At 33.8% G+C, this 144,179-nt stretch overlaps 3 protein-coding genes and 1 long non-coding RNA gene across 10 annotated transcripts; 2 read left to right on the forward strand and 2 right to left on the reverse strand.

Annotated features, from left to right (window-relative positions):
* Window positions 1-1,492: 1,492 nt before the first annotated feature.
* On the reverse strand, window positions 1,493-10,102 carry Tis11 (Tis11 zinc finger protein). The gene is made up of 2 exons (XM_023163411.2): window positions 9,844-10,102; window positions 1,493-3,100 (listed from the first exon to the last, which is right to left on the reverse strand). Exons 1-2 carry the CDS (start codon window positions 9,901-9,903, stop codon window positions 2,405-2,407), a joined length of 756 nt encoding a protein of 251 aa, XP_023019179.1. The 5' UTR covers window positions 9,904-10,102; the 3' UTR covers window positions 1,493-2,404.
* LOC111508002 (uncharacterized) lies at window positions 6,760-75,809 on the forward strand. Of its 5 annotated transcripts, none has more exons than XR_012468036.1 (4): window positions 6,760-7,019; window positions 8,191-8,399; window positions 41,708-41,920; window positions 41,970-43,057. XR_012468036.1 is itself a non-coding variant. In XM_074185315.1 (3 exons), the coding sequence occupies exons 1-3, from the start codon at window positions 34,175-34,177 to the stop codon at window positions 41,997-41,999; spliced, it is 267 nt and encodes an 88-aa protein (XP_074041416.1). In that variant the 5' UTR covers window positions 33,708-34,174; the 3' UTR covers window positions 42,000-43,057. The 5 variants fall into 5 exon arrangements, 1 of the variants encoding a protein (XP_074041416.1); XR_012468034.1 differs by lacking the exons at window positions 6,760-7,019; window positions 8,191-8,399 and adding exons at window positions 33,702-34,198; window positions 75,100-75,807 and having other exon boundaries at window positions 41,970-42,049; XR_012468035.1 differs by having other exon boundaries at window positions 6,760-8,399.
* Window positions 49,600-119,414, forward strand: LOC141486776 (uncharacterized). Of its 3 annotated transcripts, XR_012468032.1 has the most exons (4): window positions 49,600-49,730; window positions 117,666-117,752; window positions 117,913-118,528; window positions 118,816-119,411. XR_012468032.1 is itself a non-coding variant. In XM_074185312.1 (3 exons), the coding sequence occupies exons 1-3, from the start codon at window positions 49,628-49,630 to the stop codon at window positions 118,293-118,295; spliced, it is 573 nt and encodes a 190-aa protein (XP_074041413.1). In that variant the 5' UTR covers window positions 49,600-49,627; the 3' UTR covers window positions 118,296-119,414. The 3 variants fall into 3 exon arrangements, 2 of the variants coding, with proteins under 2 accessions (XP_074041413.1, XP_074041415.1); XM_074185312.1 differs by having other exon boundaries at window positions 117,913-119,414; XM_074185314.1 differs by lacking the exon at window positions 49,600-49,730 and adding an exon at window positions 66,018-66,626 and having other exon boundaries at window positions 117,913-119,412.
* LOC141486780 (uncharacterized) lies at window positions 51,355-52,206 on the reverse strand. The gene is made up of 2 exons (XR_012468040.1): window positions 51,990-52,206; window positions 51,355-51,554 (listed from the first exon to the last, which is right to left on the reverse strand). It is a non-coding gene; the product is annotated as an uncharacterized lncRNA (long non-coding RNA).
* Window positions 119,415-144,179: the final 24,765 nt, after the last annotated feature.

Below are 144,179 nucleotides of genomic sequence, written 5' to 3' on the forward strand. Positions count from 1 at the left end.
AAACTAACCATTGTTGGTGAATTTTGATTCATCGGTCCATATTATTTTTTTACGAATATTTCCTTCTTTCCTATTTCTGCGTCTGTAGCATTTGTATTTCTGCGTATCCAGTAGCATTTGTATTTGATCTTTTTTAAATATTTCTGGAAGATTTTACAGAAATCCCTAGTTGAAGGGAAATTTCTCGTCAAAAACTATTTCGAATAGAAATATTTTTGTAACTGACCAATGATGAAGTGAAAAAAAGTATTTTTTTTTCACTTTGGTAATCTTGAGGTAACATTTGCTTACCCAAAATATTTATTTGGTTCCTCACACTTCAAGTAACAACACATTTTTCCATGAACTCATTTATTTTTCCTGACACAGAAACCAAGGGAAGCCCACGCGTTTAAAAAGTATTGAAACGTTATTCAATTGTAAATCGTATTTTATGAAAATATTCCGCATTATTATTGAGTCAGGAGAAATCAGCTTTGAAATAAGGATTGTAATACAAAAATTTTCAAGAAGGAAATTGATGAATGTTCGTTTTATTGGTGTATTTTCTCATCGAAATTATTGGGTCATGTCTAAGTTATGCCAATAGTTGAATACGTTTTGAGGAACTAAGAACAATTTACAAAAGAACTAACGACAGGACCGTGATTGAAAATTTCAGGTGTGATATATTATTGAATTGTTATATTATTGCTTTATCATTATTTGTTACTGAAGAGACAGGTTGATGATGGCCGTGTTAATAATGAACATGCAATATTTTCTAAAACCCATTTTACTATTATCCAGGATAGTTACCTTTCATTTCCATTTAATCCTCTTCATATTTGTTACGGTTTAGAGTACAACAAGGTCTGCAAGTCAGACAAGTCATATGCGGTACGTGGGACCACGTATTGGTGTGACACCCAAGTTAGCTTGTCAAGTATGTCTGCTTTGGTGGAGTGACCAATCAACTGACAACTGCATTAAAGCAGAAATTTGGGAAGCTTTCTTGGAACTTCATCAGAAAACGAATCCTAATGTTTCTAGAAATGGTATAAAATCAAGAAAGATGAAGACAGTCAAGCTGCTGGGAAACAATTTCATGGAATTCAAAAGATGAATTATTTTCCAGCAGCTTGACTGCATTAAGTAACATTTCTTTCTAGAAACATGTGGATTCATTTTCTGATAAGTTTCAGGAAAGCTTCCCAAAATTCTGTCAGTTGATTGGTCAAACCACCAACGCCGACATAAGGTGTCACACGAATAGGCTGTTCCACTCATGTCTCACTTGCTTTTTCGCATCCAGACACTATTATTTCAAAAAATAGTATTTTTTTATTCAAGTTATGCCCCTTTCTATTAATTGCAATTTAGGAAATCCAGCACCGAGTTCTATCTGGCAACATTGTGCAATCTCATAACTGATCACAGTGGGCGATTTTGGGTGCGCCAAGCCTCTGCTCAGCATTCAGCGAATTGGAACAGATAAAAACATTCAGCGGAGTAAAGAACAAAATATAATTTATTGATAATCAATCATACAAAGATGCATTATTTGCTAGATACATAAATAATATACAGGTATTGCGCGAACTCCCGACCAGCCAGCTGAAGCCGACTGACAATGAGCACGATCGTCTCTAAATATTGCGGTATAAATAATAAGTTACATATAAATTATAATAAAATATAACATAAACGTGTTGATTGAGAAAACACACAAATTAAATAATGATTTAAATAACAAAAAATCCTATTCTCTCATCGGTCGCATGAATATAGGCACACAAAAGGGAAAACAAATGAGAAAAAGCGGCAATAAAAATAATAAATAAACTTCGATCACGGAATGTAACGAATCGAGACCGATGACTTTGACTTATTCTAACTTTCACATTCACGTATCAACATTCGTATAAAACACACCTCTTATAAATTTAATAATATTTAAAAATCACACAATATCAAAATCACGCCGCCATTCTGGCGGAGATAATTATCTGTAACATAAATAAGACACTGTTATTAAATAAAGTCTGAGTTGGATTTTAAAGGAAAACTCTTGATACTTTTTCTCTACCAAACCAGGGAACAATAGCAACTTGTCCAGCAAAATCGTTAAACAGTATAGCTACAAGTAAGGATTTGGAATGAAATGAAACAACTGGAGGAACCACTAGGAAAAACTGAATTTGTAAATAATTTACATTAGTCAGCGCCATGGAACTGGCGAATATATAAAATAAAATCAAATAGCACTCAATGAAATAAAAATGGGACTCTTCTAGAAATAATAGATATAATTCATTTTCATTTTTGAAAGTATAAGAGTCCTTTGAATGGGTTTCGTTTTATCATATGGTTTGGTAGAAAAATAAGTGAGAACAGTTTAGATTAATCAGCCATTGAGAATGCACTACAGCATTAATTCTTTCATGAGCAATTGCGTCCTATCTAGGAATCTATTGAAAACTGGTAGACGCTGGTCATCCAAAATAGGCGAGTGTAGCTCAGGCTCGCTACTGAAAAACGATCCCATCGAAGAGGTAGGAGACTGGCTCAAACTGCAAGGAGGGCTCGGGCTATCCAGGGAAAGAGACGGACTGAGAGCAGCCGGTCGGGGACGCGATGCATTTGTTGTTCTGGTAGCCAACATTCCTGGCGGTGCCGGTTTTTGCATGACCACTTCATCTTGGTTGTGGACAAAATGGCATCGAGGTCCGTAGGGGCAAAAACCGACAGTATGATAAGTGCGACATAGTTCAGTTTTGTATTTCGGATGTCTAGCCAAACTGCGCAATTCGTTCATACCATGCGCGAACTGACACTTATCGCCATATTTGCACACCCCGAATTCTTCGAATGGCCGACACAACTCCGTTTTGTAGCGCGACGTGTTTACTGTAGTGGCAGTTATTGCCGCCGCCGGGGCAGTTACAGGCGGGGCGGGCGCTGACTGCGTGCGTTCCAGCCTTCGATGTTGAGTGGTGATATTTCCTAATAGCATGGCTGCAAGCTGGTTAGGACTAGCTTGTCCTACAGGGTTAGATGCCATTCTGGATAAGGTAAGTCGCACTGCTCCTGCCGTTGAATCTGCGTTGGCCAAACCGTTCTGAAACAAAAAATAACCGATTAATATCCATTTAAAACAAACTGGGTTGAAACAACGAAGACTGAATTGAGTATTCCGGAGAAAAGCATAAAAGATAAATATATACTAAACCCCTTTGGTACTTGAATTGTATTTACAAAATTTCAGCTCAAACCTGTACTTTTCAAATGGGGTGTTTTTCATAGCAGTGAGCTATGCTAGTTTAACTACCAGCTAATCTGATAAAACCGATTTTTTTAAATTTCACTCATAATGTCGGTATTTTACTACGATTTCATCAACTTGCTATTCAATTTTTCCATTCTTAAATATAAATTAATATTAGTATTTGATAATTTGGGAGATGAAATTTCATATGACTCTTTCAAACTTTACAGTGTACAGTAATCTTGGGGATGATGTCTGTTTCAATTCCATGATAATATTTGTTGTACGAACCGATTTTGTCTTTTCTTTAATTTTTAGACACTTTCATTCATTTTTCTCAAGAGCAAATTCCGTGTTATATCCATATGCATTGAATGACCGTGTTACAAACTTTAAAAATAGGAAGACACAAAAAAGACAAGCTCAGACTTTTCATTGTTGACCAACTTCATAGTTGAAGTAGCAAAAGCCCCAACTAAAAAAAATAAAAACAACGCTTACAATAACGTCGATAGAGGATTTTTTTTTTTTATCAGTATCAGTGGTGACAATCCAAGTATCCAACTTACACGACAAGAAAAAAATTCAATGGAAATTGAGGAAACTATAATGTCTTAGAACAACTGCAAATTCAAATTTTGTAAAGGGTGAAAAAAATTCATTTGGTTTTGTCACAGCTGTCATTCTACCGATTTAAAAAAAAGTATGTGAAACTCATAGCCTACCATGATAAACATTTTGAATAACAAAGTGATTCAACTACATTAACAGGATTAGACAAAAAAAACCATCTACCTGTCTTAAACAACAAGCCCAAAACCGAGAGTAGACCCTTCCTTATTAATCAAAATAAAAACATTATACACTTCATTTCAAACATTTGATTTCGGAAACAGGCGTGGGGCTGAAGAAAGCATATTTCACATCAAGTTGTACATCACATAACCCTGAGGGTTGTACTCAGGGTTAAATAAAAAACCTACAGGTAATTATTAAGAGCAGGAAAATGAATGAAATATATAACTAGGGACCGAATGAGATGATAAAAGGCTGAAAAAAAAATTAATTATAAAGTTGAAACAAGTGATTTAAAATAAAAGTGTTATTACTTATAGAAACAACCTTATTGAAATCTTTTGCAGCGTCTTTATATTTCATTTATTTATTTGTCAAAATTTGTTTCAGCTCCATATTTATCTTTCTTTTTTCAGCCTCTGTTATTTCGCGTTTTCACTAGTTTATATTTTATTCATTTTCATTTCAGAGCCACATTGTTTGTTTTTTTTTCTACATAATTTTTCAGGTTTTCATCGTATATAATTTCATCTATTTTTTTTCTCAAATGCTTGTTATTCAAGTATTCATTCAGAAAAGTATATAAAATTCGTTTCAAACTTGATTGAAACTCAAGTAAGAACCAGAATTTATCATCGATTCTACTACTGAAAAAATGAGAACATTTACGAAAACAATTTTTTATCATATAATAGTAGTCACGAGGTAAATGTACTCAAAAATCCATTGCGAACAAAAATAATTCTCTTCTGATAAGATAAGTTATCATTCGGTCACAAATATGGTGCTGTAAATATATTTTTCTGACAACTTTTGTTGAAAACTCTATACGTCTCAAAGTTATTCCAGAGAAAATAATTCGTTTTTAAAAATCGTTCAAAACAATAAAAGTACATAATAAAATGTTTGAGTCCAAATGTTTTAGAATTGTTCATAGAGGAATTGATTAGATTGACGTTAGGGTTAGTGATAATCAAAATATATTGGGCCACTTTTCATCAATATACAAATATTTTCTAACTTTTTATAGGTATTTTTATTTAAAACTCTCGTTGAAACTTTTTAGCACAAAAATATTCAGAGGCTGATAGAAATGAAACGAAACTCAACAAGTCCGGATAAAACCTGCATAAAACGGTCGGCTATAAAAACCTTGATAAAAACAACTTGTATGTATTCATCAAGTCGAAACAGAAATGAGTATAGTATTCGACATTTCATAAAAAAGACAGTGGTTACAGAGCAATGAGAAAAAGCGTCACAAAAAATGTAAAATCTGATGGATACATTTAAAAGACAAGGAAATCCAGCTAAATATAATGATATAAAGAGTAATTCTCAATTTAGCTAAGAACTAGACAAAGTAACAGGTTTGAAGAAAAAAATTGCGTAATTAGGTATATATTTCAAAGAATGTACAACCAATCTCCAGCCCCATTCTACTTTTTCGCATATTGTTGTAACCAATAAGAAATAAAGAAAATATACATCAATTGTTGAAACTTTACATGCCATATTCTGAAAATGTTGCAGGTAGAAAAGCTAAATTGGTCCCTTTTTATAAAACTGATTTCTAATGAATTTATGAAAAATAATTTAAGTTATGTGTTTTAATAAATTGTACAATTCATATGAACTTAAGAATTCGAAAACAAAGAACGATCAGTAAGAGTTTTTGATCTGCAGGCCTACTTTCTCATCAAGCAGCGAGAATACACTAAGTTACTATGCGAGAAAGCTATGCAACATGTTTAGTAGGAGTAGATATAATTTTTACTTTTCTCTTTTCACAAACCGCGATCAAAAATAACACTCGATTTTTAAATCACTTTTCCTTTAGAACGCTTGGTTTGAAAAGATTAACCTGTTTCAACTTTCTATAGTTACTTGTTGGTCATCGACAATATCAATAACATTGTGACATTCAAATAGATTAATGGGATAACGACAGTAACTGAAAAGGTATGGTTATATTTGAAGAAATTGTTTCAAATGTATACATTTTTAGCTCTTAACGGGTGGATATATTGAAGGCACTGTTGTCATTAATAATTTGTTTATTTGAAACGATATCCATATTCGAATAATAAAAAACAGTAGAAAACAATTATAACATGTAACTTTCCACAAATCACAGCAATGAATATGGATTCAATTTCAATGGTGAGTCGAGGGAGAAGCTAACCCCTAATTTAATCACATGACTTAGCTCTTACTCAAGACCCCAAAATGTTGTGATGACTTGATTGAACTTCAAAACCATTCAACATTTTCAACGAAGGTGTAGCTTTCATTGTCTAATATAATCAAAAGGTTTGAAATCCAAGAGTGGACAGAAATATTTGATAAGAAGTAAGCAAAAAGAATATATATGTGAATATCGGATAAATGTTTTGGAGGCATACCGGTGTTTTCAGATATAAAGAGAATTGACATTTTAAACGTGAACGATAAAACCACCACGTATGTATGAATTGAAGTATTATTGTTAATAATTAAGAGGCTTTGCATGGACTCTGTTGTGCTCACATACTCTAGTCAATATTCCTATTCTGTATATCTCTGAAAATACTTACTATACTCGTTTCAGGTTGAATTTTTCTACGAGTTCGAATGCCCGAAATTTTAAAGTGTCTTAATCTGGGGTGGAAATATATGATAAAACAGAAGTTTTTTTTTCCGAATAAGTGTACTTATGGTTTAATGACTGGCTTGCGCTCCACCCATAAAACATTTTACTTTTTTTCGTACAAACGCTTCGGAGCATTATATGGAATCCACATTATAATATGCTGGGGCTAGAAATACTTCAAAACAAATTTTTGAGATATATTCATCTTAAATTAACAAAATTTTTTTTAAGGAGTGAGTGAAATCCGTTGTACATGAAAAAAAATTTTAGGTGGAGAGGTTCAGATTAGTGTCAAAAAAAAAAAAATGAAAATAGAAACGTTTGCATCAGCTGGAAAAAAACTAGGTAAGTAATTAAAAATGAGAGATTTATTGAAATTATTTGAAGAGTTAAAGTGGTAGATTAACTTCAATTCAGCTTCATGAATAACTTTATATCTTGTATATTTCCTTTTGAATTTTTCTCGTCTTTGGTTCTTTACTTATATTTTTAGTAAATGTTTACGTGTTTTGTACCCAACAAGAAACCTATCATCAACTACATTCAAAAAAGTTTTTCAACCACTCAGTCATACACATCTGAAAAAAAATTCAGCTTACTTAAGTAGCTTGTTCATACCTCAAGAACAGATAAAATTGACAAAATAGAAACTGTTCGTAAACATTTTGAAAGTTTCATTTTCTGTTCTAAAAAATCTACTAAGACGAAGAATGGAGCAGAATAGCTATGAAAGGATACAGAACATTCTTTAAACGACATTTTTTTGAGGAAAACTCCATATTTTATATTGTTTTTTTGAGTTTATAACCTTCCACAATCTGAAAAAATGAAAGCTTAATCCATGGAGAATTTGCTGAAGTGTAGTCGAAGGGCAAACTGAAAACTTCACCCCGATAAGTTACTGCGTAATATAAACTACTGAAAAGTCCAATTAGTGAGTAATTTGTCGTATTCATAAATTTTGCCTACAAATTGAAAAATATCAATTGAAAAAATCAAAGCATAATCGAAAAAATAAATGTTCAATATTATGTCCATGAGTTTCGTTCAATATAAAAAAATCAGGATATAACATTTCTAAAATCGATGTAAGAGGAACTGTTTTTGTTGAAAGTTTTATTTTTTATTCTAATTCAAAATACTGGGTATTCAAAAACATTTTAATTTTTTTTTTCAATCTGACACCTGAATAAACTTTTACTTCATTTAGGAACCATTCATAGAAAATAAGTTCCCAAAAACTATTGAACAATGAATCGTCATACCCAAATTTTCTTGGGATATGATGAGCCTATCTATGAAGACAGAAAATTGATGAAAAGTCAATTTACACATCGATGGTTTGAATGAACTTATATTAAGTACCTATTTGTGGGAGCGAACTAATTACTCTTCTCTACCTGTACCAATATTTTTATTACCAATTTTTAGTTTTTTCCTCATGTGGAAGCTTGATATATTTTCTTGTACGGATTTACTTAGTTGGCGCTTACTATATAATTTTATATTATTCAAGGAGGAATTAATTTCACCGTGAAATTCAGTGAAAGATACATACCCCACGTTTCTCGAAAGTAGAAAGAGAAAATGAGCACACTGGTAGACATAAACACTGCACACTGCTTTCCATACTTTCTTGTCTAGGTACTGAACTTCGAATCAGAAGGTACAAGAGTGACTAGGCACTTTATCATCAAACTAAGGAAGGATACTGATAAACAACAGGTAAGATGCCTAAACTGGCGCCAACCTTATTTCAATAAATTATCCAGGGACGGGAGACGATTACTCAGGCTTTGAAAGAATTCAATAACAATTTCATATTTAAAGGGAAATGGCTTACTTTCAAAATACTACAAACCTACAATTTGAAAGGTCTAGTGTATAGACCTTTCAAATTGAAAATTAATTTATTCAAAACCTTTGTACTTTGTCTCCTAATAATTTTCATGAACCTACCTATAGGCAATTGTATTGAGAAATTGAAATGCCAAATGCGATTTGAAAGGTTTATCAATAGTTTAAGAATTTAATTTCAGTACTAGGAGTACTAAACCACAAGGTATATGGAAATTGTTCCTGAAGTTCTCATATGCCTATGTACCTAGGTGCGATATTTGTTTTCAAATATACAAAACCTATATGAAAAATTCCCTTAATTTTTGTGAATTCTGCCCTATAGATCCATATAATTTTTCCTTAAGCAGTTTCAAAATCTTATGAAGGTAGTTATTTTACATATATTAATTATTATTTACAGGAAAATAACACTATTCTTTCTCTATAAATGAGAAATTGAAATAAAAAAAAAATTAAATACTTATATAAACTTTGTTTTCGAATTCCAATTTTCTTTTGTCGGTAATGTCGAATGATTATATAGTGAAGATCTTTGAGAATTTTGCAAAATATTCCAGATACATTGGAATATAAAAATAATCATTCAAAGTATTCAAAAAAACACAATTTAATGAGAGATTTCCAGTTAGTTTCCAAATTTGCGACAAATATTTTGCTATATGGTAGCATCCTCGGGCGTAACAATACTCAATACGATTTGAATATCACTCAAAGAGGTGTATGAATTGGTGCATGATTTACACATGGAAAAATTAGCTAATTTTATTTCTCATTGATGAGGTAATTGCTGGGTAGGTAAGATTATTCTTGAAAATACATATAATTATCCTGTCTTGATTTTATTCAATTTCAACGAGTTCCCAAGTAAATAGTTGATTGTATAAAGAGAGTTTGAGTAGATAATTTCACTTTCATTACCAATTTGAAATCCAACTTATATTGTGTCCACATTTCAATTTTTGATAGACGCAAATATATTCCAGGATCCCATACATATAATTAATGCTAATTACACACGAATTGGAAAAACAAATTTGAAGCAATCAGCAGGTAGAATTTTCTAGTGAATCGTATTCCCAGATTTCAAATCGAGAAGCCGGTTTAAGTGCAGGAAAGAATACGTATCTACAAACACTACCTGCTACTACCTGTTACCTGGTCCGTTTGGGCACAATTTATTAACAACACGAAGGTAGGGTTTGAGACGCGTTTTTGATACCTGTTGCACTGCTTGGCTCGCCTCAGGCGTAGCGTATACCTACAGCGTGATACCAGAAAACAGGAGAACTGGCGTTTTTTGGTTGTTTACCTTTATTAAGCTCTCTCCAAACTCGTACATGGCATTCTGTGACATTATTGCTGTAGACATATTCCTCTTTTGGCACCCACACTGATGTTGAAATATTTATTTACAGTACACACAACACACCGATTCTGCTTTTGAGGAAGACTCGCTATTTGTTTTTTTTACGAAAATGGGCGCTATTCCACGACGCAGCAATCGCGTGCTGTTTTTTCGACGCAATCTCTGTGACTGAATACTCGATTTTACGAAGTTAGCGTACGTCGTTTTAGTGGTCGCTGTGTTCATAACCTCCTACTCCGCTGCCTGGGTGGGGAGGCTTTGAATTGGTATATTATGGCTACGTTGCCAAATGGATAATTTACATTCACATTTCGGATTTTTTTTAGGATAAAAGCTATTGATACTGTTCGATTTTTATTTCGAGAGAATTGGCCAGTTTATAAATTATACATGTTACTGTTGTTTTCAATAGATACAGGTTATTGGTACTGGTACAGAGTATTAAATGAATTTATTGGGGTTCAAAGTAGAGCAAAAGTTTTCTAGGTTTCTCTATCAAATTATTTCAATAATTCATTTTGTATATTTAGTTTTTATCAGCATTGGGTAATTTATTTTTTATTATCCAGTCTTGAAGATATGAATTTGGGTTTTGTTTTGGATATAACTATATATGGGTTTGAAATTGATATCAAAATCAGGAGACCCTGGTGTTCTTGTGAAAGGAGGTATTACGAAATGTCATCATATTTAGTTGACATATTGGGGGCATAGTTGAATATGATGTCTCGAATTTTATATACCTACATTTACTACAATTATGGAAAAACTGGAATTCAATCAATTATCTAGATTTGCGTTGGAACGGGTATATTTTTAGGAAAGCTTACTTTTAAAGACATAAAGGATTTTGGCTTTCTACTTCTCCACACTTCTAAAAAGATATTTATGTAGCATTCGTAAGGAAGAACATGTTTCGCAGAATCTGCATAAGAACCATTTCTCTCCTTCCAAGTGATCCCATAGAGGGATCGATTCGGCTCTTGCTTCATGAAGCTCTTCCACTGAAAGGAAACCAGAACCACGAGAAAGTAGTTATTTTTGGAAGGGTAACTTTATGCAATATTTACATATCTTTGCGAAAAATTTATTTTCAACTTAATTGCTCTTTTCCTTCCTTCAGAAGTTTCCCACATTTTTCGTATAAGATGTAGAAGTAGGGTGCCGAAAACCCCTTTTTTCATTATCAAAGTATTGTCACAAAATCGAAATCATTAACATTCATTTCAATCAGGCAATGGATTTCTCAATCTTCATCAAAAAGAAGTACATTAATTTAACAAAAATATATACGAGATGTTGGCGTCCAGTTAAGGTGTTGATGAACCACAAGTTATTGTTATTGAAAAATATGTCTTTCTGCAAAACGCTGATGATAGAAATATTGGTGTTTCGATACTTTCAGACATTTTGTGGGAAATGAAAAAATACATAAGTTCCCTGTTCGGTTTCAACAACAATACGATGATGGTTTTTCTTAGCGGCCCCGATACACACTCAACAACAGATTAGTTAATACTGTGAGTGCCAATTTTATTTTTTTTATTGTTGTTGTTTTCTTAACCCCAATGTTTGTCATTGTATTGTTTTGGTTTTGAATACGTGTTTTCTACAGTGTTTTTTATTTCTCATATATCTAGCCTTAAAAACACAAACGCTGTGGGAATCGATTGCATTTCTTCAAAAATTATAAATCATATTATGAACTTCAATTGCGAACCTCTGGCATATATAATGCCAGGAATTTCTCCCGACAAACCAAAAATTGGGTCGGTTAAGCCGGTTCTCTAAGTCAAACTGAAATAAATTTTGATTAATTGTTGCTTTTGAAGTACAGCAGAATATTTGAGTCAACGTAAGGACTGATAATATAAGAGTTACTAATGAAATTCGATTTATGAAATGTTCTATTCATATGATTGTATATCATATATGTATGTATGTATGTATGTATGTATGTATATATAAGTGTGTACGTATTTCATTTCCCATGTGACGTATCCTATATCATTTTGTGATCTTGAAGGATTTGATAAACATTATTATTATTATTTTTTTTTTCACCGTAGTGTGCGCTGGTCAGGCCCTATCCCCCGAAGCCCCGATACATTCGGGAGGGCGCGCCAGCATAATCAACCAATGACCACTCCCCACACCGTGGGGTAAGTGATCATTGGGTCCGAGAATCATGTGCCCTGAGCAAACGCAGTGAGCCAAGAATGACAGCCTTCTGCATCTGTGCGGCTACGATTTCTGCCTTAGTGCGGCAAGCCGGTATGATTTTGAGATTCGAGAGTAGAGAAGACATCATTCCACCAAGGACTCCAATAATCAGAACGACCATCTTGACAGAGTGATCTGGATAGAGTCTGCGGAGTTCGAAGAGAAAATCTCGATATTTTATCCGTTTTTCCTTCTCTTTTATGACGATATTCGTCTCGCCAGGAGCTGAAAACTCCACGACAAATATCGTTTTGGTCTGGTGGTCGAGAAGGACTACATCAGGCTTATTAGCTTGTATGAGCCTGAGGGTGGGGAACGAATAGTTCCAATAAATTCGGCACTTCTCGTTCCCCACAACGGATTCAATATCCCCCGGAGCGTAGGGCAACACCGGTGTCTCGTCAATACCGTAAGAGTGCCGTAGATGGTAATATAGCACTCTCAGGGCCGCGTTATGTCGATGGATATAGGCCGAGACCGCATATGCTGGACATGCTGATAGCAAGTGCATTAGGGTCTCGAGCGCCTCGCGGCAGGCGCTGCACCTTGTGTCAGGAACCTCTATACCCATCACGCGACTGCGGTAGACTAAGGTGTTGAAGACACCATCCTGGCAAGCCATGATGATCCCCTCAGTTTCCGACTTCAGCCCACTCGACCTGAGAAAAGCGAACGTCAGGCGCTTTGGCAAGCCAAGGTCTTCAATATTATTGAAGAAGACCCCATGCATTGGCTTATCCCTGTGTCTCCGCAGAAGTAAGGTGATCTCTGCGGCTTTTATCTGAGCTTTTCGCTGAACGGGTTCCAACTCGGTGACAGAGTTGTAGTCACCTCGTTCAGAGTCGAAAACTATACCGAGTTCATCAGCTGCTCGAGCAGCTGCCCTAAGGAGAAATGCTCCAATTCCTGCTCTCTCATGGTCACGGACCATGCAGAGAAGGGGATCCGAACTCCTGACGACTTTACAGGCTGTATCCAGTACCATTCTGTCATGTAGACACTCCAAACTCAAAAGTCCACGACCTCCCTGTTGTCGGGGGAAGTACAACCTTGGAACGGACGATTTGGGATGCAAACTCCTATAGAGATGTATCATTTTTCGGGTCCTTACGTCGAGTTGATACAGCTCCTCCCGAGTCCACTTCACTACTCCAAACGAGTAGAGTAAGATTGGAACGGCAAGCATATTTGTTGCAGCAACTTTGTTCTTCCTCGACAGCTCCGATGACCAGATCTGTCGAAGTTTGTGCTGATACTTGCCGCGGAGAGAGTTTTTCACTGCGGTTACCTCTTGTGAGTGGCGTTGTTCCACCCCGAGGTAAGTATACGTCTCTCCGGCATCCAGATGGTGTAGGATGCTTCCATCTACGAGCTGCACATCCTCTCCGTAGTCCCCGCATCGTCCTCTTTTGAGATGAACCATTGCACATTTGTCTATCCCGAATTTCATACCGATAGCATGCGTGTACTCTTCCACCACCCTCAAGGACTGATGGAGATCCTTCTCTCCAGAGGCATAAAGTTTAAGATCATCCATATAAAACAGATGGGTGACCTTGTGCCTCCGGTTTCCGGGGGTGCCACAGTTATACCCTCGAGTGTTTCTGAGCGCAGCGGATAATGGCAATAGTGAGATACAGAATAGAAGGGGACTGAGGGAATCACCCTGAAATGCACCCCTTCTGAAAGTGACCCACCCTGTTTGGACTCTTGCTTGACCAGATGTTATGGTGAAGCGAGTTCGCCAAAGTGGTATCAGTTGTTCAATGCATCTCACTATGTTGTCGGGTACCGCAAGGCATCTGAGCAAATGCAAGATGAGCTCATGCGAAATTGTATCAAATGCCTTACGGTAATCGATCCAGGCCATAGAGGGTTACGCTTATATTGTATCGAGTCCTGCGTTACACATCTATCGATGAGCAGATTCTCTTTACATCCAGCGACTCCTCTCTTCGACCCTCTCTGCTCATATATCCGTTCGAACACTCGGTCAACTGCGGTGAGTATTCGTGTGTATAAGATGCTTGTAAACAACTTATAACACGAATTCAAGCATGTTATCGGTCTGTAATTCTTAGGAATCGACAAATCTCCGCTTTTGGGGATGAGAACGGTCCGCCCCTCGACAAACCAATCCGGAATCGGCTGCTCTCCGTCCAGCCATAAGTTGAAAACTCTGGCCAGATGGCGGTGGGTACTTGGTAGTTTTTTCCACCAATAAGTGTTCAGTCCATCTGGGCCTGGAGTAGCAAAGTTCTTGGAACCAACAAGGGCTCTTCGAACGTCATCCGGGATTATCGGGTTGCGCAGTTCATTGAGCTCAGGCTGTCGAAGCTCTCTGTTGAAAGCTTCGAACTGCGCTAGGGCTGGAGTGTCTAAGTTAAGTGGCTGCGGGTGTTCATAGATATCCTTCCAGAAGGATTCCACCTGATCAGCAGTCGGCGGATTATTCACAACACGTGGAGGCTCTTGGAATAAGCGAGAAGGTTTCTCGCGGAACCTCAGATTTTCCGCGATACTTCTCGCTCGCCTCACTAGTGACTTCTTAGCAGCCACTAGCATTCGTAACCTATCAAGGCAATGCTGTTTGGTGGTCAACAGCACGCCTTGGCTTAGAGTGTGATGGATACGTCGTAAATTGGCGGCTATTCGCCGCACTGCGGGCGTGAAAGGCCTATTGGCCGCCCTGTAGTCCATCACACATTGGATACGAGACGCGTGTTGTCTCGCCGACGTGATCTTAGCCTCCATCTTGTGTACACGCCGTTCAATCTTCCGAACCGCAAGGCCGGGATTTCGTCCTTCCGATTCGGAAAGCGATTGGACGACGTTATACACGGCGGTGTTGATTTGCCAGATGTCAGCCTCTTCTGTTAGAACACTATGAACCTCCACATCCAAACAAGCCAGTTCTTGTGGCTTCAGGGGCCTGATTCTGTGGAGCACCCTGCGTGTTCTGATTGTCGTCTCCATTGGTGGTATGGTGCGAGTCTCCTCTCCAGCCGTGCCAACGGGTGGTAGAACTGCCACTTCTACCACTTCGTTAGCAGACTGGGGAGGAGCTTATTATTATTATTATTATTATTATTTTTTTTTTTTTTTTCACCGTAGTGTGCGCTGGTCAGGCCCTATCCCCCGAAGCCCCGATACATTCGGGAGGGCGCGCCAGCATTATCAACCAATGACCACTCCCCACACCGTGGGGTAAGTGATCATTGGGTCCGAGAATCATGTGCCCTGAGCAAACGCAGTGAGCCAAGAATGACAGCCTTCTGCATCTGTGCGGCTAAGATTTCTGCCTTAGTGCGGCAAGCCGGTATGATTTTGAGATTCGAGAGTAGAGAAGACATCATTCCACCAAGGACTCCAATATTATTATTATTATTATTATTATTATTATTATTATTTTTTTTTTTTTTTTTTTTTTTTTTTTTTTTTTTTTTTTTTTTTTTTTTTTTTTTTTTTTTTTTTTTTTTTTTTTTTTTCACCGTAGTGTGCGCTGGTCAGGCCCTATCCCCCGAAGCCCCGATACATTCGGGAGGGCGCGCCAGCATAATCAACCAATGACCACTCCCCACACCGTGAGGTAAGTGATCATTGGGTCCGAGAATCATGTGCCCTGAGCAAACGCAGTGAGCCAAGAATGACAGCCTTCTGCATCTGTGCGGCTAAGATTTCTGCCTTAGTGCGGCAAGCCGGTATGATTTTGAGATTCGAGAGTAGAGAAGACATCATTCCACCAAGGACTCCAATAATCAGAACGACCATCTTGACAGAGTGATCTGGATAGAGTCTGCGGAGTTCGAAGAGAAAATCTCGATATTTTATCCGTTTTTCCTCCTCTTTTCTGACGATATTCGTCTCGCCAGGAGCTGAAAACTCCATGACAAATATCGTTTTGGTCTGGTGGTCGAGAAGGACTACATCAGGCTTATTAGCTTGTATGAGCCTGAGGGTGGGGAACGAATAGTTCCAATAAATTCGACACTTCTCGTTCCCCACAACGGATTCAATATCCCCCGGAGCGTAGGGCAACACCGGTGTCTCGTCAATACCGTAAGAGTGCCGTAGATGGTAATATAGCACTCTTAGGGCCGCGTTATGTCGATGGATATAGGCCGAGACCGCATATGCTGGACATGCTGATAGCAAGTGCATTAGGGTCTCGGGCGCCTCGCGGCAGGCCCTGCATCTTGTGTCAGGAACCTCTATACCCATCACGCGACTGCGGTAGACTAAGGTGTTGAAGACACCATCCTGGCAAGCCATGATGAACCCCTCAGTTTCCGACTTCAGCCCACTCGACCTGAGAAAAGCGAACGTCAGGCGCTTTGATAAGCCAAGGTCTTCAATGTTATTGAAGAAGACCCCATGCATCGGCTTATCCCTGTGTCTCTGCAGAAGTAAGGTGATCTCTGCGGCTTTTATCTGAGCTTTTTGCTGAACGGGTTCCAACTCGGTGACAGAGTTGTAGTCACCTCGTTCAGAGTCGAAAACTATACCGAGTTCATCAGCTGCTCGAGCAGCTGCCCTAAGGAGAAATGCTCCAATTCCTGCTCTCTCATGGTCTCGGACCATGCAGAGAAGGGGATCCGAACTCCTGACGACTTTACAGGCTGTATCCAGTACATTATTATTATTATTATTATTATTATTATTATTATTATTATTATTATTATTATTATTATTATATTTAACCTATCTGATGATTTTTAAATTTACTTAGTCACTCTTAACATGGAAAAACTCATTTTCGAGCCCTGAAGAAGAATTTATTTAAATTTGAAAGGTTTGCAAGAGCAAGAAAACAATCACTTTTCTGAGATAATTTGATCCTTTTACCTGACAAATCTTTCCAAATTAGAAACAATAGAGATGAATCTTATCCGGGTAACTCAACACCTACTAAAAAAACCTACACTTTTCAGGGATAATGCCCAGGCAGCAAATATCAGTTCAGGACCCTACGTTGATAAAAACAGGCATTCAGAAACAACAATTCTGCCGAATTTATTGCCGGTACTCCTGGCAACATCGCTAAGATTCAACGTAGGACTAAAGTTGTTTCTCCTTAAAGATCAAAAGTTACATTGTTTAAATTGACAACATCCGCCTAGTCTCGAGAGATTTTCAACCTTATAGGACATATCATTTGGTTGTTTCTTTTAATTGACGGTTTAGTGTTTTGTTATTCGTTTTATCCTGAAATGATCGAGTATTTCTGCTTCTGCGCCAAAGAAAGTGAATCTTGTATGCAGCATTGGGCTGTGGAGAATCCAGTTATTCTCAAACCGCTTTTTCAATTTAGGAACTGTTTACACTGACTTCGAAGAGAACAGAATAAAGTGATCTTGAACGTTCACGTACGAAAATAATACGGCGACAAAGAATGAGTCGTGAACGTAAACTGATGAGATTATGAAAATACTAAGATTTCCATTTTTTGTAAAATACGGTGTGTTTGTTTCCGAAATGGAACAGGCGAGTGAGATGTGAAGGGCACTATATTAGCCCTCAACATGATCTTCTCTGACTTCTTCCATGTTTGTAGCAATTACCATTCGCGAAAGACACTCCTTCCTCCACTCTATCTGTATTTCTCATGATTAAATTTGGTAGAATGCTACGTATTTTCACTAATAATAAATTCAATTGATACTAAGGAAAGAAGTAACGGAAGTTTATTTCAATTCACTTTATTCACAAGTACATTAGAACTGTTGAGATTTGGTCGAATACAAGTATATTGCGAAGTATAGCGAAGTAAATTCTTATTCATTATTCAACACTCCTCTGAATTCTACATTTTTATCACACAGTATACTCATTTAACATTCCTCTGAAAAGTATTACCAATTAATAATTTGTTGAAGTTTTTTCATTTTATCGCGCTTGGGATATTCTCAACTTTAAATATTCCTTCAGCATATATGTAGGTATTTCATGGATTTTCGGGTATTTTTGTTCGGGTACTTTTGTTCTATATCCATAGTTTCAGAAATAACTTACCTATAAGCCATTTGCTAAAAAAATAATCATTCATTCACGGTTTTCCGTTCAGATACAACCGACCTGAGTGTTTTTTATCATCCCTAATAAGAATTATTAACGTTTTTAATGCTACCAAAACTTTTTTGCTAAATGATATATTAATTTTGAAATTCAGTTGTCAGACATTATTAGTTAACTTCATATTTTTGAGACAATATAATAACTAATCTATTTAAAAAATCCGCTACACCTTCTGAATGCTGGACATAGTATTCAGCTGACCTGCTATTAGTATTTGAAAAATAACATAAAAATTCGCAGGGTGCAATTTCTTTTTCAACTTTTTCCGGCAGATGCACACCTTCACCATGGCTTTCCTTTCAATATGAAGAATCGCCATCATGGAAAATAAACGGTTAGAATTTAATCTGCTAATTTATATCGATATCCATCCACATGGATAGTTCTTAACGACTGAATAAAATAAAGTTCATGAAAATTAATTTAACTGTATTCTATTTCCTTAAGCAATCGAGTTATAAATCATTTTCAAGTGGCTGTTCAATTGGCGAACATAACTGAGCCGGTTAAAAAGTGAAAAAAGTAGTACCTATTTATTGTAAATATTCAATATCGTTGTATGATATATATATAATGATAATTTTCAAAACACTTTTTATAGTTGTATGTATGCAGTGGGTTACAAAAATATGGAAAACTCGCATTAATAATCAATAGATATTTTTTAATTGAACAATCAAAATTATTTTTACTTCTGAATTTCTATTGAAATTTTCAATACTTTCTATGGAAAGCACTTTCTAATGTATCACGTACTTGCACAGCTTATCTGTGTAAATCCTGAGATATTGTCAATTTTTCCTGGAAAAGAGTATGGCGTCATAAAACCATCCGCGATCTAATAGTGTTTCAATTAGCTACTATATTACCTGTAGAATATGAATTATTAATAAAACCCTTGCATCTCAATTAGTGTCGTTATTAGTAGATTTATACTTAGTGTGTGAATCAAAATAGCTACTTCAGTTTCCTGTCCAGTAAGACGAATGGCATATGTGCTTTTTCTGTTAACAAAAAGATGAATGACGCTCTCTTGCATCAAAATCCTTTGTATACCGTTGATACTCTGGTGGAAATGTATTCGCCAATGACTAGAGTTCGATATATCGATATGAAAACTACAAACTTGCAATTAGAATAAGAGTACAATCGTCTTATTTTAAGAATGAAAAATCGACCCTCGACAAAATGATGAAATTCTTGAAAGAAGAGTGAAGAATGTCTCCAATGATAGGCAGAAAAAAATTGTGGAAAACTTGATTGAATTTCAGCTGGAAAAAACAGAACAGAAAATCACTCTCAATCGAAAATAATGAAAATATTTGCTGGATTTAAGGAGGGTATATTCAAGAGTGTCCCCAATGCTACTGTTGCTGTGGTTTTCATTGCTCTCATTATTTCAAAACAAGCAAGTACATACGAGTCCTTGAACTGATCCCTGGGAAACACCATAGTTGATGTAGACTTATTGGGAAAAAGTTGTGGGTACTCAAAATTCTATATTTATCGTTATTGGGGATATTGTGCACAGTATTTGGAATTGATTAAATTCAAAGTTGAATTCCAAGACGGTGATGAAGGTGATACTTTCAACAAATATTTTTGGAACTATAAAATAATTATAAAACTGATCGTATCAATCATCATTATTGATAGATATTTCATCACTTAAAAGTTGTCATTAATATTTCATCACTTTTTGAAATACGCAAAAAGTTGATATTTTGCAGCTATTATTATTCGAATCTCATGAAAGCAATAGCTCAAGAAAATAGGCAGAACATGTTAAGGGTTTTCTATACCTGAAACAATTTGAAATCCTATATTTTCTCCAAAATCTGTTGAAACAACTGAACTGAGAACCACGGTTGGCTCATACTTTTTCAAAAATATATAATGAAGCAAATACTTTGAAATTTTTTTAAATAAGCATTTTTGATGGTTATTATAAAGTTGTTCTATCATTGAAATCATAAATGATATTTATTTAGCTCTGTTGACAGAAAGCCCTTCGAAGAAACTCGACTTTTTTCATCCTCATGGTATTGCTTCGCACTTCCAAAAATTTTCCGTCTGTTTAAAACCCACCCGACAAAAAATCATGTTGTCTATTTTATTAGTAAAATATTGCTAACTGATTTGATCAGTTATGGTATCTGGGACAAAACAAAGAAAGCTTAGTTCCCGCTGTTTTTGTTAGTCAACGGGCATTCAGATGTTGCAGAAGATCCCTCGGGACTCTTGATGGGTTGTAAAATGAGTGATGTAATTAAAACTCGAACCAGTGTAAATATCGAATACATTAACCATATGTTTCCACATGAGATGATAAACATGCATATATGAACAGCTTCGTAATATTTCAAATGTGTACTCGACAGTGGTGTGCATCTAGAACAATATTTAATAGCCTATTTCAATGAGAATTTCATAATTTCAATACTCCGATTATGATGGCATTTCATATATAGTATTGAATAAATTAGGTGAATTTTTGTGATTTGTCTTTTATCGTAAATGCAAACATGATTCTGATAACTACCATTCAACTTCTTTTTTTAAACTTTCCCTAATCACAACACAACAAAAAAATATTTTTTGAATGTTTCCTACACTAAATTAGTCAATTTCTACTAATTTTGGGGTGATAAAAACGAAAATAACAATGAAAAATTTTTATTAGCTCTGGTTTTTGAGATACACAGTACTTAATCTTAAAGAGTAGTTATACTATACGTGAAAAGTGAAAGTACATAAAACAATATTGTTATGTTTCTTTTAGAATATTTTAAGTACAAAATTAATAAAAAAAACATTATTCTTAGTGTTTTGACAAATAAAAGAAGTTTGTACCACCAAATTTCAATTAAGTCCATCCGATTCATTGTAAGATCGCTATCGTTTAGCTTGTCTTTTATAAAACACTTCTGGAGCATCCCTACACACAGACCAGCAGTAGTCTGCAAGCATTGCTTCATTCCAACGGCTCTGATATCTCTGTTCCATTAAGGCAATGTCTTGATGGAATCTTTCTCCATGTTCGTCACTCACAGCTCCACAGTTTTGTGGGAAGAAATTAAGATGAGAGTGAAGAAAATGAATTTTTAAGGACATGTTGCATCCAAGTTGGTGGTAAGCTTGAAGAAGCTCTTTAACCAATGCTGTGAAGTTATCATCTCTTTTGTTACCTAAAAACCCATGTACAACCCCCTTAAAGGCTTCCCAGGCTCTTTTTTCATTTCCTGTTAAAATCATGTCAAAAGCAGGATCATTTACGATTTCACGGATTTGAGGCCCAATAAAGATGCCTTCCTTGACTTTAGCATCACTCAACCTGGGAAACTTTGCTCTCAAGTACTTAAAAGCTTGCCTTTTTGGTCCATGGCCTTCACAAAGTTTTTCATTAGTCCCAACTTAATATGTGATGGGGGAAGGAGAACATCCTTAGGATCTACAACTACAACTACATTTTTCTCATTAGGGTTTAGGTCTCGTGTAGGCCAGTTCATTTTTTTATAGTGAGATTTTCTATCCCGACTGTCCCACAGACACAAAAAACAACAGTACTTGGTGAACCCTAATTGCATTCCTAGGAGTATAGCAATGACTTTCAGATCACCACAGATGTGCCACTTGTGTTGTTCATATTTGATTGAATGGAGAAGTGTTTTCATATTTATATACGTTTCCTTCATGTGAACTGCATGACCTATAGGAATAGAGGGTAGCTGATTTCCATTATGCAGAAGTACAGCTTTTAAGCTTAGTTTTGAAGAGTCTATAAACAGTCTCCATTCAGATGGAGTGTGATCCAAATTCAAGCAGTCCATCAAACCATTAACATCAGAACAAACTACGAGGTTTTCTTTTTTCTCAAAAAAAGGAAGCAAATCTTTTTGACGCTGTCTGTACTGATATATTTTCACATCATGTTTTAGAAGATTCCACTGTTGTAGTCTTGACCCTAACAGCTCAGCCTTTTCCTTAGACAAGCGAAGATCTCTTATAAGGTCACTCAACTCTGCTTGACTAATTCTGTGCGGATCACTAGACCTATCGCTTACCTCAAAATCAGGGTCATAGGATGTAGAAGGATCGGTTGCTCCTTCTAAACAGTCTTCATCACCTTGCTCTAAAATTTCATAGTTTTGGGGTGGAGAAAGGACTGGCAAATTGTCTGAGTGTGGTACAGGCCGAAGAGCAGATGGGAGATTAGGGTATTTAACCGTTCCTCTTTTCTTCATAGATAAACCTTGCTTAATGGGAGGAGTTAAGCAGAAATAACAGTCGTCTGTATGATTGGTAGGCTCACGCCCGGTTTTTATTTTTCAGCCACTCTCGCAATATGACGGAACAAGAATTACAACATATATGAGGAGCCCATGATTTATCTTGGTCCCCAACTTTCACACCAAAATAATGTTCATAGGCTGTCTTAACGATAGGTGTCATTTTACGTTTCTGAGCCTTAAATGTTATTTCACCACATATATAGCAAAAGCTATCGACAGAATTCACACACTTTCGAGGCATTTCAGATCAGCACTTAAATTAATTTAAAAATCAACTTCACACGATAATTTCAATAGCAACCACGTGCGTACAATTGACAAACTCACATAGGTTATGTTTACTACTTAAGAACAGCTGATGAGAGGGGTGTTATGGAAACAAACATGTGTACCAACTGTTGGTGATGAAATATTTCATTTGTTGAAAACTCAATATACATATATATAATATAATGATACTATATCTTGAAAACAAGAGCTAATATATAATTTTTATGGTCACTTTCGGTTTTAACACGTGGAAATACATTAAAATCATCTAATTACAACCCCGAAACAAAAACTTTGTTGTGTTGTGATAATTTCCTAAAATAAAATAATTTTCATTTAAGCAAAAAGTTGACAACTAAGTAACCTCAAGATGAAATAATATTTAAAAATAGTGTCAACGGAAATCAAAATGAGTCTGATGACTATATCCTCTCGACATTCTTACAGCATAGGATCTGGTGAAAGCTATCACGCAAGACCATGCTGTTAGCGTCGCCCTGCAGCTAAATGAACAAGAGGCATGTGCTACAGTATCTATCCTTTGTGAGGTAGCTCTCATAAATGTGAGATATAATTCAATATCAATCATGGTATTAGCCCCGGAAGTAGTTGAATTTACCAGAGGAACCTTGGGAGAGGGGCCTGCTTCGAAATACTTATTTTCTTAACATGAATATTTCTGAATTTCAAGCAACTTGCATTTGTATTGAGTCAATATATCATTAATGTGTTTTTCTCAAAACAAATTCTTTCTGTTGATTTTTATCCATTTATATATAAACTTATCTAGTCACCACCTCGTGAATTATCTACAATGCAAAACTTCAGACCCCACAGAAAAAAGTCTAAGAGGGCCAAATCGCCCGATCTCGATGGCCAGTTCTCATCACCTCCACGTGAGATGACCATGCCCTCAAGTCACTAGTGCAGAATATCCAATGTGGCATATGCGCTCTGTGGCACGTAGCGTCGTCATGTTGAAACTACGTGTTGTTGGTGTCCAGCTCATCCAATTCGGGAAACAAGAAGTTGGTATTCATCGACCTATAGTGCTCGCCGTTGACAGTGATGGCCTAACCAACGTCTTTCTCAAATAAATATGGACCGATGCCGCCGCCAGCCCAAAATCCACACCAAACAGTAACATTTCCGGAGTGCATTGGACGCTCTTAAATTTCATGTAGATTGGTATCGTCCCATTTGAGTTTTGTACAGGTACAGGCTCAAGTCACGAAGCAAAATTCGCCAAGTTGTGGTCTGCGAAAGGCCAAGTTCTTGTGAGCGACGCGAAATCGACTGCTTCGGATTATCCTGCACACTCTCACAGATAGCGGAGATGTTTTGGCAGATTTTTGCGTTTTTCAATATTTCTACTGCTCTTTCGTATTTTGACGGAAAAATTAAATACTTTTAATTGTTGAAATAATAAACATATACTTATAAACGAATATATTTGTACATTTCATTCTTTATCAGTGATACAAGATATTGTTGAAAGGACGGACCTCAGGTCTCAATGATTTACCAAAAAATAATTACCGATAAGTATATAAAAACTGGAAGAGAGTCTATACAGTAATTTCTCCGCGTCAGAAATTATAAATCTACCAAACAGCAGAATCTCTGATAAATTCAGAACAAGAGGCCGCTTAAAGAGCGCCCAGGGTGAATGGGCTGATAACAATGAAAGTGGTAAATTTGGGGAAGATTAAATGGGACGCAAATTCATTTCAACCATATAAATCGTCGGGACTGGATGGTTATAAGAGAGCTTCTCCGCATGCACTTCCCCGGGTCGAAAATTTCAAATCCAACATTGAAAAGATCCAGACTAGAGGCTCCTAAAAAAACTTCTAAAAAGAAGTGTGTGGTGGCAAAGAAAGTGGTATATGTGGAGAAGATGAAACTATATGAGTGGCCGAAACTAGAATGTACTCTACAAGTAATGCAGGAAACACCAGAACCTCTACATCAAAAACCGTGTGAAATCCTCAAGGCAAGTGAAGCTCTGAAATACACACTGATTAGGGCCACCTTCATTTCAAAACCTGAAGAATCAGATAGAACTCGGTAAATGCTTTGAGGCCAACCAGTCTCATGTCATTTGCATTAGGAATGCATCACTGGTTAATGTAACAATATGCATACAGGTCAGGAATGTCAACGGAAAGATCGGGTTATAGAAAAAGCAGAACATAGTCATAAGAACAAGAAAGTATTTTCAGCTGCTCTCTTGGATATTCTAAAATACAGAATCATTCATCCAAGTGTAGAAGAGAAGAATGATCGATGATACAAGCTGCAGGTAGATAGATTGTATGCTCAGAGAAAGCTCATTATGGAAAAAACAGCACTATGGAAGTGATATTAGATCTCAGACTGGCCTAGAATCAACAATTATCTACATAAGATAAAATAAATGCGGAGATAGCATCGATATTAGCTATAAGGGTTGGAACCAGAGCTGACGTGTTGTAATTTATAACATATTCTTCATTGATTTTGTAGCTGAAGATAAAACAAACTTTTGCTTTTTTCAAACTAGGAGGGTGTGAAAACTTGCATCAATGTCCTCATGAGTATGAATATTTTATGTTTTCACAGTTTACGCTGACAACACAAATATCTTGTGACAAGAAAAAAATGATTGTTTTCTTAAAGATGAAATGAACACTGGATTCAAAGCATTAAAATATTTCACAGTTACACTAGTTTCTAATTAAATTGGAATGTCTGCGGCAAAACCATTTTAATAAAATGTATCAATTTGTTCATGATCTCAGCTTGGGACCAATCGATGTTATGTTGATGGGTCCAAATATGCTTTGCCATTCCTGATTGGGTGGTTTCCCATCTAATCAGATTTCCCAGACAAGCTAGCGTAGAGATTCGCAACATATGGACACCCATAATAGCAAACAATTGTCAACTCCCGCCAAACGGTCATCTCCTGCTAAACCGGTGAAACGGAAAGAAGAAAGAGGAGATAGTGAAAGTACTCGGATAGTCATCTCTCGGAGAAATTAGTCCAGTCACCCGAAGACGATTGTGAATACTAACAATCGAAACGTCGTGTAGTAACTTGGCTTGGAATCTCTTAATTTTTTTATAGTTTGTGTTTAATTGTTCAATTTTTTACTTGTATTTTATTTCACTGCAATTTCCCTTCAGTTTTTCTGCTTAATATAATTGTTAATTTCAGCTATTGTTTTTCATTTGTATTGGTACTTATAGGGATTTCAAATCATTTTATATAATATTAGACAATGGAAGTCCGAACTAATGAAATTTATCATGAGTGATTGATAATTACTTCTACATATTTTTGACTTACCCGAAGTGTACATTCATAAACATCAACTATACTGTTTTTCGTGGTGAAGTTACATATTTCGTTTCTTCTGTAGTTATTATTTTTGTCCCTTGCTGGCTCGCACAAGTTTGGACTTCCTAAAGTTGTCGTTGGTATGGGGACGACAGCCGATTGACGGAAAAACAGATTTCAACAGATTTCTATAGCTTCAAACTATTATTATGAATATTTGATTGTTAGTAGGTGTTCTAGTCATATTGTTAAAGTTTCATCCGGTTAAGAAATATTTATTAATCGATTTAACCACTTAATCTTACTTCTTTGTACTTTTGAGTTTGTCCATATAGAAGTTGTGGATATCAAAAAAATTTAACTTTTTTTAATTATTTTCCAATATATAGGGTACCGAGTAGAAGCGTGACGTATCAAAGAGGTTTTCAAATAAAATGACACATTTTTTTTCTACATTCGAATTTCAACAGAAAAATCTTTCGAAAAATATAAGTTTGTTTGAGAAATTATCCAGTGTTTCAGAAGTTATTTCAAAAACTTCGTAGGGGAAGTTTTGTTAAAATGTAATAGACCTAACTGTGACCAGAGATACCTCCTGCCAATTCAGGAGAACTCAATGAAATATGACACCACATAATTTTTTTGAACTTCATGAAATACTAAGTATCTTTCGAATATTTCAAAAGTTGAAAGTTTTCTTCAGACCTCACCAGTCTTCGAAAAACTTATTAGCATTTTCTGGAAAGGGACCATTAACTTTGATCAAATTTTTGACACTTTCTTCAAGTTGTTTTGTTGAAAAATGCATTAGATTTTTTAATATTTTATGGCAATTTATATCTTTTCCGTCATTTTTAGACACGGCATCGCAGGATTTTCCAACGAGAGAAGATGTTATTTTTAGAAAATATTATAAATATTCAATTTCGAGTTCAGCAGAAGCTTGTTCAATTTTTCAAACATATAGAACAATAAGTACCCATTCTTTGCTATGCCATACTTCAAAGTTTTTACTGTCTTTAAAAACACCTTTAAACATTCCTTCTGATAATACCTGCTTTGACGTGGCCAAATCATAGATCATTAACTTTCTTTCTAATGATTATGAAAAGTATGACACAGTAGGATTTTTCAGGTTGGCAGATTTTCAATGTCGTTTTTCCCAGATAATGCAGAAACTATCTTTGTTTTTGGGAAAGAAAGTTTTTGGCTTTCTACTACATCTTGATACAAAAAAATGTGGGAATCTTCCAAAGAAAGGAAGCAAATCAATACTCTATACATGTAAAGAAGTAACTTTCACACAAACTGGAAGAAAAAGCCTTCTTGAAACAGCTACTTGCATGTAAACATTTGTTTTGTTTCGAAACATTTTTTAATTCGTATAATTCAATGTTTATACAGTGTATTTCTTTAATGCTCCCCCTTTTATTTTTTGAACGGGCAACTCAAAAAATTGACATTTGGGATAATAAAATTATTGCACAAATACTTTATTTTGAAGTGAAACTGACAGATCAAACTTTCAAGATGGCGACTGGGCGCCATCTGTGAAAAAAAATTAAATGGAAAGGGGGTCTTGAGACACATCCTTTTAAAGCTCCTGACGAATACTTCACAATCCTAGAATATGAAGTTAATATCTTCACCTTCATCAAGAAGTAACTCTACACATATATGTATAAAGTCAGTTCTTTTGAAATTGCTTGGTTCCTTCCTTTATTTGGAATATTCCCACATTTTTTTTTATCAAGATGGAGTAGTAGAAATCCAAAAACTTTCTTTCCCAAAAATTAATCACAGCTGAAAATACAACTCTTTCAATCTATCTATGTTATTACCCATTTCTATAAATTATACAAATATTCAGCATTATATTATATAATCAGTAGTATCAAAGCCTTTTACTGAAATATAATTTCATTAGTGAATTAATATACCGCTTAACGTTGCTAATCATTTGTCACAAAAATTGATAAAGACAATGTGATAACGGTAAACAAAAATAGTTTATTCCAAATAACAATAAGTTCATTAATGACTTAAAAAATAATAATTTTGACAAGAATCGGTGAAATAGACTCTGGTCTTCAGTTCTTCATTTCAATCTAGCAATTTCAATTTCAAGTACAATTACTTGATGCATTTAAAACCCTTTAGATCATGTTGCTTTGCGATTAGAAAGAATAATTCTGAAATTTTTTCAATCCAAAAAAAGTGTTTTAAAAAACTTTTTTGAGAAGTAAAATTGTGCATTTTACTTTTTTTTCTGAGTTCCATTGTCATCATTTGAGCTGAGTAGATGCGTATTGCTGGTTAATATTAATTTGGAATGAAGTAACTAATAAATATTAGAAATAAAATGTGTTTTTCATTGGAGTGATTTACTGTTATGAATGGGATCATGCAGGATCATATTACAAATTGTTCTTGTGTGATAAACTTATCAGTACTTTTGTTATCTTGTTGTTTGGTATGAGGCATTTAATGGGAGTATGAATAATAGAGTCAGACAAACAACTCTTTCGTGACTAGAATATTCTCGAAAAATCATGCAGGCCGATATTAACGAAAAGTTTGGTTACTAATGAATTTAATTTCGATTAATGATACTTATTGTAAACATAATGTGATGTAGTCACTGTGTGGGGAAATATTTTTGATGTCATTTTAAGCCCTCTATAGTAAAAAGGACTGTTTTAGAAATAGCTGCTGAATAGTTGGAGTTGGGTTTAATTGTGAAATATATTAGATTGTTTCGAAAGGTTTGTCTGTTTTGAAGTCATGTGGTTTTGTAGCTCCATATCTAAATACATTTATTCTACTATGCGTAAAACTGATCGATAGATTTCCAAACACATAAAAACTGTTTCTCGAAATTTAACATAAATACATCATTTACTAGCAAGAATAATTCAGGAAACATGTTTTTCAGTGGGAAACCCAAAAAGGATAAGTGGAAAAATTCGGGCATTTATAGACTAGACTGTGCAGTTTATACAGGCTAAACAGACAGAAATTTTAACATAAAATAGATTATGTGAGCATGTATTATCAGATAAAAAATCAGATATATATGGACATCTACAGGAAACAAACCAAACAAAGAAAACATAAACATTTTTCATAGGTGTAATGAAGGAATGAAGATGCATTTGTTGAAACCATTGAAAATGAATAAATTGTATAAAAACCCCAATTTCAAAACCCTTAATGACCAACTAGAACTATGCAGCTCACCCCCTTTGAATTTATGGAATTTGACAACTAGTTTGGTATTTGGAGCAAGCCACAAGTGGTGACTTGTTTTTAAAATGTCTCAGTTTGCTTGAACATAGTTCAATAAAACGAAACCGGTCGCAACAAAAACATTTTCGGGAAGTTTATTCCACATGCACGCAGTTCTCCAGATGAAAGAATTCTTAAACAATGAAGTTCGAGGTGTACTGAGTTGAACCTCAAAACGATGAGCAGCCACAGTCCGCCACGTATTTCTGATAGGTTCCGCTCTTGGTGGAATAAATTATGCCACGTCACTTCCCGTAAAAGTGTCTATAGAAGAGAGACAAATCTCCAACCTTTCTCCGATGTTCCAGGCTATCAAGGTTGCACGTGATATTCGTGTTTCTAATCAGGCGGATGGAATCCAACAACTTCAGGGTATATTTGAGGGCAGAGCTCCATACATGACAACAATATTCCAAAGAAGGTCTGATATGAGTTTTATAAAACATCAAAAGTTGCTGGGGTGTGTAAAGTTTTCAGGTTCGGAACAGTGCTCCAAGCTTTTGAGAAGTAGCCTTTGCAATTCCAGCGACATGGTTGTGTCAAGACATATTGGTGTCCATTTTAACCCCTCAACAAACTTATCGGAGCAGAAAGCGAAATAGTCTGACCTGACATTATTATATCCGGTTCGGAGACATTTTTCTTATTGGAGAAAACCAATGCCTGGGTTTTTGTAGCATTGAATTGAACCTCACCCCAATCCGAAATCAGTTCTAGATCCTCATTAGGATTATGCACTCTCCTGCTGCCGGTGAAGATGTGCCTCCGTAGCCGATGTCCTGATGGAATCCAAATGGAATGTTGAAACAAGTGTGCTGTCGTCAGCAAAGCAATATACTTTATTCTTGGTTTTTTCAATTAGTCGTTGATATAAAATATAAAGAGGGTTGGAGACAATATGGATTCCTGGGGAACACCAGAGTTGATGGTGAAAGTATTCGAGAGGAACCCATCGACGGTCACTCGCAGGGAACGTTATTTTAGGAAGCTGAAGAGCCATAAACAAAAATGATCCGAAAAGCCATACACAAAAATGATCCGAGCAAGCCGACCAAGCCATAGCATCAAAGTTTGGCCAGCAAACCACACACGGTCAAAGCCTTAGAAATATAAAGCGCAACAGCTCTTGATTCTCCATGTTTCTTGATTGTGTTATTCCAAATATGGATGACGATAGAAGGTCGCCTGTCGATCTTTTTTTTCCGAAAGCCATATTGATGATCGCTCAAGATGTTGAAGCCTTCCAAATATTTGAGGATATGGTGGTTTACGACTTTCACCATGATTTTTGATATCACTGACAGCAGAACGACTGGTCTATAGATATTTGGAAAATGTTTCTTACCTTTTTGGGAATAGGCTAAAAGCGAGCAATCTTTAAAACAAGAAAAAAAACCCTTCTTGTAAGAGAAGTTGAAACGTCTGCAAAATACTGCTGCGAGTTCATTTGCCCACTCTTTGAATACGATGACGGGCACTTCATCAGGGCCAGATGCCTTGTAGATATTGAGCCGTTACAAAATTCGCCTGACTAGACGCCGTCGAAAAGTAATTCCCGGCATTGTGGATTCTAGTGTGAGAATAGTGGGTGGCGCCTTTCCCAGAAAATCGTCTATGGAGTGGGACGCAAATTGTACAGCTAGTAGATTTGCTTTTTCTATGGCTGTTGTTGCAATTGAACCAGCCGCCTACAATCTTTTCAAGCTAATAACTTTTTCTCCAGCAGAACCTTCGCCAATCAGCACCAGTCAAAAAAGCCTTCGTCGTTTTCATCGAATCCCGAGCACAAAATTCTAATGCTGACGGAATGAATCGACTTGTGTCACGTTGACAAATTTGCACTGATTCAAATGTCGCTTATTTTGATTGAATTGAATAAGGATTCACGGATCTATTGCAGTTCAACACTCATAAAAAAACAGAACTTTTGAAACGACCTAATGTAATCCAAAATCGAAAATATATGCACGTGGGTTCATTAATTTTTAAAACAATTGAATTTTTTCATTTTTTCCGTTATCTTCGTTTGTATTTGCATGTTTTGCGATCCCTTTTTAAAATCACTAGCATAATTTCTGAGGCACTGATTAGTGAAAATTATTGCGTTGTGTCTGTGAAGAATTGCTTCATTTGTATGAAATAAGCCAAAAATAAGAAAAAACACTGATATTGATCTTAAAGTACATAATAGATAAATGATTCAGAATTTTGGCCATTTATTAGTTTTTCTACGACTTTTTCTCGTGAAGTATTCAATTGCTTTACAGCGAACTTGAATTAATAACTATTTACCTGATGTTGTGTATTGATTGAAATTCTATTGAACTGTGTATTATATTATCCGGTTTGATTTTAATGAGAGTTAAATAGATGGAAGAATTTCCAGTTAGAAATTCCATAACAATGTATAATTTTTGAACATTGTCTTTCTGTGACGCACCATGCATGAAGAAATCGCATGTTTACATTTTCCTTTTCACTTAGTTGAATGCATATTAATAACCGCGATGATAACATTACTAGATACCACAGAATACAATCGCACTTTGTCATAATTTCAACGACTAAAAATTTTTTACTGGTATAGTTGTTTCGTTTCCTGTTTACTGATAAATAAATATCTACTATGCGAAACAGGAAATATTTGCACAGTTTTCTGGCGCGCATAATTGACTGAATGAAGTACGTAGAAAATGGAAAATTATAACCTCTTATAATTACGGATGAATTTTCCAGAATATTTACATCTTATAGCCTTTTGTTTTTAATGTACATTGATTGATTTCTACGAATTTCTATGAATTTAATTAATTGGACATATGTTGTTGTTTGCACAATTCTGACAGATAATATACAGTGATGATTAAATCCAAGTCATAGAATATAACGGTTTGACACATAGTAGAAATTACCTACTCGAAAAAGTAAATCTTAGTGCATAAAATTAAGTAAAATTGTTTACAAAAGTACAAAGATTTCTGCCAGGATGCTGTTTTCAATACCTTGGTCTATTATAGTCGCGTGTTGAATGTACCGGGTGCAGGACTTGCCGTAATTGTCAGCGACCCTAAGAGTATGTCTCCGGTTCTGAAGAGACATCGATGTTGCCGGGTATATTGAATCCTTTCTGGAGAATAAGAAATGTCGAATTTTTTTATCACTAGTCATTCTAGGCTAAATATTCATTTTGAGGGCACCCGGCTTTTTTGAAAAAATTTTTGAGTGTACTTACGTATTTTGATGCGATTACGAATCCGAAAGACAAAACCGGAGCTCTCCCTTGTTAACAAAGTTACGTCCCATCAAAGTTCAGAAAAGGGAAACTTTTCAGCCTTCTTTTTCACAAGATAAACTATTTAAAAACACAAGCATTTATTCACTAGGTCATCTTTACACCTCATTCCTCCTTAATTGACACTTTCCAATTCAACAATCAACATTTTTCTTATTAAAAACTTTATTTAAAAACGATCGCTTCTTCTGGAGACATTCTTTTATTTCTAGGTTAGTTGCTAGTGACATTTCAGAAGAAAGCGGTTGGTATTTGCCGCCGCCTACTATTTCAAATTCGTAATACACCACCAAAAACCAATTTACGATCTAAAGAACGAAGGCAAAAAACATTTGAATTACTTTAGGAATATTGACAGCATTAGTCGTACCAACTATGCCATAAACCTCCGTACATTTTTTAACATTTTTATTGGAAACATGTTGATTGTTGAAGTTAAAAGTGTCAAGAAAGGAGGAATAAGGTGTAAAGGTGACCTAGTGAATAAATGTTTGTGTCTTTAAATAGTTTACCTTGTGAAAAAGAAGGCTGAAAAATTAACCTTTTCTGAACTTTGAAGGGCCGTAACTTTGTAAATAAGGGAGAGCGCCGCTTTTTTCTTTCGGATTTGTAATCTACACATCAAAATACGTAAGTACACTCAACATTTTTTTAAAATCGCCGGGTGCCCTCAAAACTAATATTTATCCCTTTCGGGTATTAAAAATTTTAGATTAAAATATTCTCGATAGGAGAAATGAGAAACAAATGACACCTTCAATGTATTTAAACAAATGATAATAATACAATTCACTCGGAACTTCGACTTTAAAGTAGAATTTCTTCCAATTTTTCCTGGAAATGGGGATTTATTCGAAGTAATAATTATTTCAACTTTTTACTCGAAATTCATAGTTTGTTTCTCAAAACATTTTTCTCTGCATTTCAACTATTGTTAAGTAGGAATAAATATGATTTCGCTGATAGTTTTTTTGTTTCTAACATACTTCGAGACAATGGACGTTGAACCATAACATTCAAACTTGTTTTTTTCATTCCCTTCTATCACTAATCAACGTACGTGATCTCAGTTGACGAAAACAAGGCAACTCATTTTACTCGTACTAATCATATCTTCAGTAATTTTACTCATGAAAAGTGTGTGATTTAGTCACCTAGATATAGGTAGTATAATTCGTTTCACGTGTTTTCGAGCGGCATGTATTTGTTCGACGTTATAAGTGTAGTGGTGAAAACTAATATGGTCAGATTTTCAAGGTTAACTCGAACATAACACCATACAACGTGATTATGGGAAGTGATTAGTTATTTTTAAGTTTGAAGGTTGCCATCCGGGACCCGGAACCGATAATATGAAAAAATATTAGAATTTACATACAAACTATATATTTTGTGTTCTGTGACTGATTGTTAGTTTGTTGATAGGTACATACCTACCTACTCCTTTGCAAATGACACATTTCCAAGGACCAATAACAAAGAACTTAGGAGTGTTGAAGTGATTATGATATGATATTTCATTTACTTCGTACGGTACGTGGTGAGCGGGAAAATATGAGTATGAGCTAAAAATATTTCTTTTATCGAAATACCTATTTCTTTTATTTTGAAACCATAACCCATCATCTGAAAATATATATCGCGTCATGTATCAGTTCTGACTGATGACTTCTATTCATCGGTAGTGGTGAAAGAGTAAATGCAGAACATTAATTCGATAGAAATAGCGAAGACTCAAAAACTGAGAAAACATTTATGACGGAATTTGTAAGTGAATCGAAAAATGTATCGAAGTATTGCTTGAAAAATGACTTACACATAATTTCGATTTTCAATTGTTTAACCACATAATGCTTGAAATATTTTGAGGTATTCCGATTTTTGATCCTATCGATTGTCATTTTTGACACTTTAATTTTTTAGGAAAGAGTTCCAAAAGCCGAGTAATGTGTTATCAATGGAAACAGATATGTTTTCAATATTTCAAAATTTTTATTTCACTAACAAACCCTAAATTGAATAAAGCTTTTGCAGATTGATGTCAAAAATTGAAATATATCAAAAATTCACATATGAGAAAAGTTTGAAATAAGAAAGTGATAATAAGATTCCATATCTGCTAGTTCCATAATAGATCGATACTCTTCATGGGCGAATGTATTCTGTCTGAGAAACCTTTACAGAACTCCTACCACTCAGTAGGGAGTAGAAATGTATATATATAATTCATATACACGTCAGTCGAAATTTTCAAAAAAATGGATAGAATATGCTGAGACTACTGGAAAAACTTATGAAAAATTGGCCAATAAATATCTTAACATTGGTTGTGGACAATGTAAAATAGTACACTTGAATATATTGAGATGTTTTCGATGCACAAAACAAAGGATTCTAAAAATCCTGAACAGATATGTGCCCACTGTGCTGGTAATCACAATGAATTCAAATGTGAGAAGAAAGTTCCGAAATGTATCAACTGTTTCTGTTCTAAAGAAAAAAATGGAGTGGAAAATATCAACCACCCCAGTGATGACAAGATTTGTCCAATATATGCTAAGAAAATTGAAATCTCCAGGAAACATACCAATTACGAAAACAATTGATGAAAGATGAAGAAAATGGAAATAATAAAACTAATTTTCATAGAAACTGGGATTCAAATATTCTCAATCTGTATGGTTTGAACATTTTGCATTTCAATATTCGTAGTATGAACAAAATTTTTGATGAATTCTAATATTTTTAGAAAAACATCATGAACTGAGTGTTGGATATGATGTAATTATACTTTCTGAATCTTGGGAAGTTTAAGATTTGGGCCCATTCATGATTCCAAATTATGATATTTTCTATAACGATTCAAACATTTGTAGAAACGATGGTGTAATTGTATATACTAAACACAATCTGAATTCTTATATCAGGTCAGTTGAAATAAATAACTTTAAATTTATCAGAATACTTTTTGAAAAATATGTTATCGATTTTGGTGTAACTGCTATTTATAGTGTCAAGTGACTTGAAGTCCTTTCTGATTTCTCTTGATCATGTTCTGAATAATTGTAAACGAACAGTTGAAATTTTTGCAGGAGATATTAATATAATTATATTAAATATTGAAGATTCATGTTCAGTTTCATATTTAAATTTTGCAGTCCTATTGTTTCACAAATTATATTAATACACCGACAAGAATAGGAAATGATTCAGAAAGTTGCTTAGATCATATTTTTATCAAACTTAATGGAAAATATACCGATGAGTTATTGGAATTTCGTGTATATGAATCCTACATCACTGACCACTTTCCTGTAACTTGTTGCTTACATTTAGATACAGTTAAAAAATCGGACGACCATCAAATGAAAACTAAAAAAATGATTTGGAAAAACTGAATTGCTTGTTAGAAAATGAGTACTGGGAGAAGGTCGTCAATGAAAATGATCCTGAAATCAAGTCTTGGATTACCAATGGATTGATTATTTCGATTATTCAAAGAGATAAATTGAAAAAAAAATTACGAAAACATGGAAATGATGAAAGACTGTTAAATAACTTCAGACTTCATCGTAATTACTTGAATAGACTTATAAAAAAGACAAATGAACAATATTATAAGAACAAACTGAAAGAGGTCGAGGGAGATATAAAAAAATATGGAAAGTAGTCAATGAAGCAACTGGGAAAGTTAAAAATAAGGAAAATGTAAATGAAATATATGATAAATTGATGGATGTAGCCGTTACTACGTGAAAGGAGATCATAATGAAAAGAGAAATGAAAATTTCTATGTTTTTTACCACTTTTAATTGTAAATAACGTTACTGCAGTTTAGTCCTATATGGACATTCTCAAACTAATACAATAAACTAACAATGATTCATTACATTCGCCAATATATACCATTCAGGTACTTGATTGAGTACCTGAATTTACAATGCAAATGTGGCAATTTAAAAACCGGAGGGTAAATTAAATCGATTTGATCATTTAACAGGTTGCACCCACAATGTTTATGCTTGTAAATTTCCAAGGATTCTAAATAATTGAGTTTGCAACCCTTCCTTGCATAGTGCAGAATTTCCGTATCGTTTAGATTCGGAAATTTGTGGTTGCATGCCAAGGAATGGCATGCAACCACAGGTCTGAAGGACCTTTCATGTTCAGCATACCGTTTTTGGAAATTTGGTCCGCATTATCCCACATAAAACTATTACACTCCGGACACTTAAGCTTATTAACTCCAGATTTTTCCAACTTGTCAAGCTTATCCTTGGCATTGAAAAGGAAATGAGATAACCTGGCATGTGGTCTGAATGCTACTTTCACATTGTTTTTTCTGAAGAAACCTGCGATTATTTTTGTTCTTTTTCCAAAATATGTTAGCGTTACCCATTTCTTGATTTCTGGTTGTTTGACCTGAGGATATATTAATCTGTGAGTGAATTTCCGGCTTTGTTTCCTGACTAACTTCTCGATACGATCTGTGTTGAAACCACTATTGACCTATCTGTGTAATTGTATCAATTTCCCTAGCTAGATTGTCTGCAGACAAAGGCAGTGCTAATGCTCTGTGCAACATTGAGTTGTAGGCTGCTAATTTATGACTGTCTGGATGGAAAAAATCGCTTGGGATGGTGTATAGCTAGGTTTTCTGAAAACATTGAACGCGAATTTATTCTGATTTTGTATAATGGCCAGGTCTAAGAAATTTATCTGTTTCTCTATCTCAAACGGTTTGATACATTTTACAATTCTAAATCGTCTGAACTCAAAAAAAATGTACGATGAGTCTGAACAGCGTATACTTTGCGATAGTTGATAAATTGAAAAAAATAAACAAGAACACGGCAGACCAAATTTTTGCAAAATCGTTTTCTTCAAAGCAACCATGAAAAAGTGAAATTTGCTCCTAGGACCTCAATGTAGGACTCTCTATGATTACATTTGTCTAAACGGTTAACGTGCGATTCCTAGCACTGTTCAGACGAAAATCTGAAATCCCACAGTTTGACATGATCATGACATAGTGGTGGATTCAATGATTAGAACGAACCATTCATGTCAACCAACCGGCTATCGACCGCTATAAGTTCGACTTTGATCTCAAAATTTCGACTTTAATCTCGAAATTTCGATCTTAATCTCGTGATTTGGAAATAACGACTTTCAACTCGAAATTTCGACTTGAGACTCGAAATTACGAGTCGGATTACAAGAAACGGATAATAAAAATATGTGGCCCTTCTGCGCTTTTGTATATTTCACTAAATACCCGGAATAGCATATTTCATAGACGTATATATATATATATATATATATATATATATATATATATATATATATATATACATAAATCTAAATATTTATTATTAATAATTTATTTCATACACTATTCTACAGGATGAACCCAATTACAGAATAAGGAGTAACAGTGGCATTTACAAATAGTTACTTACATAATTTATAATAGTTTTATTAAAACAACGATAAAAATTAAATAAAAAGTTATTAACGAAAAACTAAATACCATTTTTTATCTTATTTTGTTAATAACAATTGCAATTTTTTACCTGCACCAAAATCCTTTAAAAACATTTTTCTAGAGGTGATTCCGAATCGAATGAGCTATCGCTCATATTTTTAGGACTTTTATCTCTATTTTTCATGTTTTTGAACTTGTTGATTAGACTAATTTCCTAACAAGAATTTATAATACAGAAATACAAATCAATAAAGAAATGAAATGTTTCTAAATTAAATAGTTGTAGGAAAAACCCTACACCATATATCCATGATTCGTCAGTTATGACCCTGGACCGCCGTTGAAGTCACTCAACAATTCCTGAGCAAATTCAGCAATTTTGGAACGAACTCCGCTACCACACGCTTCATAGCCAAAATTTAAGAAAAAAATTGCATGGCATGAGTCAACCGATATGCCGACATCCTCAGCAACTTCTCTAATAGTGATTTGATGATTCTCCATAACAATTTTCTCTCTTCACAACATTTTCATCGGTTGTTGATGAGTTGGGGCGTCCAGGGCGAGCGACCATTGTCATTCACATCTACTCGATCTTCTGTGAGGAAAATATGTGTTTTTATATTAGGATAGAATTACTTTAACCTCCCTCGAATAGCTGTTGGAGCCGAAAATTGTGTTAGGTTTGTTACTGTACTGTTTGTGAATAATATGGTACTTTAGCTAACTAAATAAGATCCAAGTATTAACTGAAATTTGCTTCTCCACGAAATTAACTCATGATAAAGAACCCCCGAAAGTAATTATCGTTTTGCTGACTAAAGACTCCTTTGTCGGGTCATTATCACGAAACGTTATTTGCATTCGCTTGAACTATAAATATCACTTGTTTTCATAACAACGAATCATCGTCTGAATCAGGTTTTTTCATCTCTCAAAAATGTCGTATCTTCTAAACTGATGGCGAAGAAAGTCCCATGCATATTAAAACTAATGAATTTTCAAATGTATAGAAGGGCAAATGATAGAAAAATCATTACAAATATGGCATTCTTTCCAGTATTTCCAAGCAGCGTTTCTTGTTATCGAAAGACCTACTTTAAAGTTTGATGTTTTGTGGGCACTGGAAAAATTTATTGAATTTTTTTAAATGTTTATTCTGAAAGATGAAAATAACTTTGATTGGAAAATACTTTCTGTAATCATTCGCATTCGCAGGTATGCATTCGCATCAGTCATGTACTTTTCATTGAGAATTGAATATTCATCTATTATCTAATATATGTGAATTGTAACGTTACAATTACGCTTGTATTTTTGGGCGACCTTTTTCATGTTAGTTCTTGAGTAGAGACGAGGGTTTTTGTGTGATATAAGTGAAGAAGGTGGGAACATTTCTTGTGAAATTTCAATGATAAGTTGCCGAAGGACAATTCAATTCATAAAGTATTCTTATTATGAAATGAAGACTGTTTTTTAGTGATAGGTGATAACCTCACTACACGAATTATTTTAATTGTATAGTATAATCGGTATATAACGTGTTACTTGATTTCTGAATAATTACAGAAGAAATTTTGGATTACTGTTGTGAAATTGAATAATAATCATATTATAGTTCCAAGATATTTTGAAATATATTCCAAACTGATATGATTGATGGCAGTGGCGAGGCACAGAAAGTGTTTTTATAACGTAGTTGTGAAATTGTCTTTCTCCGATAACAGCCTCTAGATATACGTTTATATCCCCCCTAAAATAACGATAAATGAAATTGGAACATTCTGATGGGAAGCTGTAGAATCGCTTGTATGACCATGCAATTCTGATGGCTGGGGACTTTAACGTACCTGAATATGCGTCATATTCAGAAACACATCGTAGTATTTTGCTTGTTTTCAGTGAGATGCACAGACTTTTAGACCTGGTGTTTTGCAATCACTTCTGTCTCGTTGAAAAATCCCTAGACCCATTAGTAAAAGAGGACGGTCATCATCCTGCTTTGGAAATAACATGCGAACTGAACTTCAAAACGAACTCGAAGAATAAATTTGCATCATGATACCAAGATGCATACAATTTTTAAAAAGCTAAATTTCCGCTCATGTATGAGCTGATCCTCAATCTCGATTGGGCGTTTCTAAATGCGTTTTGCAATGCAGATGATTATGTCTTCACTTTTATGAAAAATTATACAGTGTATTTGATCGCTGCGTGCCAAAAGCGATGAATTCTAAAAATAATTATTCAGCCTACTTTGATGGTGCATTGATAAAGAAAATTCGTACTTAAACTAGTGATGTCTAGTTGAAAAAAACCAGACATCACCAGAAGATGGCAAATGTGACTTTGCCGAAACGTTGTGAAAATAATCCTTATGGGGAGAAAATACACAGAACACGGAGCGAAACCCGTGTTTATATTATATATATATATATATATATATATATATATATATATATATATATATATATATATATATATATATATATATACTAAGAAACTGGCGGTGTAAATTTAACAGAATAAAAAAATAAACCCAAAATTCGTTGCTAATTAGTTGCTAGAACTTTAATTTTGTTGCTCGAACTGATCACGAAAAAACAGTCATAGCTTTCTATTAAGATAGCGTGAAACTGACTAGAATTTGAATTCATGGATCAAACAAATGAAGGTAAATTTGTTGCTGTAAGATGTTACAGAAAACAGAAAAAAAATAAATTCCATTTTTTTAAATTAGAGAGTGTCCACGCTAGCTTAACTCTCAACTTTTTTGTCTTGAAACTTGTATTATTAAGCCGAAAGTGGAAAAAGTTTGGAGACTGATAAATCTACGGACGAGCCACGCTAGCTCAACTCTCGATTTTTCCGTAAAAAAACTTTCCATAATAATTTGTTGCTCCGGAAGTCGGAAGAGTTCGGTATACCTATGAACGGGCCACGCTAACTTAACTCTCGATATTTCAGTATAAAAATTAATAAAACTATATTTTGCTCCTCATAAAACTCACAAAGCCGTTAGCGAAACGCGCGTTGAGACACCTTAATTTTTTTGATCTGATGTTGGGAAAATGTTTTCAATAGATTAATAATTGGTTGTTGCCCATAAAATAAACTGTCTGAGTACAGAGACTCAGCAACAAAATTAAAACCGCATAAAGATGGAGAAGTGAAAAGCCAAAACCTTTTTTTTATTATTATCTCTTGTCAATCTTCAGACGATTCTGAGACATTGTAGCGAAGGCCGGGCAAAGTGAATACACTGGACAAAGCGAATACTCCTCACTACTAAATTATTCGTGTGTGGTTCAACATGCCACTACTGTAACGTTCGGCCATGACGTTTCGATTTTTAGTGGTGATGTGTTATTAAACTACGTTTTTATAGTATATTTAACAAAGTATCAGGCTAATAGGTTTTTTAATGAAATGTGTTAACCAAAAAAATTACGCAGTCGGGCAAAATGGATAGAGCGAAGTGAATATGGTACCCACTTTGCCTGTAATTTGTGACTATTGACTTAAGATCTCATAAAGTGTTTTATTCGTTTCAGATGGTGAATAAATATAAAAAAGCTAAACAAGGGTCGTGGACTTCAGAAGCAACATCGGTTGCAAGGGCGATAGAATTCAACAGACGTGAAGTTGGGCAATTTGAAACTTTGACTGTAAAATATGATACTGATGCATACAACATTGATGAGACTGGTATATCAACCACCACTAATAAGCCACCTGAAGTGCTATCAATAAACGGAAAGAAGCAGGTGGGCATAATTGCCAGTGCAGAACGTGGTCAATTTTAATATTTTCCAGGAAAAAGATGCCGCCCAGGCTACTCGATAGTGCGCCTCCCGACACTCAAAAAACCTGTTCTTCAAATGGTTAGACTTCAGGTGAGGTATTCCTCGATTGGATGCATTTTTTGTGGGATATGTTCGACCCACCCTCGAGAAAAAAAAATACTTCTTCTATTGGACAACCACGAGAGCCATTAGTATTACCCAGCTTTGGATTACACCAGCAAAAAGAAGCTCATAAAATGCAGCTTTGGATGTAGCAATTTACGGGCCTACTAAAAACATATTTTGAAAGGAAGGTTAATGTTTTTCAAAAATCACACCCAGGACGCATTATAAATTGATATGATGTGGCCAAACTGTTATCGCCGGCATTTTGGAAAGTGCAGTAGCTATAAATGCAGTTAATGGGTTTGAAAGACCCGGTAGTTGGCTAGTTGATGAATATGCTTTTTGTGACGAAGATTATGAACCAGCCGCCGTGATTGCAGGTACATCTGTTAATATGAATATTCACACAGAAGGCACCAGTTTACTAGAAACGATTGATACTCGCGGACTTGCTACAGAAACTTCGTCAACCCCTTCACCTTCACTTCTTCAAGAACTTATTTCTCCGAATCCAGTCAATTCTTTAGTAAAAATAACTCCATGTTCGAGTAGAGCTTCCCCGTCTGAGCTTCAAGCCTTTGTTACGCCAATTATAGTCTCTCTTAACACACCTGAAAAGATTAGTAGTGATGTTGGATCTACAGGCACACCTCAACTGGAACCTGGATGTTTTCAATCTTTCTCCGCTTTTGAACTAGATGCAACAACAAATGCCCAGAAAAGTGATACATTGCGGCCACAAACTGAAGTAAATATTGAACAAAATGCGAGCATTTCACTGGATCCCAAACCTAGATGCTCAACTTTTCCCTGCAGCCCTTTTATGTTGATACCTATATCAAATCCTGCAAAATCGATCCCTACAGAAATTGGCCTTTCTATTATTTTTTGTAAAATTAATTTAGGGTGGTACACTTGTATGGGTGGTATGTATTACTGATTACCTATTTGTATGATGTACCCGAATAGCATAAATAGCTTTAGTTTTCAGAAGTTTCTAGTTTTATCTTCCTCTTGAAGATGATCACTTGGTGATCTAAACACGTGTCGAGGTGTAAAAATAACGATTTGGTGTTGGGAAAAAACTCCAGTGATATTCATTACTACACCAAAGGTTCCAAACAGTACATCATAAAAACAATTTACTCTCTTGACAGGTTGTATTTTCTCGTATTTATATTTACAACACATCACTGTCTTTTCGTCAATAAACAAAATGTTATCCAGTTGCTTCAGACAGCATGTATATTGTATGAGATACTGACTTACAATTTATACATCATAGATCGGACTATGATCTTTTTTTGCACCTTTCACATGTTTTATTTAAGGAACATATGGATACATCTTGTGCATCGCTGGGAAATTGTCGTCGACTTAACGGGAATAATTTCATTTTCTTCCAAAGATGATATTTCCACCATTCATAAGTTTAAAGATATCTAGAAGGAAGTAATTTTTTACTTTTATTTCTCTGTGGATGATAACGTACTTCGCTGGCATTGATACTGCAATCATTGGCTTCTCCAAAACAATGATTTTTTCGACAAGAAAACTTATATTTCTTCAAGGTCAGCAACTATCGTTTTCCAAAATTTGGTTCTATGTAACTGCAACTGCTATTCGCTGCAAGTCTGAATCTACAATAAAAAATAATTCATTTCATAACTGAAAGAAAAACGAGCACACAAAAAATCAATTTCATTCATGACACTTCTTTGCATGTATCATCCCCAGAAAACTCAAAATAATTACATTTTTGTACGGGAGTGAATTGAAAGTTATACTGGGTTCATGGGTTTTTATTCACATACTGCGAGATTTCACCGCCCTCAGTCGAGGATTCAAAGAAAGATCACTGACGCGCACATTGATGAATAGCGGGCTCTGTTTTTTACATCAAATAGTGAATGAGTGTTTGGATTTTCTCACATAAAATCCAATTAGCATGCATTATCTCCTACCTGGCAGCCATTTCAACTGAAATATACCCGTTTCACGGCCAATAATTCACCTTTTCGGGATATACACATCCAATATTATTTGAAAAGACCTCCATCTTTCACACGACAACCAATGACACTTTAACACACCATGCACGACCAATGACATTTCAGCACATCTGTTTCACATGATAATCAATAACGCTACATGGCTACTCCATTGATAGCGGCAGCTAGATAACAACGTCTCATTTTGAAGAACACCCAAAAATGTCCAATCCCAGCTCCCTCACCCCAATCCACTCTGAAACCCATGGTCAACCTCCTATATTGAATACAATTACACCTTAGGTAATCTCCCATCCAACACAAAAGATACTTCCTCCCACGCCGCCAATACCAAGCTTCACACTATTTGTATGAAGGAAAAGTTGATTTCAACTTTTCCTTGATATCACGTGGTCCGGGCCATCGTGTGGTTTGTAGGAGCTCGAGGCAAGGCTTAAATCGGCACCCCCCTTGTTAAAACCCGTATTTTTGTCTGTTCCAGTTTTGGTTCAGGGGGTAATACCCTAGCTCTTCAGAGCCATTCCATTATCCACTACCTATGGATCCGCCATGTTCCGAAGTGGAAAATGCCGGCAGCTATTATAAATAACAGCATCACGGACACCCACCCTCCACTACATATTTTATATACATTGTATACATATACTAATACTGATTTATTTATTTACAATCTTCGACTTTTCATTCTCTGTCTTTCGTGCTCTTTTTTGTGGTCCATATATACAAACTTTAAACTTTGGAAGGCATTCGCCTGGCTTTCGCATTAGCAAATGTTCTCAGAATTTCTTTGAAGTCTAAGTCTTTATGCTGTGACATTTTCTTTCGATAGAATGGCGAGAGAGTTCAACCTTTACTGTGTCATCGTAGACCGCAAATACGTTTTTATAAGCTTATGTTTACTAAATCTTCGTTCGATACCAGCAACTATCACGGGTATTGTTAGCGCGACCCACAAGTTTGGGAACAAATATGTACTGTTTGTGGTTTTGATCGTACACTATAGTTCTTTTGGTGTGACTTTGATGTTTTTTTGTTTCCATGATCCAAAATCGAACTTACATGTAAAACTCATGATACGGTTGTTTCTTCTGTTAAATGTTTTTTAATGTTTTCAAGTTGACTTGGGTGTCACACCAATAGGTGGTTCCACTTATGTCTCGCTTGCGTTTACGCAGTTATTTCTATCGAGTACTTTTCTTGGTTTTTCAAATCTTGTCTTCAATCGAGGACCACCTGCCCGGTACTGACGATGCCCAATAGGCTGAAACAGCTGTCTACCGGTGGCTCTTAAATTGAAATCAATATGGGAATGATCAAGATAGTACTTTCTTTTAATCTTTTATATATATATATATATATATATATATATATATATATATATATATCAGGAATATGATGAAATGATTTTTCGGGTTTGTTCCGTGTGGTGTATTATCATCTGACCCTACTCAGATGACTTCTTACTATGTGGGTATAATGATTCTGTTACATATATACCGTTGGTTATTACCTGAATTTGGTACCTGTATGTTTTGGTACCTGAGTTCTTCTTCTTCTCGATATGACCTCTTCTCCCCGTTAAGGTTTGAAATGTTAGTTCGAAGGTTTTCACGGACAGGAATATGATGAAATGATTTTTCGGGTTTGTTCCGTGTGGTGTATTATCATCCTCGGTGGGAATGAATTTCGCAACGTTTCGACAAAGTCTCATTTGTCATCCTCTGGCGATTTTTGTTAAGTGTTCGGAAATCATCTGACCCTACTCAGATGACTTCTTACTATGTGGGTATAATGATTCTGTTACATATATATATATACTATAATACTTACTATAATATATATATATATATATATATATATATATATATATATATATATATATTCAGGATAATTCGTTACTGGATATATTATACGAAGAACAGTATTTTGGCTTGCAGTCAGGTTTTGAGGGCTATTCAAAAGAAAAACTCTTTGTTTTTGTGAAGCTTTCTGTGGTGCTTACCACCGAATATATATATATATATATATATATATATATATATATATATATATATATATATATATATATATAACAGAATAATTAGTGACTGGATTAACTATGAGGTTGCAACCTCACGAATTTAACCGATTAAAATTTGTAGACAGAACACTCAAAAAAGGGGCAAACCGCGGACAGGTGTTACTGGCTATTGGCCTCATCAGCGCGTTGCAGCCAATTGCAAAGATGGACAACAACTGGTTACCAAAAATGAAAAACTTCACATATGCACGGTGTCCCCAACAGAAGCTAACCGCACATTTGTGGTTTCAATTAGAAGACCTAGTATTCCCAGGTGCGGTTAGCTCCTGTTGCATGCATATGTGCATATGTGAAGTTTTTCATTTTTGGTAACCAGTTGTTTCCATCTTTGCAATTGGCTGCAACGCGCTGATGAGGTCAATAGCCAGAAACACGTGTCCGCGGTTTGCCTCCATATTTCTTGAGTGTCTTTTCCACGAATTTTCCCCTTTTGATGTATATCATACACACTCGATAATAATCTATATCTATGTATTTATATCCTGGACCCGGAAGTCACGCAGGTAGCTATAGCTGCCTACGTGGTGATGTTAGATGATGCCTGGGAATGCTGGGTCTTCTAATTGAAACCACAAATGTGCGGTTAGCTTCTGTTGGTGACACCATGCATATGTGATGTTTTTTCATTTTTGGTAACCAGTTGTTGTACATCTTTGCAATTGGCTGCACCGCGTTGATGAGTCCAATAGCCAGAAACACGTGCCGGGGTTTGCCTCCATATTTCTTGAGTGTCTTGTCCACGAATTTTCCCCTTTTGATGTATATCATACACACTCGATAATAATCTATATCTATGTATTTATATCCTGGACCCGGAAGTCACGCAGGTAGCTATAGCTGCCTACGTGGTGATGTTAGATGATGCCTGGGAATGCTGGGTCTTCTAATTAAAACCACAAATGTGCGGTTAGCTCCTGTTGGTGACACCGTGCATATGTGATGTTTTTTCATTTTTGGTAACCAGTTGTTTCCATCTTTGCAATTGGCCGCAACGCGCTGATGAGGTCAATAGCCAGAAACACGTGTTTGCCTCCATATTTCTTGAGTGTCTTGTCCACGAATTCCCCCCTTTTGATGTATATCATACACACTCGATAATAATCTATATCTATGTATATATATATATATATATATATATACATATATATATATATATATATATATATATATATATATATATATATATTGCAATATTAAATTCTACAAAAAGGATTTCAAGCTTTATATCTTCTATTAATTATCTGCGAGCGCTCGCGACAGTTGGTAGTACTGTCATCTTCTGGCACTCCTCAAACTGTTTGAGGAGTGCCAGAAGTTTGAGGAGTGCCAGAAGATGACAGTACTACCAACTGTCGAAAGCGCTCGCAGATATATATTTATATTTGAAACTTCATTATACAACTATTACACCCTGCATTTCAATCACATTCCACAATTAAGTTTGAATGACGTCTAACCTGTTCTAGTTTTCTTGCAAGTAATTTTGTAAATAAAATTATGTATAATATCGAACTAATTATTTCTATAGTACTACTCATTCTTGGAAATCGATAATAATCACTCTATAATCCTGAGCGGAGACTTGTTAATAATTGTCCGAAGGCGTTTCAGTAAATCCCCAGTTTCTAGAATGAAAAACATTAACTATATATACAGATTTAGCATTTTTGCCATTCAAATACGAAAACAACTGAAAATTCTAAAATTCTATTTTTTGTTGTATTTTCTTCATATGCGAAGGAAGATACTTGCAATGGATTATTAGAATATGACAAATTGAGTTTTTATACAAGATGTCGCCAGACTTAGGACTCCCTCATCTTTTAAAATCGTAATATTTTATTCTCTCCCATATTCCTGAGAGTTTCAATAATATGATAATCATCAAGTAAATTATTGTTTTTCTACTAGAAAATCCAAGCATATTGTGAATTTTTAATTGAGTAATCAGAGGAAATGAGAGTTTATATGAGGCTTGAAAAATGTGGATTTTTTTTAATGTTTCTCCTTTTATCAAAGAAACAAATTTTATTGGAATGAATGAGAATAACATAAACGTATTTTTGTATATATGTTTCCAGATAGCATTCTGAGGAACGTGAATTATTCAATATAAATATGGTTCATTAAACATGTTCGAATGAGTGTCGATTATGAAATTGTTGATTATTGAACGAAATATAGTACGTTATTTTAAGTAAAAAACAAAGATTGTGCAAAACAACATTAAAATATATGAAGTGACCTTGGTTCTCAAACATCCACTACTCAGAATTTGTTATGTACTTGCACATTATCCATTGCTGCAAAATCAGTTACAGATCAAATTAATTATTTTCACCGCAGCCATTTCTACTAGGAATAATATTGAAATTGAATTAGATGATCCTTCAAATTTTGTTAAAGTTTTAAAGATTGTAAGAGTCTCGAGAAAAATAATTCCTAATTTCTAAGAACTGCGAAACCTTAATAAGAAACACTGGTTTTCTTGAGACATTACTTTCGCCTACAATTTGCTCGAGAGCTAAATTATTCAACCGACCCCACTACAACAAAATATTGTATAACTTTTCCACTAGCTACAATATGGATAGAGCGGAATCAATAGAGAATCTGCTGACGTTTAACAGAGGGCAAATTGAAAAGTTCACTATTGAGGAGTTCAATTTACTCATTAACTCATCATATTCAAATATATATTATATAATCTATGGAAATAATAAGCTATACTTACCTTTTTTAAGATGACTGACGTTACTGAAAATAATCCTTCTCCGTTTTCAAAACCCAAAAAATTAATTTTTAGGAAACATTTATGAACACGAGAAATTATTGACTATTTGAACTCTTCAGTGGTTTATATTATGCAGTGACTTCTTGTGGTGACCTTTTCGGTGAAGCCCTTTATTACACTTCAGCAAATTCTCTACGAATTTACCTTTGTTTATTTTTCCTCTTTCTCTCACAAATATTAACCTAATATTATATCTCATTATTTGAAAGGGGTGTATTTTAAGGTGATATTAATTTTTGGGAAAGAAAGGTTTTAACTATCTACTTATTCATCTTTATACAAAAAATATGGGAAACTGAATAGGAAAAAGTGGTTTTTGTATAATTTAATCCATATAGAAGTAGTTGTTTTGAAATATTTTTCTTATGTGTAATTCAATGTTTATAGGAAAGTAGTTGTTTCGGAAGGGCTTTTCTTCCATTTTGTATCTGAAAAGAATTTGTATGCACGATTTAGACATCTTTGTAATGTGTTTATTTTGAAATTATTTGTTTTTTTTCTTCTTTTGTAGTAGTAGAAAGCCTTTCTTTCCCAAAAATTAATCTGTTGTAAAAATTTACCTCTTCTAGTTTAAACAAGATTCCTGTGGTTGGGATTGAATCAAATAAGCGAATCATCACGTACTGTCATCGATGATGAGTAGATTTAACTCATTCGTGATATAAAGACGTAATATTATGAATGAATTAAGTGCTTCATCTTGTAATGTTATCCAGATTGGTGCTGAAGAAGCAATCAAACAAGCGTCTTATTCCGTCGTTAAGGATGACAGTGTTCCATGTAAGTATTTTTTATTCCATGTTTATATGAATGTAGTGCTATAAGTGCTATAATGTTTCAAGAAGGAATATTACGGAGGTTATATTTTATCAATTTTTCATATATTTTCAGGTATGTTTTTCCACTGAGCTACGAATAATGGGTTGTGATTATTTTTGAACATGAATCCAGGATTTGATTTCAATTTCCTGCATTTGTTAAAAAACACTAGATATGTTTCATTAGTACTCAGAACTTCAGTGAAAACCTGAATTTTCCATTTTAACACTCCTATACAATCAAATATCTCTCCCTCTCTGTATTAGTCCTCTCATTTCTTTAGAGTGCTAGAGTATATTTGAGATAAATTTTGGTTTCAGCCAAAATGTTTTTCCAAAATATTCAATAATTCATGTTAATTTTGAATACTTACTTGAAACCTACCTTCATCACCTTCTTGGCTTCTTCTTAACTATCTTTGAGTATTAATCTCTCTCTTTTTTTTCTGCTGTTCGTATAGGCACACTACATCACGTATAAAACATCTTCTTCACACTTCAAGACTTTCAGTTGCAGATGGGACTTTATTCTCATAATGAAAAAACTGTTTTGATGATTCACGGAAAAAAAAGATTTGTTGAATTGAATAAAATTCACTTCATTCAAAGAAATGAAAGTGTCATATATGCACGACAAAATATTTTGTTGATGCAAGTAAAAAGAATTCTTGACTCCTAACTATTTCTTCTAGCATATGTTCATTGTATCAAACAAATATTTCATTGAAACAATAGCATCCATTAGTTATTTCAATTCAAAGAAGAATTGAATTCAAGTAATATTTTGTCTAATTGATAGCGAGAATGATTTAGAGTAATTCGAATATTCTTTTGAACAAACAAAATTTAAAGATGGGTGAAATAGTGGATCTGATTGAAATAATCAAATGTATTTTCTATTTGAATAAAAGTTATGTTGAAGAAACATTATATATCTGCAGGATGATGAAGAACTTTGCTCGTTTTGATAATGGGAAAATTTCCACTAAAGTAATGATTTTGTTGAACAAATAATGAATAGTAGTTGAAGGAACAATGTTTATACCTCATTGTGAGTATCTTTCTGATAGAGTAAAGCATTTCGAAAGTTCAAAATAAGTATGAATAATGATGTACCAAATGAAATAAACTTACAAATCAAAATCCTTCCCTCTTGTTTGAATTTGGTTATTGGATTCAATTAACCAAATATTATACTAATCTAAGTACCAGCATCTCGTTGGTAGTAATTTTCAGTTCTACTGAAAATCACTTTTCTCTTCTCCAAAACTTCAATATGTTTTTTAAGTTTGTAGATAAAAAGCATTACGTATAGTTTTAGTATATTGAGAAAATTACTTTTCGGCAGAATCAGAAATACAGAGTCAGTGATTGAATTTACATTCAACAACCAGATTTCTCAATACATTAAATACACTTTGTATCATTTTCTCAACTGGATTATTGATCTACTTACGTATCACGATTTTTTAATCAGCTGCTGATGGGAGTCTTGCGGATAGTATTTCATATTCAATACTGATTATGTAAATGCCGTGGAAAATTGTTCAACGTGAGGATGAGCAAAATATAAATAAAAATCGAGAAATTTTAGTACCAAATTTATTCAAACAATCAATAAATTATAATAGACTTCTACAAATATTTAAATGAAAATATAAATTTTTCACAAATGGTTAATCCTAATATGAAACATTAACATATTTTATTATTTATTATTATTATTGGCGATATCTACTAAAAAACAATTAGAGTTGATTTCGAAACCTTTCACTGAAGTAATGATCTAAAATGAAAGAGAATAGAGATTAGTGATAGTCTACATTTTCGCAATAATATAATTGGATCAATTTCTACTAACTAGCTTAGATATTATCCCATAGAAATATAAAAATATAATAATTTTTTTTTGTACACATCCAATTTAACAAAAGGAGATACCCTTATTTTTTTGATAATAGGAAAAAAACAAAGACTTACTTCATCACAGAAAAATTTGATTAGAAATATGACTGTGATGACAAAATTTACCTAGGTCTCCAATCGTAACTTTCAGGCCTTCAAATCTATTAAATTTAAGAATTCAAGCATTCAATTACTGAATTATAGACCTGAATAATAATAACTATCTACAGCGAATCGCAAAAATATATAGTTATTTGAGAAAACTGAATATGTTTTTATACATATTTATTATTAAAGTTATGAATGAAAGACATACCTCTGTTATATATGATTCTTAATTTATTCCATCAATTGCTTCCTTGATTGAATATTTTTCTTTTGCCAATTGGGGGAGTCATTTTTTTCATTTCTTCATCAGTGAGCCTTTTAGATATGTCTAAGGTTACTTCATTTTCTGTCTGAAAAGTATGTGTTTTAAGTATATTATTAGGAGATAAAGAATATATATATATTTTTTTACCTTTAAAAATGCCAATTACGTCATTCAATCCCAAGTTATTAAGAAATTCCTCCATGTCTAAAAATAAAAGAGATTATATTGCAATTATATCCAATACATGCTATTCATAATTATTTCAAAATATGGAATGAAAGAAAGTATATTATCAACATACCTGTGAAAACACTGAAAAACTTCAATCCACGTGTAATCAAAAAGAAACTGTAAACCTCTCCGTCATTTCCTTGAAAAACACAAAACACATTCTTAATTCTTATTCCATTCGTGATTAGTTTACGGTTCTTGCGAAAATGCAAATGGTGCCGACCGGCACTCTATTCCTTAGAAGTATTTGAACTATATCATTTCTTTAAAGAAAACAATTCAATTTTTCAAACCAACAAATAATAAAAATATTGAAATGAAATTATCCATAATCTTGAAATTATTTCCAAAATTAGTTAAAGGTATTGATATGTATTGTTGAAGTGAAAATAAATATTCAGTTGATTCAATTATATATTAGTGTCAAAACAGCACCCCATAGTGTTAAAGTGAATTAGAAAGTTTTCGTTCAACAGACGTACTTTTGATTTGATGAAAATATATTGTTTGACTCAACCGAATTATTTTGAGAACTCAATAAATGTTATTCTTGAAATGATCCACAATTCATTTGACTAAGTAAAAGACCTCTTGAATTGAAATATTAGAGAAATTAAAATGAGAATTTCATTTTGTCTCCGCGAAATTATCATCTAATCGATACAATACACACGTCGTTTGGAATGAATGATATTTAATCAAAGTGATGAAATGAATTAGACTAAATAAATTTCTTTGAAGTAACAAATCTCTTTTTTCCGTGTTGCTGTGTTTTCCAAGACTTTTTTGTGTTCTTTCCACATCCTGGCTCACTCTTTTTTTCTTTAGTAAGCCATTATCTCACTTCGACAAGGAATTTCTGGAATCTCCAATTGTTCCTAAAATTTTCTGAAATTTCCCTTAGACTGCCTGGATTTTTTCTGGAAATCGCATTGGCCTATTTGCCGTTAAATGTACAGATAACTACAACTTATTTTCTTGATCTCAATCTAGCGTCTAGCTCTTGAAGTAACGGTTCATATTTACTTTTTTCTCTCGTTTAGTTTGAATTTGTTCCTCCTATCCCTACTTCCGCTTGCGTCTTGTTTTTCTTGATCTTTTTTTCGTTTTGTCCATTACCAGATCACTTCTTACTCATTCTTTTCAAGAATTCAATATCCTGGAATGCATTTATTATCAGTGATTAAAATGTTCTTTGAAATTTTAGTCATACAAGTCTGTAACTTGGTTACGCCACACTGAAAAAGGCTTCTGAGCAAGAAGTATTTATCTGCGTTTTGCGGTTTGAGTGCGTTCTTTTCTCTGTATGAATGAAAAAAAACTCGATGAACATCCTGGTAAAATATCGCGCTATAGCTACCTCGTTCCCTGTTGTTGAGTAAGTCAAAGGCTCGCAAACCTGAGGTTCTCTTATAAAGAAGACGAACTGTGTGCGAATTGTTCAATAGTACTACTTATTCACACACACACACACACACACACACACACACACACATATATATATATATATATATATATATATATATATATATATATATATATATATATATATATATATATATATATGGGATTGAAATCAGAAAAATAGGAAGGTCTCAGTGTGGTGTGTTCATACTTTTCATCAATACTCTCAAGGGCATACACTTTTTCAAATGTTTTAGTCTGTGAAACTTCAAGTAGTTGGTTTTTGGTATATAGTAATCTTCAAAGTACAAATTGATATCCATTAATAAACTTTGTATTTCATCTTTCCTCGAATTTTTATTCGGTAGTTTGATGAGTTGTCGCGAATGATAGGAAGCGTTGCGTTGTCAAGAACTATCCAAATTTGGGATCAATGTGTTTTCAAACATTGCAGTCCTCAAGTTTTTTTCCATATAATATCATAGAATTCGGAATCCATCCTTCTCCTCCTCCGCAATGCACAATCATTAGTCGCAATCCTTTGTTTGCAGGCATGTTAGGCGTACACATTTTCGAACCATCAGTCCACCCTTTTGTAACTGTGTCGTGAGTGTCATACCAAGTTTGTTCGTTTTCTGAAGAGTTTTATCACAGTACCTCACGTTATGGCCTGAAGTATTCAATTCCGTCCTTATAATTTCAGTTGTAGGAATGTCATTGCTTTCGTAACAGTCGTATATTATTTTTTTTCAATGATTTTATTAGATGAACATCAAAAGGTTATGGTAATCCTCTGTCACATCGCGTCTTGCGTTCATAATGTTTGTTTTTGACATTTTACCCACAGTTGAGAAAGGAATTTCGGTCAAATCTGATGTTGCTTGTAATAGTTTGTTTCCCTCGAAACCAAACTTGAGATGTAGATTCTTATATACATTGAAACATACTCTCTGTGTTTCAATATTCAAATACTTCCGAATCTTATTCACACTGGTTCACACCATCCCTATTGGAATCACTACACTGGGAAAAGTCTGCTTTGTTATCACACTCGTTATTATTATTAGTACTCGTTCAAGGACGCCACATTTTAACAGATAACAAAAATTTTAAGTAATTATAACTACACCAATATCGAATTTCAACACTCAAATCGCGATCAGTTCTTTAATTGAACATTGACAACACACCGTCTTCGCACTGTATTAATCACCGTAACATGACTTCAAATTTAATTTTATGACTCTTCAGCTAATCATAAAACTTGGTTAGTAAAAATTATTCAATACGAACCGCCAAGTCTACGGTCCACGTGGACTATTTCGCTGCCAGTTCATTTCTATGTATTGTTTTTTTTGGCCTTTGAGAGTGCTGCCATCTTTAAATATGCACAATATCGTTTACTTCGACTATACTAGCGATGATTTTGGTGTTTAGTTCCTGGCGCGACCTGATTGCGAAATTACCGCCTCGTGCTAACACTGACGTTTTGTCTTCAGTGAGAACCCGGTCTGATCGGTTTATGACCACTTTGGATATGTCTAAGCATTGGGCTGCTGAACCTCCAGCCTTGTGTAGTTTTTCAAACTTCAATTTGTGGTTTTTGCTTACTCTGCCTCGTTCATTTTCACATTTTGAGTACGATATGCCATCAAGTTTGTTCCACTCTTCACGTTTCATTCGGTTGCGGAAGAAATTCCAAAAATCCACAGCCTTCAAACCCGGAAAATAGTGACACTGACATCAAATGTTGAAAATCTTTCCACTACGTCTCCCTGACAAACGTTAATGAGCTAGAAATTCTGGCAGTTTGTCTCTTAATAATAACAAAGTCTTTATTTCATTAAAAAAAGCGATTTATTTCCAACAGGAGTACCCAGTTACAGGAAATGCTATTACAGAGTATATATGAAATAAATATTAAAACTAATGGAATATAGAAATGTATAAAAGTAAATGTTAAAAGAAAGTATATATAAAATATAACACAAAAAGTTACAAATCATGCAATGTAGCATTACTGACACAAATGTTATTTATAGTATTATTAAAAGTGATTGTGGATACATGATACCAAGGCGTTCAGAGAGTCGAAATGAATATCGCAGTGTTCACAGATTTTATTGAAGATACTGCACATAAAATTCAATGGTGATCGTAGCATAACATTTGTGCGTGATGCTTCGCAATAGAATTTCAGATTGTATCGACCTTCACTTCTTGGTACATACTAAGAAATTGATCTCGGGTAAAAGAACCGTACCGTCAATATTGTTGTTAAGTAATTTATGCAGGAATTTTATACCAAGGATAACTCTCCTATTTTCCAAAGATGTCATATCAAATCGTGTCAACAAAATGTTATGATCGATGCCTCTCGTGGGGTATTGTTCTTCAACTTTCAGACATTAGTATTTTAGGAACTTCCTCTGCACGCTCTCAATTGATGTTTTTTGGTACTCATAAACTGGATTCCATAACACAGAGCAACACAATAACTTAGATCTGGCATACGCAAAATATAGCAATTTTAAGGTGGAAATACTTTTGAAGTTTTTGTCATTTCTGTAAATGAATCCAAGCATCCTATTTGCATCAGCAGTAATATTCCTTATATGTGTTGTAAATGTTAATTTACTGTATGTTATACCAAGATCTTTTATCTCGTGTTGATTGTAGTATTGTTGATTGAATAATCGTACATTAAAGTTCGCTTTTTTGTTGTAAATTATATTATTTTACATTTGGATACGTTCAGTTGTAGACGATTATCATTACACCAAAGTGTGATTACATCTAATTCATTTGTTTGAAGGTGATTGACAATGTTTCATGATGAATTTCACTAGTTCGGACTTCCATTGTCTACTATATAAAATTATTTGAAATCCCTGAAACAACTGAAAAAGAAGAATTAAAAATGAGATAGCTGAAAATAATAATTATATTAACCAAAATAAACCTGAAATGAAATAATAGTGAAATGAAATACAAGTAAAAATAGAACGATTGAATAAATAAAAATAAGGAAATGAAAAAAGAAAGAAAATAAAAATAAAAAGTGAAGAGATTCCAAGTCACGTTAGTTCACGACGTCTTCGGGTGATGACTGATGACTGAATTGTTCTATTTTTACTTGTATTTTTATTTCACTATTATTTCATTTCAGGTTTATTTTGGTTAATATAATTATTATTTTCAGCTATCTCATTTTTAATTCTTCTTTTTTAGTTGTTTCAGGGATTTCAAATCATTTTATATAGTAGACAATGGAAGTCCGAACTAGTGAAATACATCTAATTCATGTTGTACACGTTGGCAGTCTGTAATGTCGTCGATTTTATAATATAGTTTTAGGTCGTCTGCAAATAGTAGGCTAGTTATATTCAAAGAGGTTGCCAAATTATTAATAAAAATAAAAGAGGTCCAAGATTAGAACCCTGTGGTACCCCAGATGGAACTACTTACTGAGCCGATTTGAAAGATTCATATTCGACGAATTGTTTTCTGTCAACTAGATATGATCAATTAGATTAAGCAGTTGGTTAGAGAGTCCCAATTTTGTCCATTTGCTGAGAAGAACTAATGGTCTACCTCAACATAACTTATATATTGAAACTAGGAACAGATCACGGAAAATGTTTTTCCACTTAACTCTGGTAACTGATTTTTGTTTCTGAAAAAGATTTAAATATTTATCAAAAGGTATCTAATTCACATTTTCAACATAAATTCATCAAACATTGTTATGAATATATAAATCATAGACTATAAAGTGTAGATAGATTGATTTCATTTATATATTTGGTCTATTTATTTATTCATCAACTTTGGATACAAATGGAACAAGTCCAAAACAGAATCCACTAAATTACATTAGATTCTTAATATCAACGTATCAAAACAGATGTAATGTATAAACTGTATGGCTATTCAATTTAACTCTCTTATTCTTTTTCAGTAATACAAAAAGTTCATACTGAACAAATCAATATTTTATACTGTTTTTCTTTGGGTTTATAATCTTTCACTAAATCATTAGAGAATCGGCTGAAGTGTAGTTAAAGGGCAAACTGAAAAGTTCACCCCGAAAAGTTACTGCGTAATGTGAATCATTGACGAGTCCAATTAGTCAGAAACTTGTTGTATTCATAAATTTTGCCTACACGTTGAAAAATATCAATTAAAAAGATTAAATATTGATACTTGGCTCTCTCGAGTAGTTGACGTTTCGGAAAACAATCCTTTTCCGTTTTCGAAACTTGAAATTCATTATAAAGAGCTCCGTTTTCCTTCATTCAGTATATTAATTTTTAATGATACAATAATGACGTATGTTTTGGTATTTTTGCCATTTTGCTAATCAGACTAAATATACTAAGAGGTTTAAAAAATAAGATGCAAAAACTTTGTGTTGACGTTGAATGAGAAATGTTAGGCTATGTCTATCAAGTTATTGTAAATATGAGATAAACCTTGAATGTCACTTCGATTATCAACATAATTACGACATTTTTTATATGAGGCATTTTCAGCGTTATTTTTTTTCTGGTAATCAAATTTAGAAGTTTCAACCTCAGTAGTTTGGAAATGAAAGGCATTTTCAAGCGAATGTTTGGCTGAAGCAGAAGCGTTAGGATTTTAATTTTTCTCACTATTCTTGTGTGTGGACAAACTTACTTTCAGACAATTTTTTGATTGTCCTTTGTATGTGACATCATTTCCACAAATAATCTTGTAAGCAACACCAGCCTGATCCAATGTGGAATTGATTGTGCTGTTACTTTGAAGAGCATTGTTTACTCATATTGTTTGGTTTATGCACTATTTTGATTTCGTGTTTTCCTACAACTTTTTGGATACTCTTCGAGGTACCTCATACGTATGATATGTAAGTAAATTTCAGGTTTTTCTTTATTAGTTAACTATTATCATTTATGTTTAACAGTTGGTATAAACGTTTTTGTCTTAAATTAAGTTTACAATGTTGCCTTATCTAATAGTCAGGTAAATCTGATAAATAAAATATTATTTCCACAAGCTATATAGTATACTATCCGGTATTGGTCCACCATCGTTATTCACAAATATTATCACTATCATAGGCATCTAGATGCCTGTTGTTGTTCATGTATGCAACTATGGAAACGTTATGTTGCAAAACATGGTGGGCAACTACTGATTTTTATGGTCTTCCATATTTCTCATATATTATTTTGATAGATCTTTCAGTCTGTCCATGATATTTTGCATCGCAGTCCTTACATTTAATTTCGTGAATTCCAGACTTTTCCGAATTATCGACTTTGTCCTTTGGATTTCCTAAAAGGCTCTGTAGTGTATGACTTGTTTTAAATAATTGAAACACGTGTCGGGGTGTTAAAAATAACGGTTTGGTGTTGGGATAAAACTCCAGAAATATTGATTACTACACCAAAGGCTCCAAACATTCATAGAAATGTGATAAATAGTAATCTGCGTTCAATACTGTTTTCATCAAATTTAGGTTATTTGGTCTACTTGTGGGAAAGTTGTATTGGTCAGTCTGTTAACTTATCACAATACTTTTTCATAACAAGTTTGTTGCATTCGATTTGAATTTTGTACAGCGTTGTGACCAAATCTTCTTTTTTAACCAATAAGTCTCAATTCTCATTGTATTTCAGGTTTATATCCAGAAAAAGTATGTGGTTATTATTTTATTTTTCAATTGTGAATTGTGTGCGAGGAAGAACGGAGTTGAAATCTTGATGAGTGTGGATGAGAGTGGAAATCAATTGAATCTCGAGTTCCTCCATTACTAACTTTGCAATGGTTGAGGAGATAGGCGATCCCATAGCTGTACCGAAAACCTGGTTATAGCAGGTATTGTTGTATGTGAAATAAGTCGGATTCAGACAAAATCTCACACCTTCTATTTTCAAGATCAAGGAGCGTATACTCTGATATTTCTGACTATTGTTTTTTAATGCAGTTTGGAACAAATTCGGTGGGAATATTAGTAAATCTGTCTGTTTTCCGTTTATCCGTTAACCAGCTGTCGCACCCTTACGAACGACAACCCAACGACATCGAAGAAAACTAGCATTTGGTTGTGAGGTTCTTTAATAAAATTGTGGAATTACCATGAAAATATCTTTTAATGATGTTTTCATTTTGTTTTCGTTCTCATCCTTCAATATAATTACTGCTTGTGAAATGAGAATGTTGGAAATATTTTTGAGAAAAGTTATTGTTATATCGAAAAAATGAATATTATATTGGGAGAATGCATTTTTTTTATGTTCCAAGCTTTATATTGGTGTTTGTGAGAATATTGCATACGAATAATGTCTTCTGTGTCATTATGCAAATAAGCAATACCTTTCTCGGTTTTAGCTTCTCAAGTTGATAATCAGAAACGAATAACACTGGAAATGTTTCTAAAAAATTAAGTTTAAAAAACTAAAAAACACGCTTTCAAAGAACATCGAACTAAAACTTCAAAAATATTTTTTTTAATAAGCTTAAAACAATAACGAACGAAAAATAATAGTATTATTGTGAAAAAAAGCGACGGGCGCTTGATATAGAAAAAATATGACACAAAGCGCTCGCACGCTTTTTTCACAATAATACTAGTATTTTTTGTTCGTCATTGTTTTAAGCTTGTTTGAAAAAATATCTTTTACTTTTCAGTTCGATGTTCTTTAAAGGCGTGTTTTTTAGTTTTTAAGCTATATTTAGTTTTCATTTTTTAGTTTCGTATGCTATAAAAACGTGTTTTTTGTTTCTTTAAACTATATTTATTTTATCTAAACTTTGGGATCAATCAGCCGTATATTGTTTAGAAAAATGACCATTGATATTTTCCGATTCCGGAGGAGAGGGAGCCTGAAAATCAGCTACCAAGCCCAAGGCAGCAGGCGCGCAAAGGAGGGTTACAAAAAACGCAGCAGGCGCGCGTTGATAAAAATAAATAAAAAAATACTTTCATATGAAGAATTAAAGTGAGTACGAATTATATCAAGGAAGTTACGTACAACGCCATCTGCCCGCGAATAGATCAAGCAATGATGTCGATATATCAAGGAGGTTACGTATAGCGCCATCTGCCCGCGAATAGATCAAGCAATAATATCGATATAGCAAGGAGGTTACGTATAGCGCCATCTGTCCGCGAATAGGTCAAGCAATAATATCGATATTTCCGTCAAATACAGATCACGACCTTGAGAGTTACAAACAAACATACATACATACAGGTGAAGCCAATAAAAGCATGTTAAAAATATCATATTTCTGTTAATAATAGCCTAACATCCCTCATTCAATGTCAATACAAAGTTTTTGCATCAAACTTTTCAAACCTCATTGATGAAACTGCATGTATTCATTGTGCACTGCATTTAATTTTATTTTATTCCACCACAGTTTGTTTATATATAATTTAGATATTATCACATCACTTTGTTTTGTTTTATTCTCCAATAATTTTATTCTGTACATTGAATACATTTTAGATCAGGCTTTTGATATATGTGTTGATATGTATATCTGTATATATGTATGTGTGTATAGGTATATTTATATATGCATATGTGTTTATATATTCCTTATTCATTACACCACCCACAAGTAATATATGTTGCTTCCGTGGATTGTACGATATTTATTTGCAATGTATTTCTTTTCTACTTGTCTTGTATGTGAGCAAACGAATGTATTATTTTATATTTTTTCTGTTTTTTCATTTAATTTTTATCGTCTCTGTACGATAACTCAACTTTATGAATTTTATTCCCGCACCGACTATGATAGCGTAGTGTTATTACTAACAATTTGTAATTTATTAATATTTCAGGATCTGAAGATGGCAAAAATGCCAAAACATGCGTTTTTATTATACTATCTATCGATCCATAAGTTTCCCCATATTTTAGTTATTCATTTCAAAAGATTTTCTCTAACAGAAAGATTTAGAAGATTTAGAGGCAAGTTAAATGTTGCCATCGAATTTCCTCCAGATGGATTAGTTATGAATAATTATGCAGCAGATAATGTGACCCCTTGTCGCTATAATCTATATACACTTTCGAATCACAGTGGGTCTACCTACAGCGGATATTATACAGCATTCTGCAGACATACTTATAATGGCACGTGGAACGAATACAATGATTCACAAGTGTCACCAAAATCGCTTGTGAATGGAGATGCATACATCCTCTTTTGTGAAAAGGAGGAAACGAGTTCGCACTTTTTAGCGTTTTGTAAAGTTATTTTTGAACTGTTCATTTTAATGTTATGTATTATCTAGTTAAATGTTTATTCTTCAAATAAATAATGTTATATTAGATATAGGAATAAAATACTTCACTTACTTAATGTATTGATATTAATACCACCAAGGTAATACAAAGTATTTTATTCCTATATCTAATTGAAGATGAATTTCCACAAAATAAATAAGTCATCAATATCACAAAATAATGTTATGTTATAGACATATTACTTTTATCAACTATGGACTTAGGTATTGTTTATTTAGATATTTTATATTCTTTATATGTACCTACAATGTTATATTATCATTATAAACTTCAGATTCAATTGTACCTTCCCGTCTAATTCCCCACGCACAGACTTGATCTTCTGTAGGTTTGCCCATTTATTCCCCTTCCCCGCTTATATTCTGCACTGTGTCATATCTATGTACAAAAATGTGAAACAGGAGGAGAATGAATTATTTTTATTATATAACTGAGGTCGGCAGTAGCCGATCGGTTCGACGTGGGTGCTTTGTTCACTCACTCAAATCGACCGCGGTGTTGATCGCTGGTTCAAGCCCCAGACTGAACGATCGATTTTCACTTTCTATCGTCCAACCCGTGTTAGGAATCACACGTTGAAAAGTAAGACCTTGTTAGTCCCTAGCTCGCACAAGGTTCGACATCTGAGGATTGCCGTTCGTAGGGGTGCGACACCTGGTTAATGGAAAAACAGATTTTAAACAGATTCAAACAAAGAACAAGTTAATATTTTTGACATACATTTTCTCAAAATTTATATGCACACAATTTTTTCACAGTTATCTACCAAGTTATTCAAATCATGTTGTACTTTCGGTCAATCTCCGATTTATTTATACCTGTTAATAGCTTCAAATCATCAGCATTCAATAAACATTTGCAATGGTTGAAACAATGATTGATGTCATTAATATAAATCGATAACAATACTGGTTGGTCCCATATTCACCGAAAGTCATACATTTGGTGATGTTTCGCTGTGAGTAGATGGATCCTAACCGTTATTGTTACATTTTCATAGTTGAACCGGGACTTGAGCATCGATTCAAGCTGTAATTGTACTATGGATTTCAAATAAAATCATCTGTCGATAATAATGACATTCGTCATGTATGAATAATATCCTAGCAGTGCTATTCATTTCAGTGGTAATTTCTTGAATTCAATATACCCATTGAGTGTGGTTTTTAAACACAATCGACCGTATGTATTGTTAAACTATCAACTTTCCTCAGGCTAGAGGCCATTGCATAGATGAATGCCTAATCAAAATACATATGTATATCCTCCAAGGAAATCTACATTATACCTGACATTATCATAATTAAATGTTCAATGTTTTTCATTGCATCACAAACAGGAAGCAAGCTACATTGGTGCCACAAATGAATCATCCAAATAACGTACACATTCTCGTCAAATTTCGTATAATATAAAATGTTTAGCTCTAATCAAGCAGAATACGAGGTTTATTTTCATTGTATTTGCGTGATACTTTCGTGACGTCTTTGGCTGACGTCATGTTAACGTATTCTAGTTGGCTTTTTGAGAGTCTTAACCTTCTACGAATCTGAAAATAAAAATGTATTGGATTCCAGTGGCGTGTGAAGGTCTTTGTCTGGTATGATGTTTGAAGATTAAGAGCATGTTCTTGATGAAAACTTCTCATGATTTTCTTGATATTTTCAGAAGACATCTAAAATTCCATGGGCTCGGGAGATATTGATTCCATTATGGGGGATATCTAAATACACAGCGTAGTTCAAACTTTTGTCTTCTATCATACGGTTATTCAAAGAAATAGTGAACATTTCAAAAATAACTTGATAACCCCATAAAACATAAAACCCCAAATCAAAACTTCAAAATAAGATGTACAGCTGACTTCTGCTCCTATAGAATAAGAATGATGATGTTTGCCAGAAGTCATCTATTCAGTGAGAAACCTTGACTTGTTCAGGTCCCTTCTAATATAGTTCAGATGGAATGGATATTTATGGGCAAATTTTCCACTTAGACACTTTGACAGCAATAGCGAATACGCGTGATATTGAAATTATGGTCAATTATTATATTTTTAATAAACTTTATTTCATACAGAATATGTGTGTCAATTAATGAGTCAAGTCATCTTTGAAAACATTAATAATATTGCCAAAAATAAGTGATAAAGTTAAAGTAGTTCAAACGCAACGCTGTTGGTCTAATTCGAATGTGACGTCAAAATCTATAATATTTGTCAATAGTGCATAGTTGATTTACCTACGGTTTGATTATTATATTAAGAACAGAAGAGTCGAAGGAAAATGAATGATAACGGTAATGTGGAGGCGCAATTAAATAACAACCATCAAATCAAAATTATATGTACACTGAAGTGTAACTACAAGTTAAATTGGCATAAGATATTGAGTTCAGTTGATTCTTACCTTTTCCGTAAAAAAATTGCATATAACATAACCTCAAACAGAAATGAGAAACGAGTTTGGGATATATCGAAAGTTTACATTGTTTTCTGGAGAGCAATTGAGCTACTTACAATGAAGAGACACTGAGGGTATTAGTGATTTTTTTTGGGATAAAAATGTGGGCACCAATAATGTGATGTTTTTACGTTATATGTTCATTCGATGTATTTTTTATAGATATGAATGAGAGTCGTAAATCAACCTATTTAAAAAAATCTGTTTTTCCGGTAATCAGCTGCCGCCTCCATACGAACGAAAACTCTCAGGAGTTGAGAAACTTGTGCGAGCTAAGGACTAACGAGGTCCTACCTTTTAACGTGTGATTCCTAACGTTTGATTCCTATTGAAAATATTTTTTTCCCACCGGAACAAAAATGCTGTATATCGACGCGCGTTTCTCTAGACACGTTATCACCATCAGGAGATGGCGGAGATGGAGGAGAAACTATTTTAGTCATCTTCTGATGGTGCTAACTTGGTACTGAAACACTTTTAGTAATTTTTTGTCTTGTCTAGTCAAACGCGCGTCGAGAGACATCATTTTTGTTTTGGTGAGACCCTAAAGTCGATCTGGTAAGTGTAGTGAGGGTGTTGTCAATCGTGGGACATTATTTATCCGGCTATGGTATACACAGAGGTGGGTTGATCCACCTATAACAAGCACCACCGGAGATGACCACGGACTTGCTGACTGATCATGTCGCCTACCTGTTTCTGTTTAGCGAATGGATGGCCTCTGTCTGAGCGGTTCAGCTTCGCCAAGTGTGGAAATATGTCCGCAATCTGCTCAACAAATTCTTATAGGGATTGGGAATATGCCAGATATTTGCCATATACTTCTGCGAAAACTTCTACAGTTTTCGATATCTGCTCTGGAGTAAACTTTTGTGCACTTGCTTCAAGTATTTTCATCTGAAGGGTATTTCCAAGGGTTCATCGATCCATTGATAACAATTTTATCTACTATCTGGAACATTATGAAGTATTCCAATGCCCGACCCTGCAGTGCTAGGACATGAGCAGTAGTTATTTATCCTTCTGTTTGCTGCATCTAATTGATGATCATACATGACCCACGTTTACTGTCATAAAATGATGGGATGGCCTTGTATCTGTTGGTAAGCTATTCAGGTTTGCTGGCTAAGATATGATTGAGGAGGTTTTTCATTTTGTTCACTTTTCTTGTTCACTTCATTTGATACCTGGTGGTATTCTCGGTGGATGACTATATTATTGTTATTTAGTTCATAAATATCATTTTGAAGTTGCTACCAAACCGGCCCCGTTGTCAAAACGTCACTCTTCTTCTTCTGTAATCTGGATAATAAAGAATGGTGAACTCTGCTAGTCGATTAATTTTGTCGACCTAAAAGTCACCGCATCATAGAACATTAAACCAGGCCTCCAAATCACCGAATGAATGAGGGTGTTTATTTATTCAACCTTGTAATTTTCCATTTTCATGAATATTAGAGAGAAATCATTTTTTCAGTTCCACTATCAATTAGTTCTTGTTGGAATACGTCTAACTATTATTTGTCACAAATCACCTGTGTAGTAAATATAGACAGCATGAAGTTGGTTAAAGTGACCGTATTGAAACAAAAATCGATTGTATTTATTTGTTCCTAAGAACAGAGTGAAAAGTATTTCTTTTAAAAAAGATCATAGGTTACTTTGAAATTTTTGTTTCTATTGGAGAAACTATTACTTCATGCCAACAGCGCCATGTTCCATAAGAGAATCACACTTTTTTTGATGAAGAAATCAAATTTCTTGGCCTTTCAACGACATAATTCGTTTGATTATATTATAGCAAAGATGAACTATTTTGAATCAAGGAAATATAATATCATCTCAAAATCTACCAGATATGTAAAGAGAAAAATAAACTGTTTCAAATGGAGAGCAATATCAACTTGATCTGAAAACATATTGTTTGTTTGAACTCAAAACTGTACCCTTCATAGATATTATTGAAAAAATTTAAATTCAGTATTATGAGAAACTAATAATGTAGAGCAGTGTTCGGTACGCACCAGTATGTGTTGGAAAGTGACGTTGGTGTGTTGTGATTTTAAGGAGTCTGTAGGTAGTGCAATTCTTTTCGGATTATTTTGTATCTACCATAATGAAACAGATTTTACAAGACTGGGGTCTTACACAGTTGGAAGATATTTTCATGGGTAAGTATTATAATCGGATAAAATTGAGGTGTTTGGGGTTACTTAAGAAAGGAACTCCGCTATATCAGTAAGTACTGCGTTGTATACTAGTACCTAAGAGAAAGTGGTAAACTTTGACAGCAACTCTTAATTTTGCCCTCATTTTGCGAAAATTATATCAATGCTTCGTAATTTTTCACACATGCATTATTACATTTGCCGAGATCTGCAAGTGTATATTAATTTAAACTGAAAAATCCTCCACGTTGATTCAAATTCGCCTATCTCTTGTTTTCAACATATATTTTATCTTGTTTTAAATAAGTGCATTTTCCCTAAATAAAATTTAATTTTCTCTTAGACCGAATTCATTTTTGATTGAACGAGAGAGGTACTTATAGTTTCGACAATGAATTATAATAAAAAAATACCAAAATAGGCACCAGTAGGTGTAAAAAGCACCTACATATGACAGCCACTTTCTGATTTCAACATGTAAATGTTTGTTGAATTCCGAAATGTCTTTGCTTTCTGTAAATACTTTTTTTTATGTTATTCATTGGAAACAAATTGAATATACCCTACTCAGCTTGAAGTTATTTAATATATTTCCTTTAGGAATGTAAGAAATAGGTAGAAATATTACCAAACTCACTAGAGGAGAAATCAGAATTCCAAAACGTGAAAACAGTGAATGTTTTTATTTAAATAGCGAATCACATACCTTTAAGTATGTTTGTATGATCATGAGTTAAATTTTTTAAATGAAACATTTTACATTTTCCATTGATTTTCTAATAATACTCACACAGCATTTTGAATACCTATAACGGTTCCAAAATGATTATTTTGAAAGGCAATTTTTCTGTAACGCTTTCTGCCCACTTCAAAGGGATTTGAGGTACGTCTTTTGAATTCATTATTTATTTCTGATCAAGGAATGTTTAAGCACCATTTAACTTGCTAGGAATCGTATGTTAAACACTAAGACCTCAGACAAGTTTAAAATTTTGAAGATTATCGTTCGTTTGCGGGCAACAATTGGGTTGTCCGCATACGAACAATTATCACTTTTTTTATATATGTTTTCGGATTGAATATTTATTTATGTTATTTCTATAACTGTATGACCTCTCAATAGTGTGCGGTTGGAATATGAGATTTAAGCAAATATTAGCAAAGTAAATTTAGTTTTCTATTACGTTTTGTTTTTTATCATATGCTTTTTCAGGATAATATTTATGATTTGCAATTGCTTCAAATGAACCAATCATAATATATAATGTATAATTCAATTTCTTTCCGTACCACTTCTAGCTGTTCATATTACAGATGAGATACTTTGGATTCAAGTAACTAAATACATTCGTATGAGAAGGACAGTTTATAAACAGAAGCATAAGTTCATCTTTGATGAAGTAAATGAGTTTATTTGATTTATACAAATAAAAGCGTTTGAATGAAAAATGATTTTCTCACAGGAAAACAATTAATTTCTCCTACGGAGATATTCAAATAGTGCTCCAAGTTAACATATCATTCTTTCAAAACCCAAAAAAGTTTTGCTTCGGGATTAATTTTGCTCACACTAAAGAATGCATACTTACTTCTCTTGAGCTAATGTGATGATTTCTGTTGAAATGTATGCACAATCTTGGTGGAATATTGCTTTTACTTGAAAGAAGCGTTTATTCAGTCCATTTGAATTAATGATTCAAATTCAACTTGAGAGAATATATTTCTCAGTTTATAAAAATATTTCTTCATGATTATAGGAGAGGAAGATTTCTTTAAATCGATATAATGTTCTTCACTCTGAGATTTTTATTTTTACTGTGAAAAATGCAAATTATTGTTTAATTTTTACAGATATCCCATACAATGTAACAGGTGGATAAATATCATTTTTCGATTTGCTACTGAGCATATAAATATTTCGTAGAACTTATCATCGAATCATTTTCAAAATGCCTGAATAAACAGAAAGAGGGATGACATACTCGTACATATATTTCTCAAAAGATGATCTGGTCAGAGCATGGATTAATAATGCAGAATAATCGTCATTCAACTGTGTTTAGTCTTTGAAATGGATGAGTTCAGTAATTTTTTGAAATGTGTCAACAGCTGTACAAGAAGAATGTAAACGAAGAGAGAATGACTTTGAAGTTTTTGAAGTTTAAAGTTTACTGTTCTAAATTTTGAAGTTGCCCTTTTTCGAAAATTTCTACAGTGATCCATCTCATATTTCCTCATCTCATTTTTTACAAAATAAACTCTTGACACTTCTATTCCAACGAAAAATTGAGTAAAATACAGGGTGTTTCAAATTCGATATTAACCATTGGGATCTCGGAAACTATGAGAGATACGAAGATGGTTGAATTAGGGCAAAGTGCGCATTTACCTGAATAACAATATGCCGTTGAGAACGTTCTGAAATTACGAGTATACGGCTCTATTTCGTCTTCCGACCACCATCATCAACTTTATTTTTTCTTATGGGCGCTAGATTGGATTCTTTCTGTTTTAAATAGAAACAGATTTTACCTTTTCAATCATGTATCATAAGTTATCATTCTTTTTCGAAAAATTGGAGATATTGAAAAAAAAAATTCTTATCACAATAGGTTTTGACTTTGATGTTCCTAAATTTGACTTTCAATTTGTTACACGCAATGACATTTTGTTATTGTACAAGTCATTGAATTTTTGGCTAAAAATGGCTTTCACGTATGAAGAAATAATAGATACGAAACAAATTTATCACAAATACGATAGAAACAGTGTTAGGACACCGAAAATGTATTTAAACTTTCATCACGATAGACGACAACCACATCGAACTATGTTCAAGTTATTGGATCAAAATATCATCGAGTTTGATTCGTTCACACAATTAATTTCTCTCCTCTTCAATCTTCCGAACTCTCTAACAATGCTGTGTTGAAGGTCCTCAATATTTTGATATTTCCTCTGACCATAAACTCTAAGAATGTATCCATAACACTTAATTCTGGAGACCTTGGTCGTCACCTCACTGGCCCATTATTTCCTATCCATTTATCACCAAAACTTTCAGTCAGGTAATTAGATATTTATCTGGTAGTGTGCGGTGGAGCACCATCATGTTGAATCAAGATGTTCTTATAGTTAGCCAAAGGTAGATCATCCAAATAGTCTTCGAAAATCGACATTAAAAACTGCTGATACGTTTCTCCATTCAGAATTCCGTCAAAGGACCCAAAATTCTATCTTTCTTAATAGTAAATCGTTTTTTTTTTGCTCCAAATGTGTTCGTTATTTCGGTTGAATATCCCACAATTCGTAAAAGTGCTTTTATCTGTCCAAATTTCATTTTCCAGGAAAACAGGAAAATCAGGTCTTCGTATTAGCCAATTACAAAATGCTAATTGCCTTTCGCGATCACCTGGATGCAATTTTTTATTGAGATATGTGTATTTTGTAACATTTTAAACCGCTTTTTTTGAGATGTTTCCAAGCATTTCGAAGGAAATATGACGTGTAGATTTCCCCGGGTTCATGTTTATCTGCAAATTATTGTTTTTTTTGAAAAGGGCACAATGACTAACTTACCTCATACATACCACATTTATCAAATTTTCTTTAGTTTCGTGGTCCATTTTGTCTCCGTATTTTTTTCTCGGCTTTTCAAATGAACCAAACACAATGATATTTTGATACAATAACTTGAACATAGTTTGATGTGGTTGCAAAAACAAAACAAACAAACAAATTGAAATTGAAAGAATGATAACTTATGATACATCATTGAAAAGGTAAAATCTGGCATTCAAAACAGAAAGATTCCATTGTAGCGCCTGTAAGAAAAAAATAAGTTGATGATGGTGGCCGAAAGACGAAACGTCAGATAGCAAATCTGAAGACACCATTATGTAGCAGGAAAAAACTGGCAATGTGAAAGTGCAATTTATTTTGGAAAAAAAAATTAAAACCATTTTTAGAAATTTCTGTTTTCTCTGGATATCGGATATACTCGAAATTTCAGAACTTTTTCAACGGCATACTTTTAGTCAGGTAAATGCGCAACTTTGCGCCAATTTAACCATATTCTCATAGTTTCCGAGATCCCAATGGTGAGGATCGAATTTAAAACACCCTGTATACCCCTAAAACAAAAACTCAGAATTCTCCTTTTGAATCCTCTGAAATCAGAAATATGAAATAATATCATACGCATCTCGCCAGTTGGGTTACGATAATTAGTAAATTATTGAAACAGTCGGCATAATAGAAACAACGTTTCACAGTTATGTTCCATTCCTAAAAATTCAATTCATGAACGTTTTTTTAGGCAACACATTTAAGTATAAATTTCCAGTAATTTTTCAGGTTTGCTCATAATTACTTGAAATTCTTGTTGTATGTTTTCAAAATAATTATCATTCAGTATGTTCAAAATGACAGAACGAATTAGATTAGATTTTCCTTCAAGTGTGTTTGCTGTGAGATATGTAATATCGTAAATCGTTGAACTTTTGGAGAAAGATTATAATTGATTCATCTAAATAGATATTTTGAGTTCATATAGGTCAAGAGGAAACGTTGGGAAGTATATAATCTCATATTGCTAGGCAAGATTTTTTCAAATAGATAACTTTGAAACAATATTTTTTTTGAGACCTGCGTCATTTCGGTAAATATTTAAAACCTGCGAAAGGCATGAATAATATTTCGAACAATGAACATCTTCGAATGATATTGAAAATAAGTTTTTTATTCAAGATCGACACTAGGTGTTAATAGTATGATTTGGCTTGCTGCTCAAAAATTGATTATTTTACATTTTTGCATAAAAAAAAACATGCGTATATCATCACCATATGCCATGGATTAAAATATAAATTATCAATGGTCACATTATTATTTACAGCCATTGTATTCACGTATCACTATGTCGATGTTGACTTTCACTCATCGTAACATTACAACAATCGCGAGTTAATCCACCACTGGCTTGTGCCAAACGGATCTTCAGGATAATGATCAATAGAATAATAATGGTTTATTGAAACTGAGAGTTTTGATGGATGGATAGCCCATCTAGTAAAACTACCAGAAACTGCCATTAAACGGTCAATATTGGAAATATATTAACTTTTTCTAATGGAATGTCATCTGAGTCGAGCTACTTAACGTTTCAAAAACTTCAGGCGATCCCAACAGCTGAAGAAGCGCCAAAAAAGATGAAGACAACGATGACAACATTATCCACCATCGCTCCGTAATCAAAGGCAAAAAAATTGACCCTTATTGTATTGTAATGCATATAATCAACAGTTCATAGGTGAAAATTTGTCTTTCGAACTGAAACACATAATAACAAAATCATAAATTACATTAATTGAAAAAATGTTTCCCTCAAAATTATTTAAACAAAATGATTTTTAGTTTTTCATATAAGTCCTATTAACGAAATTCTTTTTTTTAATATTTCGTTAGACTGCCTGTATTATATTTTTGAAGTTTAACTTCCAAGAATAATAAGCACATATTTATTTATATATTACCTAATTTATTTATATATTACCTATGTGATGGATATGTAAAATAGTGCTAGAATGAATATTCATTCATTGTCTGAAAAATACATTTTCAACTCAGATAAATAAAATAGCTTGGTGAATATATTATGTATGCATGTTTTCTAGTAAAACAATTTTTTGTGCGGTCCCTTTGTACTGCATTATTTTAACATTTTTTTCTAGTTATTGTGTTGTACTGAATTGGTGCAAGTAGAAGTAGGTAAATAATTCAATAAATTACCTGGACTTAACCATTGCGAAAAATAACAATAAACATGAGTTTGCAATTTTCCACAAACCATCGTACACGGACATTATCATACATAATTCCTCCACACACCCGTACCAGCATAAAGTTGCTGCATTCAATAGTATGATTCACAGATTATTGAATATTCCACTGTCTGATAGGGATTTCCAGAAAGAGCTGAATTTGATCAAACAAATCGCGATTAATAATGGTTATAAGGTAGATATTGTAAGCTCCATTCTTTCCAAAAAACGACAAAAGCAAGCCATGGATCTGGTCTACCCATATTCAAGATGCGATAACGTGAGTTATAAGACATTGACATATGTGGGGGAACCAAACAGGAATATTGCCCGTTTTTTGAAGAAAGAAGGCGTAAACGTAGCTTATAGAACGAATAATAACCTAAGTAAATTTATTAAAAACAATAAGGACAAAACTTTGGTGTCGGATAGATCAGGAGTATATAAGCTGACTTGTGGCTCCTGTCCAAAACTGTATATTGGGCAAACAGGAAGAACATTTTTCCAACGAATTAAAGAACATAGGAGTAGTTTTGTAAATAGAAAGACCAATTCCACATTTGCAAACCATCTTTTAGCAGAAGGACACGAGTTCAATCATGAGTACGAGGTGTTACATTTAGAAGAGAAGAGTTTGAAACTTAATCATCTAGAATGTTTAGAAATCAATAGATTCAGGAATTCGGGTAATTTACTGAATGATCAATTAGAACTCAATAACTCTCCGTTACTGAATATATTTTTTCAAATGTGAAAATGGAACATAAGTGCAGGTAATTTAATTTGTTAGAAACTCAGGTAAAATATTAGCTACTTAAAATTCAGGTACTTCGTTTACAGGTACTTTGATTTCAGGTACTCCATAAACTATATATATATTTAGTATTGAATGTGTAGAATTAGTTGAAAGACACGCCAGATGAAGCCATTGTATGGCGAAACACGTGTTGCGTTTTTGTAAAACAATTTAGTGAAAATCTCACAATAAAGTGTTTTTGGAATACGTATGAAAATGTACATTCCCTAACGAACTTTTGATCTAATCTGTTACACAACTGAATATCCACTCAGTGAGGGAAAAATAAATGTGAGTGTGAGCCGTGAAAGCACGGCTATCACTCACAACACATTCAGATACGTCATTCAGAACTTAGATGTACCTGTAATTGTATCTGAAGAAGTTCCTTGCAAGTATGCATTTTTTTAACTTTATGAATATAAATAATTCGGAAGGTCCTAGGTAGCAGTCATCACACCACTCTCCTCAGCAATTTTCGGTATTGATCAGATAAAAAATAATAAAATCTTTGAGTGTAGCGTAACCTGAGTAAATATGTAAATATTACGCCCAACGATTTTATTATTTTTTTATCTGATCAATACCGTAGATTGATGAGGGGAGTGGTGTGATGACTGCTACCTAGGACCTTTCGAATCATTTTTTAGTTTCTAGTACATTATCTACATCATTTTTATATATTTTTTTTCAATAAAACCGTTTAACATTGAACTTTTTTATACTTATTTTATTTTCAAGTTTTTAGTTTCTAATTTTGTTACTCGATTCTTCTCTTTCTGTTTAGTTCATGTAGTGCCTCAGTATTACAAGGTAATATGTAATCCGCCATTTTGTAGCTGCAGCCATCTTGAGTTTGCATCATTTTCACTATAGTACATAGTACTAGTCAAACCCTGTCATTTGATACCCATATTAAGATATGTAGCCATCAACACTCATTTCTCACAACAAACTGAAACAGACATTGGTGCCCCTCAGGGGTCTATATTGGGGCCAATTCTGTTCCTTTATTATATTAATGATTTGAATAAACTTTCTGCACCTACATCCTTCACCATGTACGCTGATGATACGTCGTTAATTATATCTGAAAAAATTGATCCTTCCTTGCATGATAAATGCAATGAAGTGTTGACTTCTTTGAATGAATGGTTTTCAGCAAATTACTTGTTTTTAAATACTTCGAAAACGCAAGCACTGAGGTTTCACCATATCCAAAAAAAAATGTAATGAGTTGTCATTACGTAGGCTACGATACGGTGTGATATTTTGGGGTTTATCTACCCTAGCACAAAAACGAATTTTACGATCAATGGCGAGGTTTTCACAGACTGATTTCTGCAGAGATGTATTCAAAAGACTGAAAATATTAACATTACCATGTCTAGTCATATCAGAGTTGAGTATGCTAGTATTCGACAATAATGATGAAATTTATGTGAGGAACAAACAAAATCATAGTTTCAATACAAGACAAAAGAATTATTTTTCAATTCCATTCGGAAAATTCAAAATAACCCACCAATCTCCCAGTCATATGACTCCTAAAATATACAATTCTCTTTCTTCAAATGTGAGGAACTGTATAACAAAACAATCATTCAAATATAATTTAAAATCCTTTTTGACAGAACAGTGTTTTTATAAATTGGATGAATATTTGTCGTGGCAATTTGCGGTGAAATCAATTTTTTAGTATTAGTAATAGTATAAGTATTAGTATTATTGTATTTTAAATGTAAACAAGTGACTTTTCCGTATGGTTTGTAACTGTCTTAAGGAAATAAATTACTGTTATTATTATTATTATTATTCTTAAGTTGTTGTGAAAAAATTGTAATCCGCCATTTTGTAGCTGCGGTCATCTTGGATGGCTTCATCGGACCAGAATCTGTCATTGACATCACTTTGGGCTTTGCCAAACAAACATTGAACACCTGGATGGCAAGAATATTTATGGACTTCTGGCAAAATCTTCCAGGATTGGCTAACTCCAAGGCGTTTATCCACCCTTCGAAGCTTGATATCAAACAGTTGTTGGACTACAGCAGGGATGAACTACGATGTCTAACAGGTCTTCTTACTGGTCACATCCATTTGAATCATCATATGCAGAGACTTGGACTGTCGAAAGACAGTGTGTGTCGCTTCTGTTTGGAAAATGATGAAACAGCAGAGCATATACTTTGTGCCTGCCCCGCTGGGGACCGAATCAGGTTCTTAGAGTTCGGCAGATCCGTACTCTTACTATCTTACCTGAAAGAACACTCACCATACAAACTAATCGGCTTCGTTAGGAAGCTGAAGGGTCGAATAGACCCACTCACTTTAGACCTAACCTAACCTAAATGTGTGTACTGAATATCAAATCAAACAGTCAACCAAACAAAAAAAGAAGGGGCAAGCTAAATAACACCGTTTAATAAAAAAAGGAAATGCCTATTGTTATTTCAACCTGTAACAGCACGTATGTATGTAATAGTATTGAAACTGTAAGAGAAAAACGAAAAAAATATATTTTTCTTTGAAGTTGATTTAGTTCTTTAAAACTTTTATGAATACCACCCAATGTTAACTAAATAGACCCGAATGGCATGCATGTTGAAAAAACTGTAAATATCCAATTTTTAGTTTGAGGCATTCAGTTCCAAATGACTTTGTGATCATAGAAATATTATGTGACAGTAGGCTTTCTCAGTCCATGGTATTATAAAATGGCTGTCTATTATTCAACTTGCGATATTGTATTGTCAATTGAAGAAAAATCCAGTTTATAAATGTATTTTGTTTCACATCAGGCGATAAATTCAAATTGATATAATCAAACTTTTCCACAATCAAACCCAGTCAAATTAACCAACAGCAACAGATGAATATCTCCTATAATTTTTAGTTGAACATTACGTATATACCCTTCATGTAATCAAATTCACTTCAATAATATTTTCACTCTTTTAAATATACAATACTCAAACTGTTCACATGTTTGTTCAGCATGTGGTGCACAAACTTTTTCTTTGCTCTCGGCGGGAGACGAGAGCTATGCCTGCACATTGTAGAGAGTTTTTGGTGTGTTTGTCATAATTATCTGCATTTCTTCATAACAAGATGGAATTTCAGCCTGTCTGGGATAAGCATGTGGGTCTGTTGACTTTTCGAATCATTTGAACATAATTTAACAGCATTAACAGTGGCAATAAAAGTTTTATGTTTATCAGTCCATTCAACACAAGTCTGGCATGATAATTATACGAAATTTCAAAAAACTTGACGACGTTTGAAAGTTAGATGCATAGTTGATACTTGAAACGAACATTTTGTTTCAAGACTGAAGAAAGTATTACTTGCGAGATTATTTCTTTCATTGCATAAGAACGATGAAACAATTGAAGGTTAGGCAGTTTTTCACAGCAATTGGATGCATTAAACATGTTCAACCGATTAAAATTAACATAAATCGATGTTTCACTTGATTTCGAAAGAAACTTTTGGAGATTATATTATCGTTTCCTTTTTCCGGAGATAATCTCAACATATAACCTTCTTACACAAAGCTCAACTGATTAAAATGCATACAATCCCATTATTTTAAAAATTTTGCTCTATAATACCGACAATTTTTAACAAAGCAATTCAAAGGTAAACAGTGTGCTGTTTGGAATATGATCTTAGTCGCTTATTTTTCATGTAACACTTTGCTATTTTCAGTCTTTCATCCCAATATGTACTGTCATGTACCAATCTCAACAATTTAAGACATTCACTCTATGGCTGCTCTTTATGTGTTGAGTGACTTCAGACTTTTCTATTGTCATAAATCAAATATGAACTGGATGAGTTTCAAGAGCTCGTTCAGTCTGACCGATAAGCTCATGTTTCTAGGGTTTGTTGTGATTAGTTTTGAAGGTTACCTTCACGTTCAACTTTTTGAAAATGCGATCTAATTCTGTTGTGAATATTGGCTCGTACGGAAAAACAAAAAATCTTTGAATTATCTCTGTTTTTAAAAAGTTCCCTTTCCTCATCAATATCTGTTTAAAATATGTCTGTTTAAAATCTGTTTTTCCGTTAACCAGCTGTCGCACCCTTACGAACGACAACCCTCAGAAGTCGAAACTTGTGCGAGCTAAGGATTAACGAGGTCTTACCTTTTAACGTGTGATTCCTAACACGGGTTGGACGATAGCAAGTGAAGATCGATCGTTCAGACTAGGGCTTGAACCACCGACCAACACGGCAGTGTGTGAACAAAGCACCCACGCCGAACCGCTTGGCTACCGACCGACCATATATCCATTATATTGGAAGGATACCAATTTCATCAAGCTTTGTCCCTGATAACATTTTTCCTGATGATTGCAAAGTATTTACTGGCAGTTTGACATAAAAACACGTAGTCATTAATTTACAATTTGATTGCTAACGTTTCAGTGACGTTTGCCGCCATCTTCAGGGATACAATAATAAAATAATGCTAATAAAATATAATTTGTTGTACATTTCCAGAAAAACTATTGATGATGTCGTTCTTCATTTATACTCACTCAATCTGTATAATATATGAGTAAGTTTTTAATGAACAAATATGAGGTTTCTGTGCAAAATAAAAAAATTTAAACTCGATGAAAACTACGGGACAATAAGAATTAAAATCACATTTAAATACCCATTGAAATATCCTTACGGTTTGCTGTTAGGTCATAAATATCCTTTCAGTATTCGAACTGAAACCCCTACAGCTCAATCTTTGAACCTGAATGAAGAATATCGATTCATTATGAGTACAAGAGCAAACCGTTTGTATATTTCAGAGGATATTTTAATGCGAAATATTGATTGTTGATGTCCTGTAGTTTTCATCGAATTTATTGTTTTCAATTGTACATAAATCTCATATTTGTTCAACTTTACAATATTCAGAGATTTTCCACAAAAAATATCTCATTTTACTTAAACAATATACTCATAAATATACAGTTTGGTTGTGTACAAATGAAAAACAACATTATTGATAGTTTTTCTGAATATGCACAACAAATTAAAGTTCATTAATTATCAATTTTTATCGCAGCCCTGAAGATGGCGACAAACGTCGCCAAAACATTACGATTAGATTGTAAATGAATTAGTACGCATTTTTATGTCCAACCGCCAGTGAATACCTTACAATCATTCAAGTCCTTATGTAATAAAACTGAATAAATTTTTCCCAATATCGTATCTTTCTCTACTCAAGGGGAACGTAACAAGCTCATGGACAAGAAATTTCAGTCCAGCCATTTTGTGTTGTGGGAAGGGTGAAAGCTGTCAGGAAGTCATCCTAAAGTCATTACCATAGACATCAAACTGTAGACCCTGGTTATTTCTGATCACTAAGTCATCCAAGAATGGTAACTCCTCGTTGTTTTCAATTTAATTTGCAATCTTGATATTTCTTTTTATCAAAAAAATGCATCTACATATGATATCCAAGTCCGTGGAAAGTAATCTAATCCCTCTTTTGCTTCCAATTCAAATTTGCTCACGAACAAATGAGCTACAAAGAAGGGCAGTGTGTTTTTTATTGCCATGCCCTCGTTATGTCTGTACAAATAGTTGTTGAATTCAAAAAAGTTCTCCTCCAAGCAGATTTGTATGCAGCCTTCAAATACTTCCTTACCAAGGCCATTGACTTTCAGAGGATCCCTCGAATATTAAATGGCTTTTGGAATACGCACACTCGAAAAACAACAAGAATATATCAAATGATTCAAATGATGCTATAATCTGTTCATGTTGCAACTCTACGTTGCTTGATGGAATGATAACCAACGCACTAAATTTCCATATGACTCAACACTTTAAGTAGGCTTATATTCTATAAATCAACTCAAGTTACTAACACACTGGCGCACCAAGAGTATTTGTAGATACGTACCGCAGTATGTATATGGTGAGATATGAATAATTTGCTAACGAAGAACTGCAATATCCGTGTCATCAAAATTTAATATTTATGTGCGAATAAAATGATGAAGTAAATTGGTTGAGGCTTTCGCGGTTTGAAAGCCGTCGATTTTTTGAATTGCTTCCTGACGTCTTGAGTTAATCTCTGATATCAGAGATTAACTCAAGATGTATAAACTTCTGCTGCTCAGCCACTCGAGCCAGCGAAACGTCAGGAAGAAATTCTAAAAATAGATGGCCTTCAAACCCGAAAAATAGTGACACTGAAAATGATGAAGTGATCGAGAGTGTTAGATCAACAGGCAACCTTCTATCGTATCTCACCTATAATTGGAATAACGCAATTGAGAAACATGGAGGGTTGAAAGCTGTGGCCCTTATATTTCTAAGGCCTTTGATCGTATTTGGCATAAGGGTTTGCTGACCAAACTTCGATTCTATGGCTTGTTAGATCATTTTTGTGTATGGCTCATCAGCTTCCTGAAAGAACGCTCCCTGCAAGTGGTCGTCGATTATTATCTCTCGAATACTTTTACCATCAACGCTGGTGTTCCCCAGGGATCTATATTGTCTCCAACCCTCTTTCTATTGTATATCAAAGACTTATTGGAAAAACCGAGAATCCAATATATTGCTTTGCTGACAACAGCACACTTGTTTCGTCATTCCATTTGGATTCCAGGACATCGGCGGCGGATGCATATCTTCACCGACAGCAGGAGGTTACATTACTCAATGAGGATCTAGAAGTGATTTCGAATTGGGGTGAAACTAACCAGGTTCCATTCAATGTCTCAAAAACCCAGGTTTTCCCCAAAAAGATAAATGTCTCCGAACCGGATATAATAATGTCAGGACAGACAATACCGCTTTCTGCTTCGATAAGTTTGTTGGGAGTTGAAATGGACAGAAATGTCACTTGGCACAATTATATCGCTAGAATTACGAAGGCTGGAACAGTGTTCCTAACCAGAAAACTGTACACACCTTAGCAACTTTCGATGCATTATAAAGCTCAGATCAGACCTTCTTTGGATTATTGTTCTCATGTATGGTGATCTGCCCTCAAATATACCCTGAAGTTGTTGGATCCATTCAGAAACGAGCCATCCGTCTGATTGGAGACGCGAACATCACTTGCAACCTATATAATCTGGAACAGGGGTCTCCAAACTACTGCCCGCGGGCCAAATCCGGCCCGCCAGTGTCATCAATCCGGCCCGCGACAGCCAATGATTTACTGTCATCAATCTAGCCCGCGACAGCCAATGATTACCTAATTGTTGTTACCATTGCTGTGATAAGTTGAAGAAGAAAACACAGAATGATAATTACTCGATTTTATTTACTTGCAAGGTAAAACTTAACGACAGAAATGATGACAAAGAAAACTCAAGTATCTAAGTTTAAGCATATTAATAACTAACATATAATTGAAATGAATCACAGTAAAACAAAAACACTAATGAGATTTATGTAATTGTGATTTTCCACCGACAACACTTTGTAGTTGTGGATCAATTTTACTTGTACCAATTATCAAAAGAGATTTAAGATGCTCATCGGTTAATTCATCTATTGAAATTGGGAAGATTTTGCAACGTTACATGGCTGACGGACTGCGAATAGCTAATGACCAATCCAGTCGATGCCGATGACCCCAAAAAAAAGTTGTGTTTCAGATTGACTCCTTCCGCTGGTTTCAAATGAAAGTTCTACAACTTCAACCAAACATTGTGTTTTCTGAACATTGATTGCTGCAAAAAATACTTTTTCATGAACATAATTTCAGTCACTTTATTGGAATCGAAGTCACTAATAATCATTTTCAAAAATATCTAAATAACTCAAAATCAAAAAATTATCATGAACTAGTGCATAACATTATTCAAAAAGCTTCATTCAAGAACTATATGCTAACCTGATGAAGTTTATACGGGATTTTCGGTTTATAATTAACAATTGAAATAGAACCTCTCCAAACAAGATATGGAACAAAGAAATTTTCCATCAGCCATGAAAAACTCACTGGAGTGTATCTCCAATCTTAACTTAGTACATTTACTTATGATAAGGAAAGAAAATTGAATCCTGAATGTTTATAAAAATTTAGGGATTGTTGAAAATTTTAGGAAATGTTAACAATAAACATGGTATGGAATGGTATGTTACGTAGTATTAGTTTTTTCTAGTAAACTGCGAAGAGCTTGTTTATCACTTCCTGAGTTTCTGATTGACTCTCGCTTGTGGTATGCCATTGCTGGTACCTACTGTAAATAAGCTAACTTTCCATTCGTTGTTTACCTTACTGAATCGAGTAATTAAATACTTATTCAAGGTTCGAATGAGAGAGTCATGTAGACTATTATTTATAACGTCAAGAATTCCAATTCTCCCAAGCACAATACATTTGAATGTAGTTGATAATTTTGCTTGCTGAATGGTGAAAGTTCAAAATTCCCATTATCTAAACGAATTAACAGATTTGTAACCCAAGTGTAGATAAAAAAATTCAGAGAAAATTTGAAGAAGCACAATGTTAGAAATGCTATGCAACAATTTTGTACGATTTCATGGGATAGTATTTGCAGTACATTCATCTCTTTTATCATAGATTTTCTCCTGGAAGAGTTGTCAATATTAATTTTTTTTCGTTGTTCAATCTAAAATAAATAATAAATATATCTAAATAGAAAATATGCGCTAGTTAAAAATAGGACCAACTCAAAAATTCACCCTGTGTGTGTATTATGAACATCTAAAGAAAAACTCTAATCAGTTATAGTTGAATTTGTTGTTACAGTGGCCACACAAACCGATGAAACAAACAGGGATACATATCTAAAAATAAAGTTTATGATATAATCTAATAAACGAGACGTCACAGCACAAATTTGTTGGTCAATATGAAACCGCATTTTGAACTGATAATCTCGTTCTGGAAAGAGGTTATTCTAGTTCCTCAAAATACGAAACTTTTGTCCAATTTACCCGACATTGTAGGTTTTACCGATAGCAAATCAGTCTTTCTTCAAATCAGTCGTGTAAAAGCTGTTCGTATTCCATCTTTCAAATATTCATAAGATTTTCAAAAAGTTCTCCCCAATTGAGTTAGCAATTCAAACCTCTTTCAACTGTATACATTAAGTGTATCAATATTTTCCGTACTTTATAAGTTCTTATTATTTTGTTTATCATCTTTTGATTTTTTTTAACAAACTCCAATTTGGGAAAACTTCAGTCGATCTGAATGAACCGGTTTCGGTATTTGTGCAGGGAATTTAATAATCTGATGTGAATTCTAAGTTTAAAGTACCACAATAAAAATGATATTCGAAAACGAAACGATAGTTTGGAGGAAAAATACGGAAATTAAAATAAAGTGTTTTTACAAAAACATCACTTTAGAGCATAGGTATGCACTTTGTAAAATTTTCAAGAGCGAAAGACTGTTTTCATATCCAGGATAAGTTAATTTGGATTCATGTATAATCTCACATCTTTATCAGTTTGTCAAAAATGTATTTGACAATGTTGAGCAGAAATAAAGTTTATGAAGCTAATATATTTGGAAATATAAATAGTTCGTTCGATCTAAAATTACGATACACATCGAGATAATAGACAACATTTACAGGAGAAAGATTTCTAGTATAGGTACTGCTAAAACTAATGTTAAAACCTGTGTAAACACCATTTTCATTGAGCATCATCAAACCGATTAAATAATGCTAAACTTTCATGAAAAAGGATTTACTTTATAATAAAATCGGATTTATTGAGTTGATTAAATACTTACTTTCAGCGGTGTAATCATTTAGTGATATGAAAATTCCGTAAAAGTGTCAAAAAGTAAATTTTCTTTTGTAATGATGACGAATTAATCGCGACACTTGAGATAAAGATGATAACATCTGCCTCAATAAGAAAAAAGTGAGTGGTGGTGAAATGATAATAAAATATCATAATATGCCAAACATATACGAACACGTTTCAGAACACTGAAATTTAAGTTGATAATTGATATAGAAATGTTTGGTACAATTTGTGGAAAAGTAAAATGAAAATCTTTGGGGCAACTACATTTTTATTTTTTTTTCTGGACCAAAAAAGTTTTCCTGTCATCTCAAGAAATATTTTCTCAAAACTTTTCATTTTACGGAAACAAATCTTAATTTTCTTAGAGCACATATGACCAATATATACAGTTAGGAACAGGTTTTATTGAAGTAGATGTACAGTTACTCTTGATTCATGTACAAACTTCAATCTAGTTTGCTATAATGATAATGTTCACTTTCTGAATTGTCATTTTCACATCAGTTCTTGATTCTTTAAGGTAAAAATCCAGTCAACTTTTCGATATTTCTAAAACCATATGGACACGTTTCCATAATAAACACGAAGGGTAGCGTTAAGATCCCTAAATATTTGAATGCATTTTGTCTCTTTTTGAGTAGGTACCATTATATTTCTCAATACTCTTTTTGGGCAATAAAAACAATTTTCGCTGCTGAAGATAAATCCTACTATAGCCCTGGGCATGGTGTAGTTTGAGTAGCATAGCTGTACTCAGTATATTTTTCTGAGATTCCTCAAATGAAATGCGATGGAATTCAGTAGAGAATTCAAACATTCACAATATTTTCTTTAGGACAAACATAGATCCAAACAAAACTTCACTGGGTTTTCACTGGTTTCGATGTCACTGAAGATAAGTATTTCACATTTTCTCTGTGTACTATGAAATCTAAAAGATTGTGTTTTTTCTGGAAACCTATAGGTACCTCATTCATGTTCTGATTCAGGTCACCATTTCATATTTTTTGTCAATGTTTCATCGTTTATTCGCTATCTCACTTTTTCAATAGATAGATCAACTAGAAACCGAGCTGGAAACTAAGGATTCAGCCAAGATTGAAGTTTCTAGAGTTTTAAATGGCTTCTATTCATATTGCGACAGGAAAGGAAGAAGTCAATTTAAAGAAAAAACATGGCGATAAATAAACATTGGCATATCCATTTTTGCACTTTGCTTCCTTACTGATGAAAAACAAGTGGCTCAAAATATGTTTCTACTATTCAAACTATCCATGGAATTGTTTCCAGATTTATTCATCTAATTATAAATTTCATACAGAACTTATTGTTGAAGAACGTTGAAGTTAAGTGACAAACAAACCTAACCTATTGTCTCACAATTGATTTCATTCATTGTTTAATGTGAAACTAAAGGAAAACTGAAATATAATGAAATTAAAAGTGTGAAAGATATTCTACTCGCTACTAGGAAATATTTCTATTTTTACTGAAATGTTTTGATTGCCCTTTTACAAAAATCGTAGCCATTGTTCGGATTAGAATATTTTATGAATGCATTTTTTATTACCAGATATGTAAAATTCATTCGTACTCTTATGTTAATTGACAAGGACGAGTAATAAACAAACGAATAATGGAATACAATGCTGTATTGACATAAACTGGTCATCGTTCTCCGTATTTTCGGGGTCTGGCAAACCATAAATTACTAAAAGTAAAGTTCACATTGTTTTTTATAAAATACCTGCACAATCTATTTCTATAAAAGCAAGTTCGATTGTAAAACGCTATTTAGGGAAACTGTAGTTGATTTCACTTTTGACTACAAATTTATTCATGTATCAGCAGCAATGCAATGTTCATTCTTTCATATTGTAAATTTTAATAATCGACTAAGAGAGAAAATAATAATATAAGAGTGAATGAAAATAAAATGGAACCCTTCAAATAGTTACAACTATTTCTTCTTTCAAACATGCTGCCCCTTGTTTCGAAACTCTCTAGAACATTTTCTTCTCAAGAATGATAGGAGACATCCACGGCATAATGAATCATCATTCGGAATATAACCAAAAGTATTAATATTGAAACAATGGAATTATTAGGGAAATGAGCTGGAGTTATTTAAAAAAAAATGTTACGAAAAGACTGACTCAATTATTCTTCATAAATAACTTATAAATCACTTATAGTTAACTTATCCGAATGGAACAAGATATTGAAGAACAAAATTAACGTAAATGGGTATAATTTTCAAAACTTTGTGATAATAAAGACAATAGTGTTGCATCACCCGACACCGAGAGGGTGCTACGAAGGTTTTTTGTTTTTTTCGAATGGAAAGAGGATTCTTGTGGTAACTTGTTCAATAGGTATTTCAATTCTCTATCCAACAATTTTTTATTTTTGAGAATAGGATTCGCCGAGTCACATATCAGTTTTAAGTAGTCACAAAATATTATGGGGTAATTTTGTTAGGAGCATCTCTCATTCTAACCATAAACTTTGGATTCATTGAAAACACTTTTCCAACTTGTATTTGGTATATTTGGATTTGTATGGAAGCACTATAAATTTTGGATCTTTCTTTTTTCGAAAAGTCGAGGCACTACGAAGATACTCCTTAAATTTAGGGAGTATCTTCGAACCCAAATATACCAATAGGTCGGTCCGAGCATTCCCTACATTTGGAGAGTATCTTCATAATGCTTCGACTTTTCGAAAAGAGAAAGATTCAAAATTCATTGTGCTCCCATACGAACCCAAAAACACCAATAGGTTGGTCCGCGCATTCAAAAAATTTAATATAAGTGTGGCTTTCAAAACTACACATACATTTCAACAAGTGTTGACAAGACGTTGGAAAAAAATCTGGGATTTACGAAATAAGCTGCGAGGATTGTGATAAGAAGCATGTTGGTCAAACCAAACGGACTATATTAGCTCGCTACAAGGAACATGTTTCGCATGTTTGGTTTCATAGACCGGGGAAATCTAATGTCTCTCAACATGACATAGAGAATTACCATAGAATAAGTGAGAAATCTTTAAAATTGTTGAGACCGGTACATGAAAACAGGTTTCTGAATGCCTTCGAAAGCTTGGAAATCGAAAAGTGGTGGTGTTGGGAAAAAACTCCACTAATATTCATTGAGTACTGAGTAAATACATACACTGTCATTAAATGAACTGTTCTGAACTTAAAGAGGAGGCGTTCGATTTTTAGATGACTATATGTCTTACGAAAAAATGTACTTCAAAAGGATAACATACTGTCAGTTGAAGTGTACGGGTATTGGGTTTATTATAAAATATATTTTCATATCCTTTGAATGAGATCTTGTTAAAATCTGTGAATAAAATTATGTATAGGTCAAAAGGTTATTCAAAAGTCACTTAAAATCATTTATACAAATTCCGATTACTGCGTATAAGAATAAACAATAATTGTGATCGATAATAGTTGCAATACGATCTTGCACGATCGTGATTTTTTTTTGTATCAAAAGGTAAAATTGAAACCTATGGTGTAGAATAAATCCAAAACAAGAACTTTTTCTAATCATCAGAAATGCAATACTCTTCACCAAATAAGTTGGCGTCTTCAGGAGAGAAAATGAACACACGCATCAAGTGGTGAAATGCGCGTGGAGAAGACTATTGCATTTCTGGTGATTAGAAAAGTGCTCGTTACGGATATCTTTCCAAGTTACATTGCTGAAGTTGTTTGCTTTGAAGAGTCAGCGAGTGATTACGTATAATAGTCTTGAATAATAAACCTAAAAACAAACGAGGCATTAATGTTCAATGTCTATGCGGAAAACCAAGTGGAAAAATTAATGCAAAATATTGAGTGGTATCTCAGGGTAAGTAAGAAATCCCTTTCTATGAAATTAGCAGAGACTGCCGTTCAGGGTCTAGTCATCAAGATGCTCTTGATGGATAACCAAGGTTTTGTACTGATCTCAGGAATATACGAATTTCGGCAGAGTAGAGCAGCAAAGCGGATTTTAGCACTATCTTAAGACATTGAACTTTCAGATACAGATATGGCGATAATCAAGACTTTGAGTTGACAGTTCAGCTGCTCATTGGCACTAGAGATAATATACCGGGAAAATATTTTGCAAAGTTACCCTTCACGAAACAAGAGCAGATAGATGGCGAAAAGTGGATATGTGAAAAACCTGCAGGACGAGAATCCCCGGTAAAGAACCCCGCGGTTATACAGGACATCTAACTTGAAATTATCACACAGAATATCTACGGAATTGAAATCTTCTGGCTCATTCCAAGAGACTCCGCGTGTTGTGGATAATCCGCCTACTACTGATCAGGTGGACTTTTTCTGGAAGGACATCTATGAACACCCGCCGCCACTTAACTTAGACACTTCAGTCCTAGCGTATTTATAAGCTTTCAGCGAAAAGCTTCGATATCTTCCAGTTACAAGAACTTTGCTGCTCCATGTCTAGATGGGCTGACTACTTATTGATGGAAAAAACTACCAAGCACCCACCGCCATCTGGTCAGAGTTTTCAGCTCATGGCTGGATGGACAGCAGCTAATTCCGGATTGATTTGTTGAGGGGCGGCCCTTCCTCATCCCCAAAAATGGATACTTGTCAACCGTCAAGAATTACAGACCGACAACTTGCTTAAATTCGTATTATAAGTTGTTAACTAGCATCTTATACAAACGAATACTCATCACAGTTGACCGAGTGTTCGAAAAGATATATGACCAGAGAGGGTCGATGATAGGAATCGCTGGATGTAAAGAAAACCTGCTCGTCGATAGATGTGTAATGCTGGACTCGATTCAGTATAGCCTGGATCGATTACCGCAAGGCATTTGATTCAACCCCATGAGCTCATCTTGCATTTGCTCGGATGCCTTGCGGTACCCAACAAAATAGTGATGTGCTTTAAATAACTAATATCACTTTGGCGGAATCGCTTCAATAAGACATCTGATCAGGCTAGAGTCCGAACAGGATGGGTCACTTTCAGATGGGGTGTACTACTCTTTGAAGTAGTGAAATGGATATGAGAGCAGTTGCATCAACTCGACGTGAAGACCCGAAAAATGATGAATCTATATAGCAATTTACATTCCAAATCTTCTGTTCCAGGGTTGCATTACCCCCGACAACAGGGAGGCCGTGGACTTCTGTTTGGAGTGTCTACATGTCAGGATGGTAGTAACAAATCCATTGAGAATACCACTATCTGGATAGATACCATGAGCTTTGAAATGAATAGATTATAGGAAGCCACAATGAACTTTTTTAATTGATGTAGTGAAGAAATTGTAGAATGGAGACTATAAAACAGAGGCATGTTTTAATTGTGACCTTACTTAAACTACATAAAGAGTGATAAAGCAAATGTATTAAAAAAGATCTACAATTGCGAACTATGAAGCCATAAACTCTTAAAACTTCACTTACTTTCCATCTACCAGGATTTTTCATTGAGGTACTACGTGGCAGAGAAATAGTATCTAGTCTATAATTTCAGTCAATAACTGTCATTTTTCTGCTATGAGATACTACTTCATATTTGGATGCATCGAGGTACAGTTTGTTGATTCCACACTACGTCTGTATATTTTCAAACCGTCGTTGCAATGAATTGAAATCTTCTATAATTTCGACAAGTTATGTTTTTGAAACATCCGCAGAAAGAAACTAATTACAAACGACAGAATAACTGACGTTATTATTAGATAACAAGAATAGAAGTGGTCCTAGATTCGATCTCTGATGTACTCCAGATGAAGGATTGTAATAAAAAGGATAATAGCTGTTATATGATACAATTCGTTCGCTTGGAAATGAGTAGGATTTAACGAAAAGTACTGCTGAATTATGGAGTTTTTGTAGAAAATTCTTGAAAAATCCGTGTATATCAACTTGACTACGAATATCTAGGACATTATTATGAAAACGCATTTTCCTTTAGAAATATAGATAAAATAATATAGGTTCTTGTAGAGCATTCGAAAAATTATCATATGCAGTTTTGATTTGGATTTTGATGATAACTCTCGAGCTCTGGAGTTCATCATTGTGATGCATATTACTAGTTTTCTCATACTGCTCGCGTAATCGTAGTTAAGCGTTCTTTTTTATATTGATTGATAATGAACAATATCGTAAATAAACATCCTGATTACATTGAAGTTTACACTGATGAATCAAAAATAGCAGCAGTCATCACAGAAAATACGAAATATAAACTTTCACATCAGAAAGTAGTGTACCTATATACTGCCGAAATATATGCTATCTATGAAGCAATAAATTATATGTCAAGTATCCAATTATGTATTTGAAGAAAATATACACCAATAACGGAATTGCCGTAAAAGCAAACAAGAGCTGTACAACGCACAGCAGAAAGGCAAGAGGATCGTTGCCTTTTGGGTCTCTTAGGAATCAAAGGAAATGAGAAAGCGGGTAATCTCACTCGTGTATGAATTGATATGGTATCAGATGACATGAAAGTTACTGATCTGTTGTGGAAATGGGAGAGCAAAAAGTATGGAAAAACATATGAAACAATCCGGTGAGTAAACTTCGACAAATCAAAAAATCTATGAATCCATGGGAAATGGTACCAAGAAGCCAAAAATCACAAGTGGTAAAAACAAGTCTGACAAATTTAATTCACGCATGAAAACCGGAACCGAACCAAAATGCTACATATGTGTTGGAGTAATACCTAACCAAAATTGTTAACAAATTGTAAATTGGCCTTGCAACAGTAACCCTATGGATTGTAGCGATTCATCAAATGAAAAAATCTTGCTTTCACGTATAAGAGTAATTATACCGATATTCGAATGTGAAAATTCATCAAATTGAATGAATACATTTATGATACCGAATGCTTGATGAATTTAATTTTACTTCACTTACCTAATATAGCAAGACAGAGATCATCAGATTAAAATTGATTAATTACTTTTTGAATTGTCAGTAAAAGTAATTGTAGAAAATACTGATATTCAAACATTTTTGCTTCGATACTCGTCAAAAGATTTCTGTCTTCTGATAATCGTTAGAACCTGTTTCAGAATTCAAATTCTTTTGCGATTACAGTAAACTATCATCGTGCTTAAAAATCGAATATGAACACTATGAAAGTTTGTACGATAAATATGATAACCCTTCACATCGAGAAGATAAAGTAACGCTCTGTATATTTTTAAAAGATATCAAAAATATTGTTAGTTTGATAAAGAGAAGTCAACGTTCGTGCATATGAGGCCTTGTCAAGTATCTAATCACTAAGGCATACGATTATGTTGACTCTACTGATAAGCAGAAACAAATATTATTTCAAAGTAGACGAGAACGTTAACGTAAAATATTCTCCAGGATGTTGTCACAGTTCTGACAAATATTCAACCATTTGAAATGATTGCCGAATAGTTGAATATGAGTACCACTTATTTGGCAAGATGACTTACATTTGATGAAAATTTGGATTAAAAATAAAGGACACCTGAATTAATAAACTCCAACAAAAGCAGTCTTTTTCATGTTTATTTGAATATGAATAACGATGTTTAGGCTTCTATTGTGTAACAAAACTCAATTTCTTCAATACATCCACAATTCAGTAATATTTATGGTTCTACAAAGGAGGTTTGGTCTAATAATCTGATTGATATTTTTTCATCTCTAGAAGAAACCTCATTTTACATACAATGTGATATTTTCCATTATTTTTTGAATGGTTTTTCAATTCGTTCAATTTATAACAATGTTTTTATCGACCTTTTTTTTTGGGTAATTGTTACCTTCCACAATCTGAAGAAAACTTTGGATAGTGGCGAAATGGCAACAAACTGATATCGGAGAGTACCTTGTATTACATCGAATATTTCAGTTGTCAATCAACAACATTGACATAATTTCATATTTCAAAACTTCTTTGACATCTGTCGAAGAAGTAAAGAAATAAGCTCTCAAAAAAAAGAATAACTGCGTATATATTCGAATTTTTATCCATTTCTGAAGACGGAGGCAGATTTTGGCCTCCGAAACGTAAAAGATAAGTATAATTCCTTAATAATTTTTTTTTGATAGGCAAAATTGTGAAATACAACAAGTTACTGATAAATAGAAGATTTTTCTTTGTGAAAAATACTTTGATTTTTACGCAGTAACTTATCGGGGTAAACTAAAAAGTTTGCCCTTCTACACTTGTATGAAGTTCTCCATTATAATTTTTGGAAGGTAACAAAAAAAAAAGGCGAAAAAAACTGATTTTTTTTCCTCCACAAAAAATGACTTTCGTTGAATATAACAATGTTGTTGTGAAACAAACTGTCAATAAATTGTTGAAAAAGCAGAAAGTCTTGTTCATATCATAACAAATTTTGAATCAGTTTTTTTTTAAATTATATATCTGTTTCTGTTTGTTTTTCCGTTAATCAGCTGTCGCTCCCATACGAACGACAACTCTCATAAGTTGAGAAACTTGTGCGAGAACTAACGAGGTCTTACCAAACGTGTGATTCCTAACACGTAATACATGTATTGACCAAAAAAATAAATGATTATCACTACTGAGAAGTGGTTATCAGACAATTTTGATTCGCTCTCACAGAATAATAGATATTAGCTTTTGAGACGTTTCACTCCACACGAAAATATACCTCTGAAAATTTAAATGAGAGTCACCACTATTGGATTCGCTCACAAGCATTCAACGTGGAAATAATGAAGACCGCACCCAAATACCATGGAAATGAAATTTATTAATTCATCATGTATTCCACGAACAGTCGTGTTTTGAAAAAAATGATTATTTTTGCTTTTGATAAAATTTGTCAGTCAGTTGTCAATTTGAATTATGTGCTCTTTTAATAGAATCGTTTCAAAACTGTACACAAAAAGACAGACAAAACAGAAAGACAGAAAAGACAAAATGCCTCTTTTTAAATTGGAACTTCACCTCTGTAAATTAAAATTGTATAATCAAATCTTTAGAACTCGAACTTACTACCCGATTCGTAACAGTGTATGGTTGAAGATCGTACGTTTATTCATGTTATAGTACTTGTATTTTCGATTTAGCTCATTTAACTTTATTCATGAAAAAGCTGTGTTCTCGATTTAAGTTAGTTTATTTCAGCTTTATCGTTAAACAGTTGTCGATTATTCTTTTAGTGAATTGATCAGTTGGACTTGTTTTCTATCTACAAGATAGATAGTTTAGTTGAATAATTATTATCATCAGTATTTGCAAAAAATTCTGAAAATGTTTTCGTATTAACCTTACAATTGGTTGTTTTAGAATTTTTTGTTATCGCTCAGAATCGTTTTATCAATAGTAGAATACATGCACTTTTTTCGATTATATTGTTTTTTGTAACGCAACTATTTTGATTCATTATAATTAATAATTTCAGAATTGCAAATCAGACGAATAGTTCTGTAAATGTTTTCAGTTATCACTTGAATTATTTTCTGCTTCTTACCGTAGAAGTGACGCAAATATGTTTTCAAGGTCATACACGGCAGGAAAATCGAATACCTCTACATTATAAGCTATTCTTATCCATATCTGAATGAGGAATGAATAAAAAAACTAAAATAATAATTTATTCATCACCTTGCTAGGAAGTGAAGCTCTTAAGTTTCAATTAACTACTTTGAAGTCTTCATAAAAATGATGTAAGATACCACAAAATCACCCTGTACATAACTTCTCAATTAATGCTAATCATTGTAAACGACCACTCTTCATATATGGTAAGACATTCATTTCATTTTGTTTGGCCTCGATATGTCACGGGCCAACGACCACTTCCAATGTTATGCAGACAAAACAATCTATAGGAAATATCTGTCAAAAGCACGTATACGTCAACTTTGGCCTTTAATGTTCGCCTTTTGCGCCCAGTTTTATTTCCTGGTGCTGCTATATATGTAATGCATCAGTTACATGAACGGATGAGACTTTCTACTAGAAAGGTATGATTTTGCTTATAGCGAGCGTTCGAATGGTATTTAATATGTTCAGTGATCAACAGTATTGAATATATTTATAACATCCGCATCAGATTTCTTTGAAAGTAATTATTCTTCCTTGTGCGGCAAATGAGGTTTATTCAATGATTATCTATATTTTGAACATTAATGTGATTATCGAGGAAACAATTTTCTATGAATAATAAAATGTTCGTTATTTCAAAAATTTTTTATTGAAAAATATTTTTTTTTTGTTATATTCATTATGCAAGTCATTTGCATAAAGTTTTTTTTTTTTTATTTTCTGTTTAATACAGATATATTTTGATTTGAAACGCGAACTATTTTGAATCTTTAAGAAATCAGTGAATCAAAATATTTACGTTTGAAGGAAAACAGTAGGTACTTAAAAATATTTCTCATTGATTTCAAAACATTCAACAACATTTTTTCTACAGCCGAGAAAATAAAAAATGTGAACCGACCCTTTTGAAACAAAGCAAGAGAGCAAATAAATGTTTACGTTTATTCTATACGTGGAAACAATCAAAATGTATTTTCTACAAATCACCTCAAATTAGTCGAGAAAAAACTTAAAAATGAAAAATAGATTTACTCACTCATTTGCGAAATAACTGCGAATATCAAAAACCGTACATGCACTCAAAAAGATCTATGGAGAACAGGGATGGCAAAAACCTAGGCTTTTCAAGAAAAATCTGTCCAATGTAAAAAGATATTCGCTTTCTGTAGCGATAATGCCACACAGTTGATTAGAAACTAAAAAGAAGTAAAAATGCCTCAAATCTCATACGGAACTTCGTGGAATTCTTACTTTGACATGGTGATATTTTGATGGAAAATGAAAACTATTTTGGAACTCATGATGCAGAATCTAAATTATAAACAAAGAAATTATTGAATATGGACATTTTGATTACTCACTAAAGTGAGTGGGTCTATTCGACCCTCCATCGCAACCCACAAGGGTTTATTGTGGCTCACACCTATTCACATTCGGCCAAATAAACCCAGCTTCTTAACGAAGCCGATTAGTTTGTATGGTGCGTGGTCTTTCAGGTCAGATGGTGAGAGTACGGATCTGCCGAACTCAAAGAACCTGATTCGGTCCCCAGCAGGGTAGGCACAAAGTATATGCTCTGCTGTTTCATTATTTTCCAGATAGCGGCGACACACACTATCTTCCGACAGTCCAAGTCTCTGAATATGATGACAGTGACCTGTAAGACATCGTAGTTCATCCCTACTGTAGTCCAACAAATGTTTGGAATCAAGCTTCGAAGGGTGAATAAACGCCTTGGAGTGAGTCAATACTGGAAGGTTCTGCCAGAAGTCCATAAATCTTCTTGCCATCTACGTGTTCAGTGTTTGTTTGGCAAATCCCAAAGCGATGCCAATGACAGGTTCTGGTCCAATGAAGCCGTTTGCAGCACCCTACTTCGTAAGAGAGTCAGCAGCTTCATTGCCTTCCAGGCCAGTATGGAAGGTGTTTTTGATCCATCCACATTAAATTAGGTTTCTGTTACAATGAGTATTATCAACTGTAAGTTATGAGTAAATGAATATTACTGAAGTTTTTTCCCAACACCACATCTTCAAGTTTTGATCTTCCTTTCGAAGATGATCACTTGGTGATCGAAACACGTGTGGAGATGTTAAAATAACGGTTTGGTGTTGAGAAAAAACTCCAGTAATATTCATTACTACACCAAAGGTTGCAAACAGTGCATCTCAAATAAGTACATAAGTTAATTTCAAGCACATTATTTTATAAAATCTTCAATTTTCAAGTTTGACAAAGTTTATGAAATTGAAAACTATTTTCTTCACCGGATTCAGCCTTTTATATTTGGAACCCGAATCTGCTGAATTTTCAAAATTAGACGCTGTAACAACTCTAATAATGAAGGTGGCAAAAGCCACATGCTTCTAGGAAATTCACAAATCCTTCTACATCAACTTCTTCCTGCTCGACGTATATCTACATATTAAACGGAATTCGTAGTTGCTGCAAGAAAAGTGAATATTGTTAGTATGTGATATTTTTATATAGGTACTTAATTTCAGAAAAACTTTCACTTGATTTATGTGTCATTCATTTGAAAACAAAAATTAAAATTTTCTATAAGATTTCGGGAATATGGTGTTCGCTGTTATCACCCGAAGACGAATGTGTAAGCAGATAAATTCCGCATCACTTCAGTAACGGTGGAAATATTGATTTAAGTTATAGTTTCTCAATGATACACATTCATATAAACACAATTTACATTTCAACACTACCTCTTACCTTTCTAATCACTTTGAATACCTCACTAGTTGCACAATAAACCTTTATTAAAAAACAATGAAATCACGAAAGACAACAAATTTTCTTCACAAGTTCTAACGCTTGAACATGCTGTTTTCGGTCATCGGTTATAGGGGTATGCGCCTCGCTCCCCGCGACCCGAAGTTATTTTCGTTCTTTATTTGATGCACACTGCCTACGAAATTATCCTTTTCCGACAACACGATAACATGTTAATGGGCTGATCCAAATATACTTAATACACATTGTAAAATCTACCCATTATTGTTATGTGAGCTGTGAAGAATATAGGTAGTGATTTTACCAATATTTATTAAAATTCACAGATCACATAGTTAGTTGAACAAAATTGTATTTTGTTTAATAAATTACAATTATTATTATTATTCACAGATCACTTCCTGTACATGAACTGATTCCATAACTTCCCAAGGAAAGTTCACATTTCATCTAAATATTCACAAAGTAAAATAAGTTTTACCTCATATGTATTGATTTATTACACAACTTTTAATTTTTATATTATATATCAGGTTATTACACTAACACAGAGTTTTAATTGTGAAATATTTCCTAATATGTTCTGGAAAGTTACTTCAATTTTCACCAGTGAGTCTGGAACATCGATGAAAAGTTAGAGATTTGTCTTTTATAGATACTTTCACGGAAGGTTTTCAAGTGACTTGGCACATTTGATTCCACCAAGAGCGGTACATATCAGAAATACGCGACGGACTGTTACTGCTCATCGTTTTGAAGTTCAACTCAGTACACCTCGAACTTCACTGTTTACTTACTCTTTCATTTTGAGAACTGCGCTCGAGTGGAATGAACTTCCTGAGAACGTTTTTCCAAATTAATTTGATCCCCAGCGTGAATCGCTACTTATGCACAGGCACCGCTCTTAGGGCATCTTAAGAATTTTACTGTAGTGCTTGTTCTGTGTTCTTTAAAAAAATACAAAGATATGTAGATCATGCAAAGAAGTAACTAAACTGAAAGAAAAGCTTTTCTGTTTGTGTCTGAAAGTTACTTCTTTGCATGATCTACACATATTTGTACAGAGTTACCTTTTTTTTGTAGTTAATTGCTCAATTGCTTTTTTCGGAAGATTCCCACATTTTTTGTGAAGATGGTGAAAGTAGAAAGTCAAAACCTTTCTTTCCCAATTTGACAGTTCTTGTTTTCTCCAGCTGTGAAGTGTCATTGCGTTAGATTTTTGTTATACGATGCGTTGTCGTTACTTCTGAATAAATCTTGCTATATTTGTGAGACGAAAATGAAATTGACGTTGGGAGAATTCGACGTAGCGATGCAACTCCAACTCATTAATTTTTCTTTACCATAGCAATTGGTAGTGTTGTAAGTTCACAAATTGTACTCAATTTAGAAGAGTTCGAGAAAAATCTCCTTAGTTAGGTATCCACCTTCCGAGTAATTAGGATTCTCTTATTTAAATCTTTGCGAATGGGAAAATATACTCATTATCTGTAACCTCTCTGTGATTTATAATGAAATATTTAAACTGAACTGACAAAAAAGTATTGCTTCCTCTCAATCCTTCCTTCCTTAAACCATCGTAAAGTTATATAGAAAAAAATGTTGAAAAAACACATACATATGCATCATGAGACCAGAAATGTCAACAAAAACCAGTCAGTCCTCCGTCACAAGTGTTTCTTAGGGTTGCTGGGTTGCCACCCTCAATAGCTCAAGCTAACCTTTAAGCATATGTCCAATCTTAAACCGTGGGAAAACGAACATGTGCATATTCATACCAACAAATATCTACACCAAACGCGGCATGGATGCCACATGTTTTGTCGCTTCCCAATAATGTAATCTAAGCCTGGGATGACTTCACCCCAATTATCCACCTTGAAAACACTGTGCTACGCACTATTTTGAGCAATCTCCATTGGCGTCCCGAAAGAAATGCAAACGGTTCTAAAAATCTCACATAATAATTGAGTTATTCTATGACTGAGAAGTAACGTTTTGCACCATTGAGAAAATTATTAGAATGACTTCGTTGGTTAGATTTTGATCGTTTTCATGCTTTATGATTTTTGTCACTTTTCAATTCGTGTCTGTCAAGGGAATCTAAGTATTGTCTTAGTTATTCTGGGCGTTACTTATCATAAGCGTCTATGATTATTTCCCTGATATTGGTTGAATACGAAGAAAACATTTTGTCACTTTAGAGTGACTTCAAAGAAATAAACATCGCAGGTAATACATACTTTCTTTTGTTCATTTGAGTTACCAGGTTCCGAGTCAAGACACGTTCTACAGGTATTTGATTTTCTACCATCTTTGACCTTTAAAATATGTGTGCGGCGCTTCTACGATAAGATGCACAAAATCTTTCAAATGAAAACTGAAACCATTGACCCAACTATTCGTTTAATAGAACTGCAACAGATTTTAACATTTTATACAAATATTACAGTAACTAAATACAGTTTCAATCTAAAATTTTTTATGTGTTGTGTTGACACTATGAAGGGCTTGCGATGAAAATGTCGGAACATTCAGAATCAACCTAAAGTTTACCAATAATATAGGAATTCCAAAGATAATAGAACCGGAAATCACCAATGTATTGGCACGAGTAATGATAGGATTGGAATGTTTTAGAAGTTACAATAACTTAATGACGAATTTTAATAGTAATATATTTCAATCGAGAAACTTTTTAATGGTTTTTAGTTTCAACAAATAAGTATAGACTTTTCAGCTGAGAGTAATTTGTAAAATAGTTTTGTTCCTGATACAATAAGCGATCTTCAACGGTGTATTACTTTCAATAATGATCATTATTAGGCCATCAATAGTACTCAGAAACACAACCACTATGGAAATTGATGTTGGTTTTATTTTACGTCAACCACTGGTGATGACAAATGATGACGTTATGATGGAGTAAATTTCTGTGCATTACGATTTCTATCTTGTACATTATGATGCATTAGGTGTCCCCTGACAAACGCCAATCCAATAGCCTATAGCTACAAAACTTTACAATTGCTAATGCAGAATATAAACTATTGCAGTTCAAATATTTGTTTAGATTAGGTTGAAAGGTTACTAAACAAGCAGTTGGCGATTGGCCATCTTTTGCGCATCTTTTAAATGCGCATGCGCATAACATTCACTTGAAGTTAGTTTTATTTGGGAGCTGAACTAGTGCAAAAAGCGCAGTGTTGTTTCAATACATAAAATTCCAAATAGACGAAATATTTATTTTCCTATTGAAAACACTTTTTCCTCACCAGAACACAATTACTATCTCTTGACACGCGTTTAGCTTACCAAGTTAGCATCATCAGAAGATGATTAGGCCTACTCCTTGAGGAGTATGCAAACAGTTTGTTATTCCTCTTGAAGATGATCACTTGGTGATTGAAACTTGCAGCACTACAAATTCCGAAATACGCGGCGTTACTTTGATGTAAGGTACTCAGAATTATTATCCATTAAAGGTCGAAAAAACGATTTCCTCCACATAAAATGACTTTCCTTCAATATTTGACCATGGTGTTCCTCAGATCTTATTTGATTCAATTGAAGACCGAAAACTTGCTATGTTTTTAACATTTCGGTTCACCATGAGGGTATAAATATTGTTTCAAAAATGATTTATGTCTGACCAGATTCTAGCAAGAAAAAGTTAGAATCGTGATGTCTATTGTGACGAAATTGGAACGTAATTTTTTTAATATCAGAATGGTACAAAGATCGTTTAAATGAATTTGAACCAGGAGTTGTAAGTTCAAGTATTATTCTGATTCATTTTTATAGTCGATTGTTTACGGATGGGATGATCACTAAAAATTGACTGATATTGGTAGCCCCTTGAAATATTTCTTTCAAAATTGAGAGCGTGCAAAGGAAGTTCCTAAAATACTTATATCTAAAAGTTGATGGTCAATACCCCACGAGAGGCATCGATCATAACATTTTGTTGACACGATTTGATATGACATCTTTGGAAAATAGGAGAGTTATCCTTGATATAAAATTCCTGCATAAGTTCATAAACAACAATATCGACAGTACCGTTCTTTTACCCGAGATCAATTTCTCAGTACCAAGAAGTGAAGTTCGACACAATCTGAAATTCTATTGCGAAGCATCACGCACAAATGTTATGCTACAATCATCATTGAATACTATGTGCAGTAGCTTCAATAAAATCTGTGAATATTGCGATATTCATTTCGACTCTCTGAACGCCTTAATATCTTCAATCCACAATCACTTTTAATAATACTATAAATGACATTTGTGTCAGTACTGCTACATTGCATGATTTGTGACTTTTTGTGTTATATACTAAATTTTTCATTCCTCTTTCGAAATTCTACTTATGCGAATATTTTATATATACTTTGTTTTAGCATTTACTTTTATACATTTCTATATTCCATTATTTTTAATATTTATTTCATATATACTCTGTAATAATAGTATTTTCTGTATATGGGTACTCCTGTTGGAAATAAATCCCTTTTTTCTGTTTTCATGGGTCGGTCCTGTATATTTGGAGAAAACTCCATCAATAATAAATGAATGAATGTGATATTTTCTGTACTATCACCCAATGTTTCTTGTCCTGATACGAATTTTTAAAGAATGAGTAGAACTGCTGATTTACAAAAAAGATTTTGTTACATATGATTTGCTGTTACTCTACTTTGACAAAACTAAAGAAAATCCTCAAAATACAAAATTATCATTCTCAAGTCACGGAATTCAAAATTGAATAAATATCATGAAGTTCTACATTTTTTGAAAAACTATTCTCGATTAAACGGAATACAACTCGAAAAGTGAATGCATTCATTTTATCCTGTTTCTCTACGCATTTTAACTACTGTAGGTAGTGTAGGTACTTTGATGTAGCGATGTATGCTATATGTCACAAATTATGTGGACAATTACGAAATGGACAGTGTAGAATTTTACAAACGTATGTCAAAAAAAACCATTATAAGGAGGCTGCCATCAATGAGAAATATCCTTTTCTTCAAGGACAATCAATCCTACGTACAACTACAAGCATTCAGTTATATTCGAGGCTTATTTTTATTTCGTTATATCAAACATTTCTTGATTATAGACTCATATACATTTTTTGCAAAATATGTATTGAATGTCATTCATTAAATGAATATTATAGAATTAAATTAGAGTGAACTTCTTGTACATCCTATTCTGACCAGGAGGAAAATCATAAAGGAGGACACATTGCCATGGAAAAAAAAATATTTACAAAAAACCGAACAATATAGAAATACGTCTTATTCGGTTTACTGTACGTTTATTATAAGCTTTCTAAAATAACGTTCCCTGCAAGTGGCCGTCGATAGATATCTCTCGAAACTTTCACCATCAACACTGGTGTTCCCCAGGGTTCCATATTGTCTCCAACTCTCTTTTTATTGTATATCAACGACTTATTGGAAAAAACAAAAATCCAATATATTGCTTTGCTGACGACAGCACAGTTGTTTCGTCATTCCATTTGGATTCCAGGCACATCTTCACCAGCAGCAGGAGGTTTCATATCTTAATGGGGATCTAGAAGTGATATAGAATTGGGGTTAAAGTAACCAGGTTCAATTCAATGGCACAAAAACCCAGGCATCGATTTTCTCCATGAATAATGTTAGGTCAGACTATTCCGCTTTCTGCTTCGATAAACTTGTTGGGGGTTAAAATGGACAACAATATGTCTTGGAACGATAATATCGCTGGAATTGCAAAGACCGTTTCTCAAAAGCTTAGAAGACTGTTCCGAACCAGAAAACTGTACACACCTCAGCAACTCTTGATGCTTTATAAAGTTCAGGTCAGACCTTCTTTGGAGTATTGTTCTCATGTATGGATCTCTGCCCCCAAACATACCCTGAAGTTGCTGGATTCTATCCAAAAAAGAGCCATCCGCCTGATTGGAGACCCGAACATCACGTGCTACCTTGATAGCCTGGAACATCGAAGAAAAGTTGAAGATTGAGCTCTTTACTATATATACTTTCGCAGGAAGTGTTCAAGTGACCTGGCCCAAATTATTCCACCAAGAGTGGTACATACCAGAAATACGCGACGGAGTGTTGCTGATCATCGTTTTGAGGTTCAACTCAGTACACCTCGAACTTCACTGTTTAAAAACTCTTCCATCTGGAGAACTGCGTTTATGTGGAATACACTTCCTGAGAACGTTTTTCCAAATGGATTTAATCTCCAGCGATTCAAATCCAATGTGAATTGCTACTTTCGCACAGGCACTGCTCTGAGAGCGCCTTAAGGATTTTTCTGTAGCTTGTGTTTTGTCCTTAGCAAAAAATACAAATGTTAATTGATTAGTATTGTCTCAGTATGACGCTTAAAATTTATTTCAAAAATTGTATTATCAATAATGAAATATGATCGGTTATAAAATGGAAGAGTTATATTTTTAGGACTGACTAACTTTTGGGAAAGAAAGTTTTTGGCTTTCTACTACTCCATCTTGTTGCAAAAAAATGTGGGAATTTTCCCACATTGATTACTTCCCGAATTGATTACTTCCTTCCTTTCTTTGGAAGATTCCCACATTTTTTTGTAATAAGATGGAGTAGTAGAAAGCCAAAAACTTTCTTTCCCAAAAGTGATTAGTTATATTATTTTCATTTGAATTATATTTTGTTGTTGATAATGTAATAATGTGATCATTAACAATATAATTATGTTTTATACAAAAAAAGAAGAAGGATGAGGGAGTCTTCCAAAGTATTTCCTATAATGTTATCCAATTTGGTACTGAAGAGCCTTAGGGCAAGTGTCTTAAGGCGAAACATCGGTGTATACCAGTGAGGATGGCGGTGTTCTATGCAGTGCAATTTGTTACCATTCATTTAAAGTAGAACTCATGTGAATGATATGTGACTTTTATTTCACAACGAATGTTTGAAATACAAACTGAGTAGAGAAAAGTATCTTCTGTATAATTCAGTGTTCATATAGATGTATTTGTTTCGAAAGAATTTGTTCTTTCGTATAATTCAATGTTTATATGAAAGTAGCTGTTTCAGGAGGACTTTCTTTCAGTTTGTGTCTGAAAGTTACTTCTTTGCATGATCTACGCATCCATGTATAGAGTTACTTCCATCCTTTCTTTGGAAGACTCCCTCATCCTTCTTTTTTTGTATCAAGATGGAGTAGTAGAAAGCCAAAAACTTCCTTATTCACTCCTAAAAAATATAACCCCTTCAATTCAAATAATTGTGTTATTATTATTAACTGTATTATTAAAAAATGGAAGATTTTTACAATTTTGTAATCTAAAAAGATCGCTGTATTTAAAAGGGGGTCCAATTGGTTATTACTCGATTTTTTCCGGAAGTAATTTGGTTTCCCTACACTATATACTCAATATTTTTGCAAATTTTTACAAGTTGATAGATGGGAAAGTAGGTTTTTTTAAATAACTAATATATTATCTTATACTTATCAATTAAGAATATTCGTTTCAGCATTAAGTATCTCCTAACGGCTTGAAGTTTTGAAACTACTCAAATTATCAATATCCAAACACTATCTTCAAAATCTCATCCGTTTTCAGGTATTTAGTAACAATATTAGCAGAGTTAAAACATGTCATCACTTCATTTTCACTAATGAAGACATCAATGCTATTATATATCATATTGCAAATGCTATTTGGCTAGAAAGGCCATTGACCTTGAGTCTATTAAGTGTTTGGATCGCCTAGAATAGACATGTTTTAATGAATATTTCGCACTTTCTTCAAAACATGTATGTAACGCATGTAAATTTAATCGAATGCAAACACAAATGTAACTAGCGTTGTATAAGTGAAGACCGTAACATTGCATAATTCGAAAAAAAAGTATGTCAGTACGCCATTGCTTTCATGTGATGCCATATCTCAAAGAAAAGGTTTGAAAGGTAAGGAAAACCCCCCTGTTTCAGATGAAGATTATAGTAGGATATTTCTAATGTGAATGCCTGGTATTCTCAAACCACTGAAATCATTTAGTGAAAATGTGATGCCATTCAATAAACACCCTCAAAACACCTGCAAGAGGGAGTAGAGCGGATCGCAAAGGATCGCTACATAAAAATAGGGTGGAGGGTGACTGGGAAGCACAGACGATACCGTTTATTATTGTAAAAACGTTCCGGGATTTCTTTGTGGACTATTCCAGTTTCATATTGTTTACATTCAACAGGTGCTGTCCATACGCTCTGCTGTAGGATAAAATGGAGTCGAACAATCTACCACATGGACTTTGAATGACAATTCATATGACATAGAGATTTGAGTTGAAATTTTTACAAAGGTTTGCAAAAATCTGTGTACCCAATCTAGTTGAGGCTGAGATGGTTAGTTTTCAAATAATTGAGAATTACTGTGTGGATGCAAATTTATTTGACTACGTTTTATGTGATATATCGCAACAATAAAATAGAAAGGCATAATTGAATGTATACATTTTGACATAGAAACTTCAACTGGTAAATTGTGAGGTTTTTTAATTTTATGATGCAATTGACCGATACTTGGCCATTGGCCATATCGTATTCAAAAAACACTTTATTGTAAGATTTTCTCTGAAAAGTTTTAGAAAAATGCATTACGTGTTTCGCCATACAATAGCCATTGTATGACGAAACATGTTGCGGTTTTTGTAAAACACTCAACATTGATTCAAAACAATTTCTGAGAACATATGCTATAAATGTTTTATAATACCGTCTCGGAAGAAGCATTAACTAGAATGAATAATTTTTTCACAGTTATAATAGGAAATATTTCAGAAAAATACGACAGTGACGAAAAGAAAAAATCTAATTTTCTCAGCAAGTAAAGCGTGGATGTAGAATGTACTTTTACATTGATATTGGGATAAGGCTAACCGCATGGTTGAATACTAAATACCTAATAGTAATCTCGTTTTATATTTTTCACAATTTTTCATCAGTAGTTTTCTCAAAATCGAGTAAAAACGATGATTGTAACGTCACTAATATTTGACATGGACTTGGCAACACCGGAAAACTTATTCATATTGCATAATTTAATTTTCTTCTTCTTCCTGTATTCTTGTTGTTCTGATTGTGCGTGTGACATTGTCAACTTGTTTTTGAGGTTGGTTTGGTGGTTAGTTCCGAAATTAGGACTTTATTGAACGGTTATCTCGTATATTCAATTATATACTTTTTTGAAAGGGGAAGTGAGTGTCAATTGGCCTCACAGTCAGTTTTGAAACTTTTATTTTCCTTCCAAATGGAAGGAAATAACCATTTTCTTATAGAAATAATGAATAATATTGATTTTTTGTCAGAAAGTGTAAAGGTCTATTGATATCCAATTATAGTTGATAATATTTTCATATTGAATGTGGTTGAAATCATTATTCGATCTATCACGATCAGTACTCACGTCAAGTTTCACATATTTTAAGACTTTTTTGGGGGAATTTTTACTTCTATTTACTATTCTTATGCCCAGGTAGGCTTATTCAGATACCTCATGATTCTCCATATTGCTTTCCCACGTTTTGACTTGTACTTGTGATGCATTGTTTGGAACCTTTGGTGTAGTAATGCATATTCCTGGAGTTTTTTCTCAACACCAAATCGTTATTTTAACACTTCGACACGTGTTATGATTACCACGGGATTATGTTCAAGAGGAAGATCAAAAAGCTATCCTTATTTATACCATAGATACCTGTTCAATATCACAAACTGTTGAGTGTCCTTAATTAATTTTACAATGTGTCCTTATGTAATAGTCAGGTAAATCTGATAATTGAAATATTATAAGCTATATAAAATTAATTTCACATATTGCCTTATCTACTAGTCTCAAATAAATGTACAATATGTCCTTATGTAATAGTAAGGTGAATCTAATATTGAAGTATTATAAGATATATAAAATTAATTTCACAAATTGCCTTATCTCCTAGTCATAAATCAATTCCTCACTTGGTGATTGAAACACGTGTCGAGGTGTTGGTTTGGTGTTGGAAAAAAACTCCAGTAATATTCATGACTTGTACTGTTGAATTGTTCTAACTGTAGAACTCTCTGAGTGAACAATACGTTGGACACTGGTATTATTCGAAAGGTTGACCGGCTCTTCAGATAACTTTCATACAATACGAACTGAATTTGCTTTGTGCAAGGATCTTATTGAATTAGTATCCGGATGTGTTTTAGTAGGTACTGACAAAATGACCAATGCAAAAATTAAAATTGGATGAAAATTTTTACCTTACAAACCGTCGTTTGAGAAATCCCACTTGACCTCAAACTGAAATTTGTGAAAAAACAAAAAAAATCCCAAATGTGCCAAATTTTAATACCAAAAATCAATTTTGCATTGATTTCTGGAACCGGGACAAGTGGGAATCTCATAGGTATAAATCTGCATTACATTATATAAGGTTGAGGATGAGTCGGATAACAATCTTAACGTCGTGAAGTGATTTGATTTGGAACTTTTTATAATTTTTTTGATTTCATTTGTAATTGTTAATTTTTTTTAATTATTGCTTATTTTTATTTTATTGTAATTTCATTTCACGTTTTCGATTTTATTTTGTTTTTTCAGAGATTTCAGATCACATTAGAATCATATTAGACAATGAAAATCCGAACTGATAAAATTTAGGATCGTACCTCTTCTGTTGGCCAGTGCCGGTTGTTGCTGACGCAATTTTCGGTACATTTCGTCCATTTCCTCACAATAGAACTCTGCTGACCACCATACAGTACCCGTGGACTTTTTTGGTGGGTTTTGGCCTTTGGGAAGTGCCTGGATGGCTCATCGGTATCCAAACACTGCCCAAGTCTCCTGTTGTCGTCGAGGATCAACTTTTCATCACACATGACGATCCGCTCCAGAAGCAGAAGCAAAGCAAAGAAAAACAGACCCCGAAACGTGACGATTTCTGTCGATCGTTCAAATCGTGGCACACACACTTTTCGAGACTTTTGACCTTCCGAATACGTTTTGAAACATCAAAAACCGCATAGGAGCTGACACTCAGTTTTTCCGCTATTCCACGTTCCGTTTGTGATACATCAGTCTCCACCAGGGTTCTGAAATCCTCGTCCTGGACTACTGTAGGTCGACCACTTCGGGGCTCATCTTCGAGACGCTGTTTTAGTCCAGTCATTTAAGGTTTTATTTGCGGAAAAATTCCTACTGAGCTGAATTTTGGTATACACCTTCATTATGGCGTTTTAATGGAGATGTGAAAAATTAACATCGATATCGTGCCGGCTAAAAAAGTAATAAGGGTCAAAAGGTCACGAAAATCAATTTTTCGGGAATATCTCGCGACCTGTGGCTCGGAGGTCAATTAAGGTCATTATAAAAATTAGTTCTCATACGATTATCTACAAAAAATGTCTTTAGCATTTTTCTGTAAAATCAACCGTTTTTGGACTAGAGCGCTGAGAAAGTGACTGCATTATGATGATGCACTCGTTTCCGCACCATCTTTCAGGTAGAATGCAAGGCGCGTTTTTTTACATGGTTTCCCCCGTAGGCATAATCCATGAACTGTAATAAAAGGTTTTTTTTATTTTATGCTCAATCATTTTTTATTTGTACATTGAAAAATAGGGAAAAATTTTGTATATAATTTTCTTTTATATTCATCCGATTTCAAATTCATCGAAAGTTGCTGACACAACATCGAGTGGACCCATTACTGTATTTAAATCAACATCTTCATCATTTTCTTCACTAGTGGACTCTACGTTTAAGGATGACTGACCACAACAATGTCCACAAGCTTTAGAACATCTTAATCAAATTTTTTTACATCCACATTTGCTGCCACAACCTTTTGTACAATTACAAAAGATTGTGTTTAGTAGATCATCGGGTGCTGGTGGCAATAAAGTTGTTATTGTTTGTATTATATTATTTTTCAACTACCAACCCCACTGTTCTGGATCTATTTCTTTTCCTAGCCAGGTTTGTATTTGATAATAGACTCGATAAATATGCTGTTGAGCTGCTGAAGAAGTGGTTGGTAATAATTGAAATTTCACAGCTGTGCTTTGTCTTGTTAGTTCAACAAAGCTGCAGTATCTGTAATTGTCAATTGAATTTTTTGATTTTGGAGTACCGTTCATTGCTAGTAGAAAATGTATTCCAACATTGACAAGGGCATCTCGAGCGCAATTTTCTTGTTGGAATATTTCTGCAGAATTGTGTAAATCGGGTCTTTTTTCAAACATATTCATGACTTTAATTTTTCCTTTACCAAAAAGTGTTGAAATTGAGTCACATCTGGTCATAGTATGTAGAAACAGAATATTTTTCTTGCAGTGTGGATACTTGTTGAGGTTCTCAGTCGAGTATATTTTTGTTTCAACATTGTTTTTTCTTGGTTTCTTAAAAAACATGGATGTAGGTTGATCAAGTATTTGTGTGCGTGCTATGAGAAGTACCAATAGATCTATGTCTTCGCCCACGATAATCATAGTATTATTCATTGATTTTTCAATTGCTGTTTCAACTATCAAGACGTCAGCATAATCACGTGATTGTCTTGTAGAAATACCAACTTTTTCGAAATTCTCAATGAGCATTTCAATTAATTTTCTTTTGTTAAATCGATTAGATAAAAATTTTTCTTGACTGATAGGAACTTCCATCGATTCATTGAAGTGTACTTCACAAGATGTAGAAACAGCTGCGGTTCGTCTTAGTTGTTTCATCGCTTTGATATTTTTACTGGTATCGGAGTAACCATCAAAAATGACAACAGTATTCTGACCAAAATTGTTTGATAAATAATTGATATATTTGTTAATGATAATATTGAATGTATCATTTTTTTGCCATACAACACGTTGCATAAGAAACGGAACATCAGCCAGTGAAGGTCATTTGTATTATATATAGTAGATTTTACTAAGTTCCGAAACCTCTATGAGTATATTTGTCACAATTTGTCACAAAACGCCCGACCAGAAGTTAGAAGTTTTAAGAAAATTATTTATTGAGCATAAAATAAAAAAAAAAACCTTTTATTACAGTTCATGGATTATGCCTACGGGAGAAACCATGTAAAAAACGCGCCTTGCATTCTACCTCAAAGGTGGTGCGGAAACGAGTGCATCATCATTATGTAGTCGCTTTCTCAGCGCTCTAGTCCGAAAACGGTTGACTTTACAGAAAAATGCAGGAGACATTTTTTGTAGATAATCGTATGAGAAATTATTTTCATTATGACCTTTATTGATCTCCGAGCCATAGGTCGCGAGATATTAGCGAAAAACTGTTTTCGTGAAATTTTGACCCATATAACTTTTTTGCCGGCACGATATCAATGTCGATTTTTCACATCTTCATTAAAATGCCATAATGAAGGTGTATACCAATATTCCAAAATTCAGCTCAGTAGGAAATTTTCCGCAGATTGAAGTTCAAAAAACCTAAAATGACTGGATTATTTTGGCAACGCTCTAGTTCATTTTGAATTCGTAGAGAAAAATTGGCCGAAAATTGTTTAACAACATCATACAGTCATAGGCTGAAAAGAAGCAAAAAATAAAAATTTGGAAAAAAACGAACTGTATCAATGTAAATACTACAAAAGTCTATCGATCAGTATATACTACGACACAGTAGAATAAATATTTATTGAGATATGGAGCTATAAAAACAGATGACATTAAAACGGACAAAACATTTGAAACGACCTAATACAAAATAAATGATTTGTTTGGACAAGAGAGGTTTCTAAAATAACTGAACCATTTAGGATAATCAAAGCTCTTGACTCAGTTTTCAGGTGTTATATGATTCAACAAATTGGAAAAAGAAAAAAAATCATCTAATTTCACAATGAAGTGAATTTATCAATATAAATGTTTCATTCAGTTAAATATTATTCATAATTTATATGCTGTACGGCTCATTTATAGTAAAAATAGTCATTCTATTCATCACTTGTTATTGTTGTTGCTGTATTTTTTTAGTCTGACCTGATATACTCATTTAATTTGCATATATCCATAAAATGTAACCATTTCCTCACTTTTTCAGCACTGTTGCTTATTTCATTATTGTGGCGTGTTTGTGTTTTCTTAACTTGTTTTATTTCAAAATTGAATACCACGTTCATGTGAATATGTGGCCAAAATTTCATTTGTCCGAATATACCATGATTCATAGCATAACCCTGTATTAGCTTTTCCACATCTCTCAATGTGAGTCATTTGATCTAATTTTGGAGTACCTCCTGGCTAAATTTATCTTTTCTTTGTCCACTGACACACTAATAGAACGTTCAAGACCTGAAGAGATGATCCTGACATAAACAAACCTATTATTAAAGATTTTTAAAATAATATTTTTTGAAAAGTCGCTCTGGTTTTCTGCATAAACCCGATCTTTTGGTTCTTGACTCCTTTATTCAAGTTTTGGGAATCATTATTCTAGACCTAGACAGTAGTAAAGAAACAAATTACAATAAGAAAAGTCCTTGTAATGGGGATTTTTTAAAGTAAAGGCTTTTTAAAGTTAGGACCAGGATTTTAATTCGATAATTATTAAAAAAAAACATTTGATAAATATTTATATTTGATTGAAAATTTGAAAATTATGCTTGATTTCTGAATGAAAATTCAGATCAATTTCTGATATGTATTGATTCGCTTGAAAATTATGATTACTCACCAAGTTATACAGTAATATTTAAATGATTACGATTAAATTGTGATGAAAAAATTTTGATCAGAAAATAAAAACTAGTTTTCATACACAAATCAGTCAATCAATATATGTATGTATACATCATTATTGTTCCGAAACATTTTTTTAATATAGAATCGCTTTAATTGTGCTACGCAGGGTCCTGTTTGAAAAGGCGTTTTCACTCCTGTAGTACATCTTCAGGGAATTAATTACATTCCCGGTTGACACCTGAGCATTTAGAGAATAAATTCTTCCAGCTTCATGTAGTGAGGTTGTTTTTATTTTTTTCTGAGCCAAAAGTTCATGAATAGAGATGTTCTGTTGATAATCTGTTTAAAATCTGTTTTTCCGTTAATCAACTGTCGCTCCCATACGAACGGCAACTCTAAGAAGTTGAGAAATTTCTACAACCAGATAAATATCTGGTCGAGGCGGAAATCGAACCCACGATCTTCCGATCATGAGTCAGGTGCACTACCACCGCGTCCAATAATAGTTGATACCAATATTTTTCCACTTCCGATTCAAAATATCTCATAAAGATAACACAAGAAATTTGTTTCTCTGATATTGAAAAGTATTAGGAACTCGAAAATTATTTTTATTTTTCACCGTATGACTTTGATATAATAATAATGATCAGGGTATGATTTTCACACTAATCATATATTGATGAAAATCATTAAGTGATTTTTGAAAATTCCAGATGAAATCGCATCTGATTTTCATTTTCTTGATTATCGATTTCAAACCCTGGCCAGGTTACTCCAGGTTTATCACAAGAAGTTGAAAATCGAAACGGTTCAATATAGCCGATAATTAGAATGTTTTCTACAGAATATATAAGTATTATATATATATATATATATATATATATATATATATATATATATATATATATATATATATATATATATATATATATATATATATATATAAATCAAAAGGAGGAAATTCGTGGACATGACACTCAAGAAATATGGAGGCAAACCGCGGACACGTGTTTCTGGCTATTGGCCTCATCAGCGCGGTGCAGCCAATTGCAAAGGTGGACAACAACTGGTTACCGAAAATGGAAAAAAAAAAAAAACATCACATATACACGGTGTCACCAACAGGAGCCAACCGCACATTTGTGGTTTCAATTAGAAGACCCAGCATTCCCAGGCATCATCTAACATCACCACGTAGGCAGCTATAGCTACCTGCGTGACTTCCGGGTCCAGGATATAGATACAGAGATATAGATATTATTGAGTGTGTATGATATAAATCAAAAGGAGGAAGTTCGTGGACATGACACTCAAGAAATATGGAGGCAAACCGCGGACACGTGTTTCTGGCTATTGGCCTCATCAGCGCGGTGCAGCCAATTGCAAAGGTGGACAACAACTGGTTACCGAAAATGGAAAAAAAAAACATCACATATACACGGTGTCACCAACAGGAGCCAACCGCACATTTGTGGTTTCAATTAGAAGACCCAGCATTCCCAGGCATCATCTAACATCACCACGTAGGCAGCTATAGCTACCTGCGTGACTTCCGGGTCCAGGATATAGATACAGAGATATAGATATTATTGAGTGTATTTGCAAAAAATAGTTTTTTTAGAGTATGTCTTCAAATGATACTGTGTAGGATTGTATAAAGGCTATTTTCTGTTTTTTTTTTTGGTCGTGGTTCGAATAATAGCTTTCACACAGTTATCTCCGGCCGTGTAAAAACAATCTGTTGAAATCTATTTTTCCTTAACTAGCTGTCGACCCCTTAAGAACGACAACTCTCAAAAGTCGAAACTTGTGTGAGCTAAGGACTAACGAGGTCTTACCTTTTAACGTGTGATTCCTCATATTCTTTAACTACACCTCACGATTTGATCTCCATAAACTTTATTTGAAAAATATATCACGACATGTTTCTCTAACATAGTAGCTTCTTCAACAGTGATTTGAATATTACAAGTTGCTTCTTACATTAATACTTATATACCAAAGGTAACTACATTTGGAACTACCTCCATGAAATCACCTAAACCTCTACAACTCTTGTATACCTGAGGTACCTCTTCAATTATGATTACCTGAAGCATATTATCTCACTTTTACATCAATAATAATACTTCCTCGGTTTTTTCTGAAAACAAGTTCAATAATGGTGATCTATTAGAATGTTAGAATTTTTAAGTTTAATAATTTCCATTGCTTTCAAATGATTCAGTTTCAAACCTTTATTTTCTATGTGTAAAACTTCGAACTCTCCGTTAAAGATATAATTTTCTTCTAAAAGATGATTTGAATATGTTGAACTTGTTTTCTTATTTACATAGCTCATATGATGTTCCTGGATTCGATTCCTAAATGTTCTGCCAGTTTGACCAATATATACCTTAGGACATGTTCCACACTTTAATTTATATACCTACTCCTGATTTCTCCTGATTTGGATGTTTTGTCTTTATTATTTTAACCAACTTTCCCAACGTATTACTTGTTCTATAGGCAATTTCAATATCACTTTTCCACAAAAATAAAGCCACTTTTTCCGTTGTTTGTCCAGTAACGACCGAATCAATCAGATAAGTGAAGATTATTATTTCAAATTTAATATACTTTTATTTATTTGACAATTTACTTCTCGACGTTCTAACAAAAAATGTGGGATTAAATCAATTAACCGTATAAATGTTTTTACGAACTATCATGTCAAGAACAGACTTGCCTCTTTCGCGGACAGAGTTGTAGGAAAAAATATTTTTTTGTTACCCAATGTTCATGTGAAAGTTGTTTTTTCGAAAGGCATTTTCTTTTGTATACTTCTTGCTGCTGTTGTTTTTTAGATGCTTTTTCTTCGCGTTTGTTGAAAAATACTTCTATGTATGATCTACCCATTTTTTCAAAGAGTTTATATTGATGAAAGATAAAAGAAACCTTTGGTGTAGAATGAATCTAAAACAAACACTTTTCCCAAACACCAGAACTACAGTAACTTAATCTCCTAAAGACGCCAAATTGGTTGATGAAACGCACATCGAGAAGAGTATTGCAGTTCTGGTATTTGGAAAAAGTGCTTTCTTGAGTTTATTTTTAGAGTTATTCAAGTAACACTTTATTGTGAGATTCTCACTGAACAGTTTATAAAACCACAACTTGTGTTTTACTATACAATAGCTTATTCAGGCATGTTCAAACTGACTAAATTGTTTCATACAGTTCAATGATTTGAATCATATGGCCTTTTTCCACCTAATATTAGGTTGTTTAAAATGTTTTTTCCGTTTTTATGAGTCTTTTTTTCAACTGTTATATCTCAGTGAATACTCATTCAATTCAATCGAAATAAGCGCCATTCACTTTTGCCAACGTAACACAAGTCGGTTGATTGCGTCAGCATCGAAGTTGTGTTCTCGGAATTCGATGAAGTCCACGAAGGCCGTCTTTGGTCCGGGTTGGCGATGGTTCTACCGGTGAGAAAGTTATCTTAGTGCTTGAAAAGATGGTAGTCAGTTAGCAAGATGTCTGGAGAGTATGGTGGGCGAGGCAGAACTTCGACGCTCAATTCGTTCAATATTCGGACAGTTATTTGTGAAACGTGCAGACGGACGTTGTCATGGAGCAGGATCGGATCGTTCAAATACTGAGACATTCACTTTTTCAGCTTTTTGACCTTTCCAATATGATTTCACCCATTAAACCGCATGGGAGATGACGTCCAGTTCTTCCGCCATCCGACAAGGTACTCAAATCCTCGTCCTGGATTACTGTAGGTCGATCACTTCGGGGCTCATCTTCGAAGCTAAAATCTCCTGAACGAAATTTCTCAAACCATTGTCGAACAGTGCATTGCCAAATATCTGGTTGATTTTTCGGGTGCTTTTGTTCAATTTGAATTCGCAGAGAAAAATTGGGCCAAAAGCGCTTGACTACGTCATGAAGTTGAAAAGAGGCAAACAATTAAAATTTGGAGAAAATGAACAGCAACAATATATAAGTACGAAATTTTTGAGATATGGAGCTACAGAAACACAAGACATCAAAACGAATAAAACTTTTAAAACAACCTGATAACTAATAATTTTCTTGAATTGACATATAATGAATGAAAATAACCTGAGTTAACGTATAAACCAACGGTCGGCAACAGGCGGACTGCGGAAAGTCAAACATCGGATCGCCAAATATTGTAATGTGTTATATACCAAGTATAGAAAATAATATGTAGATAAGGTATACCATACCTTTATTAAGTGAAGTAATATTTTTAAGCCACATAGAATTCAAGAATTCAAGTATGTACTTATTCGATTTCAAGTTGCCTAGTCAACCTGTTTCACAAGTACCAACAACTGATATGGTTTTATTAGTTTTCTATCTACCCTGTGTGTATTTGTGTTTGTGCGCGCTTGCCACTATTTTGTTTCGTTGAAACAAGCGCGAGCGAGTATTTTAATCGGGGGTGCGGGCATGTGGACGGGGGAAGCAGACTGTCAGTCGTAGCGCAAACCGCGGAGCAACCATTCATTCGTTTTGTGATTTTTCGCGTTTTCATAATATTTTCGTACATTTACTAATATGGATTCTAAAAAGCGTGAAGTGGACAGTGAAAATAGGAGCTCTGGCAGAATGGACTGAATAATATTGTTTTACGCTGCCTAACAGGCCTCAATCGTTCCAGTGTGCCTTATATGCAATAAAACTGTCGCTATTGTTAAGAGTGGCAATTTGAAGCGACACTTCGAAACAATCCATCAGCAATTTCACAAAAACTATTCTCTTGGCAGTAAGGCTCGTAAAAAAACACTTCATGCTTATCTCACTTCTCAAAAAAAAGCACAAAATTACTAGTTCGCTGCATAAGCGAGCAAGAAAAATCTATAGAAGAAGCGCTACGTGTACCTATGCTGGACGCTTAATAAACAGCAGAAATCATTTTCAGATTCTGAGATGGTGAAAAAATGCATGTTAGAAGTACTCACGGCATAAAGAAAAAAAGATGTCGCTGCATTTCAAAGTATTTCATTATCAGCTAAAAACGGAATTTTTTGCTGCTGATATTAAAGACACTCTTCTTGAACTTCTATAAAAGGCACCATGCTGCGCCATAGCACTTGATGAATCATGTGACATTGTTGATGATGAACAAATGTATATTCTCGTAAGATTTCTTGATATTGAGTGTCAGATTTTTAGGGAAGAGTTGCTAGCAATATTGCCGATGAAAGGTTACACTCGAGGAGAAGATTTATTCAAGGTCATTGATGGATTTATTACTAAATCTAACATTAGTTGAGATAAAATGGTGTCGCTTTCAACTGACGGGGCCCCAGCAGTGATTGGCAAAGAAGTAAAGAGAATCAGCGATAAAAACTCAGGTCTAATATCGTATCAGTGTATAATTCACCAGGCAGCCCTTTGTGGAAAACTTAGTGCTACACTGAAAGAAGTGATGGACAGCTTAGTAAAGTTGATTAATTTTATGAGATCTCATTCTGCTCTTCAGCACGACAAAATGTTCGTTGGATAAGTAAAGGTCAAGTTATTGAAAGTTTCTGGCAGATAAAAGAAGAAGTAACTTCCTGTTTACAAAACTTCGATAAGGAGGGAGCCAGAAAGCACAGACAAGCGTAATATGCTGGTCGTGGCTTTTTTAAAAGATATTTCCAAAATTCTTCAGTGGATACCGTTTTATATATTTGCAGATCAATTATCTCTACTTGAAGTGATGCCTTTGGCGGCCAAATCTGTCCATTCTGCTGCTACATCAACTTCAAATAACGATTCAAGAAACAGATATAGCTTGCCCATCTTTAAAAAGTCTTGGAATCTTGTAGCAAATTCGTTCCTAAGATCGGCCAGAAATTTTACAAACGCTGCAATGTCTTCTTCAGAGTTCTTTTTATATATTAAAGAATTGTCGGAATATGAATAAATTCTTGTCTTGCAATATATTTGCAACACAGAATCTCAAGGAAATGGAAAATTAATATGTGATATGATACAAAACGTGTCTGTTTTTCGTCGCAAGCTGGATATCTTTGATATCATTTGGATATCATTTGAAATAAATTGTTTCAAAGGACCTTTTTCTTCCAGTTCGAATCTGAAAGAAACTCCTGGACGTGATCTACACATTTTTACAACGATATTTCACGATGTTAATATCTTTTTTCAGAAGTTTCCTACATTTTTCGTTCGAAGATGGAGATGAAAAAAGCCAAAACGTTTTTTTTTGAAAAAAAAATCTCTTCTGAAAATGTTCACTTTTCATTTTTCAATAATTTTTCAAATCCACGTACTGAGATTATCAAAATAATTCCTGCATTTACATGTTGTTCCTATCGACAATCTGAATAAGGAATTTTACTTTACTTTCATTTCACCATATCAATTACTTGATACCAATCAATGAATAGGTATACATTTAATTAGGCATTTCCATAATATGCATAAATAAAAGAGTTATATTCCGTGAAATGCCGTTTTTGAACGTTTAGTTATCTAACGACTGCCAGTAACTGGATTTGAAAGTTACGATGAATAAAATGTCAGAAAAAGAAGTTTTGAATCTCAAATCAGATACTCTACAAAGTTATCAGAAAATGCTCACTAACAAAACTATGCCTATCTATATCAAGAAATAGGAATAAAACGGTATAATCATGGTAATAATAATGATAATAATAATAATAAATGTCGGGGAGGAACGCTGACACGAATATGCTTTCCACGATTGTACTTCTCCCGACAACAGGGAGGCCGCAAATATTTGAGTTTGGAGTATCTACATGACAGAATGGTACTGAATATAGATTGCAATCTCATCAAGAGTTCAGATACTCTTCTTTGCTTGGCCCGTAACCATAAAATATCAGAAATTGGAGCGTTTTTTCTTGGTGCAAAAAACTATCAAGCACCCACCGCCATCTGGCCAGAGTTTTTAACTCTTCGCTGGACGGAAAGCAGCCGATTCCGGATTGGTTTATCGAGGACCGGATTGTTTCCATTCCTAAAAGCGAAGATTTATTGATTCCAAAGAATTACATACAGATAACATGGCTGAAGTCATGTTATTAGTTGTTTACGAGCATCTGATACAAACGAATACTCACCGTAGTTGAGCGAGAGCTCGAAAGGATATATCGTCGGGTTACAAGCAAAACACACTAAGTCTTTTTTTTATTTTTGAGTTATTCACACCATCTTGTCACATTTCATGAAATTTCTTTATGGTAAAATCCACCAAGTCATTTGAGATCTTCCTAGTACATTATTCTGCAAAATTCATATTTCCATTAAGTCACCAATTACGTATTTTGTTCTGGCAAAATACACTAACTGACTTAATGTACATTTCTTGTAAGCATATTGTACGGATGCCAGACAAAATGCTGACTTAATGTATTCTACTGGATAAATAACTCGTTGGGTCCTGCGAAAATATATTGTTATTTTAGATTGAAATTACTGGGAAACGGTTTAGTTTCTCTTCTGTAATGGGATAAGTAGGTTGTTATATACACCTAAAGTCAGATGTTCTAATTAATAATAATAAACTGCATTATTTTATTTATTTATATTCTCTTTGCAGACTCCACCGCACAAGTGCATCAAGCAGAGTCAGATAACAGAACTTTTACGACATTAACTCCTGTGAAGGCAGATGATTCTTTTCAAGGTAATTAATATTTATTATATAGGTATTGGAAAAACATGTTTCTCGTAATATGTACTTTCGCCGTTTTAAACTTTTAATGTACTTTCGAGAATGATAATGATGCGTGCTTTTAACAAAACTAGAAAAAAATCGTTATTTCATAATGTTTTTGTTATTTTAGATAATCTGCGTCTAGGACAATCGCCGCAAGTTATTCCTTTAGAATCAAGGCTTGAGCGTACAACTGACGACGTATCTTCAGACTGTCGAAATGTAGCAGATATACCTGTCCCAATCAATATCCCGTCAATGAAATTTGGTTTAGATGTGAATGGCTTAAATGATCAGTGTTTTAGTAACCAAAGCAACCTCAACTCTGCTCAAAGTCCAGATGTACCTGGACCTAGCTATTGCCAACTAGCAGGATATAGCTCAGATTTGGAAGACGATTCTTTAAAAGGTAAGGACTATAAACCAGGAAATGATGATGGAAGTTCAACAACAAGTGAAGAAAACAACAAAAATGAAGAGTTTAGAACTGAAATGGTAAAAAAACGAGCTTAAAAAAGACCTAGATGGAGCACTGCAAGGCCTTCAAGGTGGAAGAGAACTACTGAAAAGAAAAAAAGAAGAACAAGGTCAACCCTATAAAAGTGTAGCAGTGTAGTGCCGTTATAAATGTACGAAACATTTCTTTGAAGACGATCGAAAGGTATTGTCCTATAAATAACAAAAATGAGGACCAGAGGGGAAATGTTGTGAACTGGTTGGAAGTGAAATGATTCATTTGTTTGAAGGTAATTGACAATGTTTCATGATGAATTTCACTAGTTCGGACTACCATTGTCTACTATATAAAATGATTTGAAATCCCTGAAACAACTAAAAAAGAATAATTAAAAATGAATAGCTGAAAACTTAATATAATTGTTATTTTCAGCTATTCATTTTTAATTATTCTTTTTTAGTTGTTTCAGGGATTTCAAATCATTTTATATAGTAGACAATGGAAATCCGAACTAGTGAAATGCTACAAATATGATAAGCAGTTGCCAAACATAGTTCAGTATAAGTATGATTTTAGTGATAATATGACCAAATTAATATTGGATTCACCAAACGAACTTCGAATCGCAAAACTGAAGAAAATAACTTTGAAGATATAATTATTCCGCGGTTATATCAAAGACAATTACCGATCTCGGCTGCTAAGAAAAAAGATCTTCTTAAGATTTGCGATAGAAACGTTATTCCGCCGACACTACGTTACTGGTACAAAAATTTGCCTTGTTCCTCCTCTGTTTTGGATGTAACAACCGAACCAGCTGAAAATGATACTGACCAAGAAGATTGAAACATGAACTAATTCAATTTTATTTAAAATAATTTTAAGGATTTCGGCTTTAAGTTTGCTTTTATTACCATTCCTACATTATTACTTATCCTCCAATGCTGAGTATTTTTACTTTTGATAATACATAAATTAAAATAAGTAAAATAAGACTATTTTTTTATAAATTACACGTTAAAGACACTAAGTCTACCCTTACATGTAAAGTACATTAAGTCAGTGCATTGTTTACCAATAACCTCGAATAAAATAATTTTGACAGGTTAAATTAAGCTGCGTATCCAGTCTTATTACTCCATACATATGTAAAATATATTTTAAATTCATAAAATAGAAACAGAAAATGAAAAATAAAAATCTTTCAAGCCAAATTACTCAAAAGTACATTTTTTGACTTAATGTATTCTGCTTGTAACCTGAGGATATGAGCAGAGAAGGTGAAAAAGAGGAGTTACTGAATGTAAAGAGAATCTACTTATCGAAATATGTGTAACGCAGTATAAGCATAACCTCACTATGACCCGGATCGATTACCGTAAGGCATTTGATACAACGTCGCATGAGCTCATCTTGCATTTGGTCAGATATCTTGCCGTACCCGACAGAATAGTGGGATGCATTGAACAACTGAAACCACTCTGGTGGAATCGCTTCACCATAACATTTCGTCAGGCTAGAGTCCAAACAGGGTGGGACACTTTCATAAGTAGTGTATTTCAGTCTCCTTTTCTTCTGCAGCTCACTATTGCCATTATTCTTTGCCCTTAGAAATACTATAGGGTATAACTGGAAACCGGAGGCATAAAGTCACCTATATGTTTAATATGGATGATCTTAAACTGTATGCCTCTGGAGAAAAGGATCTTCATCAGTCCTTGAGGGTGGTGAAAAAGTATACGTATGCTATCGGTATTGTAGATGTACAACAGTGCATGAAACGTATAAAAAGTATATTTAGAGAACTTTATTTGAGAAAATATAACGAATTTAAGGATAATCTTAGATGGACACCGTATCTATGATTTAAGGAATGGTATTGATAGTCCCGGAGGCATTGAAGAACAAAGGATTAAAATATATCAATATAAATTTCTTGTTTTCCCAGTGGTAAGTTTGTTCGATTCAGTCAAAATAACCTCTGATCAGTTGTACATAGAAACATTGAACACCATACCTCATATTCTTGATAGCAAATAGTTTTAATTATAACCGTTGCGAATTATTGATGGAATAGATCTCAAGGAAACAAGAGGTATTTGATGAGGCAGAGATTTTGAAAGAACTGTTACTGTGTTGTCATTTGGAACATTAGTCCGAGACAGTTATCTAGTTTTTTAATCTATTTTTCCGTTAATCAGCTGTCGCACCCCTACGAACGACAACCCTCAGAAGTCGAAACTTGTGCGAGCTAAGGACTAACGAGGTCTTACCTTTTAACGTGTTATTCCTAGATAAGTTAATTAGAAAAAGAAAATATAGTAAGTATATTTGCAAATTATCGACCCCTCAAAAAAAAAACAAAAATTCAGATTGGTACTGAAGAGCCCTAAGGCAAGTGTCTTACGGCGAAACATAGATGTCTACCAGTGAGGATGGCAGTGTTCCATGTAAGTGCAATTTTTTACCATTCATTTAGTGTAGAACTCCTGTGAAAGATATCTGATTTTGTTTCATAACGAATGTTTGGAATACAAACTGAGTGGAGAATAGTGTCTTCTGCATAATTTAGTGCTCATATAAAAGTATTTCTTTCGTGTAATTCAATGTCAATATGAAAGTAGCTGTTTCAAGAGGGCTTTTTCGATATACATATCCATAAATATAGAGTTACTCATTCTAAAATTGAATATTTCTTTCCTTTCTTTGGAAGATTCTCACATTTTTTGTATCAAGATGAAGTAGTAGAAAACCAAAAACTTTCATTCACAAAATTTATATTTCCTCTATACCACCAAAATAAACCAACGGAATTGTTAAAATATTTGAAACATTTAATATGAAAGTGACTTTCAGGACTGTTCGTACACTACAAAAAGATAAGTAGTACTTCAAAACGAACTATTACTATGGGGCGCATGACCCCATTTAGAGATAAGGCTTTGGTAGCTCAGATAAAAGTATCGAGAGGATTGTATAATACTACTCCATCATGACTACGTAAATAACTATTCAAATAATTAAAAATATCAATTCTACCAAGCCTTTATCTTGTGATATTATATGTTGAATGTAATAAAAATATTTTTAAGAAAAAATATAATATTATACACATAAAATCTAATTCACGTCAACTTTAATCTAGACTGGCATTAGCTATGAAGTCACCCAACCATGGGGGAATTAAGTATTATAATAAGATAACACACATATTAAAAGCTACTGCAGAGAAGTCATTCAGAAATGAAAGATTTTTTAAACTTGAGAAATTCATATATAGATATTGTATTTGTAGTGTATTCATATATATTTTGATTTATAGTTTCATCTTTACGCCTTAGGTGTTGGACTAGACTGACAGTGTTTATATATTATTTCTATCTCCATACCGAACGTGTAATCTTGATTGACGTTGATAAATTGTAGTGTATTGTATTATTCAAAGGAATGGACTCGTTAAGTAGCAAAAAATTATATTACGACAAATTTTCATAACAAAACTTGAATCAGAATTTGAGAAATTATAGTAAATCAGACACTGTTTCTGCAATTGGAGCTGAAATATACTGTGCCGCACATAAATACATCACATTGGTGGCCTTTGACTTTGGAGAAATATTTCAGCAAGAATCTAATAATAATTGTTGATAATAACTGTTGATATTTAATTTATAATGATAATCCGAAGGTTTGTTCACAATAATGACGCAATTTGAATATGTTTTAAACTATTTTATCTGGACTCTAATGTCCTTCGGATGATGATATGCTGTAAAGGGCCATATTGATCTATATTAAATGCACAATGACTTCAAGGTACTAAATGCTGTATTGCTTAAAATATCTTCGTGAATGAGCCATTATTTCTCGAAGATGAAAAATGGTTATTGTGTGTCATCCCTAAGCGCCCTTTTATACAGGGAGCTTCATATCTCTCGCTCCCGAGAGAGAGGAAGGCTCTGTAGCTTTCAGACGAAAAGCGGGAGCCATCACATCTCGGGAGACTAGAGCTCTCACGGCTCCTGCACCTCGAGCCATGGATCCACGTCTCCACCTCAAAATGCAAAAGGATGAGTGGGGTCTTCCACACGAGTAGTGAAAACGGCTCCCTCTTGTTGACGCTTCACATTATTTATCATGACAGATTACGATGTGGAGCTGTTAATTAGTGCTGTCTCCAACCGATCCGCTCTTTGGGATAAAAGTCACGAAATTCATAAGGACCAAAATGAGTCGTAACAATTCGGATGGAAGTGTGCAAGGTGCTCAACGTAGATTTTGCAACTTTATCCATCCTATTCTTGAACGTTGAAGTTTCTTTCGTCGACATTTGTGTCAACGGTAGAAAAGGTATACAGTAAAAATCGCTTGCAATTCTTTCTACGACTGACCTCAAGGATCCAGGAGCTAAAAAGGCTCCCGGTGTGAATGGGCGCTAGGTAGGATTGATGAATGTTCCCATTTAGGAACGAGAGACGTGATGCTTCCAGTGTGAAAGAGTCCTAAGAGATAGACATATACCATCGCGGACTTTTTTGTAGGCCTTTTTAAGGTGTTCAATATTGTAGTACATTATTTAGATATCGCGTTTGCAGTGTAAGCGCAAAAAAATGTGTTTATTCCCGACATTACATTGGAAACCTCTAAAATTATCAGTGTTTCTCTGCTATATTATGCATGTTATACAGAGTGTTTATGAAACATGCGGCAAAAAATTAAGGGACTATTCCTTGGACTATTCTTTTGGTGATTTTAAAATAATTAACATAGCCGAAATAAAAGTATAACGTACTACACTGGACCTACCAAGTAATAAAAAATCTAACAATTCCGTTGCTACTTATCAACAACATTCCGATTACTACAAATGGCTGCAGACATTCACTTTGCTGGATGTAACGCAATCAGATACGATCCTAGTGTTTTTGAAAGAGTTCGGGAGTCGATGAGAAGAAAATCGGATTCTTGAATCCAAACGGGGGGAATCATTTTCAATAGTTCTTATAGATTGAGAAACATTACATGTAATTTTTGGTAAAAAATTATTATTGACGAAATTCTTTTTCGATACGTATCCTCGAAACAAAGCGCCATATCAAAAATCATCAAAGGACAAAATATCCTCAGAATAGTCCAACCTTCCTCTTGAATCACTCTATCTATTATGAAACCCGCATCAAAATCCTTCGCGTAGTTTTAAAGGTCTAAACATACATAGGGACGGACACAGCGGGAAGCGACTTTGTTTTATAGTATAAGCGTGCGTCCAGAATGAGTGATCAATCACATCATTGAATTTTCCTATAGTTTCCTATAGTTGATGCTTTTTCGATGAATCTAAAATTTTACTCTCAATACAATCAATTAATAAAGGAGACTCGCTGGATTACATTGAACATATCGATAGTAAAACATCCTCCCTTTTTCTGATAAATCTTCAGATGTACGCCTCACGTTGGTAGTAGCTATTGTCGAAGACGATTATGATAAAACCTCATCATTTAAAATCATTATTTTGGTCCATTCATGAAACAGGTCAATGAGATATAATTCGAGAGGTGGTAGGTAATATGGACGCAAAAATGCATAGGCAAAAAGGGAAATTCTATAGGTAAATTGGGCGGCGATTATATCGGATGAACACCGATTTTATGTTGGGACATATGTTATTGGAAAAAATTGTTTTTAATCAATATGGTTTAATTTTGAAAGAACATTACTTCAATGTGAATATTGGCTCAACAAATTCCATCTGCATATTGTTATCTGATGAGTGGATACAATATCATTTCAAAAAACTTGATGTATTAATATTGGTTACATATCTGTTCTCCACATTGGCGTTCTATTAACTATTCCACATTGTTGCGAAAAATAAATAACAATATTGAAATGGCAATTCAATAGCAGATTTAAATATCGTATTCAAATTAAAGGAGGTACGCTCAATTTTCAATATATGGTGTATATCAAATTGACCTAACCTAAGACAGATTTCTAATTGATATTGATTTTTTTTTCGATTATAACCGGAATATTAATATTAGTAATACAATTTTTATTTTATATTGATTTGGAAATATACATATGCTCATTTTAATATTGGTGGAATATGTACTATAATTGTGACATGACTATTGAAATGTCAATATATGTTGAATATTAATGTCGGAAAATTATATCACTGCACTGTGGTTTCCACATTCGAATCCACCATCATGTTATCTTCAACTTACTATTTTCGGTCATAAAACTTTGACTGATTTATTTCTCATGTAATTCTCAATGTAATCGAATAATATTTTTCTTTTGCCTTTCAATTTTTGACATCCGAACCCAACCGATATTTTCAATTGAAATTTACATAATTTTTATCTCATATTTACCAATGTAGGAAAAAAATTCGAAGTAAATCAGACGTCGAAAATTGGAATATTAGGTTATTTCAACCACTAGGTTGTACCATAATATTTATATACATGAATGATAAACGAACAAGTTTCAGTATATGGATACTCTCTACCTAATCAACCTTTTATGATTTCTTCAACATGAATAAAGAGATGTCATATGGAGATAAAAATAGCTACCATTAGATATGGAATAATGACATGGAAAGTGACTCATATGCTCTTCCCAACAAAACTATATTTTGGACTCTGGACCATAGAGAGATTACGCTTATACTGTATCAAATCCTGCGTTAGACATCTATCGATGAGCAGGTCCTCTTTACATTCAGCGATTTCTCTCTTCGACCCTCTCTGCACTAGGTCAACTACGGTGAGTATTCGTTTGCATAAGATGCTGGTGAACAACTTATAACACGAATTAAGGCATGTTATCGGTCTGTAATTCTTAGAAATTGACAAATCTCCGCTTTTGGAGATGAGAAGAATCCGCTCCTCGACAAACCAATCTGAAATCGGCTTCTCACCGTCTAGCCATAAGTTGAAAACTCTGGCCAGATGGCGGCATGTGCTTGGTAGTTTTTTCCACCAATAAGTGTTCAGCAAAATTCTTGGAACCCACAAGGGTCTTCGTACGTCATCCGGGGTGATAAGGTTACGCAGTTCATTGAGCTCAGGATGTTGAAGCTCTCTGCGGAAAGCTTCGAACTGCGCTAGGGTTGGAGTGTCTAAGTTAAGTGACTGCGAGTGTTCATAGATGCCCTTCCAGAAGGATTCCAGCTGATCAGCGGTCGGAGGATTATCTACACGTGGATGCTCTTGGAATAAGCGAGATTTCTCCGCGATAATTCTCGCTCGCCTCACTACTGCCTTCTTAGCAGCCACTAGTATTCTCATCTTATCAAGGCAGTGCTGTTTGATGGTCAGCAACACGCCTTGGCTCAAAGTGTGATGGATAGGTCGTAATTTGGCGGGTGTGAAAAGCCTGTTGGCCACCCTGTCATCCATCACACATTGGATACGAGACGCCTGCCACCCGTGCCAACAGGGTTTGTTAGAATTGCCACTTCTACCACTTCGTTAGAAGGCTGAGAAGGAGCTATATAGCCCTGCAACCGAGGAAAGGATACGTAATCCGGAAAAGGCTGCACGCTCCGGATGTATTTCACACCACAGAGCATGCATTTTCGCCATGTGACCCCTTTGTGCGGGCTCACTACTCTCGGAGTAGCATAAGGCTATCTCTCAGCTCATGCATCCACTCAAAGCACCCGTTGTCATTGCCAGAGTTGTCATCGGTAGGCAAATAATCGTTATGGGCACCAGCACCTTGCCTCTGACCCATACGATGGCATAATCCTGTGGATTATGCCACCTAATTTAATTCCATAACGAATGTTTGGAGTACAAACCGAATAGGAAAAGTGTTTTTTGTATAATCAATGTTCATATAAAAGTAATTGTTTCGAAAGTATTTTTTTCTCTTGTAATTCAATGTTTATATGAAAATAGCTGTTTCGAGGGGGCTTTTTCTTCTAGTTTTTGTCATTTTTAGCAGAAAAACCGTTTATCGCAATGTATAAAATTTTCGCGACTGCTGTTAATCACTTGTCATTAACCGCTGTTAGCTGTGGTATCCAGAAATAAACAAAGTCAATAGTGTGGAACTATTCCGAACGTTAATAGTAATGAATATATATTAAAAAATTGTGTTCATTAAAAAGTAAATAAAGGAAGTATGAAATAAATGGTTTCAAGGGACGAATCTATGGACTAATACAGAATGAAACTTAATCCAAAAAAGTTTTCGGATCAATACAAACAAGTTTACGAAACGTACAAAAAATGGTAAATAGAACATAAACATTTTCTGTCGAATTCAGAGAAAAATAATTTAGTTATTTTTTCAACGATTTGACTAAAAAGCTGAAACCTCCAATTTTATGAAGTATTCGGTCAATGTTGAGAAAAGAATTCAACACCTGAGATAATTTTGACATGCAGTAATTTCAAGCTTTCTACCCTTGTAGTGTAACATACTATTGTTTTTTTTTTCTCAACACCAAACCATTGTTTTAACACCTCAACACGTGTTTCGATCACCAAGTGATCATCTTCAAGAGGAAGATCAAACTGTTCGATCTTTTTGTTGTTTGATCTTCTTCTTGAAGATGATCACTTGGTGATCGAAACACATGTCGAGGTGTTGAAATAATGGTTTGGTGTTGGGAAAAACTCCAGTAATATTCAATTCGCTATTCACTTGTTTTCTACATCGAGGTAAAAGAATGGAACTATACTCGAAAGTTAAATAAATATGAATCTGTTAGGAGTAATTTTTGGAAGATTTAAAAAGAACCTGCGTTTAAAATAAAATGTCGATTACAACTACGTAGTTGAAATTAACTGAGTACGAACTGAAATGAAGCAAAAATGTTTCTTCAAATTTCGATATGTTCGTTATTAGTTTATGTGAAATTCGGTGTCGATTGTTTTTCTCTATTTCGAATTACGTGTGGAAAAATTCTGTTAACTTTCAGAGGAACACAGAGCTTATTAGTTTGTTTTACATATAAAATCATTTGATGCGACCGCCAGCTATAACTTTCCATAAGAGGTGTTGCGGATTCCTTTGAATTAATTAACGGAAAATTTTTTGAAATGAAGAATAAAGGTTTCCGTTCCAAGCACAGACATGTCCAGATATCTTCTGCAACATGATAATATATTAAAATCGTTGTTGTTCTACTTTCCAACTGAAGAAAGTTGAACAGGGAAAGTGATTGCGCATAAAGGTGCATGGTGGGTATACGTTTAAGTATATTCTTACTATCTTGATAAATATGACTTTCTTCAGTTATATCAAGTGGTTGATTGAGAAATTGTTATGGGGAAATATTTATTTATTTTTTAGGTTGCGTCACAGTCAATAATTGTACGAGTGAATATCAATTGTTAAATATTTTTTGGAGACATTAACGTTTTGAGGAACTCTTTTACCTTCCAACTCATCTACAGTTCATCCATAAAAAGTATAAATTCATTATTAGTAAAATCAATATAGCAAAGTGCAGCTAATAGATTTCTGTACAGTGGAAAGAGAAATGAAAATTTCTATGTTTTCACCACTTTTAATTGTAACTAACGTTACTGCAGTTTCATCCTATATGGACATTCTCAAACTAATACAATAAACTAAACTAAAAAAATAAACTAAACTGAGTTTATTGTTTTAGTTTGAGAATGTCCATATAGGACGAAACTGCAGTAACATTAGTTACAATTAAAAGTGCTAAAAAACATTCAATTTCTCTTTTCATTATGATCTCCTACCACGTAGTAACGGCTACATCCATCGCTTTCTGTACATGTAAGAAACTTGAGAAACATTTTTATTGGCGGTCTTTATTAACGCAATTAAACCCAAAATAGTTATTTTTAGAATTTTTCTCTATTTGTTGATTGAGCTGAAACAACGGTTAACTACATTCACAATAAAACTATTTCTTTCATAAATAAGGATTATGAAAATCAATTCGTTTCAAATCAATTATCTCAAACCTTTTATCTCTAGAAAAAAAGATATTAATCAGTTCTTAAGGGTGGTGGAAGAGTACACAGACAAATGTCTGTGTACTCTTCATGTGTAACACAATGTGCATACAGTCTCATAGTCTCAAGCAAGATCGATGTGAAAAACACGGAAAAGATATGCAACTCGCAGACGAAATCATCCTTCTCCGCCTGAATTATGGAGAGACATCTTAGGGCGTCTCACAAGAAGTAATCGCAATCAAAATTATCTCTGAGTATGATAGATGCAATCAACGAAATTGTTGTGGAAGAACAAAGTTGGTGCTAAAAATGTGCTACTGTTGAGGAATTAATTTTTATCTTGAAGTACTGAACCGTATTCGAGAGGAGCTGTAGCATCAGGAAATTGAATCCGAAAACTGTTCCAAAAAGATACGTTGTGTACTTTTGACAATGATTTGTCTACTAATTATATCTGTACTTGTAACTTCTGATCTTCTCTGTTGAATTAGAGCTTTATATTTAATGATATTGTTCCAGTGTTCGATATTGAGCAAGATTATAAGATTACTGTTCAGCACAAAGCTATTTATTTACTCCTGCTCCTACATAGGGAGTCAATTTGGACTCATCCAAAACACTCAACCTTTGCCTTCATCAGGTCAAGTGGTTTGAAGTCTGCATTCATCATGGCATACCTGGATGGCACCTGTAACACCTTGGACTACCATAGTTGCGTTATGAATATGGTGATTTCTCACACAAGATTCTGCCGCCACTGAAACCATTCTCCATTTAGTTCAACACTAGTTATTTTCTATCCACAAACAAGTAAAATCCAACAGGAATGATGTATCTACTAAGTCCTCCTCTATCAATGAAGTGAGATAATATTCTTCATTTTGCTTTCAGCTTTGAGTGAAACGAATGGTTGAAAAATACAAATGTACGAATAAGTACAAATATACAATAATGATAACCGACCTTTCATTGAACATAATGAAAATCAAATCAAAATGTACTTTATTGTCGAAGATGAAATCTCATTGACAAAGTGTTACTATTCTAAGAAATATAAGATACACAATTCAAAAGATATTGTCGAAGATAAAATATTTTTGTCAAAAGTATTATTATTTGAAAGAATAAAATTAAAGAAGAAAGTTATACAAATTGAAAGCAATATTTGAACATTTGATGATTTCAGCAATAGCATACTCGAATAGCAATACAAAAATTAATATTGAACCTGATTATGAAGTAAAGTTGCAGCTATTCTATTTGAACATCATATGAACAACCCTATCCAAATTTCTCTGTTGAAGTAGATTTTCTGATTATGGAAGTCCTTGGTGGAATTATGACTCTCCTACTTTTGAACCTCAATGTGGTCTTGGTTCGCTAGATCTTCCCAAAAGTATACGGTTTTTTCAGTTATCACCACAAGACGATTGTGGATACTAACACATTGCTTGGATTCTTTCACAAGAGATGAAACTCTGGATGGAGATGAAAAACCAATGTGTTCGAGGTGCAAGCAAAGGAGAAAATGTACAAAGTCCTTATCAATCTATAAGTTTTCCCGTATTTTAGTAATTCATTTGAAAAGATTCTCTCCGACGGAAAGGTTCAGAGGCAAATTGAATGTTTCCATTGACTTTCCTTCAGATGGATTAGATATGAGCAGTTATGCAGCAGACAATGTGGCTCCTTGTCACTATAATCTATATGCACTTTCAAATCACAGTGGGACTACTTACAACGGACATTACACAGCATATTGCAGACACCCATATAGTGGCACGTGTCATGAATACAACGATTCACACGTGTTCCCAATTTCGCCAAAATCACTTGTGAGCAATGAGGCATATGTCCTCTTTTATGAACAGGAGGGAACGAAGCAGCACCTTCGATGTGATTTTTTTTTCCTTTTTTTATAATCTTAGTTCTTTGAATTGATTTGTATTTCATGATTGTTCCTTCCGAAATTATACAGAGCAGAGTAACAATCGAAACGTTATGACATAACTTGGTTTGAAATCTTTTATTTTTTCATTTTTTGTTGATAATATTTTTAATTTTTGAGTTTTTTCAGCTTTTATTAATGTTTCAATTTTTTATTTGTTTGGTTGTTGCTTGTATGTTATTTCTTTGTAATTTCAGTTCTTTGTTTAATGAAATTGTTATTTTCGGTTAATCTTTTTGATTTTTCCTAATATTTTGGAAAGTATTTTTTGATAATTCTCCATTATTTGAGAAAGTATGAAGCTAAGGAAGCTTTTTATGAAACGAAACATATTTGTGAATTGAAATTTTAAAATTTGTATGTATTTTTAATAATTACCAGTCGTTGAATTCAGTTGCCATTGCAATAGAATTTCTATTAGAAGAGAAGTGAAAATAACATGATGTTCTCATTGAAAATTGGATTTTGGAAGAATAATGTTTGAATATGATTAGAAAACAGTAACTTTTGAATATTCGAACATATTCAAATGATAGGATTTCATGTTAAGGAAAATATCCATATTTGATGAAAATATGCTGATTGCAGAAAATGGCAATATTTTAAATTGATAATGTTGAATGTCTACACCACATGATGATTAAAATACTCGAAGTATAAAAAAAATGTTACAAAATAATATCATAAGTTATGAATCACTGTACAATAAAAGTATTCATTGTTATTCAGTAATTATATCAATCAACTTCATCATAATTACGGTCATGGTCACGTGTGACAACTACAATTATATAAAAAAGTAGGTACAAAAGGTATTTCCTTCTCTAGTTGATTACTATTAACAACAAAAACTGAGAAATATGAAGGTTTCACTGTACACGTACACATATAATTTTTTTTTACTATTTTCATGAACATTTCTAGTGAAAAATGGTTAATTTCCATTTTGAAATTGCGGTGGAAATTTTTGGGAAATCAATTGCTTTCTGATATTTTTTGGTATATTTCAGTCTCTCCCAATCTAAAAACAATGAAGAGTTTATGTACTCATATGAGGTTTCAACCCTGATATAAAGGTTGAATTCAACTCTTGAGGGAGATATTTAGTAAAAACTGCAAGAAATCCAGAGCGAAAGCGAAAGAGAAGAGAAAAAAATAAAAGAAAATCGATAAAAAGAGTCAGAGAGAAGAAAAAAGAGGCAGTGAAAAAACAATTGGTGATATGACGAAGAGAGAAACAGAGAGTTGTTATCTAATAATAGGATGGTATTTAATTTACGGTTATTGAATGGTGGATATTATTATTTTTTAAAAACTGAAGGTAACCGTTGTTTGCTGTTTCTCTAAAAATGTTTGTTAAATTTTGAATCCTGACCATGAAAACCATCATACAGTAAACTTTCAGGAATGTATCTCAAATTCAATGTTACTTTGACATATTCAATGATAGTTCTGCTTTATAAATGAGTAAGCAGTAAAAATGGTTCAGTCTTGTTAAGACAGAATTGGTAAGTTGGAATTTTGCTCTATTGTAGTTATGGGAAGTATTGATTGTTTCCATTTCTTCAGAGAAATTCATAGATAATGATCATAAAATTATCCTGTTTTCGAAACTTTCAATTCTGAAAGTATATGATAAAATATTGGTACTAGAAAAATTTTGAATTCAGTCTACGTCTTCACACTGAGAAATGAAAAATTGAGTTGAATTATGAATTTCAGTAGTTAAGAGTTGATGAGTTTTCTCATCGTATTATGCCTGTTTTTTTTTATTTATTTTTTTCAAGGAGAAAACACAAGCACTACAGGAAAATCCTTAAGGCGCTCTTAGATCTGTGCCTGTGGATTTGAATCGCTGGATATCAAATTCATTTGAAAAAACGTGAAAAACGTGAAGTTCGAGGTGTACTGAGTTGAACCTCAAAACGATGAGCAGCCACAGTCCGTCGCGAATTTCTGATATATATCGCTCTTGGTGGAATCAAATGTGCCAAGTCACTTGAGCACTTTCCGTGAAAGTATCTATAGAAGAGATACAAATCTCCAACCTCCCTTCGATGTTCCAGAATATCAAGGTTGCCAGTTATGTTCGCGTCTCCAATCAGACGGATGGCTCTTTTCTGGATGGAATCCAGCAACTTCAGAGTATGTTTGGGGGCGGAGCTCCATACATGAGAACAATAGATACTCCAAAGAAGGTCTTATCTGATTTTATAAAGCATCAAAAGTTGAGGGGGTGTGTACAGTTTTCTGGTTCCGAACAGACTTACAAGCTTTTGAGAAGTAGTCTTTGCAAATCCAGCGACGTGATTGTGCAAAGACATAGGTATTAGTGTCCATTTTAACCCTCAACAAACTTATCGAAGCAGAAAGCGGAATTGTCTGACCTGACATTATATCCAGTTTGGAAACATTTATCTTTCTGGAGAAAACTGATACCTGGGTTTTTGTGGCATTGAATTGAACCTGGTTACCTTCACCCCAACTCGAAATTACTTATAGATCCTCGTTAAGATATTCAACCTCCTGCTGCCGGTGCAGATGTGTATCCACCGCCGATATCCTGGAATCCAAATAGAATGACGAAACAGGTGTGCCGTCGTCAGCAAAGCAATATATTGGATTCTTGTTTTTTTTTAATAAGTCGTTGATATACAATAAAAAGAGGGTTGGAGACAATATGGATCCCTGGGGAACACCAGCGTTGATGGTGAAAGTATTCGAGAGATATCAATGTTGGACATAGAATATATGTGGCAGTTGTATATAGAATGCATTTTCTAAAAAAATTCATCAACCCCAGATCATTTGCAGATTATTGCTATAATTTGAATTCGAAAATGCTGTTTTTCCAATAACAATTGGAGATACAAGTTGAACAGTCAATGTAGTGACTTTGACTTCAACTTGTATATCGATAGGATAATGGTTACATGAGTGGATGTCAGTAACCATTCGATTCTTGTCTAACCAAGATCAGGATTGCGGTCATTACTTGATGATATCTGGATTGACTTTGGACTACACTTTCGAACTCTGAGATTCAGTGCAGGAATTATTCACCAGAAGTCACTTCTTTTTTAGAAAATATATATAAAAGTCCTACTTATGAGTGAATAAACTTTTTTCCAGTTATCTAAGAAAACATACAATATATCAATTAACAATTCGTGGATTGAGCCTACAGTAAATGCCAGATATCCTGGAATCCAAATAGAATGACGAAACAGGTGTGCCGTCGTCAGCAAAGCAATATATTGGATTCTTGTTTTTTTTAATAAGTCGTTGATATACAATAAAAAGAGGGTTGGAGACAATATGGATCCCTGGGGAACACCAGCGTTGATGGTGAAAGTATTCGAGAGATATCAATGTTGGACATAGAATATATGTGGCAGTTGTATATAGAATGCATTTTGTAAAAAATTTCATCAACCCCAGATCATTTGCAGATTATTGCTATGATTTGAATTCGAAAATGCTGTTTTTCCAATAACAATTGGAGATACAAGTTGAACAGTCAATGTAGTGACTTTGACTTCAACTTGTATATCGATAGGATAATGGTTACATGAGTGGATGTCAGTAACCATTCGATTCTTGTCTAACCAAGATCAGGATTGCGGTCATTACTTGATGATATCTGGATTGACTTTGGACTACACTTTCGAACTCTGAGATTCAGTGCAGGAATTATTCACCAGAAGTCACTTCTTTTTTAGAAAATATATATAAAAGTCCTACTTATGAGTGAATAAACTTTTTTCCAGTTATCTAAGAAAACATACAATATATCAATTAACAATTCGTGGATTGAGCCTACAGTAAATGCCAGATGAGAAAACACCTCAAAGGTGGTGTTTTTCAAGGACAAAACTAGTACTACAGAAAAATTCTCAAGGCGCTCTGTGAGCGGCGCCTGTGCGGAAGTAGCGATTCACGTTTGACTTGAATTGCTGAAGACTAAATTCATTTGGAAAATATTTCTCAGGAAGTTTATTCCTAATAGACGCAGTTCTCCAAATGAAAGAGTTCTCAAACAGTGAAGTTCGAGGTGTTCTGAGTTGAACCTCAAAATGATGAGCAGCTACAGTCCATCGTGTATTTCTGATATGTGCCGCTCTTGGTGGAATCAAATGTGCCAAGTCACTTTAACATCTCACGCGAAAATATCTATAAAAGAAAGGCAAATCTCCAACTTTTCTTCGATGTTCTAGATTATCAAGGTTGCAAGTAATGTTCGAGTCTCCATTCAGGCGGATGACTCTTTTCTGCATGGAATCCAGCAGCTTCGGGGTATGTTTAGAGGTGGAGCTCCATAAATGTGAGCAATACTTCAAAGAAGGTCTGATTTGAGCTTTATAAAGCATCAAAAGTTGCTGGGGTTTGTACAGTTTCGAAGCTTTTGAGATGCAGCTTTTGCATTGGCATCAATTTGAACCTGGTTGCTTTCAACCCAATTCAAAATCACCTCTAGATGCCCAGTAAGATATGCAACCTACTGCTACCGGTGAAGCTACCCCACTATATATTATCGAGCAAGCAAATATTGCAATGAATAATTTGTTGTCAGCAAAATCAAGAGAAAATTACGAAAATAATTTCGAAAATTTTATGAGTTGCAGAGAGGAGAAAAAAATAACCTCGTTTTTCGAAAACGTTCTTCTCATTTATTTCGAAAATTTAGCAAAAACTTTGAAACCATCGTCATTATGGGAAATTCACTCCATGCTGAGAAGTACTCTGAATATCAAGAAAAATATGGACATCAGCAAAAATTCCAAATTACGTGCCTCTCTGAAACGCAAATCTGAGCCATAATCTCAAACAAATATATTATACCATTCCTTTCTAGCCGTAGAAAAAGTATAGTACGCAACTCGAAGATAAGGCCAATTACGTCCACTCGCGAATTATCGCACTCGACTAACGCCTCGTGCTTACAATTTTTCGCTCATGTAATTGCTTCTTATCCTACTCGGTACGTAATATACTATTATACACTTATTATTTCCCGCTTTACGACATTTATTTTATTTTAAATAATAAACAAATTATTCTTCATTTGATTTCAAATAAAGAATATAGGTTTTTAAATAATTTCAAAATTCTATATTTCAGTACTTGTGATGCACTGTTTGGAACCTTTAGTGAAGTAACGAATATTACCGTTATTTTAACACCTCGACACGTGATCACTTGGTGATCTAAACACGTGTTGAGGTGTTAAAATAACGATTTGGTGTTGGTATAAAACTCCAGTAATATTTATTTCAGCTTTGAAATAAAAAAATATTGAATTATATTTTTTTATTCCCAATATATTAAATTATTTATTTTTGATTATTTCACAGCTGTAAGTATATATAATATGAAATAATACAAATATTTTGATCGAAATTTGAATTCAAAATTACTGTCACTCTGTGTCACTCATATGTACACGAGCATGCGCCCTCGGATATATTTAACGGTCAGGTAGCTTGCAGCTGCTATTTTGTGTCCTTTTTTATCACACGGACCTCGAACGTTCTACTTTCTCTCTCGCACCTATCAAATAGCTCCAATTCTAAAAATGTATAACTTGGAAATAATATTTCATGTACGATTTTTTGCAAGCAAGCCTATACGATTGGTTTTCTAATTGAAATATCTTATTTATAATATCAATTTGGATTGGTTAACAGATAGGTGCAGTTACCTATACTGACTTACCTGTTCACATTTGCTTACCAGGTAGCCATTCACAGAAATAAATAGGCAACCCTACCTAGGCATATTCTGTGTGTTGAAAACTAGCAGTTGACATGAAATTAATTTGGTTATGAAAATAGTGAAGAAAATATTAAAATCAATTCAATTAAAAATAGCCTATGTACACTTATCGACAGGCATAGGTATGTTTGAAGGTGGTTGACAATGTTTCGTGGTGTATTTCATCAGTTCGGACTTCCATTGTCTAATATAATATAAATTGATTTGAAATTCCAAAAAAAAACTGAAATTACAAAGAAATATCATAAAACCAAACAACAACCAAAAAATAAAAATTGAAATATTAATGAAAGCTGAAAATTAAAAATTATTATCAACAAAAAATGAAAAATAAAAATTAAAAGATTTCAAACTAAGTTACCTATGTCACGACGTTTCAATTGTTAGTATCCACAATCGTCTTCGGGTGTTAATAATAATTTTTAATTTTCAGCTTTCATTAATATTTCAATTTTTATTTTTTGGTTGTTGTTTGGTTTTATGTTATTTCTTTGTAATTTCAGTTTTTTTGTTGAAATAAAATTGTTATTTTCGGTTAATCTTTTTTAATAAATTGATGGATGTAGCCGTTACTATGTGGTAGGAGATCATGATGAAAAGAGAAATGAAAATTTCTATTTTTTTTTACCACTTTTATTTGTAACTTACGTTTGAAAACTTAAGTTTCAAACTTAAACTTAAGTTTGAAAATGTCCATATAGCACGAAACTGCAGTAACGTAAGTTACAAATAAAAGTGGTAAAAAACATAGAATTTTTCATTTCTCTTTTCATCATAATCTTTTTTAATATATTTTCAGGAATTTCAAATCAATTTATATTATATCAGACAATGGAAGTCCGAACTGATGAAATACAGGCATAGGTATGTTTATTAAAATTATATTCGATACAAAATATGTCAGTTTATCGGATGGGTGAAGGTTGATCTCCCAAGCGAAACAGCTCTTGATACTCCACGATTCTTGATTGCGTTATTCAAAATATGGTTGACATACGATAGAAGGTCGCCTGTTGATCTTTGTTTCCGAAAGCCCTTTTGCTGATCGCTTAACATGTTGAAGCCCTCCAAATATTCAGGTATATAGTGGTTTAGGAATGTCTCCATGAAATTTGATATCACTGATAGTAAAGCGACTGGTCTATAGGTATTGGGAAGATTTTTCTTGCCCTTTTTGGAAACAGGCTAAACGTGAGTAATCTTTCAACAGAAAGGTGTGAAGAGAAGTTTAAAAAAATAAGTTAACAAGAGTTCAACAGAATATTCAAATAATTCTACTGAACTTCTTTCCACACCACCTTCAAGGTATAGTCCGTCCCCTGTGGGCCCCGTTCACAAATTGTTGATTGGTTTATTATTGTAGTTCACAGATTTTTTATAAACTAGATAACTATACCTAATAACAATTTTTCTACTTGAAATCCAGTTCAAGAATTCCTAGAATATTCTTCAGTATATAAGAACGAACGAATGTCACACGGTCGACTCAATGCATGATGAAAACACTTAATAGATTTTACTTTTTATGTATTCGTGGGCCGTCACAAATATCTCCTTTCAACATCTTTCATTTTTGTTGAGTATTTCTACAAATTGTTCCATCAAGTCAGTTATGCAACGGAGACGATACGCTAGACACTACAGTGGAGAGTTGTTCTTGATTTGCCGCCTTTCTGGACGGTCATTATCTTCTCAGTGGTAAACTTCAGTTCTGCTCCGTGTTATTCCTGCTCGAAAAACAGATTACGTCGAAAAAAGTACAATTTATGTTCAAAAGTGATATGTGACGTAAGAAAACTGACAGAAGACGTTCGAAAATGCCCTTCTATCGTCGCGGTTTCAATACGTTGACTCTCAGTTATGATACGTAAACTGTTAGTTTTGATACGTCAATTGTCAGTTCTGATGCGTGAACTGTCACTTGAAAGTTTCTCAAAATGTAACAAAATGGGCGAAACCATTCCATGGTAATTTTGAACAACAAAAAGTAACATTTTGTTACTGAAGTAACGCCAGGAACACCACTGCTGTCCAAGCACACTTTATGGAACCACCTTTTGATCCAAGAAGGGTTTAGGTACCTACGTATTTATTGTTCAGAATTAGGTGAAACGTATTGGTCTCACAGATTTGTCTCACAAATTTGTGATCTCTTCTCAGTTATTGTCTCAGAATATTAGAAAAAAACACGAATTCTTTCTTTTGAATTGTTTTTGTCATTACAGTCGAAAATAGTTTCAAAACAAACTTGAAACAAATAATGTAGAATGTTCGTTTTGCATAAAAAACCGAATGGTTAAAAAAGCATGATTTTTCTCAAGAACAAAAACAATATTTTAATGAATGTATGAAAGATTCAAGATTTGAGAATATTCGAGTCATAAGTAAAAAAAAATTCATTTATATTTCTGAAAATATTTTCATTTAGTTTTATCGCAGAATAGGTACTATACCAGAAAATAAGATTAACTGACCAAATAGTCCCGAAAATATGTGACCTTTTGATATATAGGTATAACAATTCGAAGTTAAATCATTTACTCTCCACATTTATGATGATGAAGTACAAATTATAAATATACAGTTATATGAATCAATTTGACGATTGAGGGATGCATTGAAGGTTTTTTAGAATTATGCAAGTATGAAATAAAAAACCGTGTAAATAATTACATAGTACGTCACGATCGAATCAGTTCGAGGTTCGAGTTCACATCGAGAGAACTATGAGCTCGCGTTCGATTTGATAGATAGGTTACTCTGAATAGTCGTTAGACTTAATTCTCAACGAATCATTTAAATGTGTAAGTAATGCGTAATAGCGGAAACCTAAATGGATGGTTATATGATTAGATTCGAGTCGTTTCTCGCGATACTTCCACAAATTCATTCATTGTTCAGAGAAACATTTTTAGTTATAACTTGTCAAGTGAAGGATATATTCAAAAAATATTCAAAGAAACCTTTTTTTTGGAAGTGCATCTGAGCTATTATTCTCTAAAAAGATATTGAATCACATATACTTGCATAAAACACATTTTCAGACTTCAGACGTTCTATTTTTTTTACCACTTTTATTTGTAACTAACGTTACTGCAGTTTCGTCCTATAAGAACATTTTCAAACTTGTACATGTTAATGTATACGTTTTAATGTATAAGTTTTAAAATGTCCTCATAGGAAGAAACTGCAGTAACGTTAGTTACAATTGAAAGTGGTGAAAAACATAGAAAGTTTCAATTCTCTTTCCTTCATAATGATTTCCAACCACGTAGTAACGGCTACATCCATTAATTTATTTAATAACAACATGTTCATTCTAGCAGAGGCATGTTTTCCTTTTAAGGGTGATTTCAGTGGTAAACTGCATAATATGAGATGAAAGGCGATGATGAAAGGCGTCCATAGTGAATCCACAAGACAAACCAATATTCGATACTTACAAAAACGCTCATGAGCCTGTCATAAAAACGCAAAAAAGTACGTTTTGTTAATATCATTTTCGATTCGAAAAATATATCGAAAGCCTGCCAGTGTCTGCTGAATCCCCTGGCTAATAACTCAAAGCAAAACAACCGTCTTTGGATACCACCTCCACCAATGTATATTTTCTTTGTTTCTGTGGCCTCTAACTTTTTGCAATGTGTCATTAAAACTACCACACCCTTCTACCTAGAAGCATCTACGGAAATTGACGTACATGATGTTATTAAATCACTGAGTAATTAAGGAAGCTTTGATTTATTTAGATCAATAGTGAAATGTTAAAAAACATGGCAAATATATAGTTGAGACATCTTATATCGTTGATAAATTTGGTCTTTAATGCCAACTAGTATATTTACAGATATTTTCAAAATCTCCAAAGGTATTTCAATATTTAATGACATGACAACTATAAAACAATTTCTATAGTGTGTATATTTGGAAAAGTGATCGAAATTTTGAAAGGTAAAACAGGAACTTCTGGCGTTGAATAAACTCAAAAACAACTACTGCGCTTCGAGAAGAGTTGCATTTCTGTTGATTGGGAAAACTGCTTGTTCTTGGATCCGAATATTGTTGAAAATAGCTGATCAATTAGTCAAAAATATAAGCTTCTCCGTGAATATAAATATGGTTTTCATAAAGGACGTTCTTCAACGGATGCGCTGTGCAAAATTATTCAAACTACAGAGAAAGGATTGGATAATGTGTTTTATAGGTCTTTGATTGTGTTTTTCATAACTAATTGATATAGGAACTGGAATATTATGGTGAAACTTCTCGAATTTTGTCTCTACAATAGGATAAGATTTATTTCAATTGCTTGTGAACTCTCTACCATAAAAACCACAAGGGTTGGTTTGCGTTATGTTTGATTATATTTATGTAATTATCTGTTTTACTTTTTTGCAAAAAAACTATTGAGTTTGCTGATGACACAACGTGAATAAGTTTCGCTAAGAAAATATTATATCTGAACTTTGACATCGAAAGGATAAATATTGACAGATTCCTCATTTGGTCATCACACACTGAAAGCCTGAGTAAAAAATATCATAATTATCTATACTGTCTTACGGGATCACTCTATGGGGAAATTGTAGCACGGCTATTCAAATATTCAGACTACAAAATTGGGGAGACCGAATAATTGCTGAAGTAGGCCCAAAAGAACACTGCAAATCTCTTTTTTCCTGATTTGGTATTATTTCTGATCCTGGTACATAGTGCCACATCTACATGTAACTGACATCCACTTGGAAATTGCAAATGGAACACCCTATATATTATATAATTTTTGAATTTTGCATTAAAATCCAAATTACTTTTGATGAACCCGTTCTATACCTATCTCTCATTGTTTTTAAAATATTAATTATTTTGTAATTTTTTTTGACGAAAACATGGTATTTTTAATATGTAATATCGCATGAATTAACTAATACATCGAACTAAAATTCTGGCAACATTAAGATAAGGTATGGTTGTTGTTATTTCAGAATGGAACTGAAATCTTATTTCATACAGAGTGTTTGAAAAATACGTCTAAATTTGTATATTCGATAAACGACCATAACTATTTTCTTTTTAAATGGAATATCCTGTGTAGCATTCAATTTTCAAATTCAGCCAACCAATGTGAACAACTTCAATCAACTGTGTCCTATACCTCTCTGGCCGTTTATGAAATATGAATTCTTCTGTTTTTTTTTGCTTCTATACAAATATAACATTTCAAACACAAAATTTGGTGAAAAATGTATTATTGAACACATCGAATAATGACTAATAACTTTACATTAGTTCAGAAAGGTTCAATGGAATACATGGATGAAATTTCATCGTGGGTATATGACAAACATTACTATTTGGACACAAGAACGACCACTTTTCATCCTGTCAAATCCGAGGACCCAAACGACGTATTCACCGATCTTCGAACATATCGGTTAGTTCCCACTCCCTTCACGTGTGCAATGCCCAGGAGCTTCATTCAACTGATACCAATAATTCCGAGACAAGTTCAGATCTGAATATTTTTCGAAATTCAACTTTTTTTCGTAAATGCAAATAGAAACTTTATCGTCCATGAGCATACAAAAAATATCAAAACTGAATTTTTGTTGGAATCCCCTTTGTTCAGTAGTGATTATTCCCTCACGTGAAAATTGTGATTCATCAGTCCATATAATTTTTTTCAAAAAGTTTGGATCTTCCCATTTCCATGTAAGTGCCATTTCGCAAAATTCTACGCGTTTTGGTGAATCATATCTATGTTTTTGTGAAATTCTTCGTAAAGCAATTCGAGATATTCCAAAATCAACCGCAGCACTAGATACTGATGCATGAGGATAAGCATAAAAATATCCTAAAATGTTTATTTCATTTTCCATATCACCAGTCACCGGACTCACTCGATTTTTTGAGGCACGAACTTTTCCATATTTTTGAGGTAATTTCGTTTAAATCTTCGGAATTTTCTTTCATTCTTTGCCGATAAATTAGGATATAACTCATTAAATCTTCTACAGGCCCTTGAAATGATGAATATAAAACAATTTAGAATTTCAGAGTTCGAATAATTATTATTATCCATCTTCACTACTTCAATATGACAGTCGGACAGTTTACGCTTGAGGAAGTTTTGTATAGCGAAACGCGTGTCGCGGTTTTTGTAAAACCCTTTATAGTGAAAATCATACAATAAACTATATTAATTAGTTTTAAATAAGTTATCAACAAATCCATTCTTTTGTTCTTTAAATCAGATTTAGATCATGACACACCATTATCCTTGCCGAAATTCAGTTACGAAATTCAAAATTATTGTTTAAAACTCTTTTGATATTCGAGTAGATGATTAGAAAAAGATTCACCATATGTATTGAATTTTTCAAACTGATTTAATAATATTCAAAAGTATTTCTTGGAAAAACAATCTCAGTTTGTCACAAGGAGTGAACTTTTGAAGGCCCGAGACCTACGTAATTTTTGCAGAGCTGAAATTTTAAGAATGTGTTTATTATGCACTTAATTTTTTATTTTATTGAAAATTTTATGCTTGCATAGGAGCAATTTTTTAAAAAATAGTTCATCTCTCACAAACGGTCAGAGATAGGTATAGGACATAGCCGATCAAAATTGTCAACATTGGTTGGGTGAATTCAAAAACTGAATAATATACAGGGTGTTCCATTTGAAAAAAATGGTTATGGTCGTTTATACAAATTGAGACGTATTTTTCAGACACTCTGTATAAAATAAGATTTGAATTTCATTCCAAAATAATAACCACCATACCTTATCTCAAAGTTGCCAGAATTTGAGTTAATTCATGTGATATATATTGAAAATTCCATGTTTTCACCAAAAAAAAATTACATAATAATCAATATTTTAAAAACGCTGAGAGATATGTATAGGACATGTTCAACAAAAGTAAATTGGATTTCGTTGCAGAATTCAAAAATGATATAATATAAAGGGTGTTCCATTTGAAATTTCCAAGTTGATGTCTGTTACATGTAGATGTGGCAACAATGCGGTGATGAAAATATTTTCAAACGATAGATCACAGTTGTAACCAGAATTTTAATTTCTCATCTTTTTTTGTTCTCTAGATACGTTTAATAGTCCATCGAATATGGAATACCCTGTATATAACTACAAGACACGCTGAATCATTGGGACCGCCTACCCATCGATTGAAAATCACACAGAGTAATTCACTAAACCTACTTCACTACAATAAAATACCAAACATCATCAAAACATTGAAATCAATGGCATTCAATAATTAGTTAAATCATTCCGTCAATAGCCAATGAATTTTCGATGCTATCAACTTCTTTTTATTAGTTTATTTTATCATTTACAGCAATCTGTCAGAACCAATTTCTTATGGAGACACGCAAATACCCACTTCATTAGTGTTTTAGGATTAAATGTAACACAGAATCACTGTTTTTCTGTTTCTCTATAAGTTTTCATGGCTTTTGCTTTCATGTAGGTGCATTTGGCTAGGAATGATTGAGGATGCAAACTCTTTAGAAGTAATTAATTTTTTTAATTTTTTTTTCAAGTCCAAGTCTTCTTCAATGCTCCAAGGAGTATAAGATCAGAATAATCATTTTCTAGGCATAGTGTGACTCTATATGTGTTAAAATTAGGACACTTCTGCAACAGATGTTTATAAAACTATTTATATATGCCAATAATGTTTTATCCATAAGTAACATCTGACAGAAAATTGTAAGTTTTCAATGAGTAGTATACGCAGTATTTCGCGCCGGTTGGTTGGTTACATTAGCTGATTTCTCTTGACGTATTAAAACTTAAGACACCTGTGAAAATTCTCTCCATTCGTCGGTTTTGATACGTTATCTCTCAATTATGATAAGTAAACTGTCAGTTTTGATGCGTCATTTGTCAGTTCTGGTTTGTAAACTGCCAGTTGAAAGTTTCTCAAACTGTAACGAAATGTGTAAAAACATAACTTGGTATTTCAAACGCCAAAAATTAATATTTGGACGCGTTTTACTTATCATGTAGCAAGATGCGTCTTTAATGAAATTTATTGTGAAAATTCTATAATTATCATGGATAGTGTTATTAATTTACACCAAGTAACGGGTCAGTGCATTCCCAGAAATATATTTACAGTTTTTCTACAAGTACTCATGAAAATAACAAAATATACTCATACAATCAGGTGATACTAGAGCCAAAGCATTGCATCCATGATCCATCAGCATAGAGCTGTCTGG

Source organism: Leptinotarsa decemlineata, unplaced genomic scaffold (genome assembly GCF_025532065.1).
Source record: "Leptinotarsa decemlineata unplaced genomic scaffold, Ldec_3_MD MMD2_tig00026369_RagTag_RagTag, whole genome shotgun sequence".
Lineage (NCBI taxonomy): Eukaryota > Metazoa > Arthropoda > Insecta > Coleoptera > Chrysomelidae > Leptinotarsa > Leptinotarsa decemlineata.

Excerpts from the sequence above, each read along its gene's own strand:
- Tis11 (XM_023163411.2), bottom strand. The coding sequence starts at position 9,903 with ATGTCTACAGCAATAATGTCACAGAATGCCATGTACGAGTTTGGAGAG. Across the intron at positions 3,101-9,843 it reads TTGGAGAGAGCTTAATAAAG|AACGGTTTGGCCAACGCAGA; the intron begins GTAAACAACCAA and ends TTTTTGTTTCAG.
- LOC111508002 (XM_074185315.1), top strand. The coding sequence starts at position 34,175 with ATGATATTTCATTTACTTCGTACG. Across the intron at positions 34,199-41,707 it reads TATTTCATTTACTTCGTACG|ATGGTGAATAAATATAAAAA; the intron begins GTACGTGGTGAG and ends TATTCGTTTCAG. Across the intron at positions 41,921-41,969 it reads CAATAAACGGAAAGAAGCAG|GAAAAAGATGCCGCCCAGGC; the intron begins GTGGGCATAATT and ends AATATTTTCCAG.
- LOC141486776 (XM_074185312.1), top strand. The coding sequence starts at position 49,628 with ATGAATGAATTAAGTGCTTCATCTTGTAATGTTATCCAGATTGGTGCT. Across the intron at positions 49,731-117,665 it reads TAAGGATGACAGTGTTCCAT|ACTCCACCGCACAAGTGCAT; the intron begins GTAAGTATTTTT and ends TTCTCTTTGCAG. Across the intron at positions 117,753-117,912 it reads GGCAGATGATTCTTTTCAAG|ATAATCTGCGTCTAGGACAA; the intron begins GTAATTAATATT and ends TTGTTATTTTAG.